This window comes from Elephas maximus, chromosome 11 (assembly GCF_024166365.1).
Source record: "Elephas maximus indicus isolate mEleMax1 chromosome 11, mEleMax1 primary haplotype, whole genome shotgun sequence".
Taxonomy (NCBI): Eukaryota; Metazoa; Chordata; class Mammalia; order Proboscidea; family Elephantidae; genus Elephas; species Elephas maximus.
The window spans coordinates 39,065,237-39,209,415 of record NC_064829.1 but is presented as its reverse complement, the minus strand read 5'-3'; the positions used below and the strand labels follow the sequence as shown (position 1 = coordinate 39,209,415).

Sequence of the window (144,179 nt, the reverse complement as noted above, 5' to 3'; positions counted from 1 at the left end):
AGAGTAACTTATTTTCATTTGACTGATTAGCATTATATTTAGATAAGAATTTTTAATTTTGTAAAACTGGTGAGAACTAAATGGTGCAAAGAAAAAATGCACTATTTCTGTTAATAAATGAAAAACAAAGTGCTTCTGCCTAAATGGAGGAAATAAAAAGAGAAGGTTATTTTCACATATTTTCTAGTTTAAACTCATTGGACGTAACCTAATAATCCTCACAAGAAAATAACTGCATTTTGAGCCTGTGAAGATACAATTGGCTCATTAATACTATGTTCTGTGTTTAGTGGCACTGTAAACTTGGAATTGGAAAGGAACAAAAGTGAAAAAGAAATCAAATTAAGATGGAAAGTAGCATCAACAAAAACCCGTTGCCACTGAGCTGATTTCAACTCACAGCAACCCTATAGGTCAGAGCAGAAATGCCCCATCAGGTTTCCAAGGAATGGCTGGTAGACTAGGACTGCCAACCTTTTGGTTAGAAGTTAAATGCTTAACCACTGTGCCACCAGGGCTCCCTAAAGAAAAAGGCAATGAATGTAAATGTGAGCAGAGCAAAAGAAGTTAGGGAAGAGGAAATGAAAGTGATCTTCCTGAAAGATGTGGGGAAAGCAAAATGAAAGAAGATATACCAGTAGAAGTGTGAAAAAAACAGCAACCACAAACTGTTGCAGAAATTCAATTGTAAATAAGAAAAAGATATTCTATACCCTGTATCTAAGTCATCAGAAGAAGTGGTGGCTAGCAGAACTTGTCAAACTTTTAATGTTAATTGAATTTGGAAAGTGGCAGAAGGTTAAACTAAAGTGATAACAATTTTCATCATATTTGGTTATGAGAAACATGCTTAGGAAAGAAACATTTGAGTATGTGCTAAATGCAGGGCTCTGTTCTTCAAAGAGTTAGCATCAAGTTAGGAGAGAACACAGCCCAATATGTGAGAGACAATGACTGAGGAATTTGGAGGAGGGAAGGTCATCTTCATGTTTATCTTTTAGATGGCCTGGGAATGTCCATAAGTACAAACATAAAGAGCTGCCACACAGCAGCTTGGAGCCCACTTCAGGCTTCCTTGACAACATGCTTCATGTAATACAATGTGATTAATTACTTTTGCATGTGGCCTTTCTACCCATGGGCTTTTAACTCCCACATAAGTGATTGTGTGATAGGGTAATTGTGGCCTACCAAGGCAGTTGGTCAGTTTTGCCTTAAAAGAGAGTCAATTCCAGAGCAAGGAGGACGAGCCCACCACCAAGGAAGGAGAGACCAGCAAGGGAGACCCAGCAGCAGAGACCCAGCAGCAGGAAGCCGTGTGGTGGGCTTCTAGGCCCACAGAGAAAGGGCCAGAGAGAGGCATGCCTGAGAGCATAGCTGGGAAGAGACTATCCTGATGGAAATCCTGTATCCTGAGTGTTCCTATGCCTGAATTGTTTAACTGTTACTTCCCTAATAAGCCCCATAACTGTATGATCTGTGAGTTCTGCGTAGCTATTGCAATAAATTATCAAACCCAGTAGAAAGTGCTGTGGGAGGGATGGTTGCTGTCAGAACTGGTAAAGATGGCGTAAAGAGAAGGCATGTCTGACCTCCACCTCATAGGAATCAGCCTTGGGAGGTTGATCTTGAGTCTCCTTTCCTCTTGTGAAGCTGGAGGAGGTCAGACACTGCACCCATGCTGTATTTACACAGACCCTGCTTGCCAGTTCCCCTCTTTCTGCAGCCCATGAGCTTTATGCATTAATTCTGCTTCAGTACATTTCTTCTTTAGTTCGATACTTGAAATTCAGGCTGATAATCCCAGCTCCGACCTCTCCTTGCTTCAGAATGCTGTTTCTTTTGACAGAATATTGATTTTTACCTCATCCCTTGAGCTTTGCTTAGGTTCCCAAGATATTTCCCAGGACAAGACTACAGGGCCCCTCTCCTCCACTAGACCCTGTCGAGAGGAGGGGATTTCACAGGAGTAATCAGTAAGAGCAGTGAAAAAAGGGTTGACTATGGAGAGAGAACTTTTCAGAAAGAAGAGGAAGAGGGATGCTGCAAGTGTGTGGATGTTAGAGAAAAGATGCTCAGTCTTGAAAGAGTTATAATCTGTTGAACTCAGAAAAGTTCCCACATTCTGCTTAACAAGAGAAAAACACTAGTTCTTACTAGGACACGTGAAGTTAGAAGTAGAGAGATCATGTTTTTCAAAGGCAGGGATGAATGAAGTGTTGAAAAGCTACACATTGTGACTTGTATTGGTAACTAGACAGTGAGACCGCTGAAGGTGGGAATTGTGGCGTTCATCACATCACTTTTTCTATACCTCAAAGCATTGTGCTAAGCACACAGTGATTAATTAAGTTTATATTTTCACTTGATTTGAAATACCAATGGCTGGATCAATTAAGCATAAAAATTTGGGAGCTAGTATAGGCATTTAAACATGGATTTCTTTTCATGTTGTAAATAAAATTATTTTAAGGCCAATAAATAGTAAATGCTTTTATATTTTTAATATGTTATAGAATAATACTTTTATTATTTTTGCTAGAACTTGAGATGAGAGACACAGATGCCTTGGTTAAAAGAATGAAAACATGATCCTGGGCCTGGGATACAGAAATGACTACAAGCAATACTGTTATGAATTGAATTGTGTTCCCCAAAATATGTGTTATAAATCCTACTGTACCTGTGGTTATAATCCCATTTGAGAATAGGGTTTTCTGTTATGTTAATGAGACAGGATTAGTATAGGGTGTGCCTTGAGTCAGTCTCTTCTGAGATATAAAACGAGCAGATTAGGCACAGAGAAGTAAGCATATATGGGAAAGCAGAGATGCCAACCCATGTGAAGATTGCCCAGGAGCAGGATCTCAAAAGAGACAAGGATCTTCCTCCAGAGCTAAGACAGAAAGCCTTCTCCTAGAGCTGGCATTCTGAATTTGAACTTCTAGCCTCCTAAACTGTGAGAAAATAAATTACTGTTTGTTAATGCCACCCACTTGTGGTATTTTTGTTATGGCAGCACTGGATAACTAAGATAGAATTTGGTACTGAGAAATAGGGGTGCTGCTCTAACAAATACCTACAATGTTAAAGTGATTTTGGAATTGGGTAATGTGCAGAGGCTGGAAGAATTTTAAGGTACCTAATAGTAAATATATATATATATTTTTTAATAGTAAAAGCAGAAACCCTGGTGGTGTAGTGGTTGAGTACTACAGCTGCTAACCAAGAGGTCAGCAGTTCAAATCCACCAGGTGCTTCTTGGAAACTCTATGGGGGCAGTTCTACTGTCCTATAGGGTCACTCTGAGTTGGAATCGACTCAATGGCAGTGGGTTTTAATAGTAAAAGCCTAGCTTGCCCTCAAGAAACTGTTGGTAGGATTATGGACTTCAAAGGCAATTCTGGTGAGGCCTCAGAAGGAAGTGAACAGAGCCATAAAGTCTTTACCATCTTAGAGAATATATATGGCACCAGCAACAGAATGTTGCTAGACACATGGACATTGAATATGCTTCTGGTGAGGTTTAAAAAAACAAAATGATGCACATGTGATTGGACAATGGAGGAAGGGCAATGCTTTTTATGCAGTGTCAAAGAACTTGTCTGAATTATGTTCAAATGTTTGGTGGAAGGTCAAACTTACAATTGGTGAACTTGGATATTTGGCTGAAGAGATTTCTAAGCAAGATCTTAAAGGGGCTGCGTGGTTTCTCCTTGCCACTTAGAGTAAAATGCGAGAGGAGAGAGATGTACTTAAAAGTGAACTATGCAAAATGAAAACAGAACTTAAAGATTTGGAAAATTCTGTTGTACAAACTAAGGACATGTGTCCTAGAATTTTCACCAAGGGCACAGCTACACAATCTTTTATTAAGGAGATTAAGCCTGTGACTGATGGATCTAACCAACTACCACAGCAGAAAACTCATCAGCTTAGACTGAAGGGGACAGAGAAAGAACAAAAGAAAAGAAAGCTGTCTGCCTCTTGGAATTCTACAGGCAGGAAACAGGTCAAAGGAGTTACATCCGTCATCCTCCAAGAAAACGACCATCCCTGGAGCAGCCTGAAGATCAGCAGAACTGTTGGAAGGAGTAGGGGAAGCAGGGCCCTCCTGGTTTCGAAGGGTGGAATCACAGCCTCTTAGGTTTCAAAGGGTTAGACTGCCACCAACTTGGTTCTAGAGTGTGAGACTGTTGTGTCCAAAGGCCAAGAGGATGGGGGTGCTGGCCAAAGAAGAGGGGGTGGGGCTGCCATGTCCAAGGAGCAGAAGAACGTAGCCTGCTAGGGCTGAGGGGGTGGAGTCACCACTCAGATGGATTAGAAGAATGGGTCTGAAAGCTGAGGGACCGGAGATGCCATCCCAGTAGGCCTGGAAGGCATGGCTGAAGCCCAGGGCAGAGGGGCCTCCATCAAGGATCCAGAGGGCTAGCCAACACTAGAGTCTGGAGGGTAGGGCCGTTGCCCAGATATCTCAGAGAACAGAGGCTTATTTTCAAGCCTTGAGAGCTAATGTAATTTGTTCTGCTGGGTTTTGAACTTGCTTGTTACCTGTTATTCCTTCTTTCCCTCCAATTTCTCCCATTTGTAAAAGTCTACCTTGTGCCTGTTTCACCACTGTACTTTGAAAAAGAAAACTTGTATCCTAGATTCATGCGTTCACAGATGAAGAGGAATCTTTCCCGAGGATGGAATATGTCTAAAGTCTTACCCATATTTGATTTAGATGATTCAGAAGATGAGATTTTGGACTTGGGAGTTGATTTAAGACTTTTAGGATGATGTGATGGGGTGAATGTGTTTTATATGTGGGAAGGACATGAATTTTGGGGGGACAAAGTGTGGAATGTTGTGGATTGAATTGTGTCCCTCAAAAATATGTATTGTAAATCCTACGATACCTGTGGTTATAATCCCATTTGGGAATTGGGTTTTTGTTATGTTAATTGAGACAGGATTAGTGTAGGGTGTGTTTTGATTCACTGTTTTGAAATATAAAAGGCGCAGATTAGGCATAGAGAAACAAGTACAATTGGGAGAAGAGAGATGCAGGCCATGTGAAGATTGCCCAGGAGCAGAAGAGTAAGAGACCAGGATCTTCCTCCAGAGCTAACAGAGAGAGAGAGCCTTCCCCTAGAGCTGGCACCCTGAATTCAAACTTTTAGCTTCCTAACCTATGAGAAAACAAATTATTGTTTGTTAAAGTCACCTACCTGTGGTATTTCTGTTATAGCAGCACTAGATAACTAAGGCAAGTACTTCCCCTTAGAGATCTGTTGGTCAAGTATGAGAGTCAGACACGGAAATATATAAATTATAACATACTGTTATGAATATAACAAGTTGGCACAGGGTAAAAGAATAATTCAGATCCAAGAATTTTAAACTTTTTTGTGGGATGGGGAAGATTCAGAAAGGGTTTTCAGGGACAGTTGATATCTAAACTGGGCTAAAAATATACCACTTATTAGAAAAGGCCTGGTGATCTGCTCCTGTAAAGATTACAACTTAGGAAACCCTATAAGGCAGCTCTATTCTGTCCCGTAGGGGCCCTATGAGTAGTTATTGACTCTACGAGACACGGAAACAACAATTATAAAATTAATGTATGTTTACCCAAAACACTTGGAAAACACACAAAAGTACAAAGGAAAAAGAATAACAAAACCCTTCGAATCCCAACATCTAAATATAAAGTGCAAGTCTTTCCAGCCTTTGTTTCATGTATATTCGGGCTACATGGAATTTATGTTCATTTAATCTAAAAATGGTATTTTTTTAGTCCTTACTTTTAAATAACCTAATTTCTTTCATTTGGAAATAGGCTTCGAAAGATGAATAGACAAATGAGTTTACCAGGTGGACAAGGTAGACAACGGGATTCCAAGCATGCTGTTAGGTGCCGTTGAGTCAGTTCCAACTCATAGTGGCCCTAGGTACAACAGAATGAAACACTGCCTGGTCCTGCCCCATCCTCACGACTGTTGCTATGCCTGTGCCCATTGTTGCAGCCACTGTGTCAGTCTATCTTGTTTAGGGTCTTCTTCTCTTTCGCTGACCCTCTACTTTACCAAGCATGATGTCCTTCTCCAGGGACTGGTCCCTCTTGAGAACATGTCAAAAGTACGTGAGACATAGTTCTGCCATCCTTGCTTCTAAGCAGTATTCTGGCTGTACTTCTTCTAAGCATGGCCATCACCATGTTTAAAGGCTCGGAAAGTAGTGCAAGAGGGTGGAGTAAGTTTCATTCTTCAGAATTGGGCACAGAGAGGGTTTGTAGGATGGCTTACATCTGCAGCAGAATCATATACAAGGTCTTTGAAAAAGGGTGGGAAACATGAATAAGAAACTGAACACACTGAGGAACTAGCAAAAGAAGAGCAAACAGAACTTAAAGCTACCGAAGGAAGGAAATAACAAAGATCAGAGAAGAGATAAATGAAATACAGAACAGAGAAGCAGAGAAAATCAATGAAACCAGAGATGTTTTTTCAAAATAAATAAAATTGATAAACTTGTAGCGAGGATGACAAAAAAGAGAAAATGCCAATATCTAAAATTAGAAATGAAAGTGGAAGCATTATAAATGACCTTGCAGAAATGAAAAGGATCGTAAGAGAATACTATGAACTGTACACGAACAAATTAGGTACCTGATGATGGAATTATAAAATGGTGCAGCTGCTGTGGATAACAGTTTGGCAGTTCCTCAGAAAGTCAAACAGAATTACCACATAACCCAGCAATTTCACTCCTAGGCATACAGTCAAAAGTATTGAGAACAGGAACGGAAACAGATAACAGCAGTGTTTGCTGCAGCACTATTCACAATCGCCAAAAGGTGGAAACAATGCAGATGTCTGTCAACAGATGAATGGAAAAACAAAACGTACGTACATAAAATGGAATATTACTCTGCTGTAGGAGAAATGAAATCCTGATACATGCTACAACTTGGAAGAATCTTGAAAACATTATGCTAAGTGAAATAAGTCAGACATAAAAGGATAAATACTACATGATCCCACTTACATGAAATAGCTATAGTTGGCAAATGCATAGAGTCCAAAATGTACTAGTGGTTACCAGGGTTGGGAGGGAGGGAGAAACGGCGAGTCACTGCCTAGGGAGCACTGAGTCTCTGATAAGCGGAAAAATATAGAGATGGATAGTGATGATGGTTGTACAAAATAATGAACATAATGTCACTGAGTTGTACACGTAAAACATGTTGAAATGGCTAAGGTTGTTATATAAATTTGTACCACAATTAAAAAAAAAAACTAAACTGATGGTGAAGTTGTGTGGTATGTGATGTAATCTCTCCTCTGTGCTACCCCTAATCTTCGGTAAGCTTTCTAGACTCCAGAGACTCTTGATGCTAATGAACTCTTTGTGTACAACAGCCTGGGAGAAGAGCTGAGACCACAGGCCCAGGGACCAGAACGCAGACAGAAAGAACTACTAAGACCATTGCTAATCTATATACCACTTTTGTACAAATTAGAAAAAGACATCTCTTTGTGACTGGATGATGCTTTTGAGCCCCCACCCCCAAAAAAGACATTTACCCACCCAGGCGATGGCAGCCCCGTAGCAGGTGCAAAGCCTCCAGGGTGGAGTGCAGGAGGGGGATTGTAGTCCCCGCTCACCTCCTGGAGCAGCCAGCCCATGGTGATGCGGCATCCCCAACGGAGAAAATACGCACAGGAATTACAGGACGTGTGGGGGAGGGACTTTGACAGTCACAGGTCACGGAAGTGGGATTTAGGCCAAGATCACCTAATCCCTAGGGGAATTGGAGATTACATTCCGTGTGCATGTGTACAGTGTGTTCACAGAACTCTGAGCAGGTCAGTATTTTTGGAAAGTGTATTTTTAAAAGGGGAGGCATGGTAAGACATGGGCCGAAAGCAGGCAAAAGCCTCCTACTTTGTGATCACTGCTTTGCTTATTGATGTCAGTTTGTGGTTTACTGTTATTTATATGTCTCACTTAACCCTGTTGCTATCGAGTGGATTCTGACTCATAGTGACCCTATAGGACAGAGTAGAGCTGCCCCATGGGGTTCCAAAGAGCAGTTGGTGGATTCGAACTGTCAATCTTTTGGTTAGCAGCCAAGCTCTTAACCACTGCACCACCAGGGCTCCTTGGTGTTTATTTAAGCCTAGGCGATCTTTCTCCAGCTTATACATGTGTGGTTTAGTTGTTTTGTTTTATCCTTACGAGGCACTTGTCTTAATCAGAGAAACACAGAATTTAGTCAAAAAAAAAAAAAAAAAAGCCAAACCCATTGCAGTAGAGTCTGTTCTGACTCATAGTGACCCTCCAGGACAGAGTAGAACGCTGCATATGGTTTCCAAGGAGCAGCTGGTGGATTCAAACTGCTGACCTTTGGGTTAGCAGCCAAGCTCTTAACCACTACACCACCAGGGCTCTGAAAAATGAGAAGTCTCTGAGTTGCTGCTCAATAGCCTTTTAAGTTTCAGCCTAAGTTTCTAAATTACTGATACCCTAGAGACATCATTTTTCCTATTTATTAGCCTTTGTGGGTTGATTTGCATTGAAGTATTAAAATCTTTCTATAATTAATGAATTCTCTTTGGCCCCTGTGTTCCAGGATAACAGTCTCTGTGGCACCATGGATGGAAAAGGCTACACAGTAGGACAGGTATTTAAGGGCCACCGAATGTTCTTTGTCACATACACGAGGCCTCCGCACTTTTAAATTAGAATAAAGGCGAGGTTCTTTTTCTGAAATGGGGTTGATTACAAAAGGAAACAAAATGCTCTTTCATGGAATTAAAGAATGTTAGAGCTAAAAGGACTTTAATTTAACCCACACATTTACAGATGATGAAACTGAGGCACAGAGAGATTGACTTGTCAGAGAGGGAAAGAGAAAGGGAGGGAGGTTAGGAGGGAGACAGACAGAGAGACCTTGTGTTCTTTCCATTCACCTCTACTGCCTAAAATTAAATTGGCAACACTTGTAAAAAGAAACATATAAGTAGAAGTCCTGATGAAACGAAAACTAAGTCAAAACAGGCATTCCTGTTCATATTAATGTACGTACAATGACAATCCAGGTCTTATCCTCTTTGAGTCACTTATTCCAAACCCTGAGGATGGCCTTTCATCCACATTGCCATGGCCCTTTTGCATTACTATTTACAAATGTTAGCTGAGTAAATGAATCTTTGCCTTTTCAATGTTAACTCTTCCTTTTCTTCTGCCAGTAGCTCCCAGTTTCTTTTGCTGAATTTCTGTCTTGTTCCAGTTTCCTTCACCTCTTTATTTCCACCAGAAAAAAATCTATCTAATGTTTTACTGTTTTTCTTTCCATGGTATGAGAAGTGGGGAGGTCAGAGGCTGGGGAAAACAGGGAGTAAGATGTAAAGGAATAAGAGGAGGAAGAAAAAAGTATTATTTTTCCTTCCCAACTTTCTGTTTTTTTCTGTTCTCTGGTGTTAATACTGTAACAATGTGGTGCATAAAAAATAGAAAAACAAACAAACCAAAAACCAAAAAACTGAATGTCAACAAAGAAGTTACTAAACAAGTGGCTCTCAAAATTTGGTCTATATCAGAATCACCTCTGAACACTCTTAAAAATGTGGTTTGAGCCCCACACTATTACCTGAATCTAAATATGTAGAAGCTGGACACTGGATGCTGAATGGTTAACAAGCTCCACAGGTGATTCTAATGTAAACTGAAATTAATGCCTTAAACTACATCATGATAAGTTCATGCGAAAGAATACTCCACAGCCATCAGAAAGGGTAATCCCATTCCAGGTGAATTTACACTGCTAAATGTCCAATGTCCACGATAGGAGTGAAAAAAGTCAGGTTAGAGGATAGTAGGTTTAAGATGACGCTGTTTATTTTGTGATATGCATTGGTGAGGCAGAGCCCCCACAGTGCCGTATTCTTTTCCTGGCTTCCTCCCCTATAGTGTTGTATTGTAAAATCAATTCCTTTGCTGGGCTCCCCTCCCTCAGCTTTGCATTTGAGTTCTGCTTTTGCTTGGAGGTTATGTGTAAACCCCATTGTGCCTGCGTAGTTTGATTAAGAACGTTGCTGATGTAACTTGTATGAACTTTCTACTTGTAAACCCCTTTAAAAGTAACCTGCCTATCTACCCTCAGTGAGCAGTCTTGGCAGCAATAAGTACCAGTTGACTCTATTTCCTTGTACAATGAAACAAAGGTGTCTTTTTGTTCTCTCAAACCCTGGTGGCATAAAAGCAATGGCTGCTAACCAAAAGGTCAGCAGTTCGAATCTACCAGGCGCTCCTTGGAAACCCTATGGAGCAGTTCTACTCCCTATAGGGTCGCTATGAGTCAGAATTCACTTGACAGCAATGGGTTTGGTTTGGTTTTTGGTTTTTTGTTCTCTCGCCTCAGTCTCTCATTTATTGGCCAATACAAGTCATACCAAGTAAGAACCTGGGGTTTCCACCTGGTAACATTTCTGGCAAGTCAGCCAGGAGCCATCTGCTCGGTTCCTGAGAGGGATCAGAAAAGAGAACAGCCCTGATGTCTGGCGCTACCAGGAGGTTTCTCCTAGAAACCTTGCTGCAGCTCTGAAAGCCAGCCCCCTCCCCACCCCAGACCCAGACGATGGCTCTGGAGAGACACAAAACACATCTAGGTGGTTTGGTAAGTGCCTAGGTAAGGCCTTAGAAGAGTCCCAAGAAGTGGGAGAAATTGACCATTGAGGGCATTAGGAATCTAAGGTTATTCGGGAAGTAACAGGGTAATTCCTAAGTAAGGCCTTAGAAGAGTCCCAAGAAGCAAGAGTTGTTGGTCACTGAGGGCATAAAAGGCTCAGGTACCTGTTAAGTTGGTGCACTGGATTAGGTTGTGTGAGAGTGTAAGTATGTGTATCTAGAGAATGGAGAACATTCAAGGGATCCTAAAACGCGGCTGGCTAAAATGCATCCTTAAGAACTGAGAACAGAGACTCAGAAAGACATGGCTCCGGCAGCATGCTTGTCCGCTTCCCATTTTTGCCTTTTGGAATACATGCCGAATAAAACCTTTCTTTTTGCTTTACTAAACTTTGTTGTGATTTCACCCTACAAGAGTCAGTTGCAGCAGGGATTCTAAAACCACAAACCCAGTCAACCTCTGGAGAAGCGGGCAAAAAGAGAAGTGCTATCTTCTGGACCCAAGCATTCACATTCCATGTTGAATCGACATCCACAGGGTAAGTGCGCTCGGAAAATAAGCCTTTGCTTATTCTTTTTTGTTCTTTTTCCTCATGTTTTCTTAAATTTTGTTCAGCATATTTGCTGAAAAACCAGTTGTTTGATTAAGGAGACTCCTTAGATTTTCGCTTGATTGATTGAAGACTGGTATCTAGTAACCCCTGGTGAACTACAGTTTAAGTCTGGATTTGGGCATCGGAAACATTAAAGAGGTAATTCTATTTTTAAAGAGCTCTGAGCCACTATAAGCCACAAAAGTTTGGGCACGGGTTGACCAGTAAAAGCCATTAGGATGGTTGCTGGCGCTCATCACGAGCATTAAAAACTCCTGTGACAGGATAAGTTGGTCGTGAGACAGGCTAGAGCACTAGGCTGCTGCCACCTACAAGAGAACGCTCACGCAATGAAGGTACACATTGGTCTAAGCAAAATACTGTCCAAACCCCGCATAGTTCCTTGTTAGGTTTCTTTTTGCGGCTCAGAAAAAACCTGGAAAACAGTGCTCTGTTTTGCTAAATTCACAGGGAGAAGAGGTAGTCCCCTACCTGTTTGTTTTTCAGATGGCCACTTGCTAGCATTTAAGACCCCAGATAACACTCTTCAAAGTCGGATGCAGAATGTTTTCTTAATAGATTTTATTATGCCAATTGACTTAGATGTCCCCTGAAACCATGGTCCCCAGACCCCCACCCCTGCTATGCTGGCCTTCGAAGCATTCAGTTTATTCAGGAAACTTCTTTGCTTTTGGTTTAGTCCAGTTCTGCTGACCTCGCCTGTAATGTGCGCTGTCTTTCCCTTCACCTAAAGTAGTTCATATCTACTATATAATTAGTGAATACCTCTTTCCCTCCCAACCCCCTCTGGTAACCATCAAAGAATATTTTCTTCTCTGTTTAAACTATTTCTCGAGTTCTTATAATAGTGGTCTTCTACAATATTTGTCCTTTTGCAACTGACTAATTTCACTCAGCAAAATGTCTTCCAGATTCCTCCATGTTATGAAATGTTTCACAGATTCCTCACTGTTCTTTATCGATCCGTAGTATTCCATTGTGTGAATATACCATAATTTATTTATCCATTCATCTGTTGATGGGCACTTTGGTTGCTTCCATCTTTTTGCTATTGTAAACAGTGCTGCAATAAACATGGGTGTGCATGTATCTGTTCGTGTAAAGGCTCTTATTTCTCTAGGATATATTTCAAGGAGTGGGATTACTGGATCATATGGTAGTTCTATTTCTAGCTTTTTAAGGAAGTGCCAAATTGATTTCCAAAGTGGTTGTACCATTTTACATTCCCACCAGCAGTGTATAAATTGTTCCAGTCCCTCCACAACCTCTCCAACATTTATTATTTTGTGTGTTTTGGATAAATGCCACCCTTGTTGGAGTGAGATGGAACCTCATTGTAGTTTTGATTTGCATTTCTCTAAGGCTAATGATCGTGAGCATTTTCTCATGTATCTGTTAGCTACCTGAATGTCTTCTTTAGTGAAGTGCCTGTTCATATTTTCTGTGCTTTTTTAAATTGGGTTATTTGGTCTTTTTGCAGTTGAGTTTTTGCAGTATCATGTAGATTTTAGAGATCAGGCACTGATCAGAAATGTTATAGCTAAAAACTTTTTCCTGGTCTGTAGATAATCTTTTTACTCTTTTGATGAAGTCTTTGGATAAGCATAGGTGTTTTATTTTTAGGAGCTCCCAGTTATCTGGTTTCTCCTCTGCATTGTTAGTAATGTTTTGTACACTGTTTATATCATATATTAGGGCTCCTAATGTTGTCTCTATTTTTTCCTCCATGATCTTTATCGTTTTAGATTTTATATTTAGGTCTTTGATCCATTTTGAGTTCGTTTTTGTGCATGGTGTGAGGTATGGTTCTTGTTTCATTTTTTTGCAGATGGATATCCAGTTATGCCAGCACCATTTGTTAAAAAACACCTATTTTTCCCATTTAACTGCTTTGGGGACTTTGTCAAATATCAGCTGCTCATATGTGGATGAATTTATGTCTGGATTCTCAATTCTGTTCCATTGGTCTATGTATATGTTGTTGTACCAGTACCAGGCTGTTTTGACTATTGTGGCGGTATAATAGGTTCTAAAATCAGGTAGAGTGAGGCCTCCCACTTTCTTCTTCTTTTTCAGTAATGCTATATTTATCCTGGGCCTTTTTCCCTTCCATATGAAGTTGGTGGTTTGTTTATCTCATTAAAAAATTTCTTTGGAATTTGGATCAGAATTACATTGTATCTATAGATCTCTTTTGGTAGAATAGACATTTTTACAATGCTAAGTCTTCCTATCCATGAGCAAGGTACATTTTTCCACTTAATGTAGGTCTCTTTTGGCTTCTTGTGGTAGTGTTTTGTAGTTTTCTTTGTATAAGTCTTTTACGTCTCTGGTAAGATTTATTCCTAAGTATTTTATCTTCTTGGGGGCTACTGTAAATAGTATTGATTTGGTGATTACCTCTTCGATGTTCTTTTTGTTGGTGTAGAGGAAACCAACTGATTTTTGTGTTTATCTTGTATGCCGATACTCTGCTGAACTCCTCTATTAGTTTCAGTAGTTTTCTTGAGGATTCCTTAGGTTTTTCTGTGTATAAGATCATGTCATCTGTAAATAGATATACTTTTACTTCTTCCTTGCCAATCTGGATGCCCTTTATTTCTTTATCTAGCCTAATTGCTCTGGCTAGGACCTCTAGCACAATGTTGAATAAAAGTGGTGATAAAGGGCATCCTTGTCTGGTTGCCGATCTCAAGGGGAATGCTTTCAGATTCTCTCCATTTAGGATGATGTTGGCTTTTGGCTTTGTATAAATGCCCTTTATTATGTTAAGGAATTTTCCTTCTATTCCTATTTTGCTGAGAGTTTTTATCATGAATGTGTGTTGAACCCTACCTGTTTTATGATATAGTTTCTTAATAAAGAATCACAATGTTAAAATTAAAATCATCAGTAGGTATTTTACTTTCCAGTTGGAGGAACTAGTATATTTAAGGTCTAAAATAAGAGACTAGGTCTCTAGCCATCAAAATGAATTAAGTTCACAAAGAAGAAAACCAAAAGCTTGAACCTTAGAGCTTAATATCTGACAAATGAGCCTGGATGTTCCCCCTGCTACCGAAACACTGGTTTGGGCTTCATATTTAAAAACACTATAAACTGAGTATACTAGAAATAATTTGGAATTTCAGTGACTACTTTGGGAAAATGAGCTTTCATTTGTGGTGTCTCTTCCTCTTTGGGGAACTTTGCTTGATGGTCAGGTTTTGTCAAAAGGTCTAATATTCCTCTGGCAAGTTAATAAGTTTTATCTAGAACCTGTTTTTTCCATTGATTTGAGTTGATCTTATCAAAAATTGCTCTATATACTTTAAGAAACCAGGATCTCCATATCTTTGTTTTGTGTGGTATTGTTTGCTGAGTTTATATGGTTTTCCTGTTTACTTTTGTTCTTAGAGCTTGCTTCTGGTCTACAGTGTTGTGTCTGAGTTTCTGTCTTGTAACAGATTAGAGGTTATGGCTAACAATTGTTGGTTTTGTAAGTCTGTCTTATACCTCAGTTTTTTCTTTGTCCAGAAAAACTGTGTCTTGTGTCTGTCTTATGATTTAGATTTAGAAGCCACTTGGAGAAACTTTTTATATAAATTGTTCTATTTGAAAAGTACACTAAAATCTTTGTATTTTATACTGTGTCAATCTTAAAGGTGAAACCTTTCTAAGTAACTTAAGCTAGATATTATAAGAAATGTGTTTTATTTAAGGAAAAGGGATAATTTTTGTCTTTAAGTAAAAGTAGTAGTTCCAGAATAGTAAAGAGGAAGAAATAAGTTATCTTTCGCCCTTCAAAATGTCTAGGTCAACTTAAACATATGGGGATGGCCCCCCTCCCCAGCCCTAGTCTCCTAGCCAAGAATTGACTCATTTATAAAATTGCCAAAGAGGTTTGGCATTTAGCAGGTAGTTTTTTTTTTTAAAACAAACAAACAAAAAAAACCCTAACCCATTGCTGTTGAGTCTATGCTGACTCATAGTGACCCTGCAGGACAGAGTAGAACTGCCCCATAGTTTCCAACGAGCACCTGGTGTGTTCAAACTGCTGAAGTTTTGGTTAGCAGCCATAGCATATAACCACTACACCACCAGGGTTTCCTACTGGGTAGATAGCCTTTCAAATGCCTAGATGAGTTTAAACATATGCAAATGAATCAGAATAGCCTAATCTTGTCTTCTACCATGAGTCAAAAATAGAGAGGGTAGGACAACATCAGGATTCCCTAGCCACCAGTCTTCAAGGTTGTATAGAAATCACAATGAGACATACCTGAAATGACCTAAAACTGTTTCCAAATCTAGCCAGACACTTAAGGTTATATCCATATCAATGAGTTGGTCGGTTGAGCAGAGACTTTGTAATTTCTAAAGCCAGTTGATAAAATATTTAAGGGCTAAAATTAAATTGGGAAAATATGAGAAATAGCAAAAGTTGATGAAAACTTAGAATGTTTCAACAGCCTTTCTTTCCACAACAGTTTTATGTTTTATGGTATACAGGCTTAAAATAATTTCTAAGACCTTTTAGATAGCTTACTGATGTTAAACTGAGTTAACAGATATTTGTCATAATTTAACCGTATATACTTTTGCTTTTTATGACATAAGAGAAGGTGTATGCATTATTTTTTTTTAATGAGTGTGTTCATTTTTGCCGTTTAAAGAGATGCAACATAAGAATTATGCAACAAAGACAACGTTTAAGAGGTTTACTTAAAAGAAATTTATTTGATATGGTCAAAAGTTTTATCTGTCTGACTGAAGTTTAATGCTTTAATTTATGAGATTTTTAGGAGCTTTAATGTTAAATGCAATATAAAACAAAGAATTGGGTTTCTTGCTGTTAAAATAATAAAATTTTCTTTGATTTCTGAGCTGAAGGGTTAATTTATTCTTTGTGTAATCTGCCTCAAAGGCAGAGGTTCGGTCTCTCATTAGAAAAAGTTTCCTGAGCCAAAAACCAGGCCGCATGCTTTTAGGAAAAAAGAAAAAAAGCCAAGGTTTTTACTTTAAGATCTTTGGTTAAATAACTTAAGTATTGTTTCACAGCGACCTACAGTAAACTCCTGACAACTCTGAAACTTCATGGAAAGCCACAAAAAAATTTTTATAAAGGAAAAGAGCTAAAAGGTTTTATTTAATAAATTACATGGAAGGTGTTGTCAAAGTCAAGAAAAATGACTGATTCTCTTTGGGTTAAGATTTATATGTTAGCGTTTCCTCTTCTGTTTTTGCCTAATATTAGACAGCAAACACATAATATTATGTCATAATTTTATTATTATTTTATAATTGCTAACTTGGTCACAACTTTATCAAAGCCAATAGTTTGACTGAGAATTCACATCATTTACCTATGAAGTTTTCTTTTATTACTATTCAGGTATTTAAAGATTTGATAATCTTGGTATATTCTTGGTATATCCTGGTATTATGTCTCAAGATTATTATATCTGAAGCTCCTTAAAAATACAGTTAATGGTTATATTTAGAGATTTTTTATCTAAAGTATTTTTTTTCTAACTGATTTTATTTGGCCTTTACATTATGCTTGTAATTAATTTCTATCAGGTCTCTCACTATTAAGAGTATGATTTTTATAAATTAATCATGGCCATATTAAGTTTTGTCATCTGCAGTTATGTTTTTACTGTGCTGATTTTCTGAAAACATTTGACCAGAATATCTCAACAAAAAAGATGAACTATATAAGACTTACAAAAAGGACTGTGACTAGACTCAATCAAGACTTCTAGAACTGTTATGCTGAAGCTGACTGTGGCTGATCCAAAAGCATGTGGAACAGAAATTAACTACATAAGACTGAGTAAATGAAAGGAAACTATGGGTTTTATGTGGGAATACTGCTAATGTTTTAGAGTCATACTTTCTAGACAAAAGAAACCATTTTTCTTTCTCCTAAATTATTTAACTAATGGGTTTAGATATTACAACTCTTGAATTAGAAGTTCTTCTCTTGTAAAAACAATTTTGTGACACTACTGCTTCTGAGAAAGCGACTGATGACTGTTAATAGGTAGACCAAGGAGCGATAGCTTGCTCTTGAGAAGAACAGGAGAGGTCCATCCTATATCATCTTGTTAATCATGTATTCTCTCACGAAAATCTGGTTGTCACATGTGAATTTTTCTATACCTTCTGTTTCTAGACAAACTCCGTGTGTAGTGGATCCAACTTTGCTGGTTGTAAATGATCCCATTCCAATTGATAGTGTATGTGGGCAATCTCTTGTTTAGATTCCTGGTGAATGCATGGGCAACACACTTTGAGAATTTTAAGATTACCTTTAGATATTCACAGTAATGATACTAGTAAATATTGAAAAGGTAATGTTAAATCGTTACAAACTATAAAATGAGGGTCAAAAGAAACCCATTGGTCCAACACTCAGGCTATGGTTAATAGCTTTAATTCCTAGTTATAATATAGTTGATTTGGAAAAATCTTTAAGAAATTTATCAATCATTATGGGACAAATAATAGGCAAAATTGCTAATGAGATAAAGACACAACAGTAATCTCTGACCTTATTAGCCAAGGTCACATGAGATAACAAAATAGCCTTAAGATTTTTTATTAGCCCAAGAAAATGTAGTCTGTGCTGTAGCAAACACCTCTTGTTGCATTTAGGTAAATTACACAGGAGAAGTAGAAAAGGGTATACATAGAATTACTGGTTATACACTGTAACACCCTTACAAACACCAGATCTATTCGGTTGGTTACCATCAGGAATAAGTACATGGGCTAGATCACTACTGCAAGAGATAGTAATATTATTAGTCTGGATCCTGATAGTATTAGGTACGATAAAACTTATCATCTATTATCCTACACACCTAAAAGGGCAAAAGAAGGTCTCGGGCTAAGATGTTGATGTACATTGAACCTGCTCACTCCAGCAATAACATCCTTGTGAAGAACCAAACGGTATCTGGTAGAAAACCAGCACCGTGAGTTTAAAGAGCCTGCAATGGCTGCCATTCAGGAGCTCAACTAAGTCCAGGTATTGATCATCTATGTGTTATCTCCAATCTCCCATCAACGAGAGAGAATGATTTAGACTTTGAGCATTGAAAATGTGACCCAGCTAGAGCTGGACTCACAAAGACCCATAAAGACACATCAACTGGGCCCTGAGGTATAAAGACAATAGCTAAGACAACCTAAAAAAAAAAAAAGGAATCTTCTAGGGAGACATTCACATAAACAGGGCATAAAAGCCGCTTTTTTTTTTTCTTTTAATATTTAGTAAATAATCAGTTATAAACCAACAACAAGAGGTCAGCAGCCACAATGAAAGGCCTAAGTCCAATATTTGCCCCTTCCTGAAAATATGCTAAACAGTTCTGAGCCGGACTATAGTTCAAAATGGACACTGGTCTTGAATGACCAATATCCAAAAAGAAATGGGAGGAGTGAGACAGAGCCTCCACAGTGCTGTGTTCTTTACCTGGCTTCCTCCCCTATAGTGTTGTATTGCAAAATCATTTCCTTTGCTGGGCTCCCCACCCCCTCAGCTTTGCATTTGAGTTCTGCTTTGGCTTGGAGGTTATATGTAAACCCCACTGCACCTGCATAGTATGATGAAGAATGTTGCTGACATAACTTGTATGAACTCTCTACTCATAAACCCCTTTAAAAGTAATCTGCCTGCCCACCCTTAGCTAGCAGTCTTGGCAGCAGTAAGCACTGACTGGCTCCATTTCTTTGTACAATGAAATAATAAAGGTGCCTTTTTGTTCTCTCACCTCCGTCTCTCATTTATTTGCCAATATGAGTCATTCTAAGTAAGAAACTGGGGTTTCCACCCAGTAACATCATATATGTAATATATACCTGTAATTTATAACATATATTAACATGTGAAATATGTAGCATATTTTGTAATACATAACATGTATGTATGTAAGTGTAATATCCGGAAAAATGCAGAAACAGGGTTCTACAATGATACTGGGGATTTTCACTTTCTGTTCAATATACTTCAGTTTTCAAATTTTTAGAATGAGCCTATTATAAATCATGCATAATTGGGAAAAATGCTAAAATAAGAAATGGCCTAGGAACACCTGTCCTTAAATGACAATGCCAGGGAAGCTTCTGAGGGTTACATTAATGAATAAAATTTAAATAATTTACCACTGTGAAAAATGTTCCTTCGTTCATCTTCTTCCTTAGCTTACTGTTTTCATACATTCTAACTACAAATACTAGAGCCAGCTGCCATTGATTTGATTTCAACTCATGGTGACCCCATGCGTGTCAGAGTAGAACCGTGCTCCGCAGGATTTTCAATGGCTGATGTTTTGGAAGTAGATTGCAGGCCCTTCTTCTGAGGTGCCTCTGGGTGGACTGAACCTCCAACCTTTTGGTTAGCAGCCGAGCATATTAACCGTTTCCACCACCCAGGGACTCTAAATTGCAGACAGCACATGTTTAATTTATCTTGTAAATTAGCCTCTTCAACTAGAAGAGGGAAGATTACAAAATCCTCTGCCCACCTTTTTCATTGTGGCAAAACTGTAACTCTTATTGAAGTTAATTGGTCAGCATCCATGAGTGAAAAAGAAATAAAATGATCATCTTGCAAGCCAGATGCATTGTCTGGGTCACAGGCACTAGAGAAATATATTACTATGTACTAACACCATAGCATATTGGTACATGAACGAATTAATTTTGAGGAGAGAAAAATAGATTCTATTTTCCTAGGTGGCATTAAATGTTAACAAGAAAAGAAATTTAAAAATAAATTAATGTACTATTTCTCACACATAGGGGTATAAAAATTTATTTTGAGTCCCTAAGTAAAAAGTCTATGAGCCCTGGTGGCACAGTAGTTAACCAGTGCTAACCAAAAAGTCGGTGGTTTGAACCCACCAGCTGCTCCGTGGGAGAAGTGGTAGTCTGTTTCCGTAAAGATTTACAGCCTTGAAAATCCTATGGGGGTAGTTCTACTCCACTTTTTGAGTAAAAAGTTCATAAAAAGTTGACTTTCATATTTTCATCTGCAAGGCAAATAGTTTTCCAGACTATTTGCTGTGTGGCCACTCTTATAGAGAAAAAGTCGAGAGTAGTAGTGATGATTTATCTTTCTCTGAGCTGTTTTGTTCTGCCTTTCATCCATCTCTCATACATACCAGGGCCACGTGAATACATACATGTCCTTTCAAGATGGGCATTTATAAATAAGCAACTTGCAGTTTAGGTATGTTATCATGGTTAATGTCTTAGAGTTCTCAATGCTCAGTAAGCATCTAGTGCTGAATTAGTCCAATTCTCACAGACTTATCCTTGTGACACTGCTATTGTTTCTGATTTGGCTTCAGTATATTTTCATTGGCTGCGGCTATTGTCGTTAGTAGTCACTGAGTGAATTCTGACTCATGGTGACCCCATGTGTGCAGAGTAGAACTGCTCGATGGGGTTTTTGAGGTTACTAATATTAAATTTTTCTACAAAACATTGCAGGCATAAAGACATAGGAATATGGAAATTCAGGGATTCTTTAGAAGTTACATGAGGTTCTTGGTAGTAAGTATACATCAATATTGTACATATATATGCATGCAATATGTACATATTATGTACATTCCCTTTGCCTACATATATATACATATACATACATACACACATCAAACACATTTGTATACACGTACGTGTGTGTATTTATTCCCTGTGTGGATAGTGCTATATTTTTTCTTATAATGTTGGGGGAATTAGGACATGAAGCTTACAAAAATCTAATATTTATTGATCACTTACATTGCTCTAGACATGCTGTGTCATTTGATCATCCTAAATACCCATCTCAATACAATTTTCAAAAAGCCAGAACCATGATCCATGATTCTCATTCCAACAAACAATGAGCCCATATTAAAGATTTATTGTCATTAGTCAGGGAATCTTCAAGATGGTAAAGTTTTTCAAAGAGCATTTGGAAGAACTGGCTATTTATAGGCATTTAAAGAGTAATGTTACAATAAGAGGGTTCTATAGGGTCGCTGTGAGTTGGAATTGAGTTGATGAAAATGGGACAATACACAGCCATGGTGGTGTAGTGGTTAAGAGTCATGGCTACAAATCAAAAGTTCAGCAGTTCCAATCCACCAGCTGCTCTTTGAAAACCCTATGCGGCAGTTCTACTCTGTGCTATAGGGTTGCTACGAGTCACAATCGACTCAAAGGCAATGGGTTTGTTTTTTTGTTGGGTTATGGGACACTACTGAACAGTTTAAGATCTATCCTGAAGTACAATGCTGTCAATGACAGTATAACATCCATATACCTAAAAGGAAGACTAGTTAATAAAACTATTATTCAAATTTATGCACTAAGCACTAAGGCCAAAAATGAAGAAATTGAAGATTTTTACCAACTTCTGCAGTGTAGAATTGATCGAACATGGTATCAAGATGCATTGATAATTACTGGGGTCTGGAATGCAATAGTTGGAAACAAAGAAGGATTGGTAATTGGAAAATATGGTGTTGGTGACAGAAATGAAACAGGAAATCACGTGACAGAATTCTGCAAGACCAACAACTTCTTGTCTGCAAATACCTTTTTTCAACAACATAAACGGTGACTGCACATGTCGACCTCACCTGATGGAATACACAGGAATCAAATCGACTACATCTGCAGAAAATGACGATGGAAAAGCTCAATGTCATCAGTCATGATAAAGCTAGGGGCTGGCTGTGGAACAGAATATCAATTGCTCAAATGCAAGTTCAAGTTGAGGCTAAAGAAAATTAAAACAAGTAAACGAGAGCCAAGATATATGACTTTGAGTATACTCTACCTGAATTTGTAGACCATCTCAAAAACGGATTTGACGCACTGAACACTAAAGACTGAAGATCAAATAAGTTGTGGGATGACATCCAGGACATCATCAATGAAGAAAGCAAAAGGTCATTAAAAAGACAGGAAAGAAAGAAAAGACCAAATGGATGTCAGAAGAGACTCTGATAGTTGCTCTTGAACATAGAGCACCTGAAGTGAATAAAAGGGATGAACAGAAGATTTCAAAGGGTAGCTTGAGAAGTCAAATTAAAGTATTATCATGAAATGTGCAAAGATCTGGAGTTAGAAAACCAAAAGAGAAGAATATCCTTGCCATTTTGCAAGCTGAAAGAACTGAAGAAAAAATTCAAGCCACAAGTTGCAATATTGAAGGATTTTAAGGGTAAAATATTGAACAATGCAGGAAGCATCAAAAGAAGATGGGTGACATTCAACCATTTCAGGAGGTAGCATATGATCAAGAACCAATGGTACTGAAGGAAGAAGTCCAAGCTGCACTGAAGGCATTGGCAAAAAACAAGGCTCCAGGGATTGACAGACTACTTACTAATTGAGATATTTCAACAAATGGATGCAGTGCTGGAGGTGCTCACTCATCTGTGTCAAGAAATTTGGAAGACAGCTACCTGGCCAACCAACTGAAAGAGATCCATATTTGTACCCCTTCCAAAGAAAGGTGATGCAAAAGAGTGCTGAAATTTTCGAACAATATCATTAATATCACATACAAGTAAAATTTTGCTGAAGATAATTAAAAAATTATTGCAGTAGTACATCGACAGGGAACTGCCAGAAATTCAAGATTCAGAAGAGGATGTGGAACGAGGGATATCACTGCTGATGTCAGATGGATCTCAGCTGAACGCGAGAATACCAGAAAGATGTTTACCTGTGTTTTATTGACTATGCAAAGGCATTCGACTGTGTAGATCATAACAACTTACGGATAACGTTGTGAAAAATGTTGTTAATTGTGCTCATGAGGAACCTGTACATAGACCAAGAGGTAGTCATTCAAACAGAACAAGGGGACTCTGTATGGTTTAAAATCAGGAAAGGTGTCTGTCGGGATTTTATTCTTTGACCATTTTTATTCAGTCTATATTCTGAGCCAATCATCTGAGAAGTTGGACTATATGAAGAACACAGTATTAGGATTGCAGGAAGACTCATTAACAACCTGTGGTATGCAGATGACACAACCTTGCTTGCAGAAAACGAAGAGGACTTGAAGTACTTACTGACGAAAATCAAAGACTACAGCCTTCAGTATGGATTATACTTCAGCATAAAGAAAACAAAAATCCTCATGACTGGACCAATAAGCAAAATCACAATAAATGGAGAAAAGATTGAAGTTGTTAAGGATTTCATTTTACTTGGATCTACAATCAACACTCATGGAAGCAGTAGTTAAGAAATCAAATGATGCATTGTATTGTGCAAATCTGCTGCACAAAAAAGACCTCTTTAAATTGTTGAAAAGCAAAGATGTCACCTTGAGGACTGAGGTGCGCCTGACCCAAGCCATGGTGTTTTCAGTCACCTCATGTGCATGCAAATGCTGGATGATGAATAAGGAAGACCAGAGAAGGACTGATGCCTTTGAATTAGAGGTGTTGGTGAAGAACACTGAATATACCATGGACTGTCAATAAAACGAACAACTCTGTCTTGCAAGTACAGCCAGAATGCTCCTTGGAAACAAGTATGGCAAGAATTTGTCTCATGTACTTTGGACATGTTATCACAAGGAGCCAGTCCCTGGAGAAGGACATCATGCTTGGTAACACAGAGGGTCAGCAAAAGAGACAAAGACTCTCAACAAGATGGACTGACAGTGGCTGCAATGATGGACACAAACGTAACAATGATTGTGAGGATGGCGCAGGACCAGGCAGTGTTTTTCTGTTGTACATAGTGTTGCTATGAGTCAGAACCAATTCAATGCTAATTAACAATAACACAGGGCAATAAAAAAACATAGCTTCTGGGATTGTCTTTTCTACCCAGTAGAAATTATGCGCAGCTTCACTGAATCTACAAGTTAGCATGTAACTCTACAGAGTCTGGCTTATAATTCATTTATAAATTACACAAGAAGGTCTGTACGAAAGTCAGGCAAAGGAATATTACCGTAGATAATTAAATAATGCTTCAATGGGCTGGTTAAACAATACTCCAGTATCTTCACCTTGTATCCAAGTTTTAGATAATTCTTCTCAGCACAGCATATTTTATAAGTACGTTTGTTATCCTCATTTAATTTGGTAAAGTTAAGAAAAATAAATCAGATTCAAATATGCTAAGCCATATATATTTCATAAAGCAGCAAAAAGACCTGAGTTTGACCAGGTCTCCTATAGTCTATACAGGTATTCCCCGCTTTTTGAAAATTCTCTTTATGCCACTTCTCTTACGAAAGACCTACATCAGTTCCTGTTTTCGGTAACCGAAAGAAATCCGAAGAGGATTTTTGCTTTTGCGAAAACAGTGTTCAGCAGTACAGCTATACCCGTTTTCACTACTCCTGAGCAAGCAAGATGTTCAGTAAAGTGTCTACGTCAATGAGTTGGCCACCCATTCTACACAGCGGCTTGACCAAGCTTCTCCTTTCAAACTCCTCTGCCCTTACGGAATGACCCAGCCACATCCAGTGAAATGCCTGGTGACATATAAACACACTATGCATCGAAAGATCCGAACCTTGACTTATTGTCCCCCGTGCATCTTTCTAACCAGAGGGCTCATCCCTCAGCATGCACAGTTAATATATATCCTGCCCTTCTGTGGGATGTCAACCCTGGCCCTTCGACCCAGCTCCATGTGCCATTGTCAGCTAGGCTACCAGGGCTGCCATCATCACCACCACCTCTCACCTTCCAGTGAGCTCGCTGTCTTCCCAATTCTGGTAAGAAACTACACTGTCCATGTTTTATTTCTACTTTATGTAGGCTGCGTATTTATCACGATTCCTGCTTTTATTATATGTTTTATTTTAGGTTTTATGTGTTATTTTGTATGATTTGGTAGGTTATTTTTTGGGTCTGAGAATGCTCAAAAAACTTTCCCATATAAATTATGGTAATTATTTGTTCGCTTTATGCCATTTCACTTACGAAAGGCTTCACAGGAATGCTGTACGTTCGGATAGTGGGAAAAACCTGTATTCTCATCTATAAATTGAGAATAACTATATTTAGGCATATATGATATCCTATCCTGCTTCTTATTTATTACCTGACTTCTGTCTTTCTTGTTTGCCTAATTTATAGTTGTATTTTATCTGTGATTTTTCAGTTACAGCCTATGATAAATTCAATTCTTAGATAGACTGGATACTAATAGAGTTATATCTATAAAGATTTAACTTTTATACCTAAGTGTATTTCTCTCTCAAATTGTAAATGAATTATTAATCAAGTGACGCCTTACTTCCCCAAGACTCTGGGGCACTTGAACTAGTTGGTTATTGTATATATTTTATAAATGAGGCCATTATATGTGGCTTAACTTTAATTTGAAAAAACTCCTCAGTGACTGTTGCCTACATCCCTAAACCAATTTGTCAACTCACAAGTATGTATTATTGGCCAAGAGACAGCTAAACCTTGATAGTATGTCTTCTAAAGATACAACCCATCATCACTCTGAGAAAAGCAAGTCCGAATACCTGTTTATCAGATTTTATATGTTTGAGATAATAAAGTATGATAATGTATTGGAATGGATGCAGACTTTTTTTGATACATTCTTTTATGGCCTTTTATAAAAGTTCTTGGTTTGGCTTAATCAATTCTATTATTCTTATATAAGTTGAAGCCCTCTAGGTTCTGCAGATTAGTAACTAAATGTTAAATGATTATTATTATTGTAACTTGAAGTTCTGATTTACCATTTACTGCAAAACATGTAGGACTCAATTTCACATTCAGTTTTTGTTGCTGTCATACTTGTTTTTGTTGAAAATAGAGATAACAAAAAAAAAAAACAAAAGAAGGATTAAATTTCTGGGCCTGGATACAGGATTTATCATAATTAGAAAAAGTCTGACAGATAGCTATTTTGAAACATAAAGTATTATCAATTCCCAGAATTACATTTAAACCACTTAACCCTGCTGATATGCAAAACAGCCAATGCAAAGTAGATGAGTTCAGAGTTTTACGTATTTTTCCCTAGGAATTCTTACACATCTGCAGGAATACCTGAGTCAGGTCTGTCCTTGAATATACTTATTTGGCTTTCTTTTAATTCTATATATATCACACAGCTCTCCAGGCATTCTCAAGAGCTCTAGCTATTTAGGCTTATTGCTTTAATACTGGCTTGATCCCAAACCTTAAATATGGCTAAATTCAGCATTCCTCCTATATTGCTGAAGACTAAGGGCTTAAGTTTCCTCAAGTCCGGTTCTGTCCCAATTTCTGGTTTAGCATGAATTTTCTTTTCTTTATGTTTGTCTAATTGGAGCTCTTCTTTATTCTCAGTCCTAAGACAACCCAAATAGGAAACAGATTCCCTATTCTTTTTATCTTTCCCATGCACCCTATCTGGGTACCACAAACACAAGGCAGTGAATGTAGCTGGTCTTTCTGAAGGACTGGAATAACACAAAACTAAGTATTAGAGATCCTGCTCTGAGAATTCTCTATGCCATCCTTGCCTTTTTTTCTCCCCAGGTCTCAGTTATCCAGCATTTTCTGGGCCCCTTGAATCACTCTTTCTCAAATTATTCACTTCTCTCCATTCTTAGTCATTATCATCCCTCTCTAAACTCATGTGTCATTGTGAAAGAAATTTAAGTTTTTTCTTTTCTCACTCTTTTACTTCTCAGACCTTTCTTAAGCTGCAATGACCTACCAAAATGCTTTGCTAAACAAAAGAGTTTTGTCCCTAAAATAAATTTTCACCACCAGAGAGAATGGGAAGGCCCAGCATATAGCAAATAGAGTTCTTGAAGGCACACACAGGGAGAATGGGGGAGAAGCAATATTCAATATTCAGATTTTCCAGGATTTAAGAAAGGCACCGTACACACTGGCAGAATAAATAAAAAGACATTATTCAGACACATAATAGAGAAACCAGAGAACATAAGACAAAAGAGAAAATTGTAGTAGTGATGGAGAAAAACTTATCTACAAAGGAATGACATACTGAGTAACCATAGACACCTAAGACAATGAAATAATACCTTCCAAGGCTGCAGGAAAACAAAACTGTCAACCTATAATCCTAAGCCAAGCTAACAATCACTTAGTAGTTAGGGCAGAAAAACCACATACATATATATATATATTTACTAAGAGAGTTTAATACCTACAGATCCTTACTGTAAGAAGGAAGAAAACAAATTCAGGTGATGCAACAGATCCAAGAAACCACAGTGAGAAGAGAAATGGGTAAAACATCTCAGAAAAATCTATGTATTAATTCTAAAAGCAACAGGAACAACAATTAAAAAAACCAATTTGATGGGATTTAGAACAAGTTGAAATAAAATAGTAGGTATAGGATTTTATATGGGATGGGGGCTGCTTGGAGAGAAGTTAAATTGTTCTAGATCTTTGGTTGTAAAAAAGATACACTGAAAATTTTAGAATTATTTAAAAACAAAAAAACTAATTATAAACATTAAAAATTTGAGGATAACCAAAAAAATAATAGGAATAGAAGGTAGTAAACATCAAGGGGGAAAAAGGCAACAAAACAAAACTCGATTTATCAAATGCAAGGCATGATAGGAAAAAAAAGGAGCCAAGGAAATCTATAATCAACAGATGAAGATCTTTCTTTTTTATTTTGTTCAATTATATTTTTGAGGTTTTTTCTGTTGCATTTATTGTTTTCTTCTTCAAGGACGCCAAATATACATATGATAGATTTTGTTGTCTGTCTTCTATATCTGTTTTTCTCTGTTATTTCACTTTGCTTAGTTTTTTTAAGCCATTATCTCGCATCTCTGATTTTTCTCTTTTTCCCTGCAATGTCTGTTACCCTTTTATTTCTGGTCTCCATGTGGTGATTTTTGTGATGGTATTATTCTTCCCTTCCATTTTCTTTCTAAGCTCTGGCAGCTCATTTTGCATCTACTTCCTTAAGCCCATGTCTCTCTCTCTCCTTATCCCAGAGGATGTATATGCATATGTGTGTATCATATTTTTAGATTCTATTCTGATCTCCTTCATGGTATAATGTTTTTGGAGAAAGATGTGTGTGGGCATATATACATGTACACGTACACACACGTACACACAGCATATGTATACACACACACACACACACACACACACACATTGTATACCAAAAAAACCCCAAACCCATTACTGTTGAGTCGATTCCAACACACAGCAACCCTACAGAACAGGGTAGAACTGCTCCATAGGGTTTCCAAGGAGTGCCTGGTGGATTCGAACTGCCGACGTTTTGGTTAGCAGCCATAGCACTTAACCACTACACCACCAGGGTTTCCACATACCATATAGACAACAGTTAAACAACAGTATAGTCTCTAGTTTGACTCTTCATGGTATAATATTTCTGATATGTGGTAGATATAGCACTTTTTTTTTTAATCTACCTTTTTATGTCATTTTTTTTGCTTCTTGTTTTTCTTGTGTTTTATCCTGCCCCCTTCTTGATATTTCTCAGTTTGGAATGGAGTAATTCCAGGGCTAGTGGTGGGTAGGAACGAGGAAATATACTAAGAGAACAATTTGATTACAAGCTGTTGCTTTCTTATGGGCATTTTGCCGGTGGTCTGACTCTACTCCAGACTAAGAGAAGTTGTACTGGTTTTTCATGAATCACCATATGACATAATTTTCTGGTATGTTTACCTTTGGCTTAGCTTTCCCTACTTATTCTTCAGCTTATAAAAGTAGGCAGCTCAGGGCTGTCTGTCATCCAAATTGTTTGTTGCCTCCACGTGCCACATCGATAGTCTGCTGCTTACAGAAATAGTGTGTCTATGCACTGCTGGTTCAACGCTCATCCCCTGCCATGTTGTCAAAAGAGGTTTGAAGAGACTCTTCGATCAGCCTATACACCGCAGCTGCTTCTTCCAATCAAGGCAGTGGCTGTTTTGCTACTTAGGGTGTTCCACTACCTGAGAGAACTCCATGCTTCCCCAATGTGCTGAGCAAGTAATCCTCTTCTGACCTTCCCCTTCGTGTAGCACAATATTCCCAGGCTTTCTTCACAGTGTATTGTTCAGAGTTCTAGGCGTTTTCCATTTTCCAACATCATTGAAGCTGCACTTCTTGCTATTTTCAGTTGATTTCAGGAAGGATAGGCAGCAGAGCTGTTTTTATTCATCAGTTTCAACTGTAAACCTCTGCCAGCCCAGCCTTTAAAAGTCTTTCCTCCTGCTACATACAGAACTGTCCCCAAGGAGTGGCTGGTACATTCGAACTACTGACCCCTTGGTTAGCAGCCTGAGCTCTTAACCACTGCAGCACCAGGGCTCCACATATATAATAGTTTTATAGTTTTACCCCCTTTATTCTGTAGCAATGGAGAAAGATTTCTCAGGAAGCTTCCTTAAAGATAGGAAAAATGCCCCCTCCCTTTAAAAAAACAAGACGTAATACTTCCTAGCATTAATATTCCTTTTCCAGAGGATAACATGGTTATTAACAATTGTCTTACGTGATAATGGGTCCCAGGAGATTTTAATGTCATTTTATAAGCAAGGCTCAGGAATTTGATCAAGTGTGTTTAAAATTAAATGTATTTATTAATTACTAGGAAACCCTGGTGGTATAGTGGTTAAGGGCTACTGCTGCTAACCAAAAGATCGGCTGTTCAAATCCACCAGGTGCTCCTTGGAAACTCTACGGGCAGTTCTACTCTGTCCTATACTGCTGAAATTATTCTACCCTTAACAATTTAAAGATATGTGGTGTCTGGGGATGACTGGCATGTGAAATGTAGAGGGAGAAAACTTATTTCAGTTATTTTATACTACCAGCTTCACAGTCATACATATTATTTTGAAGTCTCAAATTGGTAATGTGGAATTTTAGGTTAAGGAGTTTTTATCACACAGCAAAAATAGAAAAAAAAATTAAATTGTGGTAAATACATATGTAACCGAACATTGGCCATTTCAACCTTCTTCACATGTACAATTCAGTGACATTAATTTTATTCATCATGTTGGTCAACCATCACCACCGTCTGTTTCCAAACTTTTCCATCGCTTTAACAGAAGCTCAGTATCACCTACAAAATTTAGGAAAAAAATTTTATTGAAGTAAGTTATTCTAAGACAACTTTCATCAGGACCAGAGCTTACATATATTATAACTCAACAATAGTTGCCAGTTGCTGCAAATACCTATATGAACAAAAGCCCTAAAGGTCTTTTTCATTCTCACCAGTGGTCAAGATCTTACCTCATAAGGGACTCACTGAACTCACTTCGTGTTCTTTCCTTGGTCTTTCAACCTCTTGCAGAGCTTGGAGAGACTCTGCGCAATCATTCTCTATCTAGTACTCTAGATAGAGGTTGGTGTGTTAAAGATGTCCAGTCTTGCTTGGGACACAGATATACTCTGGGTAAGCAAAGGCACGTTCTGCTTAGTGCAAGTCGTGATGTTTCCACCTTGGAAGGCAAGTCTAGTTTGCAACTGCTGATCGTCTCCATTTCAGACTCTAGCATATTAGTCTGGAAACGCTCCCTGTTTACATCTATCTTCCTGGAGGAAAGACTTTATTTATTTAAAGATAGATTTTTTTTTCTCACCCTGACCATATTTTTTTTTTTTTTTATAATAACTTTTATTAAGCTTCAAATGAACGTTTACAAATCCAATCAGTCTGTCACATATAAGTTTACATACATCTCACTCCCTACTCCCACTTACTCTCCCCGTCTTGAGTCAGCCCTTTCAGTCTCTCCTTTCTTGACAATTTTGCCGGCTTCCCTCTCTCTCTATCCTCCCATCCCCCCTCCAGGCAAGAGTTGCCAACACAATCTCAAGTGTCCACCTGATATAATTAGCTCACTCTTCATCAGCATCTCTCTCCCACCCGCTGACCAGTCCCTTTCATTTCTGATGAGTTGTCTTCGGGGATGGTTCCTGTCCTGTGTCAGCTGAAGGTCTGGGGACCATGGCCGCCGGGATTCCTCCAGTCTCAGTCAGACCATTAAGTTTGGTCTTGTTATGAGAATTTGGGGTCTGCATCCCACTGATCTCCTGCTCCCTCAGGGGTCCTCTGCTGAGCTCCCTGTCATCCCTGACCATATTTTTAATGCCTGATTAATCAGGTGAATGATATTAGAAACACAACTGGTATTGATATAAACATTGTTGTTATAGTTAAAAAGTTGTCTCTTCCCTTGGAAGCATCCTTACTGTCAAGTATCCTGCCTTAAAATAGCTATTTTTGGGAAAAGTGATTTAATTCTCTAGTTTGGTCATAAATCAACATTCTTCACGGTCACATTTAGGAGAATCAATGTCTTCATAATGTTGAATTTCTCATCATCTCCAGTTTTCAAGCCTTTTTTTCCTTCTCCGTTTTTGGTTACTGTTGATGCTTTCCATTCACATTAGTGTTGTCCATGCCTTTTTCAATTTATTGGTAGGTATTTTTTTTTTTTATTACATATTTTGTTGCTGCTGTACTTGAGATCTTTTTGTTGTTGATTATTATAGGTCTCACAGTTACTGTTTGTATGGGGAAAAGCTATAAAATTTTATCAATTTTGTCATATAATGTGGAACATTCCATTTTTCATTTGCTATTTGTCTCTGTGATAATTTAAGAAAATACGCTGTCTGGGTAGCGATGTATTTATATATCAAACAATGTATTCTATTATGCTCTTAATATGATTTTTCATTTCTACGTGCTATTGTATATTCAACCAATGAGTATTATTGGACCACACTGCCATCAAACATAACCAACGTGTACTACAAATATGTTTTCTCTGCTGTAGCCTCTTTCTGGCTTTTATTTTGAGTTCTGGTAAATAATTTTGACACATATTTACTTCCAAAGTTATTCTACCATTGTGTTCTACCTACTACAAAGGAACAATGGCAGAGGGTCAGGCTTTAAATTAGAACACAAATTTTCTGGCAACTTTTGATGCCTTCAAGGAAATATTTGAGGAAGCAGAGAATAAAGAACATTAGGAAATTAGTAGAAATCTTTTGACATTTTGAAGGATATCCTAAACATAGCTATAAACCTGGGTGCATTGAGCAATTACTTAAGTACATGCTTAAAATGCTTCTCCATAGGAACTACAAACCAGCTGCCATTGAGTCAATTCCTACTCACGGTGAACCCATGTGTGTCAGAGTAGAACTGTGCTCCACAGGATTTTCAACGGCTATTTTCGATCAGAAATAGATCTCTAAGCCTTTCTTCTGAGGCATCTCTGGGTGGACTCAAACCTCCAATCTTTGAGTTAGCGACTGAGCACTTTAACTGTCTGTACCACCCAGGGACTCCTATGGGAACTGTGTTGTTGCTACTGCGTGCTGTCAAGTCAATTCCAGCTCATGGCAATCCTGTGTATTACAGAGGAGAACTTCTCCATAGGGTTTTCTTCGCTGTAATCTTAATGGAAGCAGAAATCCAGGACTTTTCTCCCGTGTACCACCAAACTTTTGGTTGCCAGCTGAGTGCAAACCTTTTGCACCACCCAGGGACCTTATTTGGAACTACAGGAACCCATGGGAGGAATTCAATTAAAGCCCTAATTTAAAAAAAAAAAAAAAAGTTTTTTTTTTTTTTATTATTCCCATGCTAGAATGGGTGAATGGTCATATGATTTTTTTGTTACATCTAATAGGTTTTCCAGTTAATGCTTTTTTTTTTTTGATAGTCATATAATCTACAAACAACAATAATTTTGTCACTTCCACTACTTCTACCTTTTAATTTTCTCATCCAAGTGCATTGGCTAATTCTTGTGAATTAGGTCTTTTTCATGATTTGAATGAGGATAATTCTACATTCTTCATGTTGATGCAGCCTGTTTGAGATAGCTTAAAAAATATATATATATACATATCATCTTATAACTATTTTATGAAGAGTTTTAATATCAGAAACTGCTTAATTGTATCAAATGCTTTTCTGGCCTTTATGCAAGATACTGTATTTTTTTTTTTAACCTAATATATTGGATTATGTTAATAATTGCCTAAGGTGGCCAAGTTCTACATTTCTGGGTCATTCCTTATGGATCATGGTGAATTGGTATCATCTATAATTTTCAGGCTGAAAAAGCTGTGGCTTCTTCCTTTCTTTTGGATAGATTTGATGTACCAAAAGTTCTTATTTTTTTACATAACTTATGATAACTCAGATCCTTCCTGTGACTGTAAACGTGAGGATTTTCACTTAAGTCAGGACCTCAGTACTGGAGAGTTTCCTTTTCAGACATTGAAATGCTGAAATCCTTCATCAAATTTATCTGAACCCTATTTCTCACTTCAACATTTACTCATTTAAGCTCAGAAACCAGTTTTTCCCTCAGAGTGATTTAGTCATTAAAAGGATGGAGAAAAATCCTGTGATTCTTATGATAAATACAATAAATGGATAGAAAACGGCCTAGAAGTGTCCTTTATTAGAAGTGGTTCTGTATCACAATTACTTTTATTGGCTTGCTTTGTATGCTACAAGACTTGATAGGATAGAACACTTTCACAGTATACCACCCTTTATTTATATATCTTTTATGAGTCATTTACCAAAAGGTCAGCAGTTCAAATCCACCAGGTGCTCCTTGGAAACCCTATGGGGCAGTTCTACTCTGTCTTCTGGGTTGCTATGGGTTGGAATCGACTCAATGGCAATGGGTTTGGTTTTTTGGGGTTTTGCCCTACAAAGATGGCTCTTTTGATAGTATAATCTGGGTGAGCTAAAGTGAACTAATTTGTACTGCTTGTCACACTAATTCCAAAGGAATATAAAATTATGTAAAAGTTTGGGAGTGTTAATTCTTTCATTTAATAATTACTTATTGTCCAGCTTTTGTACTAGGCTCTGGGATACTACTATAAATCACCAAAAATAGAACTGTGTTCAGAAAATGACTTCTTACATTTTTTTTCTATTTAAAATGACTGAGGGTAGACTATTTTGGCTATAATAAGCAGATTCTTTTGTACTATTTCAAGTGATGGAAGGTTTTTTTTTTTTTTTAACAGGGAAATGTGTATCAATGAGGAAGACAGGAAGGCTGGGTTCTCAGGGATACCCAGGACTAACTGTTTAGAATTCAAGGCGGCTCTAGGAATGTGGATATTATTTTGTTTGTTCACCAGCCCAGTTTATGGACTTTCTCCCTAAGGTCGAGTTGTCCAACTGGTGTGCACAACACCTAAGGTGCCCTGTGTGTCTGGGTTACAGGTGTGCCTCTCAGAGGGCTGGGGAGGGCCTGGGCAGCTGGAGCCTCACACAGGTGAAGGCAGCCTCCTATATTTACCCTCTTGGGACTCAAACAGCCCCCTTTTCCAAGGAAGGCACAGAGTGCTACCTTGTACAGGACTCAACTATTCTTTTGACCTCCTATCTTTGCTTTTCCTTGTCTGTTCCCCCATACCCAACCTCAGAGTTTTCTGAACAAATTCTCATTTCTACCCTTACTGGGCAGGCTTCTTTTTTTTCCAGTCAGCTTAAGATTTGCTGGCTTTGAGTCAGGGGCCAGTAGGTGACTGCTGCCTGTTAGTTCAGCTTCCCTTGAAGGCAAAACTAGCACTCTGATGATTAAAGCTAGCATTAAACTGAGAAAAAGAAGCGATAAAGCAAACTCAATCTAATGATTTTCTCATTTTGACTTATCAGTTGCTTGATTACAAGCAAAGATTAGACAGTTGAGCCTTAACCTTACCACATTTTTTCTTTACAGGGTACCCAGTAGCGCAGTCTATATTGTCTCCTGACACAGATGTCTAGGGCAAAATCAGTAATGGAAGTATGAGAGGTGGATTGCAGATATTTATGTTTAGAAAAATTACAGACTATACTAACTAAAACATTTGTCCCGACAGGCAAAATAGACTGTATGAGGAAAGGGCAGAGCTGGTGTGACTGGTGGAAAGGGCACTGAACAAGGCTGATAACATCTTGGCTCTCTTCCCAGCTCTGCTGCCTTATTGCCTTGCAACCTCAGGTCAGTTATTTTGCCTCACTGAGCTTTGGTTTCCTCATCTCCCAACGGCATAATAATACTTGCGATAACTGCCTCAAAGGAATGTTCTGAAAACCACAGGAAGGTAGTTTGAACACTTAAAAAAACTACAGGGCATTCTTATGATGTAAAAGGATGATCTTGAGTTTAAGATGAAAGGGTCAAGGACCTTTGAGATTAGTATGAAATTTGGGTCAACTGCTGAAATTGCTACCATTTCTGTGGTTTTCTTTTAAAATTTTTGAATATAATACTGTATTACCCTAAAATTCTGCACTATTTCATATGTATAAAACCTGTTGCTATAGCGTTGATTCTGACTCACGGCGACCCCATGTGTTGCAGAGTAGAACTGCCCCACAGGGTTTTCTTGGCTGCAATCTTTATGGAAACAGACTGCCAGGCCTTTCTTCCATGGCACCGCTGGGTGGGTTTGAACTGCTTAGTAACCGAGTAAAAACTGTTGGCACCACCCGGGGACCTTTTCGTCTATGTAGGATTATGGAAATCTGGATTTAAAGTGGCCATGTTTGCTCTCTAACGTAAGATATATTTATTTTAAAATTTCTTTAATATAACCTAAATAGTTTCAGGGACTAATTTTTTTCTCAGCAGAACTCTGACTATACTTATAATGAAGACCACTGAGAAGATGGGCTGTATTTAAGGTAAGTTTCTTTACCACAACAATATTTTGGAATATATATATCATTATATGAATCATGCCAACGTCTGACTTTTATACAACTTACATTTCAATTATATAGATACATGATATCAATTATCTAGGCAAACTAAAGGAAGTAAGCATAAATCATCAACCTAACAATGTTCTTTAGCTGAATCTCAGATGCAGAGACACTGTATTTAATATATAAAATTACTATATTGAATCTGTGATTATAATTTGGAGGTCTGAGCCCTTAGCAACCATAAAAAAGAGATTCAATAAGTTATTTTCTTTCATTCCTTTTTTTTTTCCCCTAATTAACAGAAAAAAAATATTGCTTTTTATTTTGGCAAGGTTACAAACAAATCCAAAATACCTAATGTTGTTCGTCCTCACTCAATGAAACAGCACAGAGCAAGTAAAATGCTATCCATCCCATTAAACAAGATTTTCTTTCTTGTTTCAGTTGCAATCTCAGTAACATATTTCTGATTAATACAATTAGAAAAGCATTAGTTATGCCTTAATTTATTCAGTTTGATACTCAAATATTTAAATACATGGAGTTTCTGGTAGACAGAAAACAATAAAAGGAATACCTGGGAGTAACAAATTTAGAACAAAGAAGTTAAATGAAATTTAGTTGTGGCTTACTACTGTAATCTGTATCTTACTATTACAGGTTCAATGTCTCTTCCATATCATATAATTAAACTTAGATTTCTGCAAGGGTACTTCTCTGTTATGGGGCTTACCTGGCTCCTGAGGAAATATCAGTTGATAACTCGGGTTTGAAAAGGAAAAGACTCAGTGTTTCTTGAGCTCTGAGTATTTCATCTCTCTCGGCTTTGCAAATATACTAGGACCCCACAGCCTCCCTGAGACTTAGGGGTGACTGACAGGAAATTCGGCTTTTCAACAGATGGGAACCAGAATCACTTGGTACTGTTGGCAAAGAGTAACCTAAAGGAGGAATTAAAAAAATAAATTTAACAAACGCTCAAATAGTGCCTGCTAGGTACCAAGCACTTTTTCCAAAGCATTAATTCATTTAATCCTCACAACAACTTTGTTGTTAGGTGCCATTGAGTGGACTTTTGACTCATAGCGACCCCATGTGACAGAGTAGAACTGCCCCCGTAGGATTTTCTAAATTGTAATCTTTATGGAAACACATTGCCAGGTCTTTCTCTCTCAGAGTTGCTGGGTGGCTTCAAATTGCCAACTTTTTGGTTAGCATCAACTATTGTGCTACCAGGACTCCTTTAATCAGTTCTATTAGGTGCCATTATCATCTATTGCTTATAAGGAAATGGAGTCACAGAGGACTTAAATACCCTTTTTGATCAGAGAATGACCAGGATTCAACCCTAGGCTGTCTGGCCTCAGAGGCTGCAGCTGCCTCTCTAAAAGGCTGACAAGAAACAGGGCTAACCGTCGCATGGGCTAGAGCTGCTTTTCTGGAACGATAAACGAAGTAGTCCTATTTTATTTCAGGGAAGAACTAGCCAGTTTTAACAAATACTGTGGTGATCTTGATGAACATGATACACTGAAAAAGCAGGGTTAAAATTAAGGGAGATAGCAGTGATTGTAGGTTTCCAGTAATTTATGCCAGCCAAGCGCATCTGTACACAAACTTCAGGGTTTATCTTAAAAGAAGATTAATTCATTGAGTTCTGTGATGTTACTACTCCTCTCTAAATTTTATAATTTTAGTTTTCTTAAAAAAAAAAATTGCCTGAGAAGAATTGTCCCTTGCTAGGCCAGCAACAACAACAATCATTTTCATAATCATTGTTATGCTTGAATCCATGGGTGCAGAATAAGCCAGTGTTTCATTTTGTTGTCCATAGGGTCACTGTGAGTCGGAACCGACTCAATGGCACCTAACAACAACAAGGTCAGCAAAATTACAGAAATGGAGCTATCTGTAGATTGGTGGCATGGCGGTGGCAGCTTTGTAGACAACCAGCTGAATTGGTGCAAATAAAGATGAAAACTTAGTGAGGTCTGAGACAGAAAACACAATTTTTGCTTCCTGAGCATTCAGAGATTTTGTTTGCTTGCACGTCTACCTTTTCTTTCTTTTTTTTTTAAAATAACAAGTGAGTCTTATCTTTTATTTAATATGCTGCTCCAGTTTGCATTTCAAGCTTTTTTTTTATCGTACTTCAGATGAAGGTTTACAGAACAAACTAGGTTCTCATTAAACAGTACACATATTGTTTTGTGACACTGGTTAACCCTACAACACCTCAATACTCTCCGTTCTCAACCTTGGGCTCCCTGTTAACCAGCTTTCCTGTCCGTTCCTGCCTTCTAGTCCTTGCATCTAGACTAGTGTGCCCCTTTAGTCTCATATTGTTTTATGGGCCTGTCTCATCTTTGGCTGAAGAGTGAACCTCAGGAGTGACTTCATTACTGAGCTAAAAGGAATCTCGAGGCCATACTCATAGGTTTCTCCAGTCTCTGTCAGGCCAGTAACTCTTTTTTTTTTTTTTTTGTGAGTTAGAATTTTGTTCTATATTTTTCTCCAGCTCTGTCCAGGACCCTCTATTGTGATCCCTGTCAGAGCAGTCACTGGTGGTAGCCAGACACCATCTGATTGTGCTAGACTGTCTTGTGGAGCCTGTGGCAGTTGTGATCCATTAGTCCTTTGGACTAATCTTTCCCTAGTATCTTTATTTTCTTCATTCTTCCTTGCTCCCAAAGGTGTGAGATCAGTGGAGTATCTTATATGGCCACTCATAGGTTTTTAAGACCCTTAGAGGCTACTCACCAAAGTAAAATGTAGAACAGTTTCTTTATAAACTATGTTATGCAAGTTGAGCTAGATGTTCCCTGAGACCATGGTCCCCACAGCCCTCAGCACAACAATTCGATCCCTCAGGTAGTTTGTATGTGTCTATGGAGTTTCCATGACCATGCCTTATACAAGTTGTGCTGGCTTCTCAAGTTTATCTTAAGCATCTAAAAAAAGTTATACCATTACCTTGTACATTCAATATCAAATTAGCCAGAGAAGTTGAATAGCTAGCTTATAAGTACTCCAAAAAGCAAAGTATTACAGAACAAATATGAACTTGGTGATTCCATCCAGTGAACCATTTTAATGGGATGTAAGGGAACCTCTATGTGCCAGGACCATTCTAAGCATTTTACAGTTATTCCATTGAATCTCACAGCCTTCCAAAATGGTATGGAATCCACAGTTTAAGGGCTGAAAAAACAAGCCCACATAAGGTATGAGTCTCACAGTTACTAAAATGCCTTAGTGGGACTACAAATGTAGGTGTTTCAGGCTCCACATTACATAGCAGTATCTTAGAGACCATCTCAGGCATGAGTACCTTGGTAAGATAATACCAAGTTTGCTTGCAGTTGATGGTTCAGTACCACTGCATCTGAAATACAAATATTCCCAGCACTAACGCAGTAGTAGTGCATCCAGCTACTTCCTGCGTTGAAAGAGAAACACCCACACCCACACGTTGGAAAAATGTGGCATCGCTAAGGAACCGGGCTAATTTAGCTAGTAGGAAGAAGCTGCTTTTGAACAAAGGGTAGACCACGACCTAGTTGGTGGATTAAACTCTAGACAGTCTGCCTATTGAAGGTGGTTGGGGCTGCAGCGCTCAAAGGCCTATTGGCTGCACAGCAGTCTTTTCAGCCCTGCCTGGAAAATAGATAAAACTATACAGTAGGACTACCCCAGTGCTCACCTTCAGCTGTGAAAGCAAGTCCTATTATAAACAGACATGTATTCATATCACACACTGACAGTAATGTCTCTATGGAAAAGACGCGATGGAGGCTGAATTAATCCAGGACGGAAACACACTGTGTTCCCAAAGCGTGTATTTTGGCAGGAGATTAATCTTTTCCTCGCGATACCCTTTCACGTCCAGGTACATCAGCCTTCATTATCAATCCCCAGGACAGAACGTTATCGGAAGCTCAGACTTGTCTCCCAAACCCAGGCAGCGCAGGGAGCGCTGGAGTCCCCAGGCGGGCAGGGGCGGCGGTGACGCAGGACTCCATCCAGGGCGGAGGTCCAAGCGCGGGGGGGTGAGGGAGGCAGCACCGGTAGCTCGCTGATTTCGCCGCGGGCCAATCAGGAGGCGCGATGTTTCGCGGCGGGGGGGGAAGAAACCGGAGGGGGTGCGGAGAGCCTTCAGATTTCCTCCAGTCCCGGCGCAGCGCCGCCTGCCGAGTTCCGAGCCAGCGCGCGGAGCCGCCAGGGGTCCGGTCGCTCCCGCCAGCCCGGAGTTCCTCCGCGGTTCCCCCTCCCTCTGGGCCCGCCCCCCTCTCCGGCCCAGACGGCGCCCGGCCTCCTCCCGCGTGGGCTCCTCGTCTCTGCCTGCAACGCGCGTCGCCCGGCCGCTCTTCCCCTGGTGTCCGGGAGCCTGCGGGGGCGGCGCCGGCGGGGGTGCCTCACTCCGGGCTGACGGCGGTTATGCCGCTGCCGTTGCCGCCCTTGCGGCCGGGCGGGCAGCTGGCGGCTGCGGCAGAAGCCAGAGTGCGCTCGCCGCTCGCCGGGACGCAGCCCTCACCTGCGCTGGGCTCCCGCGGCTGTCGCGGGGCGTCGGGGCCTGGCGCGGCATGAGGAGGAGGCTGCGTGCCCGCGAGCGCCCAGCTCCTCGGCCCCCAGGGTCCCCGCGGGCCCCCGCGCATCGCGCGCGCCGGCTACGGCCCGGGCGCCCACGCTAGCCCCGCGCAGGCACGAGACACCGCGACCCGGAGGAGGAGGTGCAGCAGGCCTGCGGAGCCCCGGCGGCCCCGACACTGAGCGCGGGGTCTCCGCGTGCTGGACGCAGCGGGGCGCGGGCAGCAGGAGCCACTGGGGATCCCCAGCGTGCTGCAGTTTGCGGCCCCTCTCCGCAGGGGCGCCGCGGCGCTCAGCCGGCGCCTCTCCCCACCTGCAGCCCCTTCTCCCGCCGCTGTCTGGCGATAGAACGCGCGTCTGCGCCCTTTCTCCGCCTCCTCAGTTCCTTCCGTCCCCGGCCCCCCCGGCCGGCGGGCCCTCTCCTTCCTCCATCCCTTCCCCTTCATCCTCTCCCGCCTCTCCTCCCCCGACTCTGCAGCCTCCCATTCATTCCGTCCGCTCCCTTCCCTTTTCTCCTTCCCGCTCGGGTCCTCTCCCCCAGAGCCTCCCCGTGCGGACCCCGCCGCAGTCTTGGGGTGCCTAGCACATTCATGGAAGTTTAGGGCCTGGACGGTGCCCCCGAGTCCGGTCTGAGAACGCAGCCTGAGCTGCTGGCAGGGAAGAGAAGATGTCTGTGCTCAGGTGGATGATGCGGGTCTCCAATCGCTCCCTCCTCGCCTTCGTCTTCTTCTTCTCCCTCTCCTCGTCTTGTCTCTACTTCATCTATGTGGCTCCAGGCATCGGTAAGCACCGAGACACACCCTCACCTCCCACGGTCACCCCGAAGGAAACGCAGGATGTTAGTTCTGGGATTTGAAACCTGTATTAACAGGGGCCCTCAGAAAGCATTTTATTTGAAATGTGATTTCAGACATGTCAAACTGCTTTGGGGCATGGCTGTGGTTTGTGAGTTTTGTTAATAATGCACGTTAAAATAAAGACTGCATTAAATAAATAAAAATGGGCATAGCAAAATTAGGTGTGATTGCCCTGGGTGCCCTGGCCATTCTTTTAATGTATTCATGACAACTTGATCCATTTAATATCAAGTCTTTGGGTCAGTGCTTCATCGTCATTTTCTTAAAACACCCTCATGTAATAACTGGTTTTAAAAATATGATGGAGAAATCATTAGCAGGGAGTGTGATTGAGTTCAAGAATGTGTTCTAGGTCACTTTTTTAGAATGGGGTCAGTGAACATTTGTGCTGCACTTGAAGTGTTTTTAGGGGATAGGTTGTCTTGTAAAAAGAAAGCTCTGTTAGTCTGTTTGGGTCTGGTTTTCAGGGGCATGTTGCTTCTGCTACTTGTTTGGATGACTTTGGAGATAAAGTAACAAAACAATTATGTAAGAATTTGCAGTTGAAAAATGTAACCTCCCATTTACAATTTTTTGGCCCTTGGTGCAAGATACGATTTTTGTATAATCTGTTTTAATTGGTTTCTTTATTAAATATCCTAATCCGTCCCCTGTTTGATTCAGAAGGAACCAATAAGGCATTATTCTAACGAATGAAAAATAGGAACTTCATCTGGGTATTAACATACATTCTATTTCCAAAACTTTGCCGAGTTTTTCCTGGTTATTGTTTATTTAGTGTTAAATTACTTAGTAACAATCAGGATCTCCTCTCATTTTTTTTAGACACGCTTGAGCCAGTGCCCTTTCACACCTGAGTTAGAAATAGAAGAGCTCCTACAGAGTGAAAGCACCTGCAGAATTTTGAGATGGAATTATTATCAGGGCATTGTCTTATATGATAATAGGTTATTGTAATGAATTGTGGAGGGGTAGGAAGAAGGAAACTTAGAGACTGTTTTATTCCTTTTAAAAAAATTACTACTTTTTCTTTATTAAACTTTTGGATCTAAGTAAGAATGTACCAAGCCTTGGAAACCCTGTGGGGCAGTTCTACGCTGTCGTGTAGAGTTGCAATAGGGTCTCAGAATTGACTTGACTGCAACGGGTTTGGTTTTATTTATTTATTTTTTAAAGAATATATAAGCCCAGTTATAATGCTTGAGAAGACATGCATTGTTGAAACCTTGATGTATCCCAAAATAGAAGTTTGAGGTTAAAGTTGGAAGGAGTATAAATATTTTAACATATCATCTTTTGTTAATGCAGTGTTTTCTTGGGGCTAATAACCCTTGAAGCGTATAGTAGGAATGACAGTGATAGCTCTGTGGTATTTAGGATAGTCAGCCAGGATATTCAACAAAGGCTTTCTTAAAATCCTCACCATTTTGGAAGTCTTATAAACTTATAAACCAATTTCTACTTCTCATGTAGTTCTTTAAAGATTGGGCATCTTTTCAGGGATTTTTTTTTTTCCAGGCCTTTAATTTTGAGAGACTTTGGAGAAAAAATTTCTTCCCACTTAAAAAGCAAGTTTCTTTCTTCCTTGAAATTTTGAGAAAGGTTTCAAAGGTATGTTACTCAAAAAGATAATCAAAGGAAACCAGAATTCCAGCTTTTACTTGATAGCTATCTTTTTGTTGTTGTCGTTAGTGCATTAAGATATTATCTATAGATTCTTAAAATTCAATTCATGTGAAATGCGAATACATTTTTTATTTGAATACTTATCGTTTTCCATAGAATAATCACTGCTATGTCTTGATGCCATGAAAGATTTGGCAATTATCTTATAGGCAGTTTGGTTGAACTGGTTTAGATTACTCTGTTCTTGTGGGTTTTATAAGTTATAACTTGAAAAAATTTATGAAAGCTATTAAGAAAAGTGAAAACCAAAACTTACATTACCAACTGGTTAAACTGAATCTACTTTGAAAACCCAGTACAATTTAGCAAAAAAAGAAAACAAACAATAACAAAGAATCCTTATTTATCTTTTGTATCTTTAAGTATTGGGAAGCTTTGTTCAAAATTCAAAACTTTACCTGGAAGTTTAAATTTTGTATTTGAAAACAAGTGCTGTTGTTTTTTCTCGAAGTGCCAGGCTTGTTTTGTTAGTTTTTGAGAAAGTGACCATCAAATACATGAGTCTAAACATAGTTTGTCAGTTTTTTCCCTGGTGTTTCATGAAAAATGTAACTAGTTCAGCTCACAGTGCAGCAACCATTGCACAAGTGCCTGTCGTCCAGACAACCACAGTGCTTTGGCATGCAGAGAAAAGGCCTACTTCCCATTTCTCCACTCGGTTCTTATTGATAAGAAGATACAGAAAACACTAATTAGCTTCTTAGTTTTCCTTGCATATAGATTCTTCTTGAAATGATTAATATTTTTGCCTGATTAAATCTTGGGGTAACATTTTCTTATGGTTAAAATACCTTTTGTATGAAAGTACTTTTTTTTCCGTCAGAAATAAATGTTTCAGATCTCTTCTTAAAAAAAAAAAGTCCTTATTAATCTACCAACCTGTTTGGTAGACTTCAATTATATCTTCCTACCATTTTGGTTCAGAGACTTATTTTTGTCATGTGCCTTCCCAGGCAGCCCTTCTCAGGCAGCCCTTCTATCATTAGTTACTCATTAGTGTCCATCTTAGTTATCTGGTGCTGCTGTAACAGAAATACCACAAGCGGGTGGCTTTAACAAACAGAAATTTATTTTCTCACAGTTTAGGAGGCTGGAAGTCCGAATTCAGGGTGCCGGCTCTAGGGGAAGGCTTTCTGTTGGCTCTAGAGGAAGGTCCTTGTCTCTTCTGAGCGTCTGCTTCTGCGCGATCTTCATGTGGCTTGGCATGTCTCTTCCCTGTCTTCTGCTTCTTAGCTTGCTTGTTTAATCTCTTTTATATCTCAGAAGAGACTGATTCAAGATACATCCTGTACTAATCCTGCTTCATTAGCATAACAGAGACAGCCTGTACCCATGTGGGATTATAACCACAGGCATAGAGGTTAGGAATTATAACATGTATTTCCGGGGGACACAGTTTAGTCCATAATCGACTTCTTCACCTGTGTCTGTCCCTCCATCCTTCCCTCCTTCTCTCCTGAGCAGATGCACCACACAGTTGTAGATAGTACTGTCTGCTTAGTTTCTGATGTCGCTCAGCATTTTCTTGGCGATATGGGTCTTAATCTGTAATGGATTCCGTAGAACTCAAAGTTCGTGGTTTTAAGAATAATTTAAACATTTTCCTTGAAATTTCTGATTCATGCAGGAAAACAGGGATAACCTTTAATATTATGAACCTTAGTACTGAGGGAAACTAGTCTGTAGACACTCCCACTACCATCACAGGAAGTCCATGGACAAATTTCCCTAGCTCCGTCCAGTAGAGGCAGGAGCCATGAATTGTTTCTCATTCCGTGGCTACCTTTGTGCATGACTGCAAAAAGATGAGTGTAGTGCCCTTTCAGGGTTTTGACTTGCCTGGATTGAGAGTAGAATTACATTTAGTTTGAAACTGTTTCCAATACGATTTCCACCACAACATATTTTACTAGAAACTAAAAAAAAAAAAAAAAAAAAATTGCCCGAATAATTGTCATTTCCCTGTATCAAAGGAGTTGGATGAACAGACTCGTAAACTCATTCAACGAACAGGAATGGAGCACCTGATACAGGCTAGACCTTGTTTGAGGCACATTAAGATTTAGAATTAAGACAGGGAATGGAAAAAGTACCGAAAAAGAGCTGCAACAAGTCCTTGGGAAGCATGCAGTGGGAATGAGGCCTGGTTAAGGATTTTGGGAGGAGATGATAGCTGGATTGGGCCAGGGAAGAAGTGTAGGATTTGTTGGGTTTGAGCAGGGGGAGTGAGAGGGAGTCTAGTCAGAGGGGACAGCATGAGCAAAAGTAGGTTCCTGAAAATGAGAGTAGTTCCATCTGGCTATCACTTAGTGCGTGGGTGGGGTGGCCCATGGACCAAATTAGGAGAGGTCTCTGGGGCTCTAGTGCCCAGCTAGTGTTCCCTCAGTGAGGTCCCCAAAATTCCCAGGAGAAAGAAACTGGTCTTGACTTAGGCAAGCTGTGCGCTAACATAACTAGCTGTCAATGATTGAGACAGAAAATAAATGTGGTGTAATCAGTACAGCAGTGTAGTGGGGAAGATTGCATAATTTTGTCAGGGGTCAGGATTTTACTCCTTTTGACTCACCATCCTAGTGGTGCAGTGGCTAAGGACTCGGCTGCTGACCAGAGGTTTGAACCCACCAGCTGCTCCGTGGGAGAAAAATGTGGCAGTCTGTTTCTTTAAAGATTCAAACCAAACCAAACCCAGTGCCGTTGAGTCGATTCCGACTCATAGCGACCCTATAGGACAGAGTAGAACTGCCCTGTAGAGTTTCCAGGGAGCACCTGGTGGATTTGAACTGCCAACCCTTTGGCTAGCAGCCATAGCACTTAACCACTACGCCACCAGGGTTTCCCAGAGAGAAACCCAGTCAAAGTGTCAGGGGGCCAGAGCAAGGACCTAACTAGCCTACTCCCTCACACAGCACATATGTGTATGCATACTCCAGCACGCCTTGACTACCCATCACCACCATCTCCACCATTCCCAGCCAGGCACAAACCCCCAGGAGACCCAAATAACAAAGCTTTTTGCCAGGTCATTTCCCCAAAGGACCCGTAAGAATCTATACCAGAGCGGCCTGACCAGATTCCACCTCCACCCAAAGAACAGAACAGCCTGTCAGTATCTAGGAAACGTCAGGACCTGTGTGGTGAGTGAAACCCGCTGCTGTGTAGTCAGTTCTTCCTCATAGCACCGCTATAGGACACAGCAGAACTGCCCCATAGTGTTTCCAAGGGTGTAATCGGCAGAACTGCCCCATAGTATTTCCAAGGGTGTAATCGGCAGAACTGCCCCATAGTATTTCCAAGGGTGTAATCGGCAGAACTGCCCCATAGTATTTCCAAGGGTGTAATCGGCAGAACTGCCCCATAGTGTTTCCAAGGGTGTAATTGGCAGAACTGCCCCATAGTATTTCCAAGGGTGTAATTGGCAGAACTGCCCCATAGTATTTCCAAGGGTGTAATTGGCAGAACTGCCCCATAGTATTTCCAAGGGTGTAATTGGCAGAACTGCCCCATAGTATTTCCAAGGGTGTAATTGGCAGAACTGCCCCATAGTATTTCCAAGGGTGTAATTGGCAGAACTGCCCCATAGTGTTTCCAAGGGTGTAACCGGCAGAACTGCCCCATAGTATTTCCAAGGGTGTAATCGGCAGAACTGCCCCATAGTATTTCCAAGGGTGTAATCAGCAGTTCTGCTCTGTCCTATAGCGGTGCTATGAGGAAGAACTGACTACACAGCAGCGGGTTTCACTCACCACACAGGTCCTGACGTTTCCTAGATACTGACAGGCTGTTCTGTTCTTTGGGTGGAGGTGGAATCTGGTCAGGCCGCTCTGGTATAGATTCTTACGGGTCCTTTGGGGAAATGACCTGGCAAAAAGCTTTGTTATTTGGGTCTCCTGGGGGTTTGTGCCTGGCTGGGAATGGTGGAGATGGTGGTGATGGGTAGTCAAGGCGTGCTGGAGTATGCATACACATATGTGCTGTGTGAGGGAGTAGGCTAGTTAGGTCCTTGCTTGGGCCCCCTGACACTTTGACTGGGTTTCTCTTTGGGCTAGCTCAGAAGATTTCTTGTCACAGACTTTTAGCTGAGGAGCCTGGTTGTATTCTTTATGAGCTACTCTGCTCTGCTTTGTTTTCAAAGATCATTTTTTTTTTCCCCTCACCAAGTGCTGTAATCTACATGGCTCCTTTCAGGGGTTGTTCTGATTGAGCTGTGGTGTTGGACATCTCTTTCCTTTGGGTCTTCCTCACTGGCTATACATCCCATGTTAAAATTTTTGTCCTGTGAACAGCAGGAAACATCACAAGTTTTGAAATGGGGAATGATGCAGTCCTTTGTTTTAGAGTGATCCTTCTAGCATGTGGGCTAGAGAGGGCAGTACCAGCAGCAGGGAGACCAGGTGGGAAGCTGCAGTGGCTCAGGCTAGGGGAGATTAGAACTGATCTGGCTGGTCGTTGGATCAGGGCAGAGTTGAGAGGATGTGAATAATCGTATTGAAAGAAATGGAGAGGCGTTAAGATGATGCTCATAATCTAGGTTAGTCAACCAGATGGCTAATAATAGGGACTACAGAAGAGCCCATGTGTTGAGGAGGATGTTTTGGTTTTAGAGAGAGAGTTGGGATGCTTGTGGTATATCCAGGAAGAACTTGTCAGTAAGTAGGAGGAAATAAGGGCTTGGAGCCCAGTAGGAGAGATCTGGATGTCTTCAGGGTACAAGTAGGTGACTGGTACTTATCTTTTTCTTCCCCAATATACCTGAGTGGTAAATCTCACTCCAGCTAGCAGAAGTGGATCACCGAGTTATTCTTAAACATGGACTAGGGAGGAGGCCCAAGTGTAGTTTGGAAAGTTTCCTATGAGGCTCTACTACCCTTTTCTCTCACTTGCTGTAAGTGGGGGTCGTTGTGGTTGACACCATGGAAGATTTGAGGTGGCTGACTGAGGAGAGTTCATAGAGGCTGAACAGAAGATAACCAAGGATGAGGCAATTGAGAAGAGCAGCAGGAAAATGAAGGGAGAGAGAGGTGATGAAAGTAAAGAGAGGCCTTAACAAAAAAAAAAAGAATTACAAAGATGGTGATCAATAAGATGCATCTTGCAGTGGAGGTAAGGTTTGTTGTGGGATTTCCAAAAGAGAATTACTGATTTGGTAGTTAGGAAATCTGTAGTAGCCAGTGGAGCCCTGGTGGTGTAGTGGTTAAGAGTTCGGCAGCTAACCAAAAGCTTGGCAGTTCCAATCCACCAGCCACTCCTTGGAAACTCTGGGGCAGTTCTACTCTGTTCTATAGGGTTGCTGTGAGTCAGAATCAACTTGATAGCAACAGGTTTGGTTTGGTTTTATAGTAGCCAATACAAGAGTAGTTTTTGTAGTGTCATGGGGTCCCAGCCTCGACCGTATTGAGTTGGGTAGTAAATGGAGCAGTCAGCTGAAAGTGGCTCATTTGGTGGAAAGTAGGAATGTAGTGAAAGGGGGAATTAGGATTAAAGAGAGAACCTTACAAGATCGGAAGACAGACTTACGTGGAGGCTTAAGGAGTAAGGACGGGATTTGAAGATTTGAGAAAGGGAACACATTATCGCATGTGATCTAGGAAGCCTCCATTCATCCTCTTTCTTATCCACACAGCAAATGTTTGAGTGTCTGTCTGTGCAAGGCGTTGTGGTTCAGCATTGAATAGAATCAGCATGGCCCTTGTCTTCACAGAACATGTAAAACCAAAACCAAACCCACTGCCGTTGAGTCAATTCTGACTAATGGTGACCCTATGGGATAGAGTAGAACTGACGTGTAGGGTTTCCAAGGCTGTAACTTTACAGGAGCAGATTGCCACATCTTTCTCCTGGGAAGTAGCTGGTGGGCTTGAACCACTGACCCTTTGATTAACAGCTGAGTGCTTAACCACTGTACTACCAGGGCTCCTTATAGAGCTTATAAACCAAACCTGTTGCTGTCAAGTCAATTCTGACTCATGGCGACCCTATAGGACTGGATAGAACTGCCCCACCGGGTTTCCAAGGAACAACAAGCAGATTGGAACTGCCAGCCTTTTTGTTAGCAGCGAGTTCTTAACCGCTGTACCACCAGGGCTCCATAGAGCATATAATTAGTGAGAAGTTCTGACAAAGACCTAACTAAAATAGAGCATGAAATATAGGTTGCTATGACATCACAAGTTTTTAGTCTTTAAGAGAAGACTATCTTAGCAAATGAAGATTAAGCTGAGACCAGAAGCTTTAGTCAGGTAATTAAAGGGTCAATTTGGGGAAAGGCTGCTTCAGGCAGGGATAGAATAGTTGAAGGCTAAGAGATGAGAGAGGAACAGAAAGTAAAACAAACAAACAAAAAACATCTTGTGGGTTACAGCAGAGTCCCTGGGTGGTACAAACAGTTAATGAGCTTGACTGCTAACAAAAAGGCAGAAGGTTTAAGTCCACTAAGAGGCACTTCAGAAGAAAGGCTTGGCAGTCTGCTTCTGAAAAATCAGCCGTTGAAAACCCTTTGGAGCATAGTCCTACTGTGACGCACATGGGGTCACCATGAGTTGGAATTGACTCAATGGCAACTGGTTTTTATAGGCTAAAGCATGGAGTGCAGAGAGCAGTGTGAGTTGAAGCCAGAGATAAAGGTCTATTCAGAGTGATCTTTGTAATCTGGGTTCAAGAATTTGAACTTTAGCCTGAGGAAATGTCAACCTATTAAACATTTTAGATAGGAGAATGACATGATCAGATTTTTATTTTAGAAATATCATTTAGGCTGCACTAGTGTGGATGAATTAAAGGGAGCAAGATCAGAATCAGAGAGATCAAGTGTATTGTTATTGTTGTTAGGTGCTGTTCAGTCAATTCCAACTCATAGTGACCCTATGTGCAACAGAACGAAACACTGCCTGGTCCTGTGCCATCCTCACAGTCCTTGTTATGGTCGAGCCAATTGTTGCAGCAACGTTGTCACTCCATCTTGTCGAGGATCTTCTTATTTTTCACTGACCCTCTACTTTACCAAGCATGATGTCCTTCTCAGTGACTGGTCCCTCCTGGTAACATGTCCAAAGTACGTGAGATGAAGTCTCGCCATTCTTGCTTCCAAGGAGCAGCATTCTGACTGTACTTCTTCCAAGACAGGCTTGTTCATTCTTCTGACGGTCCATGTTATATTCAGTATTCTTTGATAAACACCATAATTCAGAGTCATCAATTCTACTTCAGTCTTTCTTATTTGTTGTCCAGCTTTTGCATGCTTATGAGGTGATTGAAAATATCATGATTTGGGTCAGGTGCACCTTAGCCCTCAAAATGACATCATTGCTTTCCAACACTTTAAAGAGGTCTGTTGCAGCAGACTTGCTCAATACTATATGTAGTTTGATTTCTTGACTGCTTCCCTGGGCGTTGATTGTGGAGCTGAGTAAAATGAAATCTTTGACAACTTTAGTATTTTCTCCGTTTTTCATGACGTTGGTTATTTGTCCAGTTATGAGGATTTTTATTTTAAGTTTAGGTAACCCATAAGTAGTCTTTGATCATCATCAGTAAGTGCTTCATGTTCTCTTCACTTTCAGCAAGCAGGGTTGTGTCATCTGCATATCACAGGTTGTTAGTCTTCCTCCAATCCTGATGTTGAGTTCTTCCACATATAGTCCAGCTTCTCAGACTATTCACTCCGAATATAGATTGAATAAGTATGGTGAAAGGATACAACACCTGACACACACCTTTCCTAACTTTAAGTCATGCAGTATGCCCTTATTCTGTTCACATGACTGCCTCTTGATCTTAATGTACAGGTTCCTCATGAGCACAATTAAATGTTCTGGAATTCCCATTCTTTGCAATGTTATCCATAATTTGTTATAATCCACACAGTCAAATGCTTTTGTGTAGTCAATAAAACACAGGTAAACATCTTTCTGGTATTCTCTGCTTTCAGCCAGGATCCAACTAACACCAGCAGTGGTATCCTTTGTTCCATGTCCTGTTCAGAATCTGGCTTGAATTTCTGGCAGTTTCCTGTCAGTGCAGTGCTGCAACTATTTTTGAATGATCTTCAGAAAAATTTTACTTGCATGTGATATTAATGATATTGTTTGATAATTTCCACATTCTGTTGGATCAGCTTTCTTTGGAATGGACACAGATATGGCTCTCTTCCAGTCAGTTGGCCAGGTAGCTGTCTTCCAAATTTCTTGGGAGTGAGCACCTCCAGTGGTGCATCCGTTAGTTGAGATGTCTCAGTTGGTATTTCGTCAATTCTTGGAGCCTTGTTTTTTGCCAATATCTTCAGCGAAGCTTGGACTTCTTCTTTCTATACTTTTGGTTCTGAATCATGGTACCTCCTGAAATGGTTGAACATTGACCAATTACTTTTGGTACAGTGACTCTGTATTTACATCTTCTTTTGATGCTTCTTGCATCATTCAATTTTTTTGCCCATAGAATCCTTCAGTATTGCAACTTGAGGCTTGAATTTCTTTAGGTTTTCAGCTTGAGAAATGCCAAATGTGGTCTTCCCTTTTGGTTTCCTAATTCTAGATCTTTGTACGTTTCATTATAATACTTTCCTTTGTCTTTTCAAACTGCTCTTTGAAATCTTCTGTTCAGCTCTTTTACTTCATCATTTCTTCTGTTACACCATGTTCAAGAGCAAGTTTCAGAGCCTCTTCTGACATCCATTTTGGTCTTTTCTTTCTTTCCTGTCTTTTCAGTGACCTCTTGCTTTCTTCCTTTGTGATGTCCTAGATATCGTCTCACAACTTGTCTGGTCTTCAGTCATTAGTGTCCAGTGCATCAAATCTGTTTTTAAGATGGTCTTCAAATTCAGGTGGGATATAGTTTCATGTATTTGTTTAATTTTCTTCAGCTTCAACTTGAACTTGCATATAAGCAATCAGTGGTCTGTTCTACAGTTGGCCCTGGCCTTGTTCTGACCGATGATGATGAGCTTTTCCATTGTCTTTCTCTAGATGTAGTTCGATATGGTTCCTGTGTTTTCCATCCAGTGAGGTCCAAGTATATAGTTACTGTTTAATTTTCCTACATTCATTGTACATTCCATGCTCTGATTATTAATGGATGTTTGCAGCTGTTTCTTCTCATTTTGAGTTGTGCCATATCAGCACATGATGGTCCTGAAAGCTTATCTCCATCCATGTCCTTAAGATTGACTCTACTTTGAGGAGGCAGCTCTTCCCCAATCGTATTTTGAGTGCCTTTGGACCTGAGGGGCTTATCTTCCCGCACTGTATCAGACAGTGCTCTGTAGCTATTCGTAAAATTTTTACTGGCTGATTTTTTTAGAAGAAGACAGGTCCTTCTTCCTAGACTGTCTTATTCAAGAAGCTCTGCTGAAACCTGACCACCACGGATGGCCTTTCTGATATTTGAAATAGCGGTGTCATAGTTTCCAGCATCATAGCAACACGCAAGCCAGTGCAGTATGACAAACTGACAGATGAATGGCGTCAAGTGTATAGGTTGATTAATTTTGGAGATGGGAGAGAAGAAGATAAAAATATTTGTGATAACAAAAATTAGGTGCCTAGTTGAGAAGACTAGTTGAGAGAGTTCGTATATGATGATACATGTTTCTGTGAAGAAGGAGATTAAATTACCCATTGAGAGTGAGGTGCCCAGTTTATGTTAATAGTTGGCTTAGTATAAACGCTATCTAGACTAGATTAAGACGTTTGGTTTCTGTCATGGCATGTCCTAGAGACTTAATAGTTGGACTGATTGATGTTCCTGATTAAATCACTTCTCTTGGTATAGAAACTCCAGTTTGTTCTCTCACTGGCTGACTCAACAGTGTCATTCTGGTGTTAGGCACCTTGAGAAAATATGGAGGAATGGGTAGGGGGTTAGAAACAGGAGAAAATGCCAGGATTTGGTCAGTGTATTAGTCAATCTATTATTTTGTAACAAATTACTTCAAAATTTAAGCTCTTAAAACAACAAACAATTATCTCATAGTTTCTGTGGGCCAGGAATCTGGACACAATATAGCTGGGTGCCCCTAGCCCAAGATCTCTCACTAAGCTGCAGTTAAGATGTTGTCAGGGCTGTGTTGGTTAAGATGTTGTCAGGGCTGTGGTTGAAGACCCACTGGGGAATGATCCACTTCAAAGTTCAACCATGTGTTTTTTTTTGGCAGGATCCAGTTTCTTCAGGGTTGTTGGACTGCCGGCCTCAGTTCCATGTGGGTGGTTGGCTGGACACTTCCCTCAGTTCCTTGCTACATGGGTCTCTCCATAGGGCACCTTACAACATGGCAGCTGGCTTCCCTTGGAGACAGAGACAGCATGCCCGCGAGACTTGCATCACTTTTGCCATATTCTCTTTGTTAGAAATGAATCTCTACATCCAGTCCATACTCGGTGGGATGGATAGGACATTCTAGAGACTGCCTTTCACAGTCAGATTGTCATTCTTGGGTAGCATATGTAACTCAGATGTGTGGTTCCAATGCATATTAACCTAAATCCTGTGGCCTTGTGGGAGATGAGGTAATTTTGAAGGGAAAATTGATTCATTGAAATCTAGCAATGCTAGTTTGTCCTTTTCTGTGTTATTCTTTTATGAATAAATTTGAGGTTTATTGAACAGCATGGCAAAGTCAGGTAGTGGTGTATTAATTCTGCAGCATGGCTTATCATTACCGCCTTTTAATGTTCGTTAGACAAAAACCAGCAATACCTGTGGATAATTTTAACAGGGAAACACCTAATCTGGGTTTGTATATATGGTACTCCAAGTACCCCATTGCCATCGAGTCGATTCCAACTCATAGTGACTTTTTAGGATAGAGTAGAACTGCCCGCTAGGGTTTCCAAGGAGCAGCTGGTGAATTCGAACTGCTGGCCTTTTGGTTAGCAGCCGAGCTCTTAACCACTGCGCCTCCGGGGATCCGTATGTATGGTCGATATTCCAAACTGTTTCAAATTTGGTTGGGAACTGAAAGCATTTTCCTTTTTAACCAGTGTCATGTTATTGGTGTTAGCTGTCATTGAGTCAGCCCCTGACTCATGGCGACCTCATGCACAATGAAACAAAGCACTGCCTGGTCCCGTGCCACTCCATGATCGATTGTAGATCAGACCATTGTGATTCGTAGGGTTTTCGTTGTCTAATTTTTGGAAGTGAATTGCTGGGCCTTTCTTCCTTGTCTTTCTTAGTCTGGAAGCTCAGCTGAAACTTGTTCAGCATCATAGCAACATGCAAGCTTCCACTGATAGACAAGCGGTGGCTGTGCGTTGAGGTACGTTGGCCAAGAATTGAATCCCTGTCTCCTGCATGGAAGGTGAAAATTCTACTGCTGAACCACCAATGCTTTCAAAGCAATGCTATGTATGGTGATTCATTTCCTTACCCATCCAGTGAAAAATCATTTAGCGCAGGGTGTATTATAAGGCTTCTAATGGCACATGTGCTTCTAGGCCTTAGGCTGTAGGGGTCACAGTTGTGGCTTTCTCCTCACCAGAGCCCCTGCCTTTGCTCCTTCCTTCAAGGGCCCAGGGCCCTGGGAACCTTGAACACAGAGGCCTTGGCATATCTGGAGACAGAGCTGTGTGCAGAGAGCCCCCAGGTACAAAACTCCAAATGTAGTGCACTGCGTAGTCCACTGCATAGCCCGCTACTGGAGCTCTACAGAATCTTAACTGCCACACCCCAACCCCACTGCTAGTAGAACCAGTTTTGTAAGGAAAAAAACTGCGAATTCTAGCTGAACTGTGAAAAATGAAATAAATGGCATCATGAATACAGTGGAGTCCCTGGGAAGTTTAAGCAGTTAACATGCTAGACTACTAACTGGAAGGTTGAAGGCTCAAGTCTGCTTAGAGGCACCTCAGAAGAAAGGCCTGGCTATCTCCTTTTGAAAAACCAGCCATTGAAAACCCTGTGGAACACAGTTCAACTCTGACACACTTGGGGTCGCCATGAGTTAAAATTGACTCCACGGCAACTGTACAGATATAGTACACCCTCTTAATTTATGTATTTTCAAGCCAAGGGTAGATGACTACCTGTTAAGGCTGGAGAGGATGCTTTGCTTGGGGGACTGGGCAGACTTCTAATAGTCCTTTAAGCCCTATTACTGTATGCTCTGTTTATAGTATCCACTTAAACACCACAGCACTTTTCCTTACCCAGGCAAAGGGGCAGAGTGGCTCCTCCATTTGGCCCCCCTCCTCACCCTCCCACCCACACTGCCTTCTGTAACCTGTGTTCTTTTTCAAGCCTGACTTTCATGTTGTCTTAATCTAAGTAAAAATGTTGAGGTGGGAGAGGAAGAGGCACATCACAGAGTGAGTTTTCTAGAGATTGGAATTCCTGGATAGCTTTTGGGCGATCTAGAGAACCAAGCGCCCGTAGGCTGTTGGTGTTGTTTATAGTATTCTTCCTCTGGTCCAGTTCCCTGGCCACCTTAGTCCACGCTAGCTGTTGTCACCGCTGCCTCAGACAGCAATCGATCTGTTGAAGCAGAGCAACCGGTCTGTCCCCTTCCCTCTTTCCCCGTTTTCCCTCTGAACCTGGCTTGCTTTTCTTTTTTCATTTCTGGAGAACACAGTCGTTTAGTATAATATTTAAAAGACATTTTATTTTCATTCATGCCTTTTGTCATGATAATAACAAAGAGGGTAATATATAAGTAATACTGTGATTTGAGCCCTGGTGTCACGGTGGTTAACAGCTCAGCTGCTAACCAAAAGGTCATCAGTGCAAGTCGCATCAGCTGCTCCTTGGAAACCCTATGGGTCAGTTCTACGCTGTCCTGTAGGGTCACTGTGAGTTGGAATCAACTCAGTGGCAACGGGTTTGGTTTTTTTTTTTAATCGTGATTATAGGACAGGATTGGGTTAATTGAAGATTGACAGTAGGTTTTCTGAGGACACCAACAATGCCAGTAATATGCCTTTGGAAAATGAAGAGTTTCCGCTGATTGTAATTGGATTTTTTTACCTTGTATCTTCAGCACACTAGAGAATGTGAGCTGTTACCTTGATTTTATTTTTCTCTTGCATACCAATCCTATAATGGACCAACTTGATATGTTATGTTTCATGGTCACACTACCTGTGGGTCCCAGATCTTGAGGATGCTTGTTTTCCTTTATCGCAGAACTTGGCAGAGTTTGATTTAAGCTACAATAAAACCTTCCCCCCTCAAAAAAGGAAAGACAGCTTAAAGGGTGTTAATCAGTAGTTATATTTTGGCTATGAAACACAGCCAAATGTTTAGGAAAATATGCATACTAATTTCAAATCTTAAATTTGTAAATTTTTTCTGCAGAGATGTGATAAATGTCTTTTTGCATGAATCTTTGTTTTCACGATTAATTACTTGAGTTGATGAAAGTCTTTGGCTCCATCAGATCTTTCTGTTGGGTTTTCATTAAGGATGAAATAGATTCCTACTGTGTCGGGATGAGTAGTAGTAGTGCAGAAGTTAGGAAGCTGCGTAAGTGAGGATGCATTTAATGTAAGTTAAACTAATAAATAAAAGAAAATTTGACTTTTTCGATTGTTACAAATGATATTAATTACGTTTAGAGAATTGCTGCAAACAATGGTTTTCAAACATCAGTATGCTTAAGTTTTACTTGGGGGTCTGCTGAGATAAGCTTATTTCCCAGTTCTGCCCCCAGAGGTTCTGATTCAGATTCTGATTCATTTTTAACATACACCTCAGGGAATTCTGGAGCCTGGAAACTTTTTTTTTTTTTTTAAAGAATATTTTGTGTTTTCTGTGAAAGTTTACACAGCAAATTAGATTCTCACTTAACAATTTCTACACAAATTGTTCAGTGACATTAGGTACATTTTTCACACTGTGTCAGCGTTCTCTTTAATTGCATTCTGGTGGTTCTGTTTCCAGTACTCTAGTTTCTCTGCCCCGTATCTTCTCATCTTTGCTTTAGAGTAATTGTTGGCCCTTTGATCTCATATGGATGATTTTTTGATGTAGCACCACACTCAATTTGTTATTTCACTAAAAGGTGACTCAAGGAACAGTTTCAGCTCAAGGTTTAGAGAGCACCTCAGGACGATAGTCTCAGGGAGTCCTCTAGTTTCAACTGGTCCATTAAGTCTGGATTTTTTCAGAATTTTAGTTCTGTTGTGTGTTTTTTTCCCATTCTGTCGGTGTCCATCTATCGTGGCCCTGATCAGAACGGTCGGCAAGTGGTAACCAGGCGCCATCCAATTCTTCTGGTCTCAGGGGAGATGAGGCCATGGCTCAGGGAGGCTATTAGCCCTTTAGACTAGTTTCTTCTCTGAGTCTTTGGTTTCCTTTCTCTTTTGCTCCTGATGATAAGAGACCAATAGTTGTATCTTAGATGGCTGCTCACAAGCTTTTAAGACCCCAGATACTACTCACCTCACCTAATCAGATGAAGTGACAGTAACACTGGCTGTGATGCTTGTGTGTCAACTTGGCTGGGCCATGATTCTCACTGGTTTGGCAGTTTTGTGACGTAATTTCGCAGTTATGTGATGATGTGATCTGGCAATTATGTAATGATGCAGCTATCCCCCAATGATGCAGAACGTGAACTTTGTGGTGCCAGTTGACTGAGTTGTCCCCTGAGACTAAGGTCCTAAGCCTTCAAACTGAGAAAACCAACCTCACAAGGTGTTTGGTTATGTCTGAGTAGTATCTATAACTGTGTCATCTGTAAATATATATGTGTACATACACGTATCTGTACGTACATGTAGATACTTGTCTGTACACATATGTACACACCTGTATCTACCCATATACATATATGCCTATACACATAAAGATGTGACCATACACTTGTTTTTTGGTTAGTATTGGTATTGTTGCCAAATTATATATGCCATATTCTTCAGCACAAACATTTTCTTTTGAGCGCTCCTAAGTGGCATCTTTTTCTTTGGTCAGGCTGTGCTCATTATACCCACGTATTGCTACTTTTCCCATCACCAAAAACAAGCATCTACAATATAGAGCATGATCCACCCCTCTTCCCCACTAATCCCCCCGTTAACCACCAATGAGCATTGGGGTGTGTGTGTGTGTGTACATATAAAAAAAAAAAATTTTTTTTTTTTTGTGTATATATATTCTTATAAAAGTGGGATCATGTAATATTTGTCCTTATGTGATTGAGTTATTTCACTTAGCGTTATGTCTTCAGGCCCATCCATATTATTCACTCACTCCTAACTTATCAACATGCTTAAGTTCCAAAAACCAGGTCATTATGCGAAGATCAGCATTATGCAAAAATAGAGGATGAATACATCAGATCACAAAATGGAGGATAGCTGCATCATTACATAATTGCCAGATCACATCATCACATAACTGCGAAATTACGTCACAAAACTGCCAAACCAGTGAGAATCATGGCCCAGCCAAGTTGACGCACAAGCATCACAGCCAGTGTTACTGTCACTTCACACCTTGATGTTTGTTACTGCCAGATGTACGTCATTAATGCTTAAGATAGTTGGATAGCCGATTTTTTAGTGTTGTCGTAAATGTGAAATGTCAGGTAACTAGATAGTCAATAAGTGAGGAGTAGGTGTAATATGTTTCAGGGACTCCTCATTGTTCTTTATGGTTGCATAGTATTCCGTTATATATATGTACCATGTTTTGCTTATCCATTGATTTCGTTGATGGGCACTTTTTATGTTGTTTCCGTTTTTTTTTTTGCTCTTGTGAATAATACTGCAGAGAACATAGGTTTTCATATGTCTGTCCTTGTCTCTTTTATTATATTTCTAGGGTATATACCTAGGAGTGAGATTGCTAGATCATAAGGTATTTCTAGTTTTTTGACGGAGTGCCATATTCTTTTCAGTAGTGGTTGTAACATTTTACAGTCCCACCAGCAGTGGATAAAGGTTCCAATCTCCCCCATATCCTCACCGACATTTGTTGTTAACCTATTTTGTTTTTTTTTTAATCAGTGCCTTGTTAGCTGGAGTCAGGTGGTATCTCATTGTAGTTTTGATTTGGATCTCTCTGATGGCTAATAATCATGAGCATCTTTTCATGTGTTTGTTGGCCACCTGAATGTCCTCTTTGGTAAAGTGTTCATGTTCTTTGCCCATTTTTTAATTGGATTGTTTGTCTTTTTGTTGTTGAGTTGTCAAAGTTTTCTGTATATTTTAGAGATTAGATCCTTATCAGATATATCATTTCTGAAGTTTTTCTCCCAGTCTTTAGGTTGTCTTTTTATTCTTTTGATAAAGTCTTTTGGTGAGGAAAAGTATTTAATTTTCAGGAGGTCCCAATTATCTAACTTGTTTTCTGCTATTCATACCTTTGTAGTTACATTTGTTAACCTATTAAAAAACAAAGCAAAACTAGGTCCCATAGTTTTCAGCCTGTGTTTTCATCTAGGAACTTTATAGTTTTGTGTTTAACCTTTAGGTCATTGATCCATTTTGAGTTTTTATGTATGGTGTGACGTATGGGCCAGGAGCTTTATTTTTAACCAAAAAAAAACACAAAAAACCAAACCCAGTGCTGTGGAGTCAATTCCGACTCATAGCGTTATTTTTAACAAGCACCCCAAATGGTGGGGAAAAAATTTTTTTCTTAAGTGCTAAATAGGTATACTTTTCTAAATTGATCATCTTATATCATTTGATTTTTCACAGAACGAATCATACTTTTTGAAAGCCAGATTAACTTGTTGATAACGTCATGTTTTATGGAGATAGAGATGGCTATCATGGTGGAGATTTTTTTCCTGCAGAAGAGAAATGAAAAGAGTGGACAGATACAACATTTAAGATAGTCACTATTCTGTGTTTCTTTAGGAGTCTGCATTGACTAGGTGATAGAGTCAGAGATTAATCCTAGATTTGTCATTTAGCATTTTTAATTAAAAGATCAGTAAAATTTTTAAAAGGATATATATGTATACATATATATGTATAGCTTACATGTGAGGAGCCGATGGAAGTCATTTTAAAACATCTTCTACAGCTTTGACTAGTAAAATCTTTGTATAATATCTCTACAGTTAAGTGTCTCTATGAGGTTTGTTGCCGTAACATGATACCTTGATTGAAATGTCATGACCTATTTTGTTTTTAGAAATTTGAGGCATGCTAGTGTCAATATGGGGCTCTGGTGGCACAGTGATTAAGTGTTCGGCCACTAACCAAAAGGTCGTCAGTTTGAATCCACCAGCCTCTCCTTGGAAATCCTATGAGGCAGTTCTATTCTGTCCTGTAGGGTTGCTATGAGTTAGAACGGACTCGATGGCAATGGGTTTGGTTTCAGTATGATTGTACTGAAACCATGTTACATATATTGCCTTCCTGATACTTAAGTTAACCGCTCAGAAATTATGACTTCCAATTATAGAGCAATTTTCAGTTTGACTCACAGGAAGAGAAATTGGACTTTATTTTCATGGAATCAAGAGACTGAAGGTAGAGAATTGTAAGGTACCTTGCTTACTGACTTGAAAATATGCTCAAGGTTTGGAAATCTTTGATACTTATTTCCCATACAGTGTCCCTTTCTCTGCTTTTGATTTGAAGTCATTTTCCTTTCATAAATAAGTACAAATTCTGAAGGGTAGTTTAATTGTGAAAACACAAGGAAATTGGGCATGATTGTAAAACACTGAGTTCAAATGGTTCTCACTTTTACTTTTTCTCATGTGATAGAATTCTTAACCACGTAGACATTCATTTCACGTTCATCTTATGTACTTTGAAATCATTAATATTCAACGATTTCGTAATGTTTCCTGAGCATGTTTATTCATGGTTTGTTCTTTTAGCCTGTAATCTCATTAAGTGAGTTTCCTTACTGATTAGATTTCTGAAATCTGGTTAATTGCCTGCATCTTCTTCCTTGATTCTCTCATTTCCTCCTAGTCCTGCTTTCCCTCAGTATGGTTTATAGCTCTAACCTATGATGTAAGTTTCTTAAGGCTCCTGTCAGGCTTAAAGAACTGTTTATTTTGGGAGAGTAAATAGTGAATTAACAAATGACAGTCCGGATAACTATCTTGCCTTAGAGCAGTGTGTTCATATAACTAGATCCAGAGTGTACTTTTTGAATTACCTGCTAAATTGAAACTAGGCTGACCTGATGATCTGCTGGTTGCAAAAGAGACTTCCGGTGATTTAGGCAGTTTGTGCCTCTTCAGATCTTGGTTGTTTGCAGGGGAACCCACACGGCCCCTTAATTTCTGGTGCTGCTTGGTCAATGATAGCATTCAGTACGTATCAGCTGAATAAACAAATGTCACCACCCCTAACATCTTTCATGAGACCGTTGGAAAAGTCAAAATTTATTTAAAAATATCTAACTTTGACTGGCACTCAAACACAAATACTCTCCAAAACTAAAACTGTTAAATTGCCGAATAGAGTGGAAGTGGTAAAGATTTTCCTGTTAAGAATTTCTTGCAAAATTTTTTTAGTTTGTACATCAGTAAACTGAGTTGTTGGCTAATTTCTGAAATTGGCCTGTTCTGTGCGTGCTCGCTTTATTCATCATTACTTGATAAAACGGGATTCCGAGCACAGAATTCATTAATTCTCTTTATTCATTAGTCAACCCACGGTTTACTAGCAAGGTGGGAGAAGTTTATTATAGGCTGGTAATTATTTGCATTGTAGATTTCCTTGAGCTCATACCTGGCTTTGAATTATCGTCACCATGGGAAGACACTGTTCAAGCAGTACTTTTTTGAAAGAAATGGGATTGTTTGTTTTACAGCCTAGAGCAACCGAGAAATTTGTTAATTTTTGTTTTTAATCCAAGAAACTTCTTAGTCCTAGGCAAAGTATGAATAATATGTATAACCTAGTCTAGGCCTAGAATTTGTACCATTATTATTGGAGATATTTTCTTTACCAACATGGGAGAGTAATTTCTGGGAATTTGTTGAATAAGAGGCTATGATGTGGAAAGAAGACAGCTTTTCAGCATCTGAAACAGACCTCTAGGAGATTATTGTGAATTCTTAGAAATTCAGAGATACCTGATTCAGATTATCTGTAGTTAGTATCCAGGGGCATACATAAGTGATTTTTTTTGTTATTTATTTCCTTATATATTCTGTAGATAATATTAAAAAACCCCATTAGGAAACTGTTTTTGCTTCTATAACTTTTAAGCGCCTCTCTGGCTTCTGCCTCCTTAAAAACAAAAAACAAAAAACCTGTTGCTGTCGAGTTGATTCCAACTCATAGTGACCCTATAGGACAGAGTAGAACTGCCCCATAGAGTTTTTAAGGAGCACCTAGTAGATTCAAACTGCTGACCTTTTTTTTTTTTTTTTTAGTAGCTTCAAACTGCTGACCTTTTGGTTAGCAACCATAGCACTTAACCACTACACCACCAGGGTTTCCACCTCCGTATATTAGCTGAAAGCTGGTTTATCCCTCATGTTGTTACTTCCTTAGTAACGTTTTACATTGAAGATTTCTCTTTTTCACTGTCCCTGCTTCTTCTCCATGACTTTCCACCATTGCTTCTTCCAAGTTGCTGCCCCTCCATGTCAAGTCAAACCTATACTTGAATCTTGATTTTTAAATTTTTTCTGTATAACTTGCTTCTGAGTTTATTTCCTGATCTTACATTGGGAAAAGTTGTACCTATATCATGGGGTGGTGTGTTATAGCTGTGACTTCCTTTCCTTTGCACCTCTCCAGACCACAGTCTTCCTGACCTTCTACTTCTGGCACTTTCTCACCTTTGTAGAAGTTACTTCTTATCCTCACAGTGACTTCTAGTGCTTTGACCCTCCTTTCCTGCTTTTTCAGACCCTCCATCCACGTGGACCTTTCCAACTTATTTTCTGTTAACAGCACACTCTGCTCAAGTGGGGTGGTGTTCCGTAGATAACCTCTGTACCTGCACAGCTCAGAGCTCTGCGATACTGTCCCACCAACAGAAGTGTTCTTTTTCCTCTTTCCTCTTCCTTCTTTACTCACTCTTCCCTCTCTCCCTCCACTGGCTTCTTCCACCCAGGCCACAGTCATGCTCAGGTCCCTCCTGTTCCAAGCAGCCTTCCCTTGACCTTGTTACCTACTTTCCTTTTCTGAAACTTAACTGCATTTACTTTGACACCATCCCCTTACTTTTTACTATTTTCCTTTTGTTTCCTTTGCTTTCCTGAAACTGTTCTCTTGAAGGTACTGACCAGCCAGCCAACCAGCCAGTTGCTGTTGAATCAGTTCTGACTCATGGCGCCCCTGTATGGGTCAGAGTAGAATTGTGCTCCCTAGGATTTTCAATGGCTGATATTTAAAGGAATTTTTAAAAAAATTTTGTTGTTGTTGAGAATATACACAGCAAACATACACTAATTTAACAGTTTGTACATACACAATTCAGTGACATTGATTCCATTCTTCGAGTTGTACAGCCATTCTCAACCTCCTTTTATGACTTGTTCCTCCTCCGTTAACATAAATATTACCTCCTAAGGTTTTTAGCTAATCTTCAAATTGCTGCTGTCAGTTCGATCCCATATAAACCCAAACCAAATCCACTGCTGTCAAGTCTCTTTTGACTCATAGCAACATTATAGGACGAGTAGAACTGCCTCATACAGTTGCCAAAGCTACAGATTTTTAGAGAAGCAGATTGCCACATCTTTTTCCCAAAGAGCAGCTGGTAGGTTTGAACTGCTGACCTTTCAGTTAGCAGCTGAGCACTTTTTTTGTTGTTGTGCTGTAAGTGAAAGTTTACAGTTCAATTCAGCTTCTCATACAAAAATTTATGCACACGTTGTTATGCGACCCTAAATGCTTTCCCCATAATGTGACAGCACACTCCTCCTTTCCAACCTGGATTTCCCATGTCCATTCAACCAGCTCCTGTCTCTCTCTGCCTTTACATCTCGCCGCCTGACAGGAGCTGCCCATTTAGTCTCACGTATCCACTTGAGCTAAGACGCACACTCTTCAATAGTATCATTTATGTCTTATAGTCCAGTCTAATCTTTGTTTGAAGAGTTGGCTTTGGGAATGCTTTTAGCTTTGGGATAACAGAAAGTCTAGGGCCATGTCTTCCAGGGTCCCTCCAGTCTCAGTCAGGTTTAAGTCTGGTCTTCTTACTGGAATTTGAGTTCCGTACCCCACTTTTCTCCTGCTCCCTTAGGAGCTCTCTGTTGTGTTCCCCGTCAGGGTGGTCATTAGTGGTAGCTGGGCACCATCTAGTTCTTCTGATCTCAGGCTGATGGAGTCCCTGGTTTATCTGGCCCTTTCTGTCTCTTGGGCTCATATTTTCCTTATGTCTTTAGTCTTCTTCATTCTCCTTTGCTCTGGGTAGGTTGGGACCAATTGATGTATCTTAGATGGCCATTTGCTAGCTTTTAAGACTCCAGATGCCACTCTCCAAACTGGGATGCAGAACATTTTCTTAATAAAGTTTGTTATGCCAGTTGACCTAGATGTCCCCAGAAAACATGGTCCCCAGACCCCTGCCCTGCTACTTTGTCCCTAGAAGTGTTTGGTTGTATTCAGGAAACTTCTTAGCTTTTGGTTTAGTCCAGTTGTGCTGACTTCCTTGTAATGTGTGTTGTCCTTCCCTTTACCTAAGATAATTCTTAACTACTTTATCTAGTTAGTATCTGGTTATCTAGTTAATGAAAACCCCTCTATCTCCCCCCCCACACCCTAGTAGCCATCAAAGAATGCTTTTTTCTGTGTTTAAACCTTTTCTTGAATTCTTGTAAAAGATGCTTTGTAATATTTTGATGCTTTGGATTCTGTTAAGGCTTCTTTAATGGCCTAATATATGGTCTATTCTGGAGAATGTTCCATGTGCATTGGAAAAGAAAGTATACTTGGCTGCTGTTGGGTGGAGTGTTCTGTATATGTCTATGAGATCAAGTTGGTAGCGGCATTTAGATCGTCCCGTGTCTTTATTGAGCTTCTTTCTGAATGTTCTGCCCTTCACTGAAAGTGGTGTGTTGAAGTCTCCTACTATTATTGTGGAGCTATTTCTCTTTCCAGAGTTTATTTTATGTATTTAGGAGCCCTGGTAGCATAGTAGTTAAGTGCTATGGCTGCTAACCAAAAGGTCCACAGTTCAGATCTACCAGGCAGTCCTTGGAAACTCTGTGGGGCAGTTCTGCTCTGTCCTATAGGGTCGCTGTGAGTTGGAATTGATTTGATGGCAACGGGTTTGGGTTTTTTTTTTTTTTTGGACATTGAGTGCTTAATTATCATGGTTATGTCCTCCTGGTGTGTTGACCCTTTAACCATTATATAGCGTCCTTCTTTATCCTTTGTGGTGGATTTTACTTTAAAGTCTATTTCATCAGAGATTAATATTGCCACTCCAGCTCTTTTTTGATTGTTGTTTGTTTGATATATATTTTCCATCTTTTGAGTTTTAGTTTGTGTCTTTACGTCTAAGGTATATCTTCTGTAGGCAGCATATAGAGAAGGATCATGTTTTTTAAATCCATTCTGCCATTCTCTGTCTCTTTATTTGAACAGTCAGTCTATTAACGTTCAGTGTAATCATTGATGGGTATGAGTTTAGTGCTGTAATTTTGATGTTTTTTTTGGTGTGTGTGTTGTTGACAATTTCTTTGTTCCACTTAGTATAACGGAACACTTTTAACCACTGTGCCACCAGGGCTCATTTGGTCCCATATAGACAGATCTTAAAAGAGTATAATGCTCAAGGCAGACATTCTTTACTAGTTAAGCTAAACTGTCATTTAATTTTAAGAAGACTTCAGGGGATACTTTTGGTTTAAGCTTTAAAGATTATCTCAGGGCAGTCGTTTTGAGGGTCAGTGGCTGATTGTTCAGAAGTAGATCCCCAGACCTTTCTTACTAGGTACCTCTGGGTGGACTCGAATATCCAACCTTGGGTTAACAGCTGAGTGCATTAATTATTTGCACCACCCAGAGACTCCTTGAAAGTGACAATCATCTCTCCTAACGGCATTTTTCAGAGACTGAATGGTATGGTGGCAGTGACCTAGAATGCTGGAGCCAGACTGCTGGGGTTTGAATTCCAGCTCCACTACTTGCTAGTAACTGTGACCTTGGGCAAGTTACTTATCCCTTCCAAATCTCAATTTCTTTATAAAATGGTAATGATAATAGTACCTAACCTTTTCAGCTTATTTGTGGAGATTAAATGGGTTAGTGTAAGTAAAGCACTTCTAAAGATGCCTGGCAAAGAGTATGTGCTAAGTATTTGGGGTTTTTTTGTTTTTTCTTTTAAGCTGCTGTTTTTTAGTTTTTCTCCTTAGCCTCTGTCTTAGCTAGTACTATTGTCACAGAAATACCACAACTGGATGGCTTTAACAAAGAGAAATTTATTCTCTTACCGTCTGGTAGGCTACAAGCCCAAATTCAGGGTGTCAGCTTCAGGGGAAGGCTTTCTCTGTCTTGCATACTTATAGCACTCAGTGAACAAAGCTGCATCTTTATAGCAAATAAGTTCCTTTTCTGGAGTTGCAAGTGAGGCAAATTCATAACTCTTTTCTCACAAACCCGGAGTAGGTTACCTAGAAGCCTTTGTAAACTGTTGACTTTTGAAGTTTTTTTCTTGTGTTACAGCTTTTTCTCCTTAGAAAGCAGAGCTGGTAAATAAGTCAGATTTATGTCTCACAATGCAAAGGCAAAGAGAAAATTAACTAAATTAGGGAACACACAGCATGATTTTAATTTAGCAGTGGTAGTTTTTAATGTACTTCTATATTGTCTTGGGACCAAGAAGCAAGGAAGGGAAAGATTTCCCTATTTGTCTTCTGAATGTATGTGTGCGTGTTTTGTTTTATTTAAGTTGGAATAAAAATTTTAGGCAAGGATTTCCTCTAACTCAAGTCTTGCCGATAAGATACTACATTTTTCATTAGTGATAATTAAAACATATGTAGTTATTTGTGTTGGGTTACCGTGGTTTTATGATCTTTGGGGGACAGTCGGAACCATTTCATGCTGGTGTCCCATGTCTTACAACACTTCAACATATTGCTTTCTTCCTATTAACAATTTATATTTAAATATAACTTCATTCCCTAATGGGTTTTGATCTTTAGGGATTAAACCCAGAGGACCATTAACCTAATGAATGTAACTTGTTAGCACTAAATGATTTAAAATGAACTAATAAGCTTTCCCCCCACCTCTCTGTCAGTTTGTTGTACTGTGGGGGCTTGCCTGTTGCTGTGATGGTGGAAGCTATGCCACCGGCATTCAGATACCAGCAAGGTCACCCACGGTGGACAGGTTTCAGCTGAGCTTCCAGACTAAGACAGACTAAGAAGAAGGACCTGGCAGTCTATTTCAGAAAAGAATTAGGCAGTGAAAACTTCATGAATAGCAGCAGAACACTGTCTGATATAGTGCCAGAAGGTGAGCCCCCCGGGTTGGAAGGCACTTAAAAGACAACTGGGGAAGAGCTGCCTCCTCAAAGTAGAGTTGACCTAAATGACATGGATGGAGTCAAGCTTTCGGGACTTTCATTTGCTGATGTGGCACAACTCAAAATGAGAAGAAACAGCTGCAGACATCCATTTGTAAGTGGAACATGGAATATATAAAGTATACATCTAGGAGAAATGGAAATCATCAAGAATGAAACGGAATGCGTAAACATCGATACCCTAGGCATTAGTGAGCTAAAAGGGACTGGTATTGGCTGTTTTGAATGGGACAATCATATGGTCTGCTATGCTGGGAGTAACAACTTGAAGAGGAATGATGTTGCATTTACCGTCAAAAAGAACATTTTAAGATCTGTCCTGAGGCACGATGCTGTCGGTGATAGGATAATACCCATATGACTACAAGGAAGACCAGTTAATACGACTATTATTCAAATTTACGCACCAACCACCAAGGCCAAAGATGAAGACATTAAAGATTTTTACCAGCTTCTGTAGTTTGAAATTGACCAAACAAGCAATCAGGATGCACTGAGAATTACTGGTGATTGGAATGCTAAAGTTGGAAACAAAGAAGGATCAGTAGTTGGAGAATATGGCCTTCCTGATAGAAACGATGCCAGAGATTGCATGATAGAATTTTGCAAGACTAATGAGTTCTTCATTGCAAATTCCTTTTTTCACCAACATAAACGGCAACTATACACATGGACCTTGCCAGATGGAATACACAGGAATGAAATTGTCTACATCTGTGGAAAGAGACAATAGAAACGCTCAATATCATCAGTCAGAACAAGGACAAGGGCCGACTGTGAAACAGACCATCGATTGCTCATATGCAAGTTCGAGTTGAAACTGCAGAAAATTAAAACAAATCAGCAAGAGCCAAAGTACAACCTTGAGTATATCGCACCTGAATTTAGAGACCATCTTAAGAATAGATTTGCCACATTGAGCACTAATGACTGAAGATCAGACAAGTTGTGGAATGACATCCAGGGCATCATACATGGAGAAAGTCTCAGAGTCAGAAGAGACTGAAACTTGCCTGTGAATGTCGAGCAGTTAAAGCAAAAGGAAGAAATGATGAAGCAAAAGAACTGAACAGAAGATTTCAGAGACCAGCTCGAGAAGACAAAGTAAAGTATTATAATGACATGTGCCAAGAGCTGGAGATAGGAAACCAAAAGGGACGAACACGCTCAGCATTTCTCAAGCTGAAAGAACTGAAGAAAAAATTCAAGCCTTGGGTTGCAATAGTGAGGATTCTATGGGGAAAATATTAAATGACACAGGAAGCACAAAGGAAGATAGAAGGAATACACAGAGTCACTATACCAAAAGTTGACATTCAACCATTTCAAGAGGTAGGATGTGATTAGGAACCAGTGATGCTGAAGAAAGAAGTCTAAGCTGCACTGAAGGTATTGGCAAAAAACAAGGCTCCAGGAATTGATGGAATATCAGTTGAGATGTTTCAACAATGTATGCAGTGCTGGAAGTGCTCACTCGTCTATACCAAGAAATTTGGAAGACAGATACCTGGCCAACCGACTAGAAGAGATCCATATTTATGCCTATTTCTAAGAAAGGTGGTCCACCCGAATGCAGAAATTATTGAACAATATTATTAATATCACATGCAAGCAAAATTTTGCTGAAGATCTTTCAAAAGTGGCTGCAGCAGTATATTAACAGGGAACTGCCAGAAATTCAGGCCAGCTTCAGAAGAGGATGTGGAATCATCATTGCTGACTGATGTCAGATGGATCCTGGCTGAAAGCAGAGAATACCAGAAGGATGTTTACCTGTGTTCTATTGACTACGCAAAGGCATTCGACAGTGTGGATCATAACAAATTATGGATAACGTTTCAAAGAATGGGAATTCCAGAACACTTAACTGTGCTCGTGAGGAAACTGTACATAGATCAAGTCAAGAGGCAGTTGTTCCGACAGAACAGGAGGATACTGCGTGGTTTAAAGTCAGGAAAGGTATGCACCAGGGTCGTATTCTTTCACCATACCCATTCAATCTGTATGCCGAGCAAAAAATCCGAGAAGCTGGAGTATATGAAGACGAATGGAGCCTCAGGATTGGAGGAAGACTCATTGACAACCTGCATTATGCAGATGACACAACCTTGCTTGCTGAAAATGAAGAGGACTTGAAGCACTTACTGATGCAGATCAAAGATCACAGCCTTCAGTATGGATTGCACCTCAACGTAAAGAAAACAAAAATCTATAGGCAACATCATGATAAACAAAAGATTGAAGTTGTGAAAGATTTCATTTTACTTGGATCCACAATCAACACCATGGAAACAACAGTCAAGAAATCAAAAGATGAATTGCATTGGGCAAATCTGCTGCAGAGGACCTCTTTAAAGTGTTGAAAAGCAAAGATGTCACTCTGAAGACTACAGTGTGCCTGACCCCAGCCATGGTATTTTTAATCACTTCATGTGTGCATGTGAAAGCTGGACAATGAATAAGGAAGACCGAAGAAGAATTGATACTTTTGAATTGTGGTGTTGGCAAAGAGTATTGAATATACCATGGACTGCCAAAAGAACGAACAAATCTGTCTTGGAAGAAGTATAGCCAGAATGCTCCTTAGAGGCAGGGATGGTGAGAGTGCATCTTACATACTTTGGACATGTTGCTGGGAGGGATCAGTCCCTGTAAAGTACAGGGCCAGTGGACAAAAGGAAGACCCTCAAGGAGATGAATTGACACAGTGGCTGCAACAATGGGCTCAGGCAGAAGGATTGTGAGTGTGGCTCAGGGTTGGGCAGTGTTTCGTTCTGTGATACATAGGGTCGCTATGGGGCAGAACCGACTTGATGGCACCTAACAACAACAACAGTTAAGCTTTCCATTTGGAGAGCTTGATGCCTTAGCTTTCCTCTCTGTCCCTTCTATCCCTCTATTATTGTGCCATCAAGCTGGTTCTGACTACGAGTGACCCTGTAGAATGGAGTAGGACTGCCCCATAGGGTTTCCTAGGCTGTAACCTTTGTGGGCACACATCACCAGGCCTTCTCCTGGGGGTTCAAACCACTGAGCTTTTGGGTTAGCCCCTGAGCTTGTCACCGTTGTGCCACTAGGGCTTCTCCTGGCCGTCTAATGAATAGTAAACGCACCGTTTGGGTAAATAATCCACCTTTGTCATAGGTGCCATCAGTAATCATTTTTACTCTTAATTGTTTTGTTACTGTTTTGAAAGTTTCAAGAAAATTTGAATTTGTTTGCTCTTTTCTATCCCTGATCTTTTCTTCACTACTTAAATTTGATTTGGTTTCAAGATATCAAGCAATTTTATTTATATGAATAACCCACTGCCGTCGAGTTGATTCCGACTCATAGCGACCCTATAGGATAGAACTGCCCCGTAGAGTTTCCAAGGAGCGCCTGGTGGATTCGAACTGCCGACCTCTTGGTTAGCAGCCGTAGCACTTCACCAGGACGCCACCAGGGTTTCCTTTATATGAATAGTTACGTTAGTTAGAAGTTAAAACAATATAGTTGTTTTTTTTTAAAGTTTTGTTTTCAGTACACACAAAAATGTACCCATATTCTTACCAAGCACCTCCTTGCTTAGGCCAGCATCATCTCCGGAAGCCTGGGTTTTTACCTTTGACTTGGTTCTGTCACTCCCTAGCGTGTCTTCCTTCTGCAGTTTGGTGCAGAACAAATATTAATAGGGTGTTTTTTTTTTTTTTTACATCACTAATAACAAGTTTGATATATATTTTTAGGATTAAACAATCAAAGGTGTTTTAACCAATTGAATATTGTAATCTATAGGATGCTTTTTCCCCCTCTTCATCTCAGTTTAACTCTTGACTTTGGTTTAACAAGAATTGTGAAAGTTAGTTTCGTTTTTATTGGATGCTTTTCTATATTTTGGTTGGCTTTTTCCCCCCGCCCCTTTACTTTCTTCTTTTAAAGTCCACTTAAAAGCAAAAACATAATAAAAACTGTGATATTTTTAACCTGGAACAAGAAATTCAAGCCTAAACAAGTTAAACCTAATTATAGTACTGCCTTCTAGAAAGTATGTAGACATGCTCTTAGAAATGATTAAAGCAGAGCTTATGTGAAACCTGGAGTTTGTCTCTTTTTTATGGATTGATGGTGAAAGGAAATGTGTTGTTTTACTGTACTTCTCTGCTAGTTTTACTTACTCTCATTTTTGTACTTTGAATAAGTTCAAATTTACTGAAAAAAAACGGGAAAGGAGATAATAAATATTATATTTTGCTCATCTCTGTGTACTATCTTGATGACGTAGAGCAGGGCCCAGAAAATTAATTGGCATTCTTAATTTTTTCATTCCTCACTCATTTTTTGAGGTGGTCATTATTGTGTTCAGAACCAGCCTGTCTTAAAATTGACAGTCATTAACCAAGTCTTGTAGTTTTTGATTTTGCCATGGTAATGAGCCTCTACCACTCTCACTCATTCTTGTGTGAATGGAGTTTATGACTTTTTGGCTTTATGTGTAGAGAATTTAGAAGAGAACATCTAGTACAACACTGCCTTTTTTTAGATGAGGAAACTGAGACCCAAACTTATGCACTGTGCTAGTAAATCAGGACTGGGGGAGGATCTTCTGTCGTTAGCTCTGTGCCTCTCTGAGGAGGTAGACTTGTAAAAGCTTGAATAATTAGCTCTCAGAGAGAAATTACCGAAAATAGATCTTGATTCTAGATCATCTCCCCCCAGCACATTGAGAACATGCAAGATCCATAGCAACCACCAGCTATTACAGTGATTTATGATATATTTACAATTAGAGAAGCCATTCTTACTTTTGTGGAGTTTTTGGTTTGGGGAATTAATATAGAATTAGAGAAAGTGAATTGTATACCTGTGTGACCCTAATACTTGTTATAAAATGCCTTTCGGAAAATTTTAAATACATTTTATATTAAAAAATAGTTGATGGGTAGAGGGGTTCATTATATTTCAGTTTGTTCATTTCATCTCATTCTCTTTGATAAATGGATTTTGCCTCTTAAATTTTTTTCATTTTTACTGTCTTAAAAAACTAGTATTTTTTGATTGTGGGAAACAATAATTTTATATTCGTGTTTTTCCTCTGGACGTACTAGTCAAGTCAGTTTGGCTTTTATTGAACAGTTGTCCAAATCTGACAATTATTTCATTAAATAAAGCTTATTGAGTCATGACATTCTCTTTTTCCTTTATAGCCAACACATATCTCTTTATGGTACAAGCGCGAGGTATAATGCTGAGAGAAAATGTGAAAACAATAGGACATATGATCAGGCTGTACACAAACAAAAACACTACGCTCAACGGTACAGGTAAGACTGCTTCCTGCTTAATGTGCTTGCTTTGCTTCTACTTCTTACTCTTCTAGTCATAAACTGGTAAACCAAATTTCTTAAACTTGGGTTTTGCCCTCAAGTAACTCCATTTTAAAGATGAAGGTATCTCCACCTGAGTGCACTGGTAGTTATATTTTATTGCTTGAACCAGGACCTTGCCATGTTAGGGTGTAGTCAAAAAGGCGACGGAATTTGGTGAAAAGTTAATTCTTTTTTTTTTTTTAATAATTTATTTTACTTTTGTTGTTGAGAATATATACAGCAGAACATACATCAGTTCAGCAGTTTCTACGTGTATAATTCAGTAACATCGATTACATTCTTTAAGTTGTACAGCCATCCTTACCCTCCTTTTCTGAGTTGTTCCTCCCGCATTAACATAAACTCACTGCTGCCTAGGATTTCTGTCTGATCTTTCAGGTTGCTTTTGTCAGTTCAATCCCATAGAGGTAGATCTTGAAAGACCACAGTGCTCAAGGCAGACATTTTTTTTTACTAGTTAAGTTAAACTATTGTTTGGTTTTAAGAAGACTTCAGGGGATATTTTTGGTTTAAGTTTTAAAGATTATCTCAGGGCAGTAGTTTCAGGGGTTTATCCAGCCTCCATGGCTCCAGAAAGTCTGGGGTCCATGAGAATTTGAAATTATGTTCTTATTTTCCCCCTTTAGATCAGGATTGTTCTAAGGGATCTTTGATCAAAGTATTTAGCAGTGGTAGCCGGGCACCATCTAGTTCTTCTGGTTTCATGACAAAGGAGGCAGTTGTTCCTGGAGGCAATTAGCCACACACTCCGTATCCCTCTATTCCTGATTCTCCTTCATTTGTTGCCCTAGACAAATAGAAACAAAGTGTTGTGCCTTGGATGGCCCAAGCTGTTAAGACCCCAGGAACTATGCAATGAACTAGGTGGTGGGACAGAAGCACTAAATGCATTATTAGGTCAGTTAACTGGAATGTGCCATGAAACCATGACCCTAAACTTCCAAACCAGGGAACCAAATCCTGTGCAGTGTTTGGTTGTACATTAACAGCCTCAGCAGCTATTCTTTTTTGTTGTTGTTGTTGTCATTGTAAATATGTCTATCATGCAAGCTTTGCTGATTCAAGTTTTTACAGGTGTCCAGCTTATTGACAGCATTTACAATAATTGGCTATGCAGTACTACCCTTAATCAATGTGATTTTTCAACAACCATAAACCAAACCTCAGTATTCCATAAGCAGTAAACCCTCTTCCCCCCCTCCCCCACTCCTGGTAGTCACTAATAAACTTTGGTCTCTGTATGTTTACCTGTTCTGTCTTTTTATATAAGTGAGGTCATGTAATATTTGTCCTTTTGTGATTGACTTATTTCACTCAACATAATGTTTTCAAGCTCCATCCGTATTGTAGCATGTAGCATGACTTCATTTCTCTGAAAAATTTTCATACAGTTCTTTTAATGATGGTGAAACGCTTTTCAAGAGACAGTCATTGTATCTGTTAGGAAGTGGGTTTGGCTGTAACAGAGATGTCACTGGAGTAGCTTAAACACATGAGGCTTTATGTTCTTATATAAAAGAAATCTGGAAGTCAGATGCCTGTGCCTGTTGTGGAGCCTCCTTCAAGTTCTCAGTCACTTTCCATCTTCTGCTCTGTCATAGCCACCCCATAGTCTAAGATGGCTGCTTGCGCTCCAGTCTGTACGTTTATACTCAGTCAGCAGGAAGGAGGAAAGAAAGAGGGAAGAAGGAAAAATAGATGCCCCGTTTTATGAGCCCTTCCTGGAAGTCCCACATACTATTTCTGCTTACATCTCATTGACCAAAACTTGCCACATGGCCACATGGATGGGCGCTGAGAAATATGGTGTGTGAGCTGGGCACACTGGTGCCCTGAATAAAATTGGAGTCTGCTACCTAAAAAGAAAGGGAAAATGGAGTATAAGTAGGCAACTGTGAGGCTTTGCCATGGTTATTTACCCGACATTTATGGAACAATTAGCATAGTTAGTATAATTAGATACTGGAGATACAACATTAAAAAAAATTCTCCCTGTATATGAGGTTCTCTAGGCTCCTGGGAGAGACAGAAACATAATTAACTGCTTATACTACAAGTGGTTATTTCTGCACGGATATAATCTACCAAAAAGGAGATAACGGCTAATAAGATGTACAAAGAACTAATTGAGCTGTAGAGAAGAACTGATTAACATAGAATGGCTTATGTAAAATGTAATACTTAATATTAAGTAGATTGTGATATTTATACAGGCAGTTCCCAGGTTAGAAGTGTCCTACAGACCACTCCATACTTGCCCTTTAATATTACGCAAAAAATTTGCTCTCACTTTGAGAAGATTAAACCAACCCCTATTTGCAACAGAGTCTTTATCAACAATCACCTTCACTTGTTCTACATGCAGCTTTGAAGTCATTGCAAAGGCTTCCAGTCTTTTCTTGCACTAAAAAAAAAAAAAGTAAGGCTAAATACTTCACTAAAACAAAAAAAAAAAACCCAAACTCCTTGCCATCGAGTCGATTCCTACTCATAGCGACCCTATGGGACAGAGTAGAACTGCCCCCACAAGGTTTCCAAGGTGGATTCCAACTGCCAGCCTTTTGGCTAGCAGCTTGAGCTCTTAACCATTGTGCCACCAGGGCTCTGCTTGTGCTAACCAAAAAAAATCCCTTTGCCACCGAGTCGATTCCAACTCATAGCAACCCTATAGGACAGAGCAGAACTGCCCCAATAGAGTTGCCAAGGAGTGCCAGGTGGATTCAAACTGCCGACCTTTTGGTTAGCAGCTGTAGCTCTTAACCATTACGCCACCAGGGTTTCTACGGGTACTAAAGTAAGGCTAAATAAGAACCACATGCACCTATTCTGACTTAACTACAAATTCTTAAAGACACACTTGGGAATGGATATCTTTTGTAGCTGGGGACTGCCTGTTAAGTATAGTTGATTTCAAAAGGTTTAAGCCTGTACCTGATACTCTGCAGCACCAGGTATAAATAGATACGTAATATTTTTGCAAAGAAATCATGTGTTCTCATAATCAAATGCTATCTTTCCTTGTGGCCTATGGAGTTAGTCAAATTAAGAAAGTAAGATGTACTCAGTGAGTAATTTTCAGAGCAGGCAGTGAAGGCCGTGCAATGTTAGAGCTGATGGATTTGTTGGAAATCATCCAGCACACCCTTCTAATTTGATGTATGGGTAAACTGAGGCACAGAGCCATTGCCAGACTGACAGTACAAGCTAGTGGTTAAACAGACTAGACCTCTCTTTGAGCTTCTGTTACCCATTTGAAGCTGCCTTTTTGTATGGAAACCAAAGCCATTGACTGGTCTCTTTTCCCTTAATTGATAAGGTCCAATGAGAGACAGAGAGTAGGGGACTTGTCCAGCACCTTTTGTTCTTTGTCTCCGTTTTCTTTGGGTGTGGCTCTGGATGGGGCGAAGAAGACCAGGGGCCCAGACCTGTTTTGTTTTCATCTGTTCACTAGGTGAAATAATGTCTACATTTTATAGCAGTTGTGGTGCATTAGTGGCAAACACATCTATCACACGTAACCTTTTAACTGTTCCCGACTGTGAAGGCAGTGATTATACTTGATGGAGATTGCTCACTTTTGCTGCTATTGAAAATAATGATTTTGTGGGCTTATTAATTACAGAAGAGTCTCCAAAAGCTTAAATCATTAACGGCCGTATTAGCATTCGTGAAGCATTTATTTACAGTAAGCTCCTACTGTGTGCTAGGTACTTTATTACCCAAAACCAAACCCAATGCTGTGTCGAGTCGATTCTGACTCATAGGGACCCTATAGGACAGAGTAGAACCGCCCCGTAGAGTTTCCAAGGAGCGCCTGGCGGATTTGAACTGCCGACCGTTTGGTTAGCAGCCATAGCACTTAACCACTATGCTACCAGGGTTTCCGGTGCTTTAACTACAAAAATCAGTTATAAGAGTTATTCAACTAGTAAAGAGCCCTGGTGGCATGGTGGTTAAAGCACTCAACTGCTAAACAAAAGGTCGGAGGTTCAAAACCACCAGAGGCCCTGTGAGAGAAAGATGTGGCAGTCGACTTCCATAAAGATTTACAGCCCTGGGAACCCTGATGGGGCAGTTCTGCTTTGTTCAGTAAGGGTCACTAGGAGTCAGAATAGACTTGATAGCAGTGGGTTTTGTTTTTTGGATTATTCAGCTAAGTGAGACACATAATTACATATAAATAACATTGGGATGCGATAAATACCTCTGGACACTTTACTGTAGGAGACCTGGGGTGTTTCTGTAAGTCTGTGGCAATGAGTTGAGGGCCTTAGGGTCATTTATAATGCCGTAGCCAAGAATAAAACATGTTTAGCACCAAAACTTTTGTCTTCAAAGGAAGTGACTTTGCTGATACCGTATGTCTTTAAGGTTTTTTAAAAGTGGGCTCTTTAAAAGTGGATAAAAGTGATAAGTATGTTATTTTGTGCAAGATTTGTTCATTCTAGCCATGTGCAAAGTACACGTCCCCTCCTGCCCTCCTGTTGCCACCAAACTCTCCTGGGGGAGCTGCTGTTGACAGTTTGCTTTGCAGAAGAAATGCCTAGAGAGCTTAACATTTTTGTCAGCTTGATAGCGGTTATAGCATCATTCATGTGGCTGAGAGGCCCAAGCATTAGTGAGAAGCATTTACAAATGATGCAGAGTAAGAAAATACTCTTTTGTTTAAATATAACTACATTGTGTTAAGAAATTACTTGAGGCTCTGCCTCAGGATTATAAGAAAATGAGTCTTTGGAATGCACGAGAGCATTGGAGCCCCCAGGGACCACCTTATTTATCTTTATTTCCAGCTTCTTCCAATGTGTGGTGTACAGTAAACCTGTAAAACCCTTTGCCGCTGAGTCAATTCCGACTCATAGCGACCCCATAGGACAGAGTAGAACTGTCCCATAGAGTTTCCAAGGAGCATCTGGTGGATTCGAACTGCCGACCTTTTGGTTAGCAGCTGTAGCTCTTAACCACTGTGCCACCAGGGATTCCATAGTGTACACTAGGTGCTTAGTGAAAATTGACTGACAGGTGTTGGGAAAGGGGGTAATTATGGGGAGTTATTGATTAATAGAGTTTCCATTTCGAGATGATTAAAAAGATGTGGAAATGGATAGTAGTGATGGTTCATCAGTATTGTGAAATACCCTCCTCCATTGAATTGTGTACTCAGAAAAGATCAATTTTATGTATATTTTACCATAGTAAAAACTGTATTAAAAAAAGATTGATTAGAGAGATTAAGAAAAATCACCATGTTTATATAGCTACCCCCTCTGTTCTTTTAGATGACATGTGCAAAAAAGCTGTAAGATTGTGTGTGTGTGTGTGTGCATGATGTTTAACTTGTGAAGATAAAGATAAAAGAAGAACTTGCCATTCAGTTTTTATCATTATAACCATTCATTTATTCATATTGAAAAGCAAACTATATAAATTACGTTCTTAAATTTTTATCTTATTAAAGTAGTATTTTTACAGTTTAAAAATATAAAAGGTTATAATAAAAGACAATAGCCTCTTATTTCATTCCTCCTTATCCCTGAGTCCCAATTCTGAGACAAACAACTTTCAATTTTTAGCAGCTTATTCTGTATTTATCTTCATGTTTGTTTTTTTTTTTTTTTGAGGTAATAATTTTATTTTACATCTAAGATCATTTAAAACACATCTTTCTGATTATAAGAAATTTTCCTGATTTTCAAAAATATGAAAAATACAGAAATATATAAAGAAAAAATAGCATTCAGCCATAGTTTTCATTCCCCAGAAATAATAATTTTATGTATTTCCCTCTTTTTTCTATGCATCTTTCTGCAGTATCGAGATCATAATGAATTTTGTACTTCAATTTTTTTTTTCTTTCGTCAGTATGACATAAGAAATTACAATTACATTTAGGTAGCTTGGCTACTTTTAATGGAACAGCTTTAAAGCTGCTGCTTACTCCTTGAGGCCATGGTTTTTCACTGAATTAGCATCTGTATGATAGAGTAAATTGGAAAGGTCACCTAAAACCAAAACCAAACCCAGTGCCATCGAGTCGATTCCGACTCACTGCGGCCCTATGGGACAGAGTAGAACTGCCCCATAGAGTTTCCAAGGAGCGCCTGGCAGATTTGAATTCCCAACTCTTTGGATAGCAGCCGTAGCACTTAACCACTACGCCATCAGGGTTTCCAGAGGTCACCTAACTAGTCCTTATTCTGCTATTTCTTGATTTATCAGTTGTAACTGTTCCGGTCATGGAAGGAAAGCGTTCAGTACTTTATGGCCTGTCCCAATTTCACTTCCCCTCATCTCCCCAGTATAGTTATATCACCATTTAAATTTAAATCAGCATTGTTACTTTGAAAATATCAATATTTTTTCTGAGACAAGTAGTGGTGTTTACATTTGTTTTGTAAAAACTTTACTGATGTTACTTATTAACTCTTTCCCCCCCCACCCCCATTTGCTGAGTTTTCTCTGCATTTATCACTGAACTTTCCTGAGCTGCGGACCAGACTGAGAGAAGCTTCGCAATTCCTGTGTTGTCCGTCGTCTTCTCTCTTCTGGGTTGTTTTTGGGAAATCTGATGATCATTCTGCTTGCTGTCTCTGTATATGGGCCAGTTTTTCCTCTCTGAGGACTTCTAGGGCATTTTTGCATCCTGAAGTTTTATATAGAACATCTTGGAACTTTTTTTTTTTTTCCGCTGTGTACAGTTGGGTCTCAGTCTGGGAAATCTTGCCTTTCATTTCTACAAAATAGTCCTGTATTGTTCCTTTGATCATGTCTCTCCCTGCTGTTTTCTTTTTTCTCGATATCCTGTTACTTGGATTTTGGAGCTTCTAAAGGGCTTCTCTAATTTTATTATCTTTTCTTTCCTATTTTCCTATGCTTTTCCTTTTCTTGTCTTGATTTACTTCCAATTCTTATTTTTTTCTAAATTCTGGCAAACTCAGTTTTTAAGAATTCTTTTTGCATTTGAGTTTTTTTTCTTTTCTTACTGCATTCCTGAAATAAGAATGCCTTCTCTTCCTTTCAAATGAAAAATATATATGTATATTATAAAGCAGTAAAAGCTATTTGTTGATGATAAATAAGCAACTCTAAGGTATAAACATTGAATTTGACCAAAAGCTATCACAAAACCAATAACAATAGATAGTAATCTTGACTATTTTTGATGGGAGTGACAGAAACCTAGCTCACGCTTAGAGTACTAGCACCTATCCCTAGCAAAGTAGGAGCTGCCATAAAAAGAAAACTTCTTTTATAGATCTAACTTAAAATTTGATATATATCAAGATATAGTTTTAAAAAGCATCATAAGGAGAGAATCAGGACATTATTAGACTCCCTTATGCTTATTTTATGTTTGTTGTTGTTGGGTGTTTTCAAGTCGTTTCCAACTCATAGAAGACCCCATGTGACAGAGTAGAGCTGCACCACAGGGTTTTCTTGGCTGTAATCTTTACGGAAGCAGGTCGCCAGGTTTTTCTACCCTGAAATTGCTGGGTGAGTTTGAACTGCCAACCTTTTGGTTAACAGCTGTGAGCTTAACCGTTGCACCACCAGGGCTCCTGTTTAAACCCACTGCCATTGAGTCCATTGCGACTCATAGTGACCCAATAGGACAGAGTAGAACTGCCCAAAAGGGTTTCCAAGGAGTGGCTGATGGATTCGAACTGCCAACCTTTTGGTTAGCAGCCGTAGTTTTTAGCCCTGTACCACCAGGATGCCAATGTTTAGTAGCTTTAAATTTTTCAGGTACATGTGGGTGAGATACAGGGTATGGGCTACTAGAGGGACTTCTGAGCGTACAAAACAATTAGTGTCCACGGAACACCACCTGCCCCACTATCCCCCAGGTAGGAGGATTTTCCTTTTCCTTCTCATATGCTCTCCAGGGCTCTTCTGGTGAAAGGCTTTGGGGAGGATTGTCTCACTGGGGCTCTCCCTCTTCCTGATGGAAGAGGACTGCCTTAGCAGTTGCACCGTCATGCTGGGGTTTTCTGGCATTATAATAAAACCTTATTAATGCTCTGTCAGATTCATAACTGGGATTTTCAGGGGTTAGCAGTCCTTTGGAATTGGACCTTCTTTTCTGGCTTTTATCTCTTTCTTGGTGCCAGGCCTGGAGCCTTCGTCCATCCCCATAACCCCCAGCTCAGCGGCTTCTGCGGGTCCCTCTTCTGCTCACCTCAGGTGGACTTGGAGGAGGGTCTTTTTCACTCTGAAGTGCTGTCCTGACTCCCAGGCTGCATCCTTGTCAGCTCCATTTTTATGATGAATGAGTGTTTATGTTAGGCAAAGGTTTAAAGGGAGGTGCTTAGTTTTCTTTGGCTCTTCTCGTGTAATTCGTATCTAATTGCCAGGAATCTATCATTTTTCCCATGGGTCAGAGGGTTCAGCTTTTACTGAAGTTCAACAAGACTTTGACCTTCACCCCATTGCTTGCTGGTCATTGGCAGCCAAAAACAAAACAAAACTCAAACCTCTTGCCATTGAGTCAATTCCAACTCATAGCAATCCTGTAGAACAGAGTAGAACTGCCCCATAGGGTTTCCAGGGAGTGGCTGGTGGGTTCAAACTGCTGACTTTTTGGTTAGTGGCCTGAGCTCTTAACCACTGTGCAATCAGGGCACCACTGGCAGACAGGCTTCTCTTTTAAAAGTCGTATACTTGTTCTACCTCTTCCCATGCAGGCTAGTTCAGACAGGAATTTGCTCTTTCATTGTAGCAGAATCCTAAAGATGGAAAGAAGCAGCCACATATTCCAATATCTTCACCTTTCCCTATAGTGTTTGCTAGACCTTCATTTTCTGTAAATGCATGGTTTGTGATCCAGGTGACAGACAAGTTTAATCAGCTCTTTCCATCTGTCACCTCTTTGTCACTGCATGTTGGTCTCATTCTCTCAGACCAGCTGCTTTTATATAGCAGGAAACTGGCAGCTTGGGGTTCCCAGGTTTGCATCTTAGAATTTTACTCCAGAAAGGGACGACTGTGACTTGATCTCTTTGGTTGTAAGTCTAAAAGTTCTAAGAAGTACACCAGTGTTTATTGTAGCACCATTCACAATAGCCAAAAAGTGGAAACAACCCAAAATGTCTATCAGCAAATGAATGGATAAACAAAATGTGGTACTTAAATGCAATGGAATATTATTCAACCAGAAAGAGAAATGAAGTCTTGATACATGTGACACGGGTAAACCTTGAAACAGTATGCTGACTGAAGTAAGTCAGACACAAAAGGACAAACATTGTATGATCCCACTTACATGAAATATCTAGAATAGGCAAATGCATAGAAACCAAAGTTTATTAATGGTCACCATGGGTGGGTGCGTGGGAGGGAGAAAGGGAGAGTTATTGCTTAAGGAGCATTGAGTTTCTGTTAATTGTGAAGGAAAAATTTGAAAACAGTGGTCATGGGTGCACAAAATGGCGAATGTGATCAGTGTCACTGAGTTGTACATGCAAAAATGGTTGGAATGACAAATGTTATATATTACCACAATAATAATTTTTTAAAAAGTTCCAAGAGGGGGCCAAGATGGCGGACTAGGTAGACGCTACCTTGGATCCCTCTTGCAACAAAGACTCAGAAAAACAAGTGAATCGATCACGTACATAACAATCTATGAACCCTGAACAACAAACACAGATTTAGAGATGGAAAACGAACAAATACGGGGAAGCAGCGATTGTTTTCAGAGCCTGGTGCCAGCGTCCCAGTCAAGCGGCTTCATTAACATTGGAATTGCCTGAACCAGAGGGAGAACAGCTCCGGCTCCGTGGCAGCTTTGCTTTCCCCTCCCCTTTTTTTTTCTTTTGCTCTTTTCCTAACCCGGTCTTTCGGCCTGAGAGAAGGAACCCCCCCCCCAAAAAAAACCCAGGGACCAAAAATCCACCCCTAATTGGACTAAAAAAACAGAACCAGCTACAGCCAAGCATATATGATCCAAATCTCAGACTTTCATCCTTACAGGGAACAAGGTGGCAGTTATAATCCAAAGGCAATTCTGATAGGGATCTGACTGCATTTTTTTTTAGCGGATTTTCTGGAAAAACTAGTTTCCCAGTGATGGCTCGGAGACAGCAGTCCATATCAAACACATAAAGAAGCAGACCATGACAGCTTCTACAACCCCCCAAACAAAAGAATCAAAATCTTTCCCAAATGAAGTCACAATCCTGGAATTATCAGATACAGAATATAAAAAACTAATTTACAGAATGCTTCAAGACATCACAAACGAAATAAGGCAAACTGCAGAAAAAGCCAAGGAACACACTGATAAAACTGTTGAAGAACTCAAAAAGATTATTCAAGAACATAGTGGAAAAATTAATAAGTTGCAAGGATCCATAGAGAGACAGCATGTAGAAATCCAAAAGGTTAACAATAAAATTACAGAATTAGACAACGCAATTTTTTTTTTTTTTTAATAGGAAGTCAGAGGAGCAGACTCGAGCAATTAGAATGCAGACTGGGACATCTGGAGGACCAGGGAATTAACACCAACATAGCTGAAAAAAAATCAGATAAAAGAATTTTAAAAAATGAAGAAACCCTAAGAATCATGTGGGACTCTATCAAGAAGGATAACTTGCGTGTGATTGGAGTCCCAGAACAGGGAGGGAGGACAGAAAACACAGAGAAAATAGTTGAAGAACTCCTGACAGAAAACTTCCCTGACATCATGAAAGACGAAAGGATATCTATCCAAGATGCTCATCGAACCCCATTTAAGATTAATCCAAAAAGAAAAACACCAAGACATACTATCATCAAACTCGCCAAAACCAAAGATAAAGAGAAAATTTTAAAAGCAGCCAGGGAGAAAAGAAAGGTTTCCTTCAAGGGAGAATCAATAAGAATAAGTTGAGACTACTCAGCAGAAACCATGCAGGCAAGAAGGGAATGGGACGACATATACAGAGCACTGAAGGAGAAAAACTGCTAGCCGAGGATCATCTATCCAGCAAAACTCTCTCTGAAATATGAAGGAGAAATTAAGATATTTACAGATAAACACAAGTTTAGAGAATTTACAAAAACCAAACCAAAGCTATAAGAAATACTAAAGGATATTGTTTGGTCAGAAAACCAATAATATCAGATACCAGCACAACACAAGGTCACAAAACAGAACATCCTGATATCAACTCAAACAGGGAAATTGCAAAAACAAATTAAGATTAATTAAAAAAAAAATACTCATAACAGGGAATCATGGAAGTCAATATGTAAAAGATCACAATAATCAAAAAGAGGGACTAAATACAGGAGGCATAGAACTGCCATATGGAGAGTGATACAAGGCGATATAGAACAATACAAGTTAGGTTTTTACTTAGAAAAATAGGGGTAAATAATAAGGTAACCACAAAGAGGTATAACAACTCCATAACTCAAGATAAAAGCCAAGAAAAACATAACGACTCAACAAACATAAAGTCAAACACTACGAAAACGAGGATCTCACAATTTGCTAAGAAAAACATCTCAGCACAAAAAAGTATGTGGAAAAATGAAATTGTCAACAACACACATAAAAAGGCATCACAGTGACAACACTAAACACTTATTTATCTATAATTACGCTGAATGTAAATGGACTAAATGCACCAATAAAGAGAGAGTCTCGGACTGGATAAAAAAACACAATCCGTCTATATGCTGCCTACCAGAGACACACCTTAGACTTGGAGACACAAACAAACTAAAACTCAAAGGATGGAAAAAAATATATCAAGCAAACAATAAGCAAAAAAGAAGAGGAGTAGCAATATTAATTTCTGACAAAATAGACTTTAGACTTAAATCCACCACAAAGGATAAAGAAGGACACTATATAATGATAAAAGGGACAATTGATCAGGAAGACATAACCATATTAAATATTTATGCACCCAATGACAGGGCTGCAAGATATATAAATCAAATTTTAACAGAATTGAAAAGTGAGATAGACACCTCCACATTTATGGTAGGAGACTTCAACACACCACTTTCGGAGAAGGACAGGACATCCAGTAAGAAGCTCAATGGAGACACGGAAGACCTAATTACAACAGTCACCCAACTTGACCTCATTGACTTATACAGAACTCTCCACCCAACTGCTGCAAAGTATACTTTTTTTTCTAGCACACATGGAACATTCTCTAGAATAGACCACATATTAGGTCATAAAACCTTTGCAGAGTCCAAAACATCGAAATATTACAAAGCATCTTCTCAGACCACAAGGCAATAAAACTAGAAATCAATAACCGGAAAACTAGGGAAAAGAAACCACATACTTGGAAACTGAACAATACCCTCCTGAAAAAAGACTGGGTTATAGAAGACATCAAGGAAGGAATAAGGAAATTCATAGAATGCAACGAGAATGAAAATACTTCCTATCAAAACCTCTGGGACACAGCAAAAGCAGTGCTCAGAGGCCAATTTATATCGATAAATGCACACATACAAAAAGAAGAAAGAGCCAAAATCAGAGAACTGTCCCTACAACTTGAACAAATAGAAAGTGAGCAACAAAAGAATCCATCAGGCACCAGAAGAAAACAAATAATAAAAATTAGAGCTGAACTAAATGAATTAGAGAACAGAAAAACAATTGAAAGAATTAACAAAGCCAAAAGCTGGTTCTTCGAAAAAATTAACAAAATTGATAAACCATTGGCTAGACTGACTAAAGAAATACAGGAAAGGAAACAAATAACCCAAATAAGAAGCGAGAAGGACCACATCACAACAGAACCAAATGAAATTAAAAGAATCGTATCAGATTATTGCAAAAAATTGTACTCTAACAAATTTGCAAACCTAGAAGAAATGGATGAATTCCTGGAAAAACACTACCTACCTAAACTAACACATTCAGATGTAGAACAACTAAATAGACCCATAACAAAAAAAGAGATTGAAACGGTAATCAAAAAACTCCCAACAAAAAAAAGCCCTGGCCCGGACGGCTTCACTGCAGAGTTCTACCCAACTTTCAGAGAAGAGTTAACACCACTACTACTGAAGGTATTTCAAAGCATAGAAAATGACAGAATACTACCCAACTCATTCTATGAAGCCACCATCTCCCTGATACCAAAACCAGGTAAAGACATTACAAAAAAAGAAAATTACAGACCTATATCCCTCATGAACATAGATGCAAAAATCCTCAACAAAATTCTAGCCGATAGAATTCAACAACATATCGAAAAAATAATTCACCACAATCAAGTGGGATTTATACCAGGTATGCAAGGCTGGTTTAATATCAGAAAAACCATTAATGTAATCCATCACATAAATAAAACAAAAGACAAAAACCACATGATCTTATCAATTGATGCAGAAAAGGTATTTGACAAAGTCCAACACCCATTTATGATAAAACTGTCACCAAAATAGGAATTGAAGGAAAATTCCTCAACATAATAAAGGGCATCTATGCAAAGCCAACAGCCAATATCACTCTAAATGGAGAGAACCTGAAAGCATTTCCCTTGAGAACGGGAACCAGACAAGGATGCCCTTTATCACTGCTCTTATTCAACATCGTGCTAGAAGTCCTAGCCAGGGCAATTAGGCTAGACAAAGAAATAAAAGGCATCCGGATTGGCAAGGGGGAAGTAAAATTATCTCTATTTGTAGATGACATGATCTTATACACAGAAAACCCTAAGGAATCCTCCAGAAAACTACTGAAACTAATAGAAGAGTTTGGCAGAGTCTCAGGTTATAAAATAAACATACAAAAATCACTTGGATTCCTCTACATCAACAAAAAGAACACCGAAGAGGAAGTAACCAAATCAACACCATTCACAGTAGCCCCCAAGAAGATAAAATACTTAGGAATAAATCTTACCAAGGATGTAGAAGACCTATACAAAGAAAACCACAAAGCTCTAGTACAAGAAATTCAAAAGGACATACTTAAGTGGAAAAACATACTTTGCTCATGGATAGGAAGACTTAACATAGTAAAAATATCTATTCTACCAAAAGCCATCTATACATATAATGCACTTCTGATCCAAATTCCAATGTCATTTTTTAAGGTGATAGAGAAACAAATCACCAATTTCATATGGCAGGGAAAGAAGCCTCGGATAAGCAAAGCATTACTGAAAAAGAAGAAGAAAGTGGGAGGCCTCACTCTACCTGATTTCAGAAGCTATTATACAGCCACAGTAGTCAAAACAGCCTGGTACTGGTACAACAACAGGCACATAGACCAATGGAAGAGAATTGAGAACCCAGATATAAATCCATCCACGTATGAGCAGCTGATATTTGACAAAGGCCCAGTGTCAGTTAATTGGGGAAAAGATAGTCTTTTTAACAAATGGTGCTGGCATAACTGGATATCCATTTGCAAAAAAATGAAACGGGACCCATACCTCACACCATGCACAAAAACTAACTCCAAGTGGATCAAAGACCTAAACATAAAGACTAAAACGATAAAGATCATGGAAGAAAAAATAGGGACAACCCTAGGAGCCCTAATACAAGGCATAAACAGAATACAAAACATTACCAAAAATGACGAAGAGAAACCTGATAACTGGGAGCTCCTAAAAATCAAACACCTATGCTCATCTAAAGACTTCACCAAAAGAGTAAGAAGACCACCTACAGACTGGGAAAGAATTTTCAGCTATGACATCTCAGACCAGCGCCTGATCTCTAAAATCTACATGATTCTGTCAAAACTCAACCACAAAAAGACAAACAACCCAATCAAGAAGTGGGCAAAGGATATGAACACACACTTCACTAAAGAAGATATTCAGGCAGCTAACAGATACATGAGAAAATGCTCTCGATCATTAGCCATTAGAGAAATGCAAATTAAAACTATGATGAGATTCCATCGCACTCCAACAAGGCTGGCATTAATCCAAAAAACACAAAAGAATAAATGTTGGAGAGGCTGCGGAGAGATTGGAACTCTTATACACTGCTGGTGGGAATGTCAGATGGTACAACCACTTTGGAAATCTATCTGGCGTTATCTTAAACAGTTAGAAATAGAACTACCATACAACCCAGAAATCCCACTCCTCGGAATATACCCTAGAGAAACAAGAGCCTTCACACAAACAGATATATGCACACCCATGTTTATTGCAGCTCTGTTTACAATAGCAAAAAGCTGGAAGCAACCAAGGTGTCCGTCAATGGATGAATGGGTAAATAAATTGTGGTATATTCACACAATGGAATACTACGCATCGATAAAGAACAGTGACGAATCTCTGAAACATTTCATAACATGGAGGAACCTGGAAGGTATTATGCTGAGCGAAATGAGTCAGAGGCAAAAGGACAAATACTGTATAAGACCACTATTATAAGATCTTGAGAAATAGTAAAAACTGAGAAGAACACATAGTTTTGTGGTTACGAGGTGGGGAGGGAGGGAGAGGTTTTTTTTTATTGATTAATTAGTAGATTAGAACTGCTTTAGGTGAAGGGAAGGACAACACTCAATACATGGAAGGTCAGCTCAATTGGACTGGACCAAAAGCAAAGAAGTTTCCGGGATAAAATGAATGCTTCAAAGGTCAGCGGAGCAAGGGCGGCGGTCTGGGGACCATGGTTTGAGGGGACTTCTAAGTCAATTGGCAAAATAATTCTATTATGAAAACATTCTGCATCCCACTTTGAAATGTGGCGTCTGGGGTCTTAAATGCTAACAAGCGGCCATCTAAGATGCATCAATTGGTCTCAACCCACCTGGAGCAAAGGAAAATGAAGAACACCAAGGTCACACGACAACTAGGCGCCCAAGAGACAGAAAGGGCCACATGAACCAGAGACCTGCATCATCCTGAGACCAGAAGAACTAGTTGGTGCCGGGCCACAATCGATGACTGCCCTGATAGGGAGCACAACAGAGAACCCCTGAGGGAGCAGGAGATCAGTGGGATGCAGACCCCAAATTCTCATAAAAAGACCATACTTAATGGTCTGACTGAGACTAGAGGAATCCCGGTGGCCATGGTCCCCAGACCTTCTGTCGACACAGGACAGGAGCCATCCCCGAAGACAACTCATCAGACATGAAAGGGACTGGATAGTGGGTGGGAGAGAGATGCTGATGAAGAGTGAGCTAATTATATCAGGTGGACACTTGAGATTGTGTTGGCATCTCCTGTCTGGAGGGGGGATGGGAGGATAGAGAGAGTGGGAAGCTGGCAAAATTGTCACGAAAGGAGAGACTGGAAGGGCTGACTCATTAGGGGGAGAGCAAGTGGGAGTACGGAGTAAGATGTATGTAAACTTACATGTGACAGAATGACTTGATTTGTAAACGTTCACTTGAAGCTCAATAAAAGTTAATAATAAAAAAAAAGGTTCCAAGAAAGGCCTGAATGTTGATGTTGGGTCAGGTGCTCATCTCTAAACCACCCACATATTTGTATGGGCCGGGAATTGTCCTAAGCACAGTTATACATTTTATCTTCTTGAAATCTCAAAGCAACAATATGGGATAGGCATTATTATTACCTGCGTTTTACAGATGGGAAACTAAGTTGTCTTGCCCTGTATCACAAAACTAGTAGGTTGTAGAATAAGGATTTTTCCTCAGGCATTTGACTGTTGGGCTCTCAACCATTGTCCTAAGCGCTGTATCGTTTTCTGAATCCGAAGATAACAGTAGCTGCAGGGCTCCCCAGGGGCTGCAGCTCCCAGGTTGGGCATGACTAAATATCAGAATGGGCTGTATTACAGAAGTAAGTTGAGTGGGTAGTTCTCAGTTTTTTCAGTGTAAGAGGGTGAGAAAGCATCCCTCCCACCACTCGGCTCTGTAGAAGCTAGCGGCAGCACACTGTGGCGATTTGATAGCTGACGGTTCGCAGTTGTGCTCTCACACACTGTAGATCTGGCCCAGCTAGGAGGGATGGGAGCAGGTGTTCCTGGTGTATGAGTATATTGCTGCAATGGGACTGCTGTGTATGTACACACTCTAGGGCATGCTGCTCTGTAGGCCTGTCCCCGGGTTCCCTCGGGAAATCATGCTGAGAGGCCCACGCTGGCTGCAGTGAATGAGAGAGTAGCTACCACAGCTGCCTTTTGCCCTCCTTAGTGCTTTATAGGTAATTGCTTTTAAGTAGCCTGTAGATTATAGGTCCTCTCAGAATGTTGGTGACATGTGTCATATGAGGAGCAAAGCAAATGGCAAGTTTTTTGTTGTAATTTTTTTCTCTCTCTCCAAGATTATCCTGAAGGCAGTAATTCCAGCGATTATCTTGTTCAAACAACAACATACCTTCCGGAAAACTTCACATACTCACCATACCTTCCCTGCCCAGAAAAACTGCCTTACATGAGTAAGTGTGATCTAATTTTGACTTAACTGTTTTCCTTGTGTTATAATGAAATAGCAAGAAAAGCCACCTGATTGGAACCCATCAGGATCAAGTCATTACTGTGGGTGTTAGTGTTCATATTGCACAGCGTGTTATTTGATTTTTTTTTTTGGTAAAACGCTCCTTTTGTTTATGGGGGAGGAAGATTGAAAAGCTGGAGAAAAATACAAAAGAGAAAAAGATGAACACTCATGTTTCTCACATTCAGATTTAAAAACTAATACTTTGACTTACTTCCAAATTATCCTTTAAAAAGAGTATTCAAGAGAATAATGTGTAGTCTCCTGTTGAATATATTAGAATAGTGACAGATAAAGCTAGTTCTTCATCCCTTTCCCGGAAGCTACTTCTATTGTGAGTTTGGCGTGTGTTCTTACAGGTTATTTCAAAAATTTTTTTTACACATATAGATGGCTGGATATAAAATCTATAGTGTTTTGAAAGCTTCAAGAACTTATATAAATGGTCTTATCGAATATATTTCGTTCTGTAACTTTCTTTTTATTACTTAACATTTTTGAGCCCTAGTGGTGCAGTGGTTAAGCACTTGGCTGCTAACTGAAAGGCTGGCAGTTTGAACCTGCCCAGCCACTCTGCTGGAGAAGGAACTGATGATCTGTTTCCATGAACATTACAGCCTGGAACACCCTATGGGGCAGTTCTCCTTTGTCACCTGGGTCACTATGAGTCGAACTCGACTCCATGACACCTAACAACAACATCCGTGTTGGTGCATACAGATCTAATGTGTTTCCCTTAACTACCGTATAGTGCACCTTTGCGTAAATGTACCGCATTTCATCTACCCGTTTCCCTGCTTATGAACGTTTAGGTTGTTGCCACTTTTTTGCTATTACGAAGCAGTGCTATAAGAGCCACGTAGTACAGATCTCCTTGTGTGTATGTGTACTTGAGGATTGCTATCTAGTAGTGGAATCGCTGGCCACAGAGGCACAGTTTTTCCAGATTCTCTCATACTGTTCTCCAAAGCAGCTGTACCAATTTATAATCCAAACAGAAAAGCATGAGTATATCACTGCCTCCAGCGTTCACAACACTTGAGGTTGACAGGTTTTAAAATTTTTGCTGATCTCATAGATCAAAAAATGGTATTTCATTGTGTTAATCTTTCACCTTACTCTTAATTAGTGGGTTTGAGTAACTTTATGTTTGCGAGCACTTTTAAGTTAACTTTTCTGTGTATTGCCCAGTCATACACTTTATCAGCTCTTTATTGGTTAATTAGGTTTTTGTACTGATTAGTGGGAGTTCCTTATATATATTCTGTAGTACTGACTTGCTGTCTGCCATGTGGGTGGTGAATATCTTTTTGCAGTCCCCGGCTTCTCTTTCCATTATAATTTGTGTTAATTTTCATTATGTTTATGGAGTCTTTGATTTTACAGAAGTTGGAAATTGTGACGTTTTCAAGTGTATCGATTACTTTCTTTAAGGTTTTTGCTTTTTTTGTCATAAGAAAACTTTCCTTACTCTAAGGGCATACAAATATTCTCCTTTATTTCCTTCTAATAATGTTAATATTTTGTTTTTTACTTGTGTGTATGGTATAAGGTAGAGATCAAGATACTGTATTGTAAACATGTTTTTCAAAATTGTGACATTAATACATTATTATTATTAAAAACCTCACTATAATCCCTACTCAGAAGCTGCCGTGGCTATTACTGTGGCCTTTTTTTATATGTGCTTTTTCCCCCCTCACAGTTTTAATCATACTTTGTACATATAAGTTTGTATATTGATTTTTATGTAATTAAAATTTTAAATAAATCATCATTTTGAATTGCATGTTTATCCTTGTCTTCTAATGTCCTTATTAACGTCTAAGTGTGTGTGTGTGTGTTTTTTTATGTGTTTACATGAATTTTCTTTATTGAGGAAATTAGCCTTTGTCCATCATGGAAATTAGGCCTTTGCCTATCAAATTGTATCATTTGTAGGACTTTTTAAAAATAGTTTATTGTTGCTAGATATTGAAGCCCTGGTGGTGCAGTGGTTAAGAGCTGTGCTGCTAACTGCAGGGTCGGGAGTTTGAACCTACCAGCCGCTCCTTGGAAACCCTATGGGGCACTTCTACTCGGACATTATGTATCGATAAAAAGAAAGATTGGCCTTTTACTGTTCTCTAAGACTGTTTTTTTTGTTTTTTTTTTTAAGACTGTGGTTCTCAGAATTTAGGGTACATCAGAATCATCTGGATGGTCTTCATAAAACACAGAGTGCTGGGACCCGCCCCAGAGTTTCTGATTCAGTAGGACTGGGCTGGGGCCTGGAATTTTCACTTCTAACAAGTTCCCAGGTGATGGTAATACTGCTGATTGTTGGACACCCTGAAACCCACTGGTCTTGAGTAGTGGATCTCATTGCTGGCTACACAATAGAATAACCTGGGGAGTTTTTCTAATTCTTGTGCCCAACTCCTGAGTTTCTGATTTAATTGATCTGACATGGGGCCTGGACACTGGTATTTAAAGAAAAAAAAATCTGAGATGATTGTAATCTTTCTATCCTCTTGCTGTGTCACAATAGAAAATGGAGCTCAGTGATTTTTGCAGTTATGTGTGTCATTACTGTTATTGCAGCCTTGTTTTTCAATAAATGAATGTTGTCTGTGCAGTAGTAAACCCACTGCTGAATGTTATTGTTGAAATATTGATTATAATAATTTCATTTTCATAATTTGCATATTCAAGGGTTTATAGTTTCTGGAAATCTTTCTGTTCTTGGTTTAGTTATCATGTACTTTATGAGTACTAACATTAAACACTGTAAATGCATCTGTCTACTGGGCCTTTATGCTGGCTCTCCTCACCTGTAGACCTGTAAAAATACTTATTGCCATTGAGTCAGTTCTGACTCATAGCAGCCCCATAGGACAGAGTAGAACTGTAAATCTTTACAGAAGCAGACTGCCACCTCTTTCTCCTGTGGAATGCCTGGTAGGTTCAGATGGCTGACCTTTATGGTTAGCAGCTGAGCCCTGAACCACTGCGTCGCCGGGGCTCCTTTTCCAGTCCCATAGCTCATTGTAAATACCTCTGTTATGCCACCTACTACCTTTTTGTTGGGTGTCTGAGTGTTCCTGCTCCTTCTCTCTGCTTCCCACAGTCTTGCATTCCATTTCCCTACAAGAGAGGATCATGCTGGTGTGGCCAGTCACCTTTTCATTACAGGCCGCTACACGGACTGCTTGCATTGGGTCTGGCACCACTCCGTTGTCCAGTTATCTGTGGCCAGGGTGGCAGCGTTACTTGGTAGAAAATATGGCAACATACAGATGAAGAACTGCTTAGAAAGGGGCCCTGGGTACAGCCAACATAATGCACATATGCCAAGAAGGCCTTGCATGAGCCATCCAGGAAAGCCCCTTCACTAGTGGTGTGACCTCTGCAAAACAGAGCCTCAATTTGCTGTCTGTACAATGGGGATTATAATAGCCACTTTGGAGTATTGTGAGGATAAAATGAAGCACAGTGCTTGAAACTTGATAGGTATTAGTTTGATTCTCCCTTCCTTCCCCCCTACTTCTTTGACAGGTGGAGCCAGACTTCACAGTGATCACAAGACTGAGAAGCCTGGGATAAGCATGTGGACTTACGGAGTTTTATATGTAGTCATGCATCCTTCATGTTTTAATTAACAGGATTATTTTCCATTGATGATAGAGAAGAGCATAATAAAACACCAAAGTGAAAAATTCTATTATAACTTCACACAAAATAATTGACTGTGATATCTCCCCATATAATTGGTAGAATACCTCCCCAAATAACTGTCTAAGAATAAGATCTACTTAGGTGAAAACCATTCATGTATGAATGCTTTAATTTTTCTGTAATCATCAAAAGTGAAGTTAGGGCTTAAAATTGGTGTGTGTGATTGTCTAGCTGCGTGATTTTCGCTTTTTCCTTAGCGTAGCAATGGTACTGCTGGCACTGGGTTACTATAAAGTTTGAATTCTTCAAACTGGAATCCAGATAATATGCATTTCACAGATTTCAGCAATAGGTTATATTCAGTGGTGGTCAGTCACCCTATAGAATCTATTTTACGGTATATTATTTATATGTAGAGTGTGAGTTATTGTCTTTGTTACTGTTAGTATTTATAGATTCTCAAGAGGGCAAATCCACTTTTACCTGCATTAAACTTACTGAGACTATTTGTGCTAACAAAGTAAAAATAGAAATCTCACTTTAGAGCTTAATAACTGTTTCACGTGGATGTTTTGATTTTGATTTTTCTGAGCGAGGTAGAGATGGAATATGTCAGTTGTGCACCCTACATTAAAATGAAGATGATGTACCTTTAGTTTTGGGATCTTTTCGTTACTATTCAAATATAATACATTTTCAGTGACTTTTGTACATTCTGTCCTGGAATAGTTCCCTTTATAGTTTAACTCTGAAAGTTTCTATAGTTACTAACCTTATGAGTATGACAAAAGGTACAAGGACTTTTTGAGATGAGTCTCAATAAATCAAATGAAAATCAGCAAGTAGGGAAAAGATAAAAAAAAAAAAAAAAAAGATAAGCACTAGGTAAATGCCAGAAAAAAAAGAGAAGTGAGTAAATGTCAGGAAAGTGCAAATAATGTTCAATATAACAAACTGTCACACATGTTTTTTGTAAAAAGGAGAGGCAGGAGCCATTTAAGAGTAAACAAGCACTGCTATCAGTGTTATTGACCACCGGCCGTGCAGCAGGCTATATTGTTCGTGGGGTGGGGAGGAGGTCGGGGAGCAAAAGGAAGCCAAACTGAATATGATCCTTTCTGTACCAGCTAGGGAAACCCTGGTGGTATAGTGGTTAAGTGCTACTGCTGCTAACCCAAGGGTCAACAGTTTGAATCCACCAGGCACTCTTTGGAAACTCTATGGGGCAGTTCTACTCTGTCCTATAGGATCTCTATGAGTCGGGAGCGACTCTACGGGTTTGGTTTTTTTGTTTTTGGTACCAGCTTAGAGCAGGTAACAATCAAAGAAAGGTAGTAAGATAACTGTTATGTAGGGTTATGTAAAGGAGCCCTGGTGGCACAATGGTTAAGTGCTCGACTGCTAGCCAGAAGGTTGGCGGTCAACCCCCCTCCCCACCCCAGCAGCTCTGTGGGAGAAAGACCTGGTGATCTGCTTCCATAAAGATTACAGCCAATAAAACCCTATGGGGCAGTTCTGTTCTATCACGTGGGATCATGATGAGTTGGAACTGACTCGACGGCACCCAATCAACAACAACAAGGGTTATGTATATGACAGAAGTGACAACAACAAGGGTTATGTATATGACAGAAGTGAGAGAATAGTTCATTCTTGAAAGAAATGGGAGATTTCAGAGAGAAGGGCTGGTGGAACTAGGTCTCACAAGATAGTTTACTAGGCAGCCCAGACAAAATAGCATCTGAGCATGAGAAGGCTCTGTGTGTCCTAGGAATGGAGAGTGGTCTGCTGTGACTGGGGTGGGTGTGTAGTAGGGAGTGTGGGAAATGCGGCTGGACAGGGAGGCGAGAATCTTGGGTAAGGTACAAAGGAATCTGAGGGCCGTGTAGGTTCCACGAATCCTGAGGCATCCACAAGATGGGCTGCAGGGGAGCAGAGCCCACAGAGTTGAATGCCGAGGGGTGATTTAGGGACTTGTGTGCATTTCTCTTAGGTAGGGATGCACAGGTTTTGAAGGGTTTAGGGCCCAAAAAGGGTATGACAAAAACATACTGCTTTAAGGAAATGGGGAACCATCAAAGGCTTTATTCAGATGAATAATGTGATTAGACTTGTATTTCAGAAAGATTTTTCTGATGAGAGGTTGGAAAATGAAGGAGAATGAGGAAATACTGGAATCAGGGAGACCCGTTAGGAGCTTAGTGCCAATTAGGGCCAAAGAGGAAACAGCAAGGGCATGTGGCAAGGCTGTGGCATTGTGCAGGGGAGGAGGCATGAAGGAGAAGCTGCAGTGGTACTGTTGTCCAGATATGACAGCCAACTGAGGGATTAGGTTAATTTCCAGGTTTCTGACTTGGGTGGCTTGGTGATCGTTAACTGAAACAAGTAAAACAGGACAAGCACAGCACATTTGGAGAATGAGGAAGTTAAGATCGCTGTTGGGCATATTTTGTTTAAAGCTCAGGAGAGTTAATTTGGGGTTTGAATTTCATAAGAGAGGTCTGGGCTGGAGATAAGAGGAAGTGAGTGAGGAAGGAAGAAGTCTAAGAGTGAGTCCCTAGAGACAATCAGCACTTTCAGGGGTGGGAGGGGAGGTCAGTAGAAGAAGGAGCATGGAGAAGTCAGAGAATGTGTCCCAGAAGTCAATGAGGAGAGAGTTCCAAGGAGAGGTTATTCCATCTTTTCACATACCACCGAAAACACGTAGAATGAGCAGCAGTGAAAAGGCTTTCGAATTTGGCAAGTAGGAAATTAATAGGAACCACAGCAAGTGCAATTTCTGTAGGGTAATTTTTTTTTAATAGGGTAAGAAGCAAAGTATAGTGGTCCTAGAAGTGAACTGAAAGTGTGTTAAAGTTAGTTGGCTTAAAAAAATTTGGGGGAGGGAAAGGAAAGAAAAATGGGGTAAAGAATCTGTGGAGAAGCTGGGGTTAAGTGAAGGACATTTTAGGAAGAGATGGACTTAGCATGTTTTAGGCATTATGGGAAGGACATGTGGAGAGAAGAGAGACCAGAAGAACCAGGGAGAACATCATAAGGGAAGTATCCATAGAGCCAGGTTCTGGAGAAAGTAAAAGGAAACCGAAGTATCCTCAGGTTGAAGAGTTAGTCTTGGAAAATAAGAGGAATACCTCTTCCTCTAAGGGAACCTTGGTAGCACAACAGTGAAGTACTTGGCTGCTAACCTAAAGGTTGGCAATTTGAACTTGCCTAGCAGCTCTGTCAGAGAAAGACTTGGCAATCTGCTCCCGTAAAGACTACGGCCTTGAAAACCCTCTGGAGCAGTTTTGCTGCGTTATGTAAGGTCACTATGGGTTAAAAATTGACTGGACGGTACCTAACAACAACATCCTCTTCCTCTGAGGCAAGAGTATGGTACATTTGGAGATGAGGTGGAGAAAGTTAAGGGAGTTCATGTCTCTTGCTTCTGTTTTCCTAATAAAGCTCAAGGTCACATGTATATTGAGGGGCATGCCAAAAAAGACTGAGTGGCTTCATTGGGAGTAGTAAATATTTAGGAAGAAGTTCAAGCTGCACTGAAGGCATTGGTGAAAAACAAGGATTCAGGAATTGACAGAATACCAATTGAGATGTTTCAACAAACGGACGCAGCACTGGAGGTGCTCACTAGTCTATGCCAACAAATTTGGAAGGCAGCTACCTGGCCTGCTGACTGGAAGAGATCCGTATTTGTGCCCATTCCAAACAAAGCTGTAGAAATTATCAAACAATTTCATTAATATCATACGAAAGTAAAATTTTGCTGAAGATTATTCAAAATCAGTTCCAGCAGTATATCGACAGTGAACTGCCAGAAGTTAAACCCAGATTCAGGAGAGGCCGTGGAACGAAGGATATCATTGCTGATGTCAGATGGATCTTGGCTGAAAGCAGAGAATACCGAAAGGATGTTTGCCTGTGTTTTATTGACTATGCAAAGACATTCAACTGTGTGAATCATAACAAATCATGGATAACATCATGAAGAATGGGAATTCCAGAACACTTAATTGTGCTCGTGAAGAACCTGTACATAGACCAAGAGGCAGTCATTTGAACAGAACAAGGGGATACTGCATGGTTTAAAAACAGAAAAGGTGTTCATCATGGTTACATCCTTTCAACATATTTCCTCCGTCTGTATACTGAGCAAATAATCGGAGAAGTTGGAGTATATTAAGGAAGAACATGGCATCAGGATTGGAGGAAGACTCATTACGAACCTGCTGTATGTAGATCATACAACCTTGCATGCTGAAAGGGAAGAAGACTTGAAACGCTTACTGACAAAGATCAAAGACTGTATACAGTCTTCAGTATGGTGCAGTATGGATTGCACCTTAACATAAAACAAAAATCCTCACAACAGGACCAATAAGAAAAAAAAAAATCATGATAAACGGAGAAAAGATGGACGTTGTCAAGGATTTCATTTTACTTGGTTCCACAATCAATGTCCATGGAAACAGCAGTCGAGAAATCTAGTGACACATTGCATTGGGCAAATCTGCTGCAAAATACCTCTTTAAAGTGTTGAAAATCAAAGATGTCACTTTGAGGACCAAGGTGCACCTGGCCAAGCCATGGTGTTTTCACTCGCTTCATATGCATGCAAGAATTGGACAATGAATAAAGACAAAAGAAGAATTGATGCCATTGAATTATGGTGTTGGTGAAGAATGTTGAATATTCCATGGACTGCCAAAAGAACTAATAAATTTGTCTTGGAAGAAGTACAGCCAGAATGCTCCTTAGAAGCAAGAATGGTGAGCTTTTATGTCACATACTTTGGACGTGTTATCAGGAGGGATCAGTCCTGGAGAAGGACATCATGCTTGGTAGGGTAGAGGCTCAGTGAAAAAGAGGAAGACTGTCAATGAGATGGACTGACACGGTGGCTGCAACAGTGAGCTCAAACATAGCAATGATTTTGAGGATGGGGCAGGACTGGCAGTGTTTTGTTCTGTTGTACATAGGGTTGCTATGAGTCAGAACCAACTCGATTGCACCCAACAACAACAGTAACAACAGTAAATATTTTTTAAAAAGTAGGGAAAGGGAAAGTGGAGTAAACTAGTCATAAATTAAAAGGGGTAACCAGCAAATGGAGTCACCACGTGGCACAAATGGTTAACAAGTTGGCTGCTAAAGGACAGGTTTGTGGTTTCAGTCTACCCAGAGGAATAATGGAAGACAGGCCTGGTGATCTGCTTCTAAAAAATCAGCCGTTGAAAATCCTATGGAGCACAGTTCTACTGTGACACATGTGGGGCTGCCATGTGTTGGAACTGACTCTTCAGCAGCTGGTTTGGTTTTGGGTTTAACCAGCAAACAGAGCCCCGCTGTGGGGTTGGAACGCCCAGATAATGACACACTTGTTTTTATTGGAGGCTTACTGTGTTCCAGGCAACATATTAGGTACCCTCACTTAATCATGACATTCATCTATATGTTTATGTTCTTTTCTTCAGTGGTATTTATTAGATGGAGTATTAGAGCACAGAGGGTTGTGATCCAAGTTTGGGATTGGCAGCACAGGTGTGCCAAGGTGTGGCAGGTCAGGAAGGGAGGGGGAAGGAAAGGCGTTTATGGGTATATAGGTGATAGGATTGGGTGGGGCTAGTAGAGCTGAGTTTTTCTAAATAAGGTCCAGGGATGACCTGCACCACGATCAGCTGGGACGTTCGTTCAAAACTCAGACTTCAAAGCCAAACCCCGGACCTATAGTAAGAGGGTTCTTGGTTGCAAACCAGAGAGTACACTTTATCTAGTTTAAGAGGGAGGGGAATCTGTGAAAAGTTGTTAGGTTGCTCACAGAAAATCCACGTGGGCAAAGAGTTAGGCTCAGAGACTGAGCAGCCAAAACAAGGCCTGCACCATGCTGTGAAGCAGAGATGACAGGGTCCACTAGCAGTGCTCAGGACGGAGACCAGAGGGGCCACTGCTGCGATCTTGAGGCAGGCCAAGTGCCTCTGCTACCGCTTTTTCCTAAAGGCTGTTACTGCAAAGTCCCCATGTCCTCATGTTGTCACCCCTGCATCAAAGTCTCCTGCGGGTCTGTCCACCTAGCCATGTGATTGCTCCCAGCTGCTAGAAAGATTGGGAGAGTGGGTTCTAGTGGCTTCTTTTGGGAGGCAGGATTCAAATGTGGGCAGTTCTTCAAGCAGGAGAATGTGTTCATTTAAAGCTTGGTGGCCACACACATGACCCACGGGCATCTGCTGACATGAAAGCCTTGAGGATGGGGCCAGTAACCTGCATTCTAAACAAGCACATGGACAAAGTTAGTGAACTGCTTTATGAAGAGGCTGATAGACTGGAGAAATGGGGACATAGCAGAGGGGCCTCCGTGAGATTGAAGAGTTTAGTGGGAGGAGAGGGGTCGGAAGGGTAAAAGAACAGGAGTGTGGTGTCAGAGATGAAGCCAGTTGCCTCTAGGTGACAGTGATGCTCAGGGCATGGATATGGAGTGGGTGCACAGCGATGCAGTGCAGGGACGCAAGAGCACCTGACAGGGAGCATGGCTGTATACCGGAGGTGCCGTGGTGGCTAAAAGTCATGAACTATTGTCAAAGAGGGTAAGTTTGTAAAAGAAGGAAGTAAATGATTATTTGTCAAGTATAGGGATGACTCTGCAGAATACCTTCTTTTATGCCTGACCTCAAGATTGTGGCCATAGGAAAGAAAGTGAGCACCTTTCACTTCACACGGTTTGAAGGGAAGAATACAGTTCTTACTTAAGAGGAGCTGGGGGATGGTATTCTAGAAGAAACATTCTAAAAGAAATATTGAGCTATAGTAGATGGTAATTTCTTGGTAATTGAACGGTTCCAGAAAAAAGGCAGGAGGAGTGAGTATATGATACGCTGTATTTTCTTGACAAGGCATGTCATCGATTTTATAATGGCTTTCGAGAGATAAGAAGCAGTACATTATCTGTACACCTTGATTACAGGGTACATCCCTATGTCAGAATGTTAAAATGTATGTCACAAATTTGAGGAGATAAGTGGTTGTAGGTTATGAATTTAAAGGAGGTTGTCAGCTTATTAATTGGCAGGGACTCGGAAACAGTTTGGGAGAATGTAATGAAGGATATGAAGTCCCTTGGAATGAATTAAAGATTTTATGGGGTGGATTAAAAGACAAAAGTAGGGACAGAGAGCGAGGACTGTTAACTGGAGAATAAGGTTAGCTCTCAGTAAAGCAAGAGTCATAGCAAGGGAAGAAATGCTTGTTCAGAACTAGGTTATGGTCAGTATTCTTGTCACTGTCAAGTTGGCTCCGACTCATAGTATAACAGAACGAAACACTGCCTGGTTCTGCACCGTCTTCGTGATCATTAGTGTGTGTGAGTCCATTTTTTTGGTAGTTGTGTCAGTCAGTCTCATTGAGGGTTTGGCTCATTTTCACTGACCCTCTACTTTAGCAACCATGATGTCCTTTTCCAGCGATTGATCTTTCCAGATGACATGTCCAAAGTAAGTGAGCCGAAGTTTTGCCATCCTCACTTCTAAGGAGCATCCTGGTTGTATTTCTTCTAAGACTGATTTGTTTGTTCTTCCGGCAGTCCACAGTATATTCATTATTCTTTGCCAACACCATAGTTTGAATGCATCTTTTTTTTTTTTCTATCTTCTTTTTCACTGTCCGCTTTCATATGCATATAGGCTATTGAAAAGACTATGGCTTGGGTCATACACACCTTTATTAGGAAACAAGAACTTGGGCTGTACAGAAATAAAAACTAAAAACCTGTTGCTGTCAAGTCAATTCCGACTCATAGCAACCCTCTAGGACAAAGTAGAACTGCCCCATAGAGTTTCCAAGGAGTGCCTGGTGGATTTGAACTGCTAACCTTTTGGTTAGCAGCTAGCTCTTAACCACTATACCACCAGGGTTTCCTTGGGCTTTACAGGGGCTATTAATTTGTTTACATGTGGGATACCTTTTGCACAGATGTCTTAAATGCATGTTTTAGCACCTGGTGGAGCTGGGGAGTTGAAATGCAGATGGGAGGGAAGCGAGAGAGGGGTAAATGGAAATAGCAGCTTTATGGTTTGGGCTCATCTATTCATCCATTCACCCCGTGGACAGGCGCATTGCATGTGGCACGGGGATACCATGGGTGACTGAAAACCACTCTATCGGATGTTTTGATCACTCAGTATGGTCACTTTAAGACTAGTTGAATAAAGTTATAAAATTTCAGAAGTTGAAAAGCCTAAATAAAGAATCCAAAATCCAGCAGAGTTGTTGGCCTCCAAGGGACACTAGGCTACTGGTGGCAAGATGACCTACATAACCAACCATTGAGCCTCAGAGCTGTACTTACGTGGCAGAGAGAAGTTGTGGAGTGAGGTTATGTGCCATCTTTATCATAAAAATCTTTTTTGACTTCAGAGAGAAATTTGTTTGGAGGGCCATTTCTAGGGGAAATTAAATTTTTCTTTGGTGCTGTCATCAGAGCTCTGGGCTGTGACACATTTGATACCCTGAAGCTGAAGCAGTGACAAAAGCCAGAGTATCCAGAGTTAGGGTTTAGGTGCTGCCTTAGTTCCTAGGACTATCATTACAAAATACCATGAAGTGGGTGGCTTTAAAGAACAGCTTATTTTCTCACAATTATAGAGGCTGGAAGTCCGAGTCAGGGTATCAGCCATGTGGGTTCCTTCTGAAGGCTTTGAATGAGAAAGTGTTCGGTGCCTCTCTCCTAATTTTTGGTGGCTGAATGTAAATCGACGTGTAAATGTAAACACAAATAATTCGTGTGTACTCAGTAGCTGTTATTTTCAGAATTGTATTTTAATAGAAAAATATCCTAAATTGTGTGGTGATACATTATAATCCATACCACAGTGAACCCATCATTTGGGCCCATGTATAACTAATGGACCCTAAGCCCACTGGGAGCCAACTCCCTAAAATGGGAGGCAGAATCCATGTCTTGCAAATTCAGCATTAGGAAATTATAGTAAATATCTTGTGTCACTCATGATGCCACTAAGGTATCCTCACACATTACAGTAGTTTGGCATCGAGACTGTGTTGCCAAGACTGAGCAGTAGCTTACAATTGACTTTAAATCCCTACTTTTCCACTTTATCCTTGTGAAATGGCAGGAGTAGTAATAGTAGCGGTAGTAATAGCATCCAAACCTGTCTGCTTCACGGTGGGGAGATAATGACCAGGATCAGCCCGAAGCTGATTCTCATGAGGTAGAGGTCAGTCATACCTCCACTCTCCAACCTTTTTACCAGTTCTGACACTAGCTGTACCTCCTATGTCACTCTCTACTTCTCTTACTGTCTTCAACGTTACATTCCTTGACCTGTGTTACAGCTCGTTTAGGAGATTCCTTGCCTCCTGTCTCTTTCTTCCTTTTGCTTCTTCCTGCTGTCTCTCTTCTTGCTTCTTTCTGTCTGAAAAACCTCTGTGGGGTTGGCTGCGTATATTTACAACTCCTTGTCAATTTCAAGACTTGGCCCCTTCCAGCAGGTGGCCATGAACTGACCAATCCCCTCTCGTTAGGCTGCAGATACTTCCTTTGCATAGTAGGCTACAGACACTTTGTTTGCAGAGTCTTTATTGCCCAGTCCCTGCAAGGTGCATACCAGTCACAGGACCTGCAGCAGCCCAAGACCAGACAATAATAAGTATCAAACCAAGTTGTTTACGGCTTATGCAGGAAATGTCAGCCAACCTGGACAAAAGTAACAAACCCTCTGGGACAAAAAGCTAGGGTAAAGATATCTCCTTAGGGCTTTAGGGGATGAATTTCTCAAGCTGTTTTTCCGAAGAACCAAGGTGAAAGGTCACATAAAGGAACTCATTTCACCACAACCCTCTAGGTAATGGGTGGCCTCATAGTTCCCCTGTTCTTTCCTCTCTAACCTCAATCCATCCTCAAAGTAGTGAAGCTCAATATTTGATGAGTTATATAATTTATATTTGTTTGCTGATTGGTTATACTACTGGGTAAAGTAAATGGATTTTAGTCAGTATATTTATTTTTTTACTTTTCCATCTCTAATTGGGGGAAGAAAGCACAGTTCCCAGGTGAAAACTTCAGACTGAGTGCAAGAGAAGAGTGGAGATTGGCATGCTGCATGGAGCCCAGCAGGGCCTTTCTTCAGTTGTCCTTGAAATCCCGCGAGTGAAGGAAGGCTGCTGGTCTGGCTCACTGCTTCTTACTTCTTGCCTTCGTTCAGAGATGAAGGTGGGCTTGGTGGGTGCTATGGTGGGGAACCTGGCCACCCCTCTCTCTGCATCCGAGCTTCAGAAGTTCCTTTTGCTGAGGACAGTTTGAATGCTTCTTTGGCCACTCTTGGTATACTACATCCTTATCCTTTCCCATCTCTGCCCAGGATCTTCTCCCTAACAACCCTCCCTCCCTCTGTAATTGGTGTCTGCTCTTCCTTCTCTCTCTTTATGGTTTATTTTCGCAGTTCCCAGTGGTGGCCATTCCTGGCCTGGAGCCCTGGTTTCCCTCTGCCTCCTCCCAGCATAGCAATGTTGCTATTACCCCTCTGATGATAGCCTCAGGCCACTGGGTCATCTTTGACCTTCAGCCAGCAAGACATGAAGATTTCAGGGCAAAGAAGGAGTGCAGACATAGGAAAGCTGCTGGAGGACTCTGGGGGGGGCGGGGGGTGTGGATGGGCGTTGCTCAGCAGACAGTCAGGAGGAAGGTGAGAGTAGGCTGCTTCTGGTGTCAGGGATAGTAAGTGAGGGACACAAGAGACCTCTCCTTTGAGGAGAAAGATAGAAGGCCTGGCTTGTAATTTGCCAGTGCATGTGTGTTTGAGCTGAAAATTAAACTGCAAATGATTGTGGAGAAAACTGACAATGATGATTTCAGCTGTTGAAGCAGTGAAGCTGGAAAAAAGACCAAAAAAAAAAAAAAGTTGGCTTAACAGTGCATAAAGAATACTAACTTCAGTTACTTGTATGAACTGCTTATTATTTAGACTAATTACTGTCGTTTTTAGCTATCATGCATACCATTAAATGCATCAGATTTCTTTGTGTGAGCCTTATTCGATTATAGCGCTAGATTCTGTTTTTGTCAGCGGAGCCATAATGGTCTGTACTTAGGTTGACTGATCAGTCTTACATTTGACCTACCCTTTTCTCTGCAGGTTCATAGGTTTCTCTCTTCTTTAGGTAAATCTAAGTTTTCAAAGATTAGCTAGTTTGTGTGTTTCGTCACACTAAAAGGTAGGTATTTGGTTATAGAAGACCACAAATTTGACAGCAGAACAGGCAGATGTTAGAAGGTTGCAAATTTTTTCCTGGCTTACTCTGTGAAACAGGCATTTGCATGTAAAATATTTTTGTATAGCAAGTCTCAGTGCTTAGTGGAAGCTATGAAGTTTCTATCTAGTAAGGATGAAGGTGGGGATGGAAAAAGAGGCCACCGTGAAATCTCTATGGAATGTGGAAATAGCAGGAGGAGAGGAAAGCTCTAGGGAGGAACTGAGTTTTTTATATATGGAATCCGTGGCCACAGGAGGCTTAGAAGACGTGGAATATGAAAGCTTAACATTTGCTGGTTTGTATTTCATGAAAAGAGGAGGTTAGAGAGAAGAACTTGGCAGGAGGGTATTCCAGAGCAATTTGTACCAATTTGGAAGTTCCATTCGACTTGCCTTTTATATCCTAATCCTCTGTAACACTGAAAATACTGAGGGTAGCATTGCTTTGAAAGGGACTTAAGCAATCATGCAGCTATTTTAATTCTTGGGTGAGGAGACAGAGAAACCCTGATTCTTAGTTCTGTTTTTGGCTAAGTGAATGGAAATGATTTTCTATCTAAGAGTCAATCCTCTCTAAATGGTATAAATCAGAAAAGTTATGCAGTAAAAGAGCCCTGGTGGCACAGTGGTTAAGAGAGCAGCTGGGAACCAAAAGATGGGGAGTTCGAATCCACCAGCCACTCCCTGGAAACCCTATGGAGCATTTCTGCTCTTTCCAGTAGGCTCTCTGAGTTGAAATTGACATGACGGCAGTGGGTTGTTTTTTAATACAGTAAAAATCATATATTTGTTAATTTGCAGAGCGCGTGCTTGTTAGACTAGGAACATCTTAGAAGTCCATGGCTTTTCCATTTTGTATATCAAGGACATGATACATAGTGATGCTCAAAATAAATTTCTTGAATTCTGTTTGCAAATTCCTTCTCTTAAGAAATCCCAGTACAGTAGATGCAGTAATAGTAGCTGATATTTGTAAGTGTGGACCTTATGACAGGCCCTGTACTTGATCCCTCACATGCACTATTTCATCTAATCAACACAGCCACTTTGGGAGGCAGACACTGCTGTCCCCTGATACAGATGAGAAAGCTGAGGCGCAGAGAGGCTAAAGAATTTCCCCAGAGGGCAGAAGCTAAGATTCAGCCTCCTTCACAACGTACTAACTGCTTAATTAGCTCATACATACTATGCTGTCATGTCCCTACCCACTGACCATATTGAAATTGTTGTTGTCATTAGGTACCATCCAGTCGGTTCCGACTCATAGCAACCCTATGCACAACAGAACGAAACACTGCCCGGTCCTGCGCCATCCTTACAATCATTGTCATGCTTGAGCTCATCGTTGCAGCCACTGTGTCAGTCTATCTTGTTGAGGGTCGTCCTCTTTTCTGCTGACTCTGTACTTTGCCAAGCATGATGTCCTCCTCCAGAGATTGATCCCTCCTGACAACATGTCTAAAGTATGTAAGATGCAATCTCACCAAGCTTGCTTCTAAGGAGCATTCTGGTTGTACTTTTACGAAGACAGATTTATTTGTTCTTTTGGCACTCAATGGTATATTCAATATTCTTTGCCAACACCACAATTCGAAGGCATCAGTCAGTTCTTCTTCATTGTTCCTTATTCATTGTCCAGCTTTCACACGCATATGATGTGATTGAAAATACTATGGCTTGGGTCAGGCACACCATAGTCTTTAAGGTGACATCTTTGCTCTTCAACACTTTAAAGAGGTCCTTTGCAGCAGATTTACCCAATGCAATGTGTCTTTTGATTTCTTGACTCCTGCTTCCATGGCTGTTGATTGTGAATCCAAGTAAAATGAAACCCTTGACAACTTCAATCTTTTCTCCATTTATCATGATGCTGCTCATTGGTCCAGTTGTGAGGATTTTTGTTTTCTTTATGTTGAGGTGCAATCCATACAGAAGGCTGTGGTCTTTGGTCTTCATTAGTAAGTGCTTCAAGTCCTTTTCACTTTCAGCAAGCAAGGTTTTGTCATCTGCATAACGCAGGTTGTTAATGAGTCTTCCTCCAATCCTGATGCCCTGTTCTTCTTCATATAGTCCAGCTTCTTGTATTATTTGCTCAGCATACAGATTGAATAGGTATGGTGAAAGAATACAACCCTGACGCACACCTTTCCTGACTTTAAACCAATCAGTATCCCCTTGTTCTGTCCAAACAACTGCCTCTTAATCTACATAAAGGTTCCTCATGAGCACAATTAAGTGCTCTGGAATTCCCATTCTTCGCAACGTTATACATAATTTGTTATGACCCATACAGTCGAATGCCTTTGCATAGTGAATAAAACACAGGTAAATATTCTTCTGGTATTCTCTGCTTCCAGCCAGGATCCATCTGATATCAGGAATGATATCCCTGGTTCCACGTCATCTTCTGAAACCGGCCTGAATTTCTGTTGATATACTGCTGTAGCCGTTTTTGAATGATCTTCAGCAAAATTTTGCTTGTGTGTGATATTAATGATATTGTTCTATAATTTCCACATTCAGTTGGATCACCTTTCTTGGGAATAGCCATAAATATGGACCTCTTCCAGTCAGTTGGGCAGGAAGCTGTCTTCCATATTTCTTGGTATAGAAGAGTGAGCACCTCCAGTGCTGCATCCATTTGTTGAAACATCTCAATTGATGTTTCATCAATTCCTGGAGCCTTGTTTTTCACCAGTGCCTTGAGAGCAGCTTGGACTTCTTCCTTCAGTATCTTCGGTTCCTGATCATATGCCACCTCTTGAAATGGTTGAACATCGACTAATTCTTTTTGGTATAATGATTCTGTGTATTCCTTCCATTTTCTTTTGATGCTTCCTGCGTCATTTAATATTTTCCCCATAGAATCCTTCACTGTTGCAACTCGAGGCTTGACTTTTTCTTCAGTTCTTTCAGCTTGAGAAACACTGAGCATGTTCTTCCCTTTTGGTTTTCCATTTCCAGCTCTATGCACATGTCATTATAATAATTTACTTGTCTTCTCAAGCTGCCCTTTGAAATCTTCTGTTCATTTATTTTACTTCATCAATTCTTCCTTTCACTTTAGCTGGTCGATGTTTGAGAGCAAGTTTCAGAGTTTCCTCTGACATCCATCTTGGTCTTTCTTTCCTGTCTTTTCAGACCTCTTGCTTTCTTCATGTACGATCTCCTTGATGTCATTCCACAACTTGTCTGGTCTTTGGTCACTAGTGTTCAGTGTGTCAAATCTATTCTTGAGATGGTCTCTAAATTCAGGTGGGATATACTCAAGGTCATATTTTGGCTCTCGTGGACTTGCTCTGATTTTCTGCAGTTTCAGCTTGAACTTGCATATGAGCAATTGATGGTCTGTTCCACAGTTGGCCCCTGGCCTTGTTCTGACTGATGATATTGAGCTTTTCCATTGTCTCTTTCCACAGATGTAGTCAATTTGATTTCCGTGTTTATTCCATCTGGCAAGGTTCATGTGTATAGTCACCATTTATGTTGGTGAAAGAAGGTCTTTGCAATGAAGAAGTCATTGGTTTTGCAAAATTGTATCATTCGATCTCCAGCATTGTTCCTATCACCAAGGCCGTATTTTCCAACTACTGATCCTTCTTCTTTGTTTCCAACTTTCCCGTTCCAATCGCCAGTAATTATCAATGCATCTTGATTGCATGTTTGATCAATTTTCAGACTGCAGCAGCTGATAAAAATCTTCTATTCATCTTTGGCCTTAGTGGCTGGTGTGTAAATTTGAGTAATAGTTATATTAGCTGGTCTCCCTTGTAGGCTTTGGATATGACCCTATCATTGACAGCGTAGTACTTCAGGATAGATCTTGAAATGTTCTTTTTGACCTTGAATACAACACCATTGCTCTTCAAGTTGTCATTCCCAGGATAGTAGACTATATGATTGTCCGATTCAAAATGGGCAGTACCAGTCCATATCAGCTCACTAATGCCTAGGATATTGATGTTTATGGGTTCCATTTCATTTTTGACAATTTCCAGTTTTCCTAGATTCATACTTCATACATTCAAGGTTCCGATTATTAATGGATGTTTGCAGCTGTTTCTTCTCATTTTGAGTTGTGCCATATCAGCAAATGAAGGTCCCGAAAGCTTTACTCCATCCACGTCATTAGGGTTGTGACTCTACTTTGAGGAGGCAGCTCTTCCCCAGTCATCTTTTGAGTGCCTTCCAACCTGGGGGGGCTCATCTTCCAGCACTATATCAGACAGTGTTCCGCTGCTATTCATAAGGTTTTCACTGGCTAATACTTTTCAGAAGTAGACTGCCAGGTCCTTCTTCCTAGTCTGTTTTAGTCTGGAAGCTCAGCTGAAAGCTGTCCTCCATGGGTGAGCCTGCTGGTATCTGAATACTGGTGGCATAGCTTCCAACATCACAGCAACATGCAAGCCCCAGCAGTAAGACAAACTGACAGACATGTGGGGGATTTTGAAATTAGAATGCTTAAATCCTTGAATTGTTAATTAAATTGAATGATAGACCAAGTTGTAATAATGCACATTTCCTGAAGTAATATACTTGACTTGTAGCATATTAGTCAAGAGCAAAAAGTTTAGATAAGCAGTTTGATTTTCTTTGGCTGATTTACCCAAGATAGTAGGGTGATATGTAATTTCTCATCTAAACCAAAAATGAAAGGAGGCACTATTAATAACTAAGCTGTAACAACAGAAATAAACCAGATTACCCTGGCGACTTAAATGTACTCTTACCCTACTAATTGCTGTTTGCCTTGCATCTTTGATGCAAAAAAATATTAAAACAATTCTTCACATTTTTGACCTTGTAGGGGGATTCCTCAATGTCAATGTAAGTGAAGTCAGTTTTGATGAAATTCATCATCTCTTCGCCAAGGATGTAGATATTGAGCCAGGAGGTCACTGGAGGCCTAAAGACTGTAAACCCAGATGGAAGGTGAGGTCAATTCTTTTCATAAGTAATGTGACTGTTAATATACATTTTGAAAAAGCATATGCTAAAATCAGAATATAGAGTGAAATAACTTTACCTCTTGGTAAATTTAAGACATCAGAATACACATAAATATCCACAGTTAGCAAGTGATTTAATGGTGTTAAGTGTGAAGACATTAAATGTGCCTATAAAACATATGCTTTGAGACTGCTGTGATAAACGGATTGTTTTTCTGTTGTTTTGGAAGAGGGTATGAGTTCGCTGCCTCCTCCAGCTGTCCCTAATAATTACTGGCTGCCTGCAGGTGTAACTCCACTGAGTACTGGAACCAATGAGAACCCACTGGGAGGATATTAATATCCTGATTTCTAATTGGGTCTAGCGCTGAGATTTTCAAGCTCTGTTCCTCAGATCCCCGGAATTCTAAAGAGGCTACCCAGAGGTCCCTGCGGGGCGTGAAAAGGAGGCTTTAGGCTCTCCACCCCTGTTTCAGGAGGCAGAGAAGCAACCTTTTATCTTTTTGATATGTTAGAATTCTACTTAATGTTTTATTTGAAAAACATAAAGGAGTAGAGGTCTGCTGCTTTAAGAATGAAAACCATGGTAGACCACGGTTCCTCTCAGTACCATGAACTTGATTAATGAGGACTATGTGTGTAATTCTGTTAGGTTTGAGTGGAAAACAGCAGTTACATAATTCAAATGAAAACTACAGATAATTAAAACCAAATGCTGTATCCTAAGGGATTGTGACGTAGCTGTAATCTGCTAACAGTTTTCAGTTTCTCTTTTAAAATCTTAGTATTCTGCTAGAATATTCGTATGTTAGTACAAAAAACATTGACAATTAGGAAAAAAGATTGTATGCTGTTAAACTCATGTTAAGTCTCTGACTTAATCCACCTTGAACTCTTTGTTTGGGACTTATTATTTATATCTGCATCTCTAACAGCATATTGTCTTGTATAAGGTAAGCACTAAAAACAATTTTGTTGAATTGAGTTTATGTGGCAAATAAATGTCTATTTGGCCTGGTTACAAGTTATTAAGTAAATGTTCAGTTTTCTCATTGCCTCAAACAGACTCTGAAGCTGCTTAAATGGATTCCAGTACAAATTTGGAAAAGCATTCTATTTTATAATTGTCATATACCATTTACCAGACTAGATTCATTTAATAAATCAATCTTTCCATATTTCTTGAGTAAAATTCCTCACTTTTTTTTTTTTAATAATATGTAGCAATTTTTTAAAAAATGCCTTCGGCTAAGAAATTATTTTTATTACTTGGGTGATGGTTGTGTATTTTGAATGCTAATGAAAGAAGCACACTCGATTAGTAATAAATGCCGTGACGATTGAAGGGCAGCTTGGGGCAGACCCACAGATGTGTATTCACATAGCACACAACAGCATACCCCTCAGGTGTGCACTGCGGGCCACAGTAGTGATGGAGCAATTTAGAGTCAGAAAATTGAGTGCTCTTGTCTTTCTCAAGTGGTCTGTCCAGATGTTGAACTTTAAATTTTGTAGTTTGTTTTCTTCTTCTTTTCTGAGAGAGGCATATCATTCATGAATAGTTCTTACTTAGTGACTTTAGTAGACTGTACACTCTGTGCCAGTCAGTAGGCAACAGCATTGAAAGTGGAGTTCTTAGGAGCCAGCCTAATTCAGATCTAAAAATTAGCTCATTTTATTTAGGAACTGTATGGTAACTTGCTGTTATTTCAGCTTTGAGCACAAATCCATCGCAGAATATGGTGTCTAGTTCTTAGCTTTAAAAAGCATGGTAGGAATTTTGGAGATCGTTCATAGGTGAGCTATACTTGGCATATTTAGTTAAATAATTTCTCCCTCCACCCTTGCCTAGCTTTTCACATTCTAACCAAAACTTTTGCTAAAGATCATTCAAAAGCGTACATCAACAGGGAACTGCCAGAAATTGAAGCTGGATTCAGATGAGGTTGTGGAACGAAATATATCATTGCTGATGTCAGATGGATCTTGGCTGAAAGCAGAAGAATACCAGAAAGATGTTTACCTGTGTTTTATTGACTGTGCAAAGGCATTCAACTGTGTGGATCATAACAAATTATGGATAGCATTGTAAAAGATGGAAATTCCAGAACACTTAATTGTGCTCACAAGGAACCTGTGCATAGACCAGGAGGCAGTCGTTTGAACAGAACAAGGGGGGCTACTGCTCTATTTAAAGTCAGGAAAGATGTGTGTCAGGGTGGTATTCTTTCACCATACTTATTCAGTCTGTATGCTGAGCAAATAATCCAGGAAGCTGGACTATATGAAGAAGAATGCAGCATCAGGTCTGGAGGAAGACTCATGAATAACCTGCAATGTGCAGATTACACAACCTTGCTTGTACAAAGTGAAGAGGACTTGAAGCACTTACTGGTGAAGATCAAAGACTACAGCCGTCAATATGGATTATACCTCAACATAAAACAAAAATCCTCACAAATGGACCAGTAAGCAACATCATGATAAATGGAGAAAAGATTGAAGTTGTCAAGAATTTCATTTTACTTGGATCCACAATCAATGCCCACGGGAACAGCTGTCAGGAAATCAAATGATATGTTGCATTGGGCAAATCTGCTGCAAAAGACCTCTTTAAAGTTTTAGAAGGCAAAGATATTACTTTGAGGACTAAGGTGCACCTGACCCAAGCCACGATATCTTCAGCTGGCTTATATGCATGTGAAAGCTGGACAATGAGTAAGGAAGACTGAAGAATTGATGCCTTTGAATTATGGTGTTGGCAAAGAGTATTGAATATACAGTGGACTGCCAGAAGAATGAACCAATCTGTCTTGGAAGAAGTACAGCCAGAAAGCTCCTTAGAAGCAAGGATGGCGAAACTTCGTCTCACATACTTTGCACTTGTTGTCAGGAGGGACCAGTCCTTAGAGAAGGACATCATGCTTGGTAAAGTAGAGGGTCGGTGAAAAAGAGGAATACCCTTGATGAGATGAATTGACACAGTGGCTACAGCAATGTTCCAAAGCATAACAACAATTGTGAGGATGGCACAAGAGTGGGCAGAGCTTTGTTCTGTTGTACATAGGGCCTTTGTGAGTTGGATCCAACTCGACAGCACCTAACAACAACAACAAACCAAAATCAAACCAAACCCATGGCTGTCGAGTCAATTCCAACTCATATCAACCCTGTAGGACAGAGTAGAACTGCCCCATAGGATTTCCAAGAAGTGGCTAGTGGATTCAGACTGCTGACCTTTGGTTAGTAGTCAAGCTCTTAACTACTGCACCACCAGGGCTCCAATATTGGAATAGAGTTGAGGGAGAGGAAAAGAAGAATAACTGGATTAATGCTAAACATCTACAAGCAACTTGATTCTTCATCTTTGAGGCTCTTTTTGTTCTTCTTTTAACTAACAAAATACTAACCAAGTTGATTGTTCGCCAATTTAATTGGAACTGAGGTCTTCCAAAACTAATAACTTCAGCAAATCCTAGTGTGAAGGTTAAAGTTATATGTCAGCTTGGCTAGGCCATGATTCTCAGAGGATTTGCAGATATTGTGTAACCATCCTGCATTTTGTGATCTGATGTGAGCAGCCAGTCAGTTGAAAGGGGAGTTTCTTGGGGGTGTGGCCTGCATCCAGTATATATGGATGTTTTGGCAAAGTTCACCCTCTCTCAGCCCTCCATTCATCTCATCATCCTCTGACCTCTGGCTTTTGGGACATGGACCAGCAGCCTACCATCTGACCTGCCAATTCCGGGTTCATCATTTCCTGCAACCATGTGAGTCAGGAGATGCCTCCAGCCTGACACCTGACCCATGGATTTGGGGCTTGCCAGCCTCCATAACTGTGTGAGCCATTTCCTTGAAATAAATCTGTTTCTCTCTCTCTCTCTGCATATATGTATATATATACTTAGCTGGTTTTACTCCTCTGAAGAACCGAGTCTTAAGACACCTAGGTACTCCTGAACACTGCAGGTCCAAATGGAAGATTTCAGCACAGGTTGGATACCTTACAAGAGGAAAGCTTGTTTCTAAAAGGGAGATTGGGAGAGGAAGACAGCAGTGCTTTTCAGGTCATTAAAAGTGTTTACGTGAAACATCACCTGCTTTTCCATTCAGGGTCCAGGCTGAGGGGTTGCACAACTTTGTTTCCAAACCTAAGGGTTAAAGAACCAAGAAATTACCTAGTGCTGTTACCTCCTCAAAGGCCTGAAGTTCTGTTTCAGGAGTGTCAGCATGAGTCTTAGCCACCTGTTTCAGAACTACTTGGAGTGTCTGGTAAAAATGCAAATTCTTGAACTGAATCCTCAGACATTCTGATTTAATGGGGGTGGGGATGCAGACCTTTTTTTTTTTTTAATCAAGCACTGTTAATTTGAGAAATGTGCCTACAGGTGCTAGAAATGAGGAAGAAGAGGAGGATGAAGCTGGAAACACTGTTGGGGAATGAGGGCTTGGTAGCTTCTAATTCCCTCAGTCTTAGTAGTGGCAAAGAGCTAGATGCCCTCTTAAAGTGACCAAGTATAAAGCCCACTCATTTAGGGACACTTTTAGCTGATGGTGTGCTTGAAGTTTGAAATTAGGACAAAAACATGGTTGGGGAAATTTATGTGAAAAATAACTTTCTTGATTGGCCCTTTAGAGGGTGTGTAGGAGAAAATAAGAAAGGGAAAAAAATAGGTGCTTAAACTGAGTAAGATTAATGGCTTTAAATGTGAGGGCAGACGGAATGGGGTAATTTTGCCTGAACAGGAGGTGATGAAGGAGGTGTGAAGACGAAGTGTTGTTTTTTCAGGAGATGATGACAGCTATTCCATCTTCACTGAAGGCGTGTCAATAGGAGAGTGGCTCAAGCAGCAAATTAGGGCACCGATAAGAAAGAGAGCCCTGAAACAAAGGTTGCTGAACCTCAAAATACATTATCACACGACACGGAGATCTTCTTTTTCTAGGCAATCAACTGCAAACTATTGAGAGTGTCATTCCACAGCCACAAGAAGAGACATGCCAAATGAATTTTTAAGATATTGTCGAGCTTTATTCTGATAAATAGTGTGCTTTGGACATGTTATTAACAATTTTTGATAACTGCGCCATTAAAATTTTGACCTTTATTTGCTATTAAATGTCATTTTAGCTTATTTGAATTTGCTGTGACACTGGTAATTTCTTTTGCCTGTAACATTGTTTCCTTATAAGATTTATAAGGAAAGCTCTTGATAGTCTAAAATGCTTTGTTGAAGAAATTACTGTGTTAGGACTTTGTTTATTCTTATATTTTCATCACTCAGCCAATTTTCTTTAATTAATATGGACTGTCTTTGATTAACATGGACCCTGTAGCCATTTACTACAGTGAGCTACAGCTGCTAACCAAAAGGTGGGTAGTTCAAATCAACCACCTGCTCCTTGGAAACCTTATGGGTCAGTTCTACTCTGTCCAATAGGGTTGCTGTGAGCTGGAACAGACTTGGTGGCAACAGGTTAATGGGTTCCCTTAAATATCATATATTATTCACCTTAACTGCTTTTATAGTCCATTTACGTTACATCATAAGCCGCCAGCTTGTGGCCAAATGCAAAACCAGGAAGGGCAAGCTCAACCCTTATTTTGGTAGACATTACCACACTAATACACTTCAGTTAAGGTAAGTAGTAGTAGGGATACTACTCATTATCCAACTTGCTTATCTCCTTTTACTTTTTCACAGCAGACTCCTAAGAGTAAAGAGTAGGAATCTCTGACATGCTTTGGCAGTTTATTGATTTGGGAATTCCTTGAATATGCCAACAATTGATAGAGATGCTCATTAGCAAGTCACCACTGAGTAGGGAGTTCCCAGCACCATAGGTAGCCATTATATGGCGGTATAAAAGGGAGTCCCAGATTCTGTGGCCATGTTGCCATGGCAGTCTCCTGGCCCTCAGGTTCATAAGCCAAGGAGGCACTTTCTGAGATAAATCAAAAGGGGATAAATTAAAGTGAGGCTGCCCTGGTACAAGAGAATGTTTTCAGTCCCTGCCGCTTACCAAACATGAATTAATTAAGGAAAACAAAATACCTCATAGCAGCCATTGGGTCTTCTTTTTGCTAACCCATCTGCATTAAGGGAATATTAACGGTGGAATTTCTGGTTTAGATGCCTTCAATTTTACTAAACCGTCTTTTCTCTTTTTAAATGGAATTTTAATAGTTTGAGTTTTTCTCCCATTTATAATTCTGGATAGAATACATAAGTAAATGTTCTGTTTTCTGTTGACTATATCTAATGTCATGTCCTGATTTTCCAGGCAGGGTTAGCTCCTAAACCTATGCACCCTCAATTATTTACGTTTATTCATTCATTAGTAAAATTTATTTGACATAGATGAAATTTTAATAAAGTCCAGATTTAATGTTCTTTCATAATTTTCTATTATAATCAGCTTAGGTTGTATTTTAAAATCTAGAATATAGAAAGATGCATAGATGTTCTAATTAGATATGTTTTCCCTCTTATATTCTTTGAAAATCTAATGATTTTTGAATTTAAGACCTGTAGACACTGTCTTATTTGTTGTAATTTCCATTTTTATTAGAAAATACATAATTATAATAAAGCCATCTTAGAGCTCAGAAATTGCTGAGAAAAGTAATGTTTAGAAAACATTTTAACTTTTTCAAGGGCAAAATCTGAATTGTAGAGAAAGTTTGTGTAATAAATTTTGGATACAGGAAATAGAGGATTTCAGTAAGGGATGGTTGATAATTATGCATTTATTCCCATGTCATATTTAGACATTTCATATAGGTGGTGTTTATTAGTCTTGATTTTGGGAGTTCCAATAAATGTTTTTCTTCCTACAAAAAGAAAGATTGATATACGGAGGAATCATTCTAATTTCTATGTACATGTTTTTTTCTTTTATTTTTTGGTTTATATAAGAAGAAATTTCTTATATAAAGACAAATTTCTTTGTTTCCTGTGGTGCTTACATGATCATTTTTGTTAGCTTAGCATTCTGACATAGTAATTTTATTATCAGTTTCATTTTTTGAACTGAATATTTTACTACCACTGAAATAAATTTATAAAATGGACTGAAGACTTTGGTTGTAGCTTTTAATTAAATGAAAAACATTATAGTAATATAATTATCAAACTTTGTGTGACTTCCGTGATAATAGTATTCCTATATATATGGTTGAGTTAACTTCAATAGGCCATGACTAGAACCTCTTCTATGGATGGATATGCTATTTCTCAAAAATATCTTTAGTCCAGATAAGGCACATAAAAAAACAAAACAAAGCCAAACCCATTGTCATCGAGTCGATTCCGACTCATAGCAACCCTATATATAAGGCACATAAAAAAAAAAAAGTAGTAAATAGTTGAGTGGATAAGAGTTTGGCTGCTAACTAAAAGGCCAGCAGTTTGAATCCACCAGCCACTCCTTGGAAAACTTATGGGGCAGTTCTACTCTGTCCTATAGGGTTGCTACGAGTTGGAATTAGCTCACTGGCAAAGGGTAATAGATACTCGAGTAGAATCTCTTTTAAATTCAGTTTATAAACCAAAACAATTTTGTTATTTATGACCTACTTTTTTTTTTTTAAACCTAGAAGTTGCTGTTGACACGCCTCTCTTCCTCAACCCTCATATCCAGTCAATAACTAAATCCTGTTAATTTGCTTCTTACATGTTTCAAAAATTTGTGCACTTCTTTTCCTTTAAACTACCAGCACCTCTTACCTCTACTATTGCATTAATTTCCTAACTGGTTTCCCTGAGCCAGCCCTTCCAGTCTGTTCTCCATACTACATTAAAGTGGTCTTTTCAATCACCAAATCTGATTTCATTATCTTTTAGTTAACGTCTTTCAGTGACTTCCCATGGTGTTGATAGGATAAAGACCACCATGCTTAGCACGGCCTTCAGAGCCCACTTGTGCCTCCCCAGCCTCCTCTCCCATGCTGTTCCCTCTCTGCACTCAGGCAAACCCCACCTCCTCCTGCTGCCCAGAGCCTTTGCCGGGGCTGCTCCTCCTTCTGCTCAGCATTCCCTTTGCCTACTTTATTCCAACTCTTGGACCTCAGCTTGCCTTGTGCCCCTGACCCTCAGGCCACTTAGCATCCCCAGTTTTATGATCTTGGCACAATATACACTTCTTCTGTAACACTTAACACAGTGGTAATTTTACTTGTAGCTGTGCGCTCTGTAAAGTCTGTCAGCCTCACAAGACCATAAGCTGCGTGAAGGCAAGGGCCACGTCTGGGCTTTGATCACTGTTCTGTCTCTGGTGAGAAAATTCGTAAGAGTATGACTTTAAAACCATCAGAAACCTTTAAGCATCAATTTTTATCTTTACCGCTAGGGTTTGTTGGGATATTTCCTTACGTGTGTGGCTGTGTTGTTTTAAAGGTGGCTGTTCTCATCCCTTTCCGTAATCGCCATGAACATCTTCCGATTTTTTTCCTGCACCTGATTCCAGTGCTCCAGAAACAGCGGCTGGAATTTGCCTTTTATGTCATTGAACAGGTTAGAATATTTTTCAAAGTGGTAATAAGTATTTTAGACTTTACTAAACACTTAGATAAGTTTGTGTAAAAATTTCTAGCTTAAAATTAATCAAGAAATTCAAATCCTTTTTTTTTTTATTTGAGTAAAGTTACATTTTGGATTCAGTCTGTATCTTTCTTTCAGCTTTTTTTGGTAAATATAAACAACATGCCTTGGTGAAATGAGTTGTTTATCAATTATGTACAACTTGAGTATATTAGCCTTCTATATTTTAATTATATATTCTGAATGGTCAAATTATGATTTTTTATAACTGCACCACTAATACTTACTTATAAGATTAAATACTCCTTTTACTTCTAATATTACTCCTTTTTATGCTTCCATTGTTTATTCCTGAAAATCTCTGTAATATTTCATTTGATAGAGAAGTGGCTTATTTTGTACTTTGAGCTATTTGGGAGCTTTTAGACTCACGTGCACCTTCATCTGGACTGGTAACTAGAGTGTAATGCAAAGTTTTAGTTATTGTGAATTATACTGACACACCCTAGAATCATCTCAGTTATATACTCAGTGTTGAATTTTGAAAGGGAATTTCAGTTTATGGCCCATGAATTTAAGTATAGAAAGTCAGGAATAAAAACAACAGCAAAACATAGATAATTCTTGACTGAGGATTTCTTTGTACCTATGGGGTGGTTGCTGGCTAGCCTGGAAAATCAATATTGGATCAACTCCATTAGACAATCAGGAGCTCCTGAATGAGAGCCAGGTAGTAATCCTTAAATAAAGATAGTATGTAGTGAACATTTGCTATCCTGTTTCTATAGTCTTTCATTTTCAAAGTCATTGATCTTGATAGTGCAACCTTGACTGTTTTGTTACAGCCAAATGTATATATTTTGCTAGCTGTGCTGAGCCTGACACTAGTAATGAATGAAACACTAGTTTTTCGAGGATGTGACCTAACGTCAATAACTGATTAGTAAGTATGTGTCAAATAAACTGATACATAACCCATAGATTGAATAGAGGATTAAACCATGAACCTAAGAGCCCTTCCAAATGTGAGTTTCTATGGTTCTTTTAGAAGTGGAGACAATCAGGAAGAGAGTAGAATTAACAAAGTTGGCAAAGCCAGAAAAGTTCAGTCCATTTGTTTCTGAACAGATAATGTCAAAGCTGAGTTAGTCATACTTCTTTAACATAGACTATTCAAATAGGTTAGAGCGGAAATGACCCTGATTTGTTTTTTTATATTCTGTGTCTTTGTTTAAAAGCTATACCAAAACCCATTGCCATCGAGTTGATTTTGACTCAGAGCCACCCCGTAAGGACAGAGTAGAACTCCCCAGACGGTTTCCAAGGCTGTAAATCCTTATGGAAGCAGACTGCCACATTTTTCTCCTGCAGAATTGATGGGTTCCAACTGCCAACCTTTTGGTTCGCAGCTGAGCACTTTAACCACTGTACCACCAGGGCTCATTTAAAGGCTGTACTTGGTAAAAAGAACTTAATTTTCTACCTTTTTTAACCTGTGGCTAAAATGATGTTTCAGAAACCTAAAAAACGTGTGATAACACTTGGAGACTAGTTCTCCAAGCCAGTTTATACCGCTCTCATTATTGTCACCTCATACTTCCACAATAAAATGTGTGTGATACCAAAAAAAAAAAAACAGACTTACTGGTCCAATAGAGACTGGAGAAACCCCGAGAGTATAGCCCCCGGACACCTTTATAGGTCAGTAATGAAGTCATTCCTGAGGTTCACCTTTCAGTCAAGGATTAGACAGGACTGCAAAACAAAATGAGACTAATTGGGTACACCAGGCCAGGTGCAAGGACTAGAAGGTTGGAGGGGACAGAAAAGTTGGTAATGGAGAACTCAAGGTCAAGAAGGGGAGAGTGTTGACGTGTCGTGGGTTTGGCAACCAGTGTCACAAAACAATGTGTATTAGTTTTTGAACGAGAAACTAATTTGCTCTGTACACCTTTATCTAAAGTACAATTTAGAAAAAAGAAAACATTCATGTAGTTGGCACCAAAAAACAGAGAAAATAAAAAGTGCGTGATGCATATATAATTTTATATGACTATATTGACCTTTCCAATTGGTCTACATCATTCCCAACACTTGGTATAGTTGGTCATTTGTATTTTAGTCATTCTGTGGGTATGTAAGCGTCCACAGGTGGAGCAGCATATGGTTAAGCACTCAGCTGCTAACTAAAAGGTTACTGGTTTGAATCCACCCAGAGGTATGTCAGAAGAAAGGCCCAGCAATCTACTTCTGAAAGATTACAGCCATTGAAAACTCCATGCAGCACAGTTCTACTTTGACACACACGATTGCCATGAGTCAAAATCAACTTGGAGGAAACTGGTCTGTTTGTTTGTTTTAAATAATGTAAAAGCTGTTGATTTAACTGGATTCCCTGGATGATATAAACAGTTCACGTGCTCAGCTGCTAACTGAAAAGTTGGAGGTTCAAGTCTACCCAGAGGCACCTCGGAAGAAAGTCCTGGCAATCTAATTCCCAAAAATCAGCCATTGAAAACCCTGTGTAGCACAGTTCTACTGATATTTGATTTAACCAAAATTTAAGATATACAGTCTGTTCTCAGTATTCTCGAATTCCGTGTTTGTGAATTTGCCTATTTGCTGAAATTTATTTGTTAATCCCGAGGTCTATACTAACTGCTCTTACTAGGACATGCTCAAAGCAGCTCGTGGGTTCCCAGCTCAGGTCCGACGAGGCTGGTTTTGTATTTGCTGATACAGTTTTTTATGGGTACTTTATTGAACATAACTGCTTCCAGTAAGGAGACTTGACTGTAATTATAGTGCGAGAGTGGGGGGGATTGAAGGAGTGGCTGTGGTGGTTTAACTCCCAGCTACCATAGTAAGACGTCAACGGTCAATGTCTGAACTTAACAAAGCAAGGGGTACCAGAACTCTCATTACTGCGAAAGGTGTACCGGAAATACCAGAATAAACAGCTGGAAGAGCTGAAGTATGTTGCTCTCAGGGTGAAAGTGGGTTAGACAAGAAACTTATTTTTGTTATAAGAAATAAAGTATGTCCACATTTAATTAAAAAAAAATTTTTTTAAAGCCTTAAAGTAGTTCGTTAAGGCTGATGTAGATATACCGGTAACGACATTATGATTTAACTCTTTTTTTTTCCTCTCCATTTCACGGTGAAGAAAGAGATAGTAAAAAGTAAAGTGGTTTCTTTGATTACCTCAAATTAGTGCAAGACTGAGGACTAAAAAATAGTAATTTTTCCCTCTTGAGGAAGCCCTTGTGTGATGACTATGTTGTGTGTCTGATTTGCTTCTGTTGTAGTATTTTTTGTTTTGTATTTTGTATTATTTTTTAGATATAGGTAAATATTCTTTAATTTTCTTTAGATAAAAAAAAAAAATTAGATACAGAAAGAAATTTATTGCCAGTGCACTTTATTTTCGCTAGTAATAAAGGGAAATAGTTGTAATAAAGGAAGTTGGGTTCTGTTGTAATAAGTTCCAAAGTTGGGTTCTGTTGTAATAAGTTCCAATTGTTTATGTCTTTAAAAATACTTTCGGTGGAAGGAGGGAGCGGGCTGACTCATTAGGGGGAGAGTAAATGGGAGTATGTAGTAAGGTGTATATAAGCTTATACGTGACAGACTGACTTGATTTGTAAACTTCCGCTTAAAGCACAATAAAAATTATTAAAAAAAATACTTTTGGTCTTTATGATAAGCATTACTAATAAAAAATTAGACTTCCCTGGCTTTGTGATCTAAGAGAAGGGTTACTGCCTTTTGATTCACTTTCTAGGGAAAAATACAGCTTCTCTTAGTCTTGACAGCATTTGAAAAGCTTTACTAGAAAATAAAACCTATATTATTTTTAATGCTTTATTTTTTCTGTTCATAAACCATATCCTGATGTATCTGAAATAAAACAGAAATATAAATGATGTGATTATATAAATGTGATGACCTACTAATAGGTAGATAAAAACAAAGTTTTCTTATGTGTTACCAAGGTATAAAATGATGTAGTAAATAAATTTAACCAGTACATTTGAAAATCCTAAAGTAGATTATTTTGTTTGCTTGATTTGGGTGTGATTATTATTATTTAACCATGATTAATTAGTCACAAAAATATAGAAAAAAGTCAGACAACAAAGTTTCTGTACATTTCTGTTTTTCTGTCTGGTGCTCTCTCTCAAGACTGGCACACAGCCCTTTAACCGCGCAATGCTCTTCAATGTGGGCTTCAAAGAGGCCATGAAAGACAGTGCCTGGGACTGCGTGATTTTCCACGATGTGGACCATTTACCTGAAAATGACCGAAACTATTACGGATGTGGAGAAATGCCACGTCATTTTGCAGCAAAGCTGGATAAATACATGTATATGTAAGTAGCACATTAATACTCCTTATGGTGTGCAGTATACTTGCAAAATCATATTAAGATGATAACAGCATGATGCTTCTGGATCTGAGGGAGCTCAAGAGCCTGAAGAGTATCTTCTTTAACTCCAGCTCATCCTTGTAGGGGGTCAGGACCCAGAGTCACCTGTCGTCCATATCAGCACTTCCCTCCACAGAGGTTTGAGTATGGCATGGTAGAAAAGAGAGTCTGCTTTCTGTAGTCAGGCAGATGTGGCTTTAAATTTGGGTTCCCACCTTTAGCGCCACAGGACTGGTAAAGTTGCATGTATCTGAACGTTGGTTTCCTTGTTCACTGGAATAATAGAGCCTGTCCATAGGGGCTGTGGGATCATATGTACTCTGTGCCAGCACATGGTTGGTACCTAACGTGTGTTGAGGCCCTCTGCTTTCCCTGCCCTTAGTGATGGTTCAGTCCAGGGAAGAACCTCTCCTCTGCAGTGTATCTGCTTCTTCCACAACTGTGGACTCTTGACATGCCTTTAACAATAGAGAAAACCAATGTCTTAATTCTCTGTGAGATACCTGGAAATGTAAAAAGTCATTGGAGCTGTGACAGTAACTTAATCGACATTAAAGCGTACAGGCCTGATCTGGGAAAGAAATCACAATTTTCATCAGCGAATGGAAGTGGAGAGAAGAGGAAAGAGCCTGGGGCAGGGAAGATGTTGCCTGCAGCCCGGCTTTGCCTGGTGCCCACCTACAGAGTAGAAAGGCTCAAAGTCTCAATGACTTGACCAAGTGAATCAACACTAAAACATCAACGAATGCTTCTTTTGCTGGTCATTGTAATCATTAGAAAACCTTTTCTTTATTATCAGAGTACCAGAACTCAAAGCGTGAGGTTAGCTGTGGGCAGCCATCAAGGTTCAGGATCGGGTTCTTAGTGCTTCCAGAAACCTGATTTTAGTCAGTGCACTAGAGTCAAATTAGTTTCAGAGTAATTGATTTTCACTATAAAAATATAAAAATCTGTAAACAAGGGGAATCCCAGGGTGTTGCAAACGGTTAACACACTAGGCTGCTAACCAAAAGTTGGAGGTTCACGCCTACCCCGAGGTGCCTGGGAAGAAAGGCCTGGCAATCTACTTCTGAAAAATGAGCCATTGAAAAACGCTATGGAGCACAGTTCTACTCTGACACTTACGGGGCTGCCCTGACTCAGAGTTGACTTTGTGGCAACTGTTTGTTTGTTTTCCCTGTAAACCAGGGATTCTAGATTAATCGTTTTATACTTGAAGACAGTTTCTAGTGAGCAAAATATTTATGCTCATCTCGACTAATCCCAGGATTAGTGGGGTATCTTGGAAGCTTGGTTAAAAATGAGAATGTAGCTTAGGGAGAATGGAAGCAAATCCGTGCATGGACTAGACGGTGCTTTCACTAACCAAAAAAAAAAAAAACCCAAACGTGTTGCCATCAGGTCAAGTCGCTTCTGACTCATAGCGACCCTATAAGACAGAGTAGAACTGCCCCATGGGGCTTCCAGGGAGTGGCTGGTGGATTTGAACAGCTGACCTTTGGGTTAGCAGCTAAGCTCTTAGCTGCTGCACCACCAAGGCCCCAGTGCTTGCACTACAGGCATATTTTTTCCAGGCTGTAACACGAAGCCCAGCGAATCCCCCCTGCCTCACAGTGGTACCCACACTCTGGTGACTGGTGAGTAGGAAGCTCGTGCCCCCAGATTCCGTGTCTCTCTGCTCCTGGCAATGTGAAATAAATGTTACTAGACTTTGCTTACTGAGCTCCCTTTTTCTGTTTGCTAATTTATCTATTATACCTTCAGTTTGTCTAATTTTTTTTCTATTCTGTATATAATGCAATTGATTGTTTCTAGCAAAATGACAAATGAAATTAGTGTGTTTGCCAATTTATACATGTCAGTTAACACACACACGTTTATCCGTATCTACCTAACTAATGATCTCAGGTTTCTCCCAAGCCACTAGTATGGGCGAGAATAAGCCAGCTGGCCTAGGAAACAGCAGTGGCAAGAACACTAACTGGCCCTCTTGAACCGCCACCAGTATTATTACTGGAACCCTAGCTTCCCAAGTCACAGTTTAAGGGAACCTGATGAGGTCTGCTGGGACAGTATGGTTGCCTTTAGTGGCACTGTTGCTGCTGCTGTCTTGTGGTGCCTTTGGCCCACCTTAGGGACAAGACTTTCTTCTGCAACCCTAGAGTTCCATGTGAGAGCTGCTTCTCCCTGGTTCTGTGTACCACACAGGAGTCTAGCTGGCAAACAACACTTTTTCCCTTCTAGCAGCACAAAAATTAATCTGCCCCTCTTGTCTCCTAAGGCAGCTTTGTTATTGTCATGACCAGGTTTCTCCGATTTTGATTTTCGGATGCTGTGCATGGTTCTGTTCTCTCTGCTGGCCCTGTCCATTGGCCTGACCTCTGTTGAAGCTTTGAAACACCACTTCCCAGGAGCACATTCTGGGGCACAGTAATTTATTTAGGTCATCAAGTCTAGGGATGTTACCTTGACATTAGATTATTAAAAATGTACTTTAAAAACTTTACATACTTTGACAGATTCCTTGGAGTGTGAGTTTGGGAAGGGTAGAGAAAATAAAACCCAAATTTTAAAATCTAGTTATTTCTCTAAATATTGGTTCATTAAAATAAATGTATTTACAAATATCTGAGTTTTGGGAGAGTATAAATCCAAACATTATAGGAATAGGCAGCTAAATATTTCAAAATTAAGTATTATATTTGTCTTTACCAATATATATTTCTATTTTATATAATAAATAATACACTTATGACTAAATTCAATTAATTTTTAAAAAAATTTATTAGTTTAATAACATCTAACCGAAAGGTTGAAGATTTGAGTCTACCCCAGAGGTACCTTGGAAGAAAGGCCTGGTGATCTACTTCCAAACAAACCCTGTGGAGCACAGTTCTACTCTGGCACACGTGGGGTCACCATCAGTCGGAGTTGACTCGACTGCAGCTGGTTTAGTTTTAACATTGCATTCATTGACAACTATTGAGTTGACGTGAAAAGATCGTATGATTTTAAACACTGGGTTTTGAGTTTTCTAAAGTAACAATACTAAACATTAAATTTTGATTCACACAAATGTTTTGTTTGTACCAGAACACATTTAGATGTACTTATCTAAATATGTTTTCTCAGTTGTATTTTACATTTCCCAGAATATGATTTAATCAATATAATTATTAAATGGAAAATAGGGGTACATTTTACAAAGCCCATTAAAGACTGGAACTTGACTTCATATGGCAGACTGTCGTGATTTCATTTTTAGAATGCTATGTCCCTGCACTCTTTCAGCCTCCCATACAAGGAGTTCTTTGGTGGTGTGAGTGGACTGACAGCCGAACAGTTTAGGAAGATCAATGGTTTTCCTAACGCCTTCTGGGGATGGGGAGGAGAAGACGATGACCTTTGGAATAGGTATGTTGAGGTAGAAATTGCTTAATTAATAGAATTTCTGTAAAGTTCATTTCTAATAGGTAAATTATACATTTCTACTACAAGAAAAGATTCTTGGGGGTGGAAAAATTTTGAGGTTCCTAAATTTTATTTTGTGTTTCTCTTTTTCTTTAAGAGTGTCTCCTGAAATTATTAGTAGCATATACATCAGTATTTTTTGCATTTTGAAATTAAAATGTATGTAATCCATTTTTAATAAGATCTTATTTCTTTGTATTTCCATTTCCATGTATTGTATCATAGAGTTCACTATGCTGGATATAATGTAACAAGACCAGAGGGAGACTTAGGGAAATACACGTCTATTCCTCATCACCATCGTGGTGAGGTCCAGTTTTTAGGACGGTAAGTTTAATGTCATCTTCAGATGCCAAAGTCTCAAAGTTATTTAATACATTAATGGTTAAAAAATTGCATTGCATCTCAAAAATAAATCGGAATTTTTTGCAGGTATCATTTTTCTTTATAGAAAGGAAGCACTCTTTATGCTTGTTTTGAAGAGATATATGTATACAGATATGTTTGTGTATATATATACACACACACACACACATACACATACGAAAGCAGAGAATACCAGAAGGATGTTTACCTGTGTTTTATTGACTATGCAAAGGCATTCGACTGTGTGGATCATAACAAATTATGGATAACATTGTGAAGAATGGGAATTCCAGAAAGTAGTAGGACTTTTTCAGGGTGACTGCCCAAATGAGGAGGCCAATAAAAGAAAGTAAAAATAAAATCAACTATGAACCTGAGAATCAGTGCTGATAGTTAAGTTTGGAAGTGGTAGTTATTCTCGAGGAAAGGTGATAATCAGAACTCATTTCATAAAAGAAATTTTCTTAAAAAAGTAATGTACATTATTAGGTAAAAAAAAAACTGGAGATGCAGAAAATTATGTAGAGTATGATTTCTTTTGTGTAAGTTTAAATAAATGCAGGTTGTTTTTTTTAAGTTATTTTTATTAATCTTTTGCTCAGTCTACTTTCAGCTTTTTACATTTTAAGAATACAGATTCACTCAGGCCACTTCAAGTAATGGGAGCTCTTTCTGTTTTAAGGATACACATGACAATAAAGGTGATAACATAGGAATCAAAGAATAGCAATATTGTTGTGCTCATGAGGAACCTGTACATAGATCAAGAGGTAGTTGTTCAGACAGAACAAGGGGATACTGATTGGTTTAAAGTCAGGAAAGGAGTGCGTCAGGGTTGTATTCTTTCACCATACCTATTCAATCTGTATGCTGAGCAAATAACCTGAGAAGCTGGACTATATGAAGAAGAACAGGGCATCAGGATTGGAGGAAGACTCATTAACAACCTGCCTTATGCAGATGACACAACCTTCCTTGCTGAAAGTGAAGAGGACTTGAAGCACTTACTAATGAAGATCAAAGACCACAGCCTTCAGTATGGATTACACCTCAACATAAAGAAAACAAAAATCCTCACAACTGGACCAATGAGCAACATCATGATAATCAGAGAAAAGATTGAAGTTGTCAAAGATTTCATTTTACTTGGATCCACAATCAACAACCATGGAAGCAGCAGTCAAGAAATCAAAAGATGCATTGGGTAAATCTACAAAGGACCTCTTTAAAGTGTTGAAGAGCAAAGATGTCACCTTGAAGACTAAGGTGTGCCTGACCCAAGCCATGCTATTTTCAATTCATCATATACATGTGAAAGTTGGACAATGAATAAGGAAGACCAAAGAAGAATTGACGCCTCTGAATTGTGGTGTTGGTGAAGAATATTGAATATACCATGGACTGACAAAAGAACGAACAAATCTGTCTTAGAAGAAGTACAGCCAGAATGCTCCTTAGAAGGAAGGACATACTTTGGACATGTTGTGAGGAGGGATCAGTCCCTGGTGAAGGCCATCATGCTTGGCAGAGTACAGGGTCAGCAGAAAAGAGGAAGACCCTCAGTGAGGTGGATTGACTCAGTGGCTGCAACAATGAGCTCAAGCATAATAATGATTGTGAGGATGGCCCAGGACCGGGCAATGTTTCGTTCCGTTGTGCATAAGGTTGCTATGAGTTGGAACCGACTAGACGGCACCTAACAACACCACCACCATCCACCACACGTATATGTACATATATATACGGACATTAAAGGGCCTACTTAACTACTTATGTTAAGGTGTTTCCTTAGCATACAACATAACACGTTTTATTAATTAAGGGTTTTTTTTTTAAGTGTAAGTTTTTTAAGTTGTAAGAGGAGCCCTGGTGGCACAGTGGTTGAGAGCTACAGCTGCTAACCAAAAGGTCAGCAGTTTGAATCCACCAGCTGCTCGTTGGAAACCCTGTGGGGCAGTTCTACTCTGTCCTGTAGGGTCGCTATGAGTCGGAATCAACTTGATGGCAATGGGTTTGATTTTTTTTGTTTAAGTTGTAACAATGCAAAATAATTCTTTTAGATGGCATTTTAAGATTAATAAAAGTGCTAACTTAAAAGTGCTTTATAGATTTTTAATTAAGTTTGAGAACCAAAAATTGTGAAGAACTTTAAATGCTTTAATTGTAAGATGACCTTGAGCATATTTATCATCATCGACTTTTCTTTTTGGATGCATTTGTGATACTCTTCCTTTTTTCTTCTAATATTTAGGTATAAATTGCTGAGGTATTCAAAGGAACGTCAGTACATCGATGGGTTGAACAATTTAATATATACGCCAAAAATACTGGTTGATAGGTTGTATACAAATATATCTGTAAACCTCATGCCAGAATTAGCTCCAATTGAAGACTATTAAAAAAACTAGCTCTCATGGCAAGATAGACCACAGTCCTCGGTTATAAACTTGGAGTTCACTCTTAATGGAGGCAAATGAATGGATGTGTCATGGTGCCCAGTTTTCTGAGGAGAAGAGCCAGCAGGTATTAATGTTTACAGTGTGGAACAATATCCAGTCAGACTTCTTCCATTCGTCCTGTCTACTTGGAGACACACCCTCATAGCAAGCACTGCAGAAGCGAGGTGCCATTGCCTGAGATTGGAAGTAAAGAGAGCTCCCTACAAAGAGAACATTTTTATACTAAAAACTATAATTTCCTTCAAGAGAATGCTTTATTTCCGTTTAAACAGATTTTGTACATACGTGATATAAATCTGTTCAAATTGTTGAAAACTAAAATGTGTTACAGTTTTGCATGTAATTGGTTATGCCTTTAACTTTTATAGACATTTTTTATTTGCATGAGAAAAACAACATAAACTTAAGTCAGTCACTAAACAAAGGTTAACCCTTGTGTGAAATGAAGGAACTGTCAATAATTGACAGCCAACTAATACAGTAAACTGTTATACTAGTTTTGAGCTATCGACCTTCAGCCTTTTGTATAGAAATCACAGCTTTCTCAGAGTTTTAAAGGGTGAGAAGAAAGAATTTAAGCAGCTTTTCTTCCTACCAGAATTACCTATTTTTTCCTTGCTTGCTATCTCATCAGATTTTGCTAAATCACAACCATATTGTTTATGCATATTGCATGAGTACTACCAAGAAAACCTTAAAAGTTGTGATGTGACATGATATAAAGGACCTCTTGATGTTAAATGTCTTTCCTGTACCTCTGGTATAAGTGTCAGGGATTTTGTGCCTCAAAAAATGTTCCCAAGGTTGTGTGTGTTTGTACACTGTATTTTTTTTTAATTCATAGAGAACAGCACTTTTATTACTTCCAGTTCAAATGAGCCAAAAAAAAAAAAGTCTATCTTCATTAAAAAAAAAAAAAAATTTTTTTTTTTTTTTAAAGAATGAGCTATGGAAAGCCCAGTAATACTTATACAAATGAATTATAGTATTAGATTAAATGTTCTATTTTTATGAAAATAAACTCTTAGTAGATAAAAAATTTTAAGTTTAATTATCAGAATCATAGAATTTCAGGTTTGAAAGGGATTCTTTAAGGTTGGCCAATTTAATTCAAACTATATATGTGTTTTTTACTTTTGAGAAATGATATCTCGTTAATTATTAAAATTTCCTCACAGAAAGCATAATTTAATAGAATTATGTTGAAAACATAATTAGTTATTTAAATGCACTGATACTTTAATATGACATGCCTCTGAAAACAAGTTTCACTGCCCGACATCAGGTATATTACTTTATTTTTTTAATTTGGGTGGAGTTTTCCATGACAAAACCAAGCAATGCCCTTACTTTGAAAATTATCATGGTTAACCAAAGATTCTTTAAACTATCTTAAGATATTTTCACAAATTTCAAACAAAGAATTGTAGATCTGTAAAATGAGTCTTCAATGACAATGAAGAAGAATATTAATCTGTATGTGAGAGATATTTGGGTACCGTTTGCCTCATGGGTTGTTTATCTAACACAGAAAGATGGTTATTTACCTCAGGTTGTAAGTTTAATTTTGAAATTTCATTTTCTATGGCAATATTGGTAACACAAATAACCGCAAACCAAATCATAAAATAATTGAAATTCTTTTAACTTTGAGAAAACTAGTAGCTCTCTCTAGGATACTAAACAGAATTTTTCCACGTTTGTTTCTTAGAAAATTTTCCAAAATATTTATCTTTCCATTTTTGTGTGTGTACGGTACTCCAAATAATGAAAAAGCAACCCACTTGAAAAATTAAGATATTTGTCCTTAGTTTATGTACCTGTTCATTTTCTTTCTCTCATAGCCATCATACTTCTTTAATTCAATGAAATGAAAGAAAATAGATTGGGAATGTTAACATTTATTGATCACTAAAAAGGCAATACGGGAATAGGAGCATAGTTAACTCAATACTTAAATATTTTAGTGGTGGGTAAAATTAGAGCTGTTTCTGTGTCTTATTAAGGACGCATGTTTTTTTCTCTCTGTAATGTGGAGCTGCCCACGTAGGTATTTTTTTGTTTGTTTTGATATATATTTTATAGTTTCAAGAGAACTTACTTGTATCTGCCTTATTTTCTTGGATTGAGTCTGACATGCTGTGAAACCAATTCGTTAGTTTACTTTTTATTTTTTTGGTTTTTGTTTGCTTGATTTTGATCTTTTGCTTTTTAGGTAGTTTCATCCTAAGTGCAGACCTAAAGTTTATTTTTGCGTATAAACAGCAACCTTGTATTCTTCCCTAAGAGAGACAGAGCTTTGCCCAGTTATCTCCATTGTATGAAAACAAATCTATTCCATAAAAATTAACAAATATCCTAAATGCAGACTATCTTTTTTATAGTTATGTTTGGTAGATTTATTAATCAACGTGTATTGACTGCCTACTCAGTCTGTAGATAGTCTGACATACCTAGTATCAGGCAGTATGTGAGGTGTGTCCACAGAAAAAGTACTATTTTGTTTGTAAACAAATCAAGTCAAATAAGTTGAAACCTTTCTAAAATTATGAAGACATCTTCTGATAACTTATCTGTTATAATTCTTAGTCTCAAAATCAAGAAACCTTTATTAAAGGACATAGAGCTATTATAAGGTCCCTGTGGCACTACTGGAGCCCTGGTGGTACAGTGGCTAAGAGCTCTGGCTGCTAACCAAAAGGTCAGCAGTTCAGATCACTAGCCACTCCTTGGAATCCCTGTGGGCAGTTCTACTCTGTCCTTTAGGGTCTTGGAGCCCTGGTGGTATACTGGTTAAGAGTTCGGCTGCTAACCAGAAGGTCTGCAGTGTGAATCCACTAGCCACTCCTTGGAATCCCTGTGGGCAGTTCTACTCTGTCTATAGGGTTGCTATGTCAGAATCGACTCCGCGGCAACAGCTTTGGTTTTTGGTTTTATGCCACTAAAGGGAAAGTTGACATAGTGCCTTTCAACTAGAGAAAGAAGTAATGATTTATGGGCCTGTTTGTAGAAAAGAGATGAGGGAAGGTGTAGACATTTACTGTAATGTTACATCTAATTCAGTGGAGATTGTCATTTAAACCTTTGCCAAAGCCAAGGTTTATGAATATATTTTTAAATATAAATTTCTGTTTGTATTTTGTGAAAAAGTGTTCGGTGAGGAAACCTTATTTACAATATTATGTAAATTCAAAATTCTGTATTTTAAAGCTTGTGTATACTTCTTTCCCAGCCAAGATATTGATATCCATTTTAAAACAAAATGGGAAAATATCCAATATAATATTTTCCTTCTTTTGGAGGCTTCCTACAAGTAAAAGCAGATTTTGTGTCATTTTATTTGGCCTTTGCTTGTCGCTGGTGTATTTCTTTATGTACTTTTTAGATAAATACTAATACTGTAGATTTGTTGCCTTGGATTTGTAAGTATGCCAATTGAGAGACCTGAAATGGTGATAGTGTTGTTTATCAGAAAGAGGAAGTGTACTTAAGATAATTTTATTTATTAAGATGTGAAAGGCTTCTACATAAATGCACTGAAATAAATGTTAGTAATTTCTTCTACTGTCATGCTTTTTTTTTTTTTTTTTTGCTTCTCATGGAAATGTTTGTACTTTTTTATCATTGTCTTTTATGAAATATAATGTTCTAATGACTGTGTGTGTGATGTAATTATTTTCTCTCAAAAACTTTGTTTTGGTTATCTAGCGTTGCTTTGTGTGCTTTTTTGTTTATTTTGCTAAATTTCAGATGAATTCTTGGTAAGTACCTTGGTGGACACTAAGGTTGCAGCAACATCTGCTTTTTCAGTAAACCAAATCAAACCAAACCCAGTGCCATCAAGTCGATTCTGACTCATAGCGACCCTATAGGACAGGGTAGAACTGCCCCGTAGAGTTTCCAAGGAGCGCCTGGTGGATTCGAACTCCTGACCCTTTGGTTAGCAGCCGCAGCACTTAACCACCACGCCACTAGGGTTTCCTGCTTCTTCAGTAGTTTTAGTTAAATGCACATAGAGATCACCTCATAGCTTTTACCTCAAAAGAGGCACTCTAATATTTTTCATTAATACAATTAGTAATCTATTGTGTTGAAAGGAATATTTAAGAATTCACTTTGAGCCTAAATTTTCTTGCACAACTTCAGTAAACTCTGCTGGTGTGTTATTATGGTCAATTCACTTCTTATTGTTCAGGCATCAAGTAATGTTGAAGACGTTTAAGGCAGGATAGTCAAATCTCAAAAATACCTAGGTTATGTATTTTCAGTATCAGGGACTAGATTGTGAGACCTTGACATTTATCAACTTAAATTATTTGTGTAATGAATTCTAAGTATTATTATACATAATATGATCTGCAGGAACATTGTCACTTTATATCACAAAGCCAATCAGGATTATAAAATTTAGCTTAGTCTGCCCCAGTGTCCTACCTATGGTATTAGTGTGTCTTCGGATGAAACATGCTGTCTTGGTCATCCAGTGCTGCTATAACAAATACCACAAGTGGAGGGCTTTAACAAAGAGAAGTTTATTTTCTCACAGTAAAGTAGACAAAGTCCAAATTCAGGATGTCAGCTCCAGGGAAAGGCTTTCTCTCTCTGTAGACCTTCTCATCAATCTTCCGCGGGACTAGGAGCTTCTTTGTGCTGGAACCCCAGGTCCAAAGGATGCACTCTGCTCCCGGCACTGCTTTCTTGGTGGTATGAGGTCCCTCTGTCTCTCTGCTCGTTTCTCTTATATCTCAAGAGATTGCCTCAAGACACAATCCAATCTTGTAGGTTGAGTCCTACCTCACTAACACAACTGCCGCCCATCCTCCCTCATTAATATCATAGAGGCAGGATTTACTACATATGGGAAAAATCACACAATATCGGGAATCATCACTCAGCCCAATTGATACACATATTTTGGGGGGGACATAATTCAATCCATGATGCATACTAACTCAATTTAATGATCTTACATATTTTGTGCCCCATCTTTAAACCCATGGATAGAAGATCGTGGAGATATTCTAGACCAAAATTGTTTTATTTAGAGAAGGTTGTTCTTAATGTACTGCATTGCTCTTGATTTATGTGACTTCAGAAAAGAATGATTTCTCACTCAGCTATGTGTCAACATAATTGGTGGTTCTGAATCTCATTGGAAACTTAATCTCCCCAATTCCATGTGTTCTGGAACCCAGACAGGGTCAGAGCCGATCTCCCCTCAAAGAGTTTACCATCTTCTCATGTAAAACTTATACAGTGGAAAAAAAACTGAAGAATTGCAGTACAATGAGATGCTCAGTTGTGTCCTATGCAAACACCAGTTTTATATTTCACTAATATAGTGTTGGGCTAATAGAGCATCTTTGTAGGAGGAGCTTTCCCCCAGGCACAGAGTAATAGCTATAACCATTACACTTCAGAAATGAATATTCTTCTGCAATGGGGGTTAAGGTTTTGCAGTTAACTTTTAGGAGGTTTGGAGCCCTGGTGACACAGTGGGTAAGAGCTTGGCTGCTAACCAAAAGGTCAACAGTTCAAATCCACCACCAGCTCCATGGAAACCCTATGGGACAGTTCTACTCTGTCCTATAGGGTCGTTGTGAGTTAGAATCAACTCGATGGCAATGGCTTTGGTTGGTTTTGGTTTAGGAGGGTTGAATGGAACGTAATGGTTATAAGCAAAGACTGAAATCTGACTGATCTGAGTTTGAATTCAGGGACCCCTCTCACTAACTGAGAGACTTTAGTAAAGCTTTAAACCTCTGTGGTCCTCACTTTCCTGATCTCTCAATTGAGAATGGTAGTAACTCAAGGGTTGTTAAAATGACTAATCTAATCCAGCCCTAATAGAGCATTTAGTGCAGCGCCTGACATAATGACCCAAAACTTGGCTCATTTTAAGTCAGTATTCAACTTTAGATTAGCTACATTTTCTTTGTTGCAAATTGCCTTAGCTCATATTTCAAGAATGATAGCTTTTTCATTACTTCTAGTAGGAAGTAATTCTATTAGGAATTAAGTACACTATTCATGGAGCCCTGGTGGTGTAGTGGTTAAGAGCTTGGCTGCTAACTAAAAGGTTGGCAGTTTGAATCCACCAGGAGCTCTGACAATGCCAAACCTAAACCAAACCCACTTCCGATGAGTCGATTCCAACTCATAGCAACCCTATGGGTCAGAGCAGAGCTGCCCCATAGGGTTTCCAAGGCTGTAAATCTTTATGGAAGCAGACTGCCTCATCTTTCTCCCACGGAGCAGCTGGTGGGTTTGAACTGCCAACCTTTCTATTAGAAGCCAAGTGCTAATATGTGTAAACAATTAGTAAAACTGGTAAAAGTACACAATCCAAATAGGCGGTAATAGTAATGAGATAAAATGTAGCAAATAGGAATCAAGCTTCTTTTCCTCAGAACATTGTGCAATTTTAGGTAAACAACACAGAAAGCTTACGGTAGGCGTTCAGTCACTCGTAGCTTCTCTCAGTACTGCAACTGAGGAAGTGAATTGTACACCATGGACCTCAGCCCCTGTATTTTGTCTCCTACCTTGGCTTCTGTGACATTGTACCTTTGGATTTTCCTTTTTCACTCATCCTCTTCCATTTCTTTGGAAGGCTCTTCTTCCCCTGCCTTCCGTTCATCACCTCGTCTCCTCTTTCTGATCAATGCTCACTTTCTAGGACCACTTTCTAGCACCATCCAGTAAGATGTTCTGCAGTAACGGAAATGTCCTGTCTGCACTGTCCACATAGACAACGGTAGTCAGTAGCCACATGGGGCTATTAAGGACTTGAAATATGGCTAGTGCAGCCGAGAAACTAGATTCCTAATTTTGTTGAATTTTAATGTCAAATTAAATGATCATATTCTGACCAGGGTCACAATAGATGGTCCAGGATAGAATGGGGGGAAAATATAAAACAAAACTAAAATTCTTTTAAAAAGGCCCTACTAACTGGGACAGTTGAGATCAGATGATTCCCTGAGACTATCACTCTGGGACACTCTTTAAACCTTGAGGTGAAACTATTCCCTGAGATCACCTTTTAGCGAAATAGCAGAATGGCACACAAAGGGTTTTACGCGTAAGACAAAAAAATAAAAACAGTGCCCTTCTAAACCATCTGTATGAGACCAAAAGGTCAACATTTACTCTAAAGCAAAGATAAGAAGACAAGGGGCAGGGAAACTAGAGTACTGGAAATGGAACAATCAAACACAACGAGAATGTTGACACATTGGAAAAAATGTAATGTCACTGAACCATAGCTGTGGAAATTGTCAAACTTGCTGTGTAAACTTTCACCAAAAACACAATAAAATATTATTTAAAAATAAAATTAAAGGGACACATACAGCATATCCTTCCACAGCTTTAACTCCATGAATCACCTCAGGATACACGGGGAACTCCCAAGCCCTATCCCTACCTCAGAATTCTTAGCTCCTGACCCATATTATCAACTTATGGTCATCCCCACCTATTTGTTCATACCCATTAAAACCCGTTTTCATCAAGTCGATTCTGACTCATAGTGGCCCTATAGTAGGACAGAGTAGAACTGCCCCTTAGGGTTTCCAAGGAGTGGCTGGTGGATTAAAACTGTTGACCTTTTGGTTAGCAGCTGTAGCTCTTAGCTACTACGCCACCAGGGCTTAAAACTCAACATGTCCTGAACTGAATGTATCATATCCCATTTCAAAACCTGCTCTTCCTCCTGTGTTCCTATTCACTTAGTAACTCAAGGGACACATCTGCACGTCATTCTCTCCTTCACTCTGCACGGTCAATGTTAACTTCACATCTTAAATATCTCCAATCTATCTCTGGTCTTTCAATTCCATGACTCTCCAGCTCCTCCCGAATCTTGTTACTGCAAGGATGTCCCTTCTTTTAATCCCTCTTCCATATTGCCTCAAGAATTGTGTCTTAGTCTACAGTACATATTTTGCCTTTCTATTTTTTTTTTAATGCATATAAAACCCTTGGGAAACACTTCCAAACCACGCAATGTTTTCACGAGCGTCACAAAGTGCGTGGGTTCATTATTATGAACCGTTGTATTTAACTCGAATTTTTAATATAATAGGCTTTATGGCAGTCCACTCTTAGGTACGAGTTGTCTGTAAGTAGAACATTCGTAACCCAGGGACTGCCTGTACTTGCTTTCCAACGGTTATTCTGAGTTTCTTTTATTCGGTTCTCCCTCCCCCTCTGCCCCTCTTTCACCTGCTTTTCCTTCTCCTCCTCTCTTCTCTTCCACCACCACCACTGTTGTTAGAATCAGGAAAAATCATGCTGGATATTAATTTTCCTGGAGTTTGTGAAGACCTGTGAGTGCTTTTGTTGAAGCAGAATAGAGTCACTGTGGTAACCAGAACTTCCCTTCATTACACTCTTTTCCCTTGACCTTGGCATAAATGTCACTTTGCATTGGATGGTTAAACAAAGTCTTTTAACCTGTCTGGCAATTTCTGACAGCCTTATCTCTTTATTCTCCCCAATCCCAACTTTTTTGGGGAAACATTTATTAAACATCTACCATGTCTCAGGCACTGCACTGAGTGCAGGGGACCCAGGGTAAATAAGCTAGAGCTCCAGCTCCTTCCCCCCAGTAGCCCAAAGTCAAATAAGAGAGATGCTTGCCAAGCACTTCTCAAAGGGGCCAAATTCTTTTTCCTCTAAATATTTTCAAACCTACTTGGAAACCTGATTTTTAAAAAAATGGTCAAAAGTCTTGGACAAATCACATAAAAAGAAGGAGGTCGTCAGAGTTCTAGCCTTGATGGTGCAAATGGTTTGTGCTCGACTACTAACCTAAAGGTTGGTGGTTGAAATCCAACCAGCAGTGCTGTGGGAAAAAGGCCCAGCAATCTGATGCTATAAAGATTACAGCCAAGAGACAACCCTATAAGCAGTTCTACTCTGTAACACATGGGTCACCATGAGTCGGAATCCACTCAAAAGCAAAGAGGTAAGTCAGAATTCCACTATGGGCTCTGTCTGGAAGGGGCATTGCATCCTTACTAGGGGCTGGTTGTGGATGGGGGTGGAATGGGGAAAGGAGAGGGGTGTGGCTTTTTTCTTGGTGCTCTTCTGGAGACTAGACAGGTATGGTTAAAAGGGTTCTGTTCTGCAGGACTGTCCTTTTCTAGGTCCTTATACTGAAGGTGTTTTGTTTTCTTTGATCTGTGCCTATTAGCATTTCTGGATTGCAGACTTCTCTAGCACCCAGGATGGGATATTTAGGAGACAAGATAAAAACCTCCACCAAACTCATTGCTGGGTTGTTCCTCGAGCCTTCTTTACTCCACCTTCCAGAGCCTTCTGGTAGGTGACATGTATTTTATTCAGGGATTTATGTTGACGGCACTGGGTATTGGAAACAGTAAAATGGAAGGTGTTTACTCCATCTTGTCAGGCTCACATGAAAAAGAAAGGTAAGAAAATGTTTTTCATTTTACTGTATCAGTGTCAATTCCTGGTTGTGATATTATATTGTATTATTATATGATAGTTTTGCTAAAGGTGCCCATTGAGGGAACCTGAGTAAAGGGTACATAGAGTCTCTCTGTATTATTTTTCACAGCTGCATGTGAGTTGAGGTTTATTCCAAAATAAACATTTTAATAAATTGCCCTATATGAAAAGATGATTGACTCCAGTCACAATGAGAGAAATACAAATTAAAATAATACTGAAGTACCAGTTCTGACCTATCAGATTGAAGAAAATCCCAAAGTTTCACAACCACTCTGTTGGTGAGGCTGTGGAGAACCAGCCACTCCCACACACTGCTGGTAGGATCCACAATGTCACCCTCCTGTGGAGGGGAATTTAGCAATATCTAATAAAGTGACCAAAGCATTAGCCCTTTGTCCCAGAAATCCTCATTTAGAAATCTATACTAAAGATACATCTCTATAAATATGAAACAACATATGTACATGTTTGTTCATGGTGGCATTGTTTAAAGTAACAAAAGATTGGAAGTACCTGGAGCTTCTATCCAGAGGGTAAGGGTTGAATAAGCTCTGGTCCTGCACGACAGAACGCTCTACAGCCATGTGAGAGAGTGAGGGTGACTTCTATGTCCTGGTATGGAGCGATTTCCAGGTTACAGTGTCCTGTGGGGGGAAAATTAGGTTCAGACCCTTTATATTGAATACTACCTTCTGTGAATAACAGAAAACCAAAACCAAACCCACTGCCATCGAGTCAATTCTGGCTCATAGTGACCCTACAGGACAGAATAGAACTGCCCCACAGGGTTTCCAAGGAGCACCTGGCGGATTCGAACTGCCGACCTTTTGGTTAGCAGCCATAGCACTTAACCACTACGCCACCAGGGTTTCTGTGAATAAAAGAAGGGGAAATAAAAATGGAAACATGTATCTGCTTCTTTCTGCAAAAGAGAGACTGACAAGATAAACCAGAAATGGATAAACATGATGGTGTACCGGTGGTCTCGGCTGTGGCGTGGAGCTGGAGGCACACATATGGGAGGAAGACTTCTTTAAGTGTACTTTTTATATAGTTATAAATTTGAACCATATGAATTTTAAAAACTATATGGAAAGTAGGACGAATGTCGTTGAATGAGTTTGTTCTTAATTAACTCATGATTAACTTTCACAAGTATAAGGAAAACTTGATTCCTATATGATCATTGTTCTCGCTTTCGTGTTTTACAGGCTTTTTTTCTTTTTTCTCCCTATTTTAACTTTGCATTTTTTTAAATATACATTTTATATTGTTAAGGTCCACTGCCCTTTAGTGGACATATCGAGGAGCCCTGGTGGGGCAAATGGTTAAGCACTCGGCTGCTAACTGAAGGGTTGACTGTTTGAAGCCACCCAGCAGCTCCTTGAGAGAAAGACCTGATGATCTGCTTCGGTAAAGACTAGATAGAGCCTAGGAAGCTATGGGGCAGTCCTACTGTGTCGTACTGGGTCACTATGAGTCGAAATCGACTTGATGACACCCAACAACGGTGGCCATGTCGGTGGATTTGGAAGCCCTGCCCATGTTCCTTTCCTAGAGAACGCCTTAACCACCTCCTTAAAGCAGAGGAGTTCTACACACCTTGTAGCTTTCCAGGCCACCACTCCCTGACCATGGAGTAGACCCTAGTCTAGAGAAAGCCCAACAATAGGCAAGTGAAAACTGATGAGATTTTTTCAGGAATTTGAAAAAACACCGATGGAGGCAGTGTACTCTGTACCGTTAAGATGAAGAACACAATATCTACCCTTTAGTGGACATATCAAGGAGTCCTGGTGGTGTAAATGGTTAAGCCCTCTGTTGGGGGGCCAAGGATACTTGGGGCAGAGTCCAGATTTTCTTCCATGTGGATAGGTGAGCAGAGAAGCTGGTTGGCAGAGAGAAAATGGAGAATACTCATATTGGAACCATACAGCCCCAGAGACAGAGAGAGCAATAGTCACATCAGGTCCTGATGGCTCTCCAGACCCAGTTCACTCCCTGTTGGGGCCCAGCTGTCTCCCCTGCCTTTGAGTTCCATGAATCATGTATGAATTCTTAAACAAATCCCTTGTCATTTCAGTTAGTTGGCCTGAGTTCATATATCTTAAATAATCCCTAATTGGAATACTCCAGTTCTCTTTTGAAAATATTTCAACTTCATTAAGATCAATTTTGTTTTCAAACCTACATACGAATGGTCTAAAGAAATCCAATCCCACTGGAGTAAGATGTCTTTGAGGATAAGAACCATTTCTTTTTCATCTTGATATGGCTCTTTTAGTAGGGGCTGGGTAAGTATTTGCTAAATGAAACTGTTATTTAGTTAAATGCACAGTCCTTCAAATGGGCAACACCTGCCCAAAAGCAAAGAGGAGAAGGGAGGGACAGGAAAACTTTATGAATGGACAGGGAGAACCCAGGGTGGAAAAGGAAAGAGGAGAGTGCTGACACATTGTAGGGACTGCAACTAATGTCACAGAACAATTTATGTACAAATTTTTGAATGAAAAACTAAGAGTTAAATTCTTTGTCAGGAGCCACTGTGGATGATTAATTAAAGATTATCATAAATATATTTTAGGAATGATGATATAAGAGGAAAAGAGAATTTGGTTTATGAAAATGAGCTTTATAAACCTCTTTGGTAATCCATGTGTTACTCCAACTGGGGTACATCTCTATGGCTCATCTACAGTAAAGTCATTGATATGTTTCCAAGGATGATAAATTATTCCGCCAACAACAAAGGGTGATAGAATGAGATGCTTTCCATGGCCTGTTACATGTTGGAACTTGAAAAAGGGTTGGGCATGACCATGACCACTGTCTAAACATCTAGAAAGAAGAGCGAATGCAACTCGTACCCTTGGGCCTGCCTCCCTTGCCCCGGCTGGATATTTGCTTTTTGTACATCTACCAGGAGTGGGGAGGCAGGATCTGGGAATCCCTTTTGGCTTGATACAATCATCATCATTACCACCACTACCACTGATTGATTATAAATTAAGTGCCACATTGCTGGGTTAGATGCTTCACGTGCATGTTATTTCTAACCCTTTCCCTCTCACCCCCATCAGAATCTGTCCCACCTGCTTCAGGGATGTCATCCAGGTTGGTAAATGGACCTCTGACAGTTTGAGCCAATGTTTTCAGAGGCGCCGGCCCAACTATAACTGCCTAGGCCTAATTAGACTTCTGTTTGTCAGTGAATGCCATCTGCCTGGGCTATGCCACAGAATCCCTGAATAATGGGAAGTGAGAGTGGGTGGAGGAGAATCCTTGATAAGCAGATCTCTGAGGACAGGGACATCTAAAAGTGAAAGACTTGTGGCCTAAAAATTCAGTGATATGTGGGATAAGAAGGCCAAGATTTTGTAAGCAAAGAGATTCATGGGTATTTTGGGGACTCAGGCTAGTGTTGTAGAAAACTACTACTTGATTTTAAAAATAATCTTCTATTATAATTTTTTTTTTTTTTTTAATACTTTTCCTCTCTCTTTGCTCTCACTATCTGCTATGGACTGAATTGTGTCCCCAAAAAAGTTATGCTGAAGTTCTAACCCCTGAACCTGTAAATTCCACCGTGTTTGGAAACAGTGCTTTTCACGTTATGTTAATGAGGCCATGCCAGAGTAGGGTGAGTCCTAAACCTTCTAAGAGGTATCTTACAAAAAGAGCGGAATAGACACAGACACAAGAGTAAGAGACCCTGGAGAGCCATGTGTAAGCCAAGGAATGCCCAGGGCTACCGACCAGGAAGACGCCTCCCCTAGAGCCCGTGCCCTGATTTGGACTTGTAGCCTCCAGAACTGTGAGACAGTGATACATTTCTGTTCTTTAAAGTCACTCACTTTTTGGTATGTTGTTAAGGCAGTTCTAGCAAACCAAGACACTATCCTTCCTCACTTTTTTTCTCACCCACCTCTTCTTTTCCCGGACAGTGATGTTACCTAGCAACTAATTCGACCTTTAGACACAAATGTTTTCAACGCTAATTGGCAGCTCAGTTTCCTACATTCCTGCCACCTTTGCCGCACTGTATAATGTGACATGAAATTCCCCTGGAGCACATTAAATTCTTGAAAGACTGAGATCTAGATGATAATGGTATTAACCGTATGGAAATTGAGTAAAACCACTCTTGCCTAAACAATACCAAGCTGTGAATTCAGTTTTCACTTTTGTATTTTAGTATCCTGTGACACTGTAGTCCCAAAAGCGTATCTTCTGGTAAAGAAATATTAAACATATGCTTTAGCCTAATTGCTCAAATTCAGAAGAGTATTGGTAATGTTTAAATATATTTTCAAAAGTAACTCTGAAGGAATGAAAGAAATGATCAATTCAGAAGCTATAGGAAAGAGGTTCTATGAAAGAGGAAAAAAAGCTAACTGCTACCTATTAAAAAGAAATTAAAAAAAAAAAGGAAACTTAAGTGAATTTTGAGGGTCTAGAGAGCCCTGGTGGCGCAGTGGTTAAGAGCTACTGCAAGCTACCGGTGCCAATCAAAAGGTCAGCAGTTTGAATCCACCAGCTGCTCCTTGGAAATCTTATGGGGCAGTTCTACTCTGTCCTATACGGTTGCTATGAGTTGGAACTGGCTCCACGGCAATGGGTTTGGATTTTTTTTTTCCTTAGGGAAGTGGAATAAGGTGTGAATGAGTATTTTTATAAATTCCAGAAATGTACAGGCCTTATAAAAACCTTTGCAGAAACAAATTCCTGACTAGTCTAGACCTTAATCAACAATTGGTTAAGGACCAAAAAGACAAACAAGAAGCAATGATTATTATTCTTCTACATCTGCAATCTGAAGTATTTCACGGCTTCTAAGTTATAAAGAATATGATATTTATGGTACTTTTGTGAGGAAAGACAAGCTATCCAAAGACATATTAGAATACACTGAAGGAAATAATGGAGTAATTTTTAAATAATAATTTTTAGTATGTATTTATCTAAAAACTTCCTTTAAACATCATTTCCTGGGAGTAAATGCAATTTTTTACTCTAGGCATAGAAGTTAAGTGTTGTAATTACCAATCCCACTGGACGAACAAGCTGAATAGGAATTGTGAAATCATGGAACATTAGATCAGTAAGGGAACTTTACATTAATTGAGTTCATTTTCTTTATTTTTATTAGATATCAATTAAAACAAAAAATATGTGTAAATGGACTTTACTACTCCTACACTGGACAATTGTAATAGCCATGAGTCTCCCTTCATTCACAAGATAGGGTTTTAGAGCCCATTGATCAGATCAGACCACTAC

At 39.6% G+C, this 144,179-nt stretch overlaps 1 protein-coding gene across 2 annotated transcripts; it reads left to right on the top strand.

Moving 5' to 3' along the window:
* Window positions 1-41,141: 41,141 nt before the first annotated feature.
* Window positions 41,142-130,369, top strand: B4GALT6 (beta-1,4-galactosyltransferase 6). 2 transcript variants are annotated; one of them, XM_049900311.1, is made up of 9 exons: window positions 41,142-41,350; window positions 72,700-72,816; window positions 90,111-90,224; window positions 110,006-110,130; window positions 118,547-118,663; window positions 122,876-123,063; window positions 126,412-126,534; window positions 126,817-126,918; window positions 129,209-130,369. In XM_049900311.1, the coding sequence occupies exons 1-9, from the start codon at window positions 41,236-41,238 to the stop codon at window positions 129,354-129,356; spliced, it is 1,149 nt and encodes a 382-aa protein (XP_049756268.1). In that variant the 5' UTR covers window positions 41,142-41,235; the 3' UTR covers window positions 129,357-130,369. The 2 variants fall into 2 exon arrangements, with proteins under 2 accessions (XP_049756268.1, XP_049756269.1); XM_049900312.1 differs by lacking the exon at window positions 126,817-126,918.
* The last annotated feature ends 13,810 nt before the right edge of the window (window positions 130,370-144,179 follow it).

Excerpts from the sequence above, each read along its gene's own strand:
- B4GALT6 (XM_049900311.1), top strand. The coding sequence starts at position 41,236 with ATGTCTGTGCTCAGGTGGATGATGCGGGTCTCCAATCGCTCCCTCCTC. Across the intron at positions 123,064-126,411 it reads CTGGATAAATACATGTATAT|CCTCCCATACAAGGAGTTCT; the intron begins GTAAGTAGCACA and ends GCACTCTTTCAG. Across the intron at positions 126,535-126,816 it reads GACGATGACCTTTGGAATAG|AGTTCACTATGCTGGATATA; the intron begins GTATGTTGAGGT and ends ATTGTATCATAG.